General features: G+C 46.5%; 2 protein-coding genes and 1 pseudogene across 3 annotated transcripts; all 3 read left to right on the forward strand.

Moving 5' to 3' along the window:
- The first annotated feature begins 3,609 nt into the window (after window positions 1–3,609).
- LOC101526038 (cytochrome c oxidase subunit 6C-like) lies at window positions 3,610–3,949 on the forward strand (annotated as a pseudogene).
- A 57,469-nt stretch (window positions 3,950–61,418) lies between these two features.
- SFRP2 (secreted frizzled related protein 2) lies at window positions 61,419–69,676 on the forward strand. The gene is made up of 3 exons (XM_004598472.2): window positions 61,419–62,142; window positions 64,331–64,411; window positions 68,538–69,676. The coding sequence occupies exons 1-3, from the start codon at window positions 61,641–61,643 to the stop codon at window positions 68,840–68,842; spliced, it is 888 nt and encodes a 295-aa protein (XP_004598529.1). The 5' UTR covers window positions 61,419–61,640; the 3' UTR covers window positions 68,843–69,676.
- Window positions 69,677–80,103: 10,427 nt separating this feature from the next.
- On the forward strand, window positions 80,104–121,592 carry RNF175 (ring finger protein 175). 2 transcript variants are annotated; one of them, XM_004598471.3, is made up of 9 exons: window positions 80,104–80,329; window positions 84,819–84,856; window positions 86,436–86,577; window positions 101,858–102,012; window positions 106,390–106,497; window positions 110,484–110,604; window positions 115,552–115,685; window positions 118,790–118,891; window positions 121,295–121,592. In XM_004598471.3, exons 1-9 carry the CDS (start codon window positions 80,264–80,266, stop codon window positions 121,413–121,415), a joined length of 987 nt encoding a protein of 328 aa, XP_004598528.1. In that variant the 5' UTR covers window positions 80,104–80,263; the 3' UTR covers window positions 121,416–121,592. The 2 variants fall into 2 exon arrangements, with proteins under 2 accessions (XP_004598528.1, XP_058522726.1); XM_058666743.1 differs by lacking the exon at window positions 86,436–86,577 and having other exon boundaries at window positions 80,249–80,329.
- Window positions 121,593–121,896: the final 304 nt, after the last annotated feature.

The following is a 121,896-nucleotide window of genomic DNA, read 5'->3' on the forward strand; positions in this document are numbered from 1 at the left end:
TGGTATGATTTCATTCATTTTAATGGCTGAGTAATAAGGAAACCATCATGCAAATTAGGCTTTTGTGTTTTCTTTTTGTCAACCATGCATTGGTCATTTAGTCGTGTGTTTTTTAGACTCTATGGTGATGTATTTTTTTTTTTCTTTATTCTTTTTGTCTTTAACTTCACATCTGTTGTCGACCTTATTTTGTGGCTTCTCACTTAAGGTAATGTATAGCGATGGAGTAATAGAGAATACCATATCTAGATGTGAAGCTACAATGCAATATGAATCCCTACTTCCAAATCAAAGATGGACTCCCAGTGAAACTATTGGACATGCCTAGACAACGTGATGCTGGACTGTCTGACACTGTCTATAACAGCAATGCTGGGCACACTTAAATAACAGACTAATGGAATTATAACTTGTTGTGAAGTACTATATTATTGTAACAATATGGGGAAATCAGTCAGGGGGAGGGAATTTTTGGGAGGATCTCAGACCCTAATAATTGCAATTGTAATAAAAAAAACCTCAATGGGAAAAACCAATGAAAATACATTGATGGCCCTAGTATACACAAATAACTCCATGGCTGAGAAAGAACTTTTAAGTTCAGTCCCCTTTAAAATAATAGAGAAGGGGGGAAGGGGGGGAGAATCCCAGATTCTATGTAATTACAACACAATGTAATTAATGAATAAATTTAATAAAAAAAATAATAGAGAAGAACCTCAAAGCCTGGGTATAAACCTAAACAAAGACATCTATGACAAAAGTTACAAAACACTTTTAAAGAGAAAGAAATAGAAGATGACATTAAAAGATGGAGAAACTTACCATGTTCCTGGATTGTCAGGATCAACACCATCAAAATGTCCAGTAAAATCAGCCAATCCAAAAGGACAAATACCACTGTGTTCTCTCTGATATAAAGCAATATTCATGCAAAATACATAGCAAAGAGTTATATAGGTGAACATGTATATACAAATACGTTCACAGATAAACTGTACAATGGAGACTAGCATACCCTGGAAGTGAAGATACTTGTAATACACCTCTCTACTCCCAAATAAAAGGAGGACTCCCAATAAAACTGTTACATATACTTTGACAATATGATACTGGATTTTACACCATTGACTATAGCTAAAATGCCATAATAATCTTAAACAGCGGAATGTTAGACTTGTGCATGTTGCTGAACAACTATACTATTGTAATAATATGGCGAAAGATAGTGGGGAATGGGGGGAATGGAGAATGAGGGGGGGAAAAGAGGAGGTTGAGGAGGGAATCCCTATACTTATAAAACTATACAAAGGAAGGAAAGAAGGAAGGAAGGGAGGGAGGAAGCATGGAAGGGAAAAACTATACATGGATCTCAAAAGTTTTACTCTGGAATAAGCCTCTTGCACTCCCATGCTTCATGAGCTTCTTGAGGTACCTTCATGTTACACAGATAATTCTCACATTAAGGACATGCGAACTCAGACGCCACGCACATCACCCCAACTCCACCCAGCTGGGCAACAAGTGGGCTCTTGACCACCAATCTGCATGACTACAGAATCCAGGCCATCAACTCCCCTCTGTGAGCCATCTGATGGTTTTCTAACAGAAAAACAAACTTGCTCAGAGGCCTCTCTTCTTTGCCTTTTTTTTTTTTTTAAATGCAGATCAATCCATCCGAGCAGAGCAACAACCCAGGTACAAATGAATATAAGTCCACGCCCCTTCCCACAGACTAAACTCGGCAAGGCCCAGAAATTATTGTCAGAAATATAATGTATGGGAAGAAGCAGACCCGCCCAGGATAATGCTAGTTTTCCATCTCACTTAATATATTCAATGTGTGCAAGGAAGAGAGAAGGCACCTAGGGTGAGCTCTTTGTGCTTCAGTTCTTTCAAAAATTGAACCTTTATTACCAATAAGATGTTAACTATACCTTTTTCCCCTCCACACTTTTACTTCTTTAATATTGATAACAATCCATGTGTGAGAACAGGTATTCAACTAAGTTATCTGAGTCGTACGTGGCATTGTATTTATTGCTATATAGTGTTTGTAAGGTAAGCCTTACTGGACAGTTGTTAATGAGTATTTATTTAGCACATTGACCACTCAGATACCGGTAGATCACACCAAATACTTGAAAAACCTTATTTAACACCAAGGGATTCTTCATGCGAAATAACCCCTGAGTCAATGTGTAACCTTCCTCTCTAAAAACGGGCTGTTGATAAGTTCTCCACTCCTACATTCACTCAAAACTATTTTTTCTGTGCATTTCCACTGAGTATTGATAGAGTATAAGACATCACAAAGGTTTCAAAAATAAAAATTCCACAAGGACCAGCAGTTGGACAGAGGGAAAAATACAGTACCACTAAAAGTAATCTGCAAAAATGCCACATATTAGCAGACATAAACTCCTGACTACACACAGGAATCATCTGACAAGCCTTAACAAAAAAAAAGTACTAATAACTGGGACACAGCCCCAGAGACTTTTATTTGATTGGTTTGGGAGGCAGCCCAGGCACTGGTATTTTTGTAACAGCTCCCCAGGTGACTCTGCAGTACAGCAGAAGTTGAGAGCAGTGCTCCAGGAATGTACAAGCAGGGACACAGGGCTGTGGAGAAGCTTCACTCACACACCCTGTGTGACAGCCAATCCCACGCACGGATGGTCTGGATAGCGGATGGACATCTGGTCACACAACATGCCAGAACCGATCACTGATGAACGGTTGAGCAGGCCCATAGGATAACTGCCCGTGCCCTGTGGAGAGCTACTTCCTTCAATTCCACCGGAACAGATCCTTTGAGTCAGGGAGTACATACACACGGCCATGAGGAACAGGAAACCTGGAAGCATGGAGCTGGGGGGTGGGGGGAGGACAGAAACCAAACACACGGTACCTGAGTAGAAAGAAATATTCTAAACCAAGCAAAGGTGTGAAAAGGAAGCGGAGAGGCCCTCAACATGGTACAGTGGGCTCTAAGCTACTACCTTGTGGTGCCAGCATCCCATGTGGGTAGAAGTTCACGTGCTGCCTGCTCCGATTCTGATCCAATTCCCTGCTGATGGGCTGGGAGGACAGCAGAGGACAGTGCAGGTCCTGAGGACCCTGCACCCGCATGGAAGTCCTAATAAAAGCCCACCTCCAGCCATTGCAGCCATCTGGGGAGTGAATTGGCAGATGGAAGATCTCTCTCCGGGTCTGTCGGCCTCTGTCTGCCTCTCCTTCTCTCTGTAACTTTCCCATAAAAATTCAGTAAGAGGTGGATCCGGTGGAGGTATTCAGGTCCCTGGCTGTGTTCTGGAAGGGCCTGTGTCTTCAGGAGTCTGTTCCAGTTCTCAGGCTCCTGGCTCACCATGCCATTGCTCCTCTACACCAGTGACAGTGAGCTGCCACCAAATGCCAGACGGTGGACGACTTGCAGCTGACCCCCAAACTAACGACAGGAAGCGCGCCGAGGTTTGGACTCCTTCGGCCACCGTCGCCGGATCCTCTCGCTCCCACGCCGCTTGCGCCCTGCGCCCTGCTGGTGCAGCGTTCATTGCTCTGGCGACCGGGAAGGACGTTGGTGCTGAGGCAGGACAGTCCAGCACCATGGCGCCCAGTGCTTTGGCGAAGCCTCAATTGCGGGGCCTACTAGCCTGCGAGTTCACATCCTCGGAGCCTTTGCAGCGGCCCTGAGCGTGCGGCTCTGTATAAGTTTGCTGTGGCTGAGCCGAGGAAGAAGGCATATGTAGATTTCTACAGGAATTATGACTCCGTGAAGGATTTTGAAGAGATGAAGAGGGCTGGCATCTTACAGAGCACAAAGTGACTGGGAATGGAAAGCATTGCTTTGGACTGAATTCTTTCGAAGTTTGCCACTGACCTGTGTTCCTGAACTATGAAACATTAAACATGTGGAATAAGGAATAATCTGTTGATAAATAAATAAATACTCGACAAAAAATAAAAATAAAATAAATCTTTAAGGACGCATTCAGGGATGTTAAACTTGGATAAAGCATGTTCTTCTGAGGCAGCAAGGACAAATAATAGGCTAGAAATTTGGGCAGAGTGGGTCCTCACCTTGCACAAACCAGGATCTATATGAGTGCCAGCTCTAATCCTGTCTGCCCTGCTTCCCATCCAGCTCCCTGCTTGTGGCCTGGGAAAGCAGTCAAGGACGGTCCAAAGCCTTAGGATCCTGCACCCATGTGGGAGACCTGGAAGAAGCTCCTGGCTCCTAGCTTCGGATCAGTTCAGCTCTGGCTGTTGCAGCTGTTTGAGGAGTGAGTCAACGGGTGGAAGATCTTCCTCTCTGTCTCTCCTCCTCTCTGTATATATGACTTTCCAATAAAAATAAAATCTTTTTTTTTTTAATTTGGGCAGAGTGCAAAAGTGGGTCTCTGGGCAGTGAAGTTTAGGACTGATACCAGTATCAGTAAGAAACCAGCAATAACGGGTGAGCCAGAGAGCAATGTGACCAAACACCTGTCATGTTGCAGAGCATGACTCACCTAGAGAAAAGAACTGAGTGAATCTGTAAGCCTAAGGAGAGGGCGCAGAGAGGTCGGGTAGGAGAGCAAAGGTCAGAGGCATTGCTCAGGGCCATGGCAGGCAGGGGGCAGAGGACAGACCCCAGGCCCTGCCATGGAGGGAGTGACAGGACTTAATTGGATGGCAGGAGACAAGGAGAAAGAGATCAAAGATGGTCAAAGATTTAGCTCTTCGTGGCGCAATTAACAAACGGTACTCAGGAGAGAGAAGCAGGTGTAGGGAAATACAATGACATGCACGTTACATACATCAATTCTGCTTCAAATGGTACCATGTCAGTGGTGGGGTCTGACATTAACAACTAGGCAGAATTTTTAACGCAGAAGCAGATACGTGGGGTCATGTTGCCCTACATGTAGGTCATTAGAGAAGATCACCAGTGCATTCTCTGAGGACTACGAAGATGAAATGGCACCTTTAGATGTGCCAAGCAGGGTGGGGGTGAGGGGAGCCTGAGGGAACTGTTGAACCCAGAGACAGATCCACTACAGCCAACAGAGAAGCACCGTCAATGTGAGTGTGTGCAGACATACAGAGTCCTTGCCGAAGAAATTTCATGCCGGAGACGAAGGGGTACCAGAGGAATGGAGAGACTGTTAAAATGGTTGGGCCAAAGCAATCAAGGGGAGGGATGAGGGAGCAGGTCCCCAGAGAGAAAGCCCAATCCATTTTTCTCGGAGGCAAGAGGAAAAGGGAGATGATTAACAAGACAGCTCAGAAAGCTTCAAAAAGACAAGGAAGCCCCAAAGCGTGATGACCTAGATTCTCTCGGTGAAGCAGGAAACCAGGATGCCTTCAATAGAGGGGGAGAAAGAATGCTGCCCAGAGCTGCTGTCTGCCACCAGATGGAAGCTCTTTTATGGACTTGGTGTCGCCCAGGCAGCCCACCTAAGGTTACCAAGGACTGTGCCCAGATCAAAGGCATGTTTATAAACTCCTGTTCAAGTGTGATTGCCCCTACAGGTCTTCAGCCAATCTCTTTCACACCTTCAGTGTAGGGTACCAGGATTTCCTCAAAAGTTTGCAAACGTTACCCTGCTCTGCTTCAATCCACTCATCCCATTTCAGCCTCATCACCATTCTCTTCACCCACAAGTCTCCCATGGCCCGTGTGGGCAGATACTCCACTCAACCTGTGCCCTTGAACAAGTCACATAGCATTGCTTCTCGCCTGGAAAATGAAGAGCAGTGATGATGCTATGCTGCCTCCAGGACAAAGGGCTGGTGTGGATGAAGTGACAAATGGCTGAGCAATTTGCAGTTCGGAAGCATGGAGAAAAGCTGGGGGATCATCTCTGCCTGGCTGAGCACAGCGAAGCTCAACCAAACACAAAGGCCACATTCAGACCTTCCCAGGTGCCGGGGACCCACAGTGAGCTGGCCAAATGAAGCAGAATCCGAAGATAAAAGAAAATCCCTCAACAAAACAAGGCTGGGGAAAGAGGGTGCCCAGAGGAAGCAGATTGGGAGGTTAGAGGGTCAGAGAGGGATTCAGCCACTGAGATTCGCCTGAACAAAGAAGGCATTTCATGTTTCTCTTCGGGTTGCAGTATGCTAGTACACACACTGGAGACAGCCCACGGAGCCCTGTGGCCATCCGGGAAATCCATCTGATGGAAAGGAAGAGGACCCAGATAGGCCCTTTCTTTCCAATGAAGCCAGCTGCTGTGCCATTTCAAAGCTTCCACAAGGAAATGTCGCTTTCAGCACACTTCTCTCCTAAAGGAAGGCACGGTGAAGCAATCCCTTTAAGCGCAGACTGGCCTTTTTTTGTATTCAACCAGAAACTTGCTCCGTATTAACTTCTTCGTGAATTTTGGAGTCTTTAAGAGATGATCATGAAGGCAACACTTTTTTAAGAGCCTCCTGAAACCTGAAAGTGGCCGAACTTGTTCAGTCCTGTGGAGAGTCCATGTGACTATCTAAAGAGTACCACAGTGACCCCTTGGGGTCACTCACACTCCAATTAGTAGCATAGCCCAGGGAATCCCTAAGGCATCCTACCCCGTGTGAGGGACCCACTACCAGGTATTTGAATACCAAACAGCCTGGTTGCTTAATGCATGGCCCTCACCTACTAGACAGCGATCATCTGGACAATTCCTGCTCCCTACGTCTGGGGACTGTAGGAGAGCAGAGAGAGGTGGGGGGTGCTATCCCAGATTCCCACCTATTCAGAACTAAGCTCTTGGACTTGTGCTCCAAGAATTTTCTCCAACACGCAGCTCTGGGCTTCAATGCCACAGCCCCCACACCTTGTGCCCACCTGCTCTTGGCTACCCATGCCCCAGTCTCCAGCCTGCTCTGCCTTCTACCTACTACTCATTACCACCACCAGTCTCTAGCTGGTAAGAGACACAACTTCTCTTTCCACATCCTCGTTGTTCAGAAAGGTAAAGGTCACCCCCAGCTGCAGGGCTGCAATCTTATGGCACCATTATCTCGTTCCTTTCTCATACACAGTCCTTTTGCACAGAACACACAGGTGTAGGAAGGTCTATCCTGGTCTGTCCTGGTCTACCCTGGATTCCCCTCACATGCTCCGGATGTCAGGTTTTGATCCAAGTCATCCTTTCCTAGTCGTTATTCATGCCAACTTTCCTGCAAGACTCGAGTTCCCCATCTTCCCTGCACCGGACGTCCATGGTAGAGAGAGGCAAACCGTTACTGAGCTAGTCCACACCAGGAGACCAAGACTTCAGCTGTGGATGAGATCTGAATTCTTTCTAAGGAGTCTTCTGGACCCTAGCCTGAAGCTCTTGCTTTCTGAAGCTCCCGTAAGAACGGCTCTAGCCTGTCTTCACTTTTCAATGTCCAACTGGCCATTGTGAATTCACATGTGCGTCCTTCTTTGCACGGAGTGTCTGGGCCTTGCCTTCCCCAGTACTCAGCAACTTCTGAGAATTTTCTCCCAGACAAGCATGCCAGTGCACCACTGGGGACTGCTGAACCCCAGGGCTCAGGCAAACTCCAGATGGGATGCAAGTTAGCCTCTCCCCTCGTTTAAATGGTATACCAATGTCTACGAACACTGAGCACCCACCGATCCTCAACAGGGACGTGCACCCTGTGTGTACACACACACACACACAGAGCCACTTTCTAGAGGACATAATTCTCTCAAATGCTTACTCTTTGCCTCTCCTAACCCCTCGTTCATAGACTAACTCTATTAGACAGACTGCAGGTGGGTGACAGCATTGATTGTTTCAGCTGGCTCTGTTCTTCTGCCCTTCATGCCAGCAGAAATGTGATTCAGCCTCTCTCCGAGATGCAGGAGACCTGTGTTGCTTTGTCCTCAGCCCTGCTGAAATCAAGGCAAAAGGATATCACCTTTCTGCATGTGCATGTACATTTACCCAACACAAATTCAGTACTGCAATGAGTAATAATTGTTTAAAAACAATGTCTCCCACAATTTGGACATATGTTAGCCAGCAGCTTTTCTGCTTGCATGTCCAGTATGTACCTACAATTTATTGCATACAGACTTAGCAGAGAATAAGAATGATACCAATTGCAGCAACATTAATACAATTTCCCTGACTGGAAATCCACTCTCACACTTTGTCTGCCAAGCTTACACCAGCCAGCAAATACGTTGGAAATAAAAAAACTGCCTTATACTCTCTTCATATTAAAGCCAGAAAACAGAATCACCTGTGCAAGGTCTGATCAATGGGGTGAATCATTCACTTAACAGAACCCTTAACACCAGGGCTTATTCAAGTAAAATAAAATTCAGACCCACAAATATGGCTCCTAGCTAAAGCCACGAGTCATGTGTGCCATTTCACATCACCCAGAAACGGGCACACAAGATATATCTGGCTTGATGCTTAATCACTGCTGTTATGGGGGGCGGGTTGGAAAGGTGTGGGAAGGCGCTCTTTCTATATCACTGACCCAACCACCATAGTAACTGGATTCTCAACCCAGATACAAGAAACCCAGTGCATTTTCTGTTTAGGATCTTTTCTCAGAACAGGCAAGCACTGACTTGTCAAGAATTGAGAGCAGAGACAATCCTGGCAGCCTACTGCAGACCCATCCCATAGCTTTCTCTTCAGTAGTGGAAGCCCCCCATGGAGGCTGCAGGGGCCACAGGTGTTCCTCAGGCAGCCTACCCACCTGCCAGGGCCCCACATGTCCTCCGCGCCTCAGAAGTCACTCCCTTCAGAGCTTGTTCACCAGATTCAGCAAAGAACAGCCACCACATACTACCTGTCCATACCAGTCTTGACTGCCTGCCCTTAAGCCACTGTTCACAACCAGTTGGGAAGACATGTCCTGTTGTTCCTCATCTCCCTTTCTCCCCACTCTTCCTTCTCAGATTTACCTGTGTCCCAGCCTCCTATCAAGGCGCATGCTCAGGAGAGCATTCAAGACACATCATGGTAGCCTAGTGGCTAAAGTACTTCTCTTGTGTGCACTGGGATCCTATAGGGCACTGGTTCCTGTCCCAGCTGCTGCAATTCCCTTCCAACTCCCTGCGTGTGGCCTGGGAAAGCAGAAGAGGACAGCCCAAGGCCTTGCATCCCTACACCCATGTGGGAGACCCGGAGGAAGATCCTGGCTCCTGACTTTGAATTAGCAGTTGCGACCACTTGGGAAGTGAACCAGGGGGGTGGAGGATCTTTGTCTCTCCTCTCTGTAAATCTGACTTTCCAATAAAAATAAATATTTCTTAAAAAGACTAATACAAAGGATTAACAAGACATCACTATCTTTACAGATGTTAACATCTCCTGTTTAACTTTATTTCAAGTTGCAAGCATAGGTCTGTCCCATCACAACACTCCCACCTCCCAGCCCAGATACTCCATGGTTTTCAAGATTCCTCTCACCTCTTTGCCAGCTGTTCCCCTTGTCCCTCCATTGTTCTCAGTCCTAAATCTTGCCTTAACTGCCCCCTACACACTGCACTCTCCACTCCCTCCTTTAACCTCAACAAATCTGTAACACAAACTTTCTAGGAAAACGCTCGCCCATAAACTCAAGAGAAAAAGGAAACAGTAATCTCTAAAGTGAGTTTATAATTCATTCCTGCATGGCTGGGGCAGGGAAGGAGAAGCAAAGGGAAATGAATAAAGCCCTCATCTATTCATGGTAGACTGAAACCAATTTTCTGCGTTTTTATGTAAAGCTCTAGGATGCGATAAAATTAACCAAAGGGTTACTAGGTTAAACATTTGAAGAGTTCATTTTAAAAAGTTATGTTTTTCAGGAAGAAAATGTAAAATTTACATGAACAAACAATATGAAAAGAAGAAATATGGTGATAAAAAGGAAATGTCTTCTCTCTCTTTCTCACACACACACACAATTAAAGCGTCAATGAAATTAGCACTTTTCCAATACAAAATTAGGAAAAATCATGCCCAGTGTTGTGGGAGAAAAGCCTTCGTGATCCTTTTGCACAGCAATTTTGGAAACTAGTGGCCTTAAAAAATTCAGATTCACTCAGTAATTCCAATGCTAGGAAAAATTCTAAGAGCGGAAGAGTTTAAAAGTGAATTTTAAAGCTCACGGCAGCAATGCTCATCACAGCAAGTCACTGAAATGACCTGAAGATTTACTGAGACGAGGCAGTAAGAGAATGCTTTACCACAAAGTACAGCTCTATTCATTTAATAGGCTCATGAAGCAGAATAAAGATCTAGATAAAGGAGAAGATGAAAGAAAATACCCCCACATTGTTCTCACTGTTTTCTGTGATAGATGAACCTAATTGTGCTTAGTTCTTTTTTTTTAATCTGGTATCTTCTAATTTTCCATGATGAATATGTTATACTTTTCAAAAAACATACTTTAAAAGAAATCACCAATAAACTATGCTTATCTTCAGTCCCCTAAGTCTAGAAATTCAAAAAGCCCAGTGAACTCCACTTCGCTGTTTCATCCTTAGATGCATCCTGGTACCTTTGTGATGGCCACCGGGACGAAAAACATCCATGGAAGGTGTAACAAGGAATTCTTGCAGAAACTGACAGAGCACAGACCCAGGCAGAGCATGAACACACACACACACACACACACACACACACACACACACACACATCCTACCTGCCTTCCCCAGTGAAGAGATGTAGCCGACCATAGTCTGGACTGCCCTGTTCTCTTCTCCCGCCAGGGTATCCAACTAAACTTCATTCCCCGGCTTTTCTTAATGAGTTCAGTCAATGAATGCAGCAGATGTGACACACAACACCATTTCAAGACCTTTCTCTTAGTCTTCCTCGTCTTTCATCCTGTAGCTCCATCCCCGTCTCGCCCCTGCCTCCATGGCTGGAAGTGAAGGACTCACAGATTTGAGAACTGACTGAAGGGGATATCTCAAAAACAATATCAGCCTGGTGCTATCTGTACTGCTGTAACCCACTTGGATGTCAGGGTTTGTTTGCTTGTTACTGCAACACACTCTCACCTACTCTGACTGCTACACCAAGGCCATGGCGGAAAGTAAAGAAATCCACAGAGAAATAAACCTGCAGTAGTTACAGCAAGCATTTAGCCCAGTGAGTAAGATACCTATATGCCTTATCAGAATACCTGGATTCAATACCCAGCTCCTGATGCGAGCTTCCTGCTACTGCAGACCCTGCAAAGCAGTCATGATGGCTCAAGGAGTTAGCTCCTTTCCACCTGTGTGGAAAGATCTGGATGGAGTTCCTGTCCCCTGGTTACAGCCTGGCCAACCCCAACTATTGTGGGCATGCTGTAGAGTGACCCAGCAGATGGCAGAGCTCTCTATTCCTCTCTGCTTTTCAAATGATAAAGCAAATTTTTAGAAAATCACCACCTTCTTTTGCTTCCATTAGCAATGATTAGGAATTTAGTGTATTTATATTTCCATCAGTCAAGAAAAGATTGAGATCACTTATCAAATAATAAGGATTTAAAAGAAAATCCCACATTGGTAGAAGGAGAAAATCCAGCAGCCCCACAACAGTGATGTGGATGGAATGATGAAGCATAAATCCTACCGTTACATCACCTGGCAACTGAGAAGGGGTTCAGAAACTACAAGAAAACAGACCTGTTTCTTAAGAAACACCAAGGTTGTCCTCAAGTCATTGTCAAGAGACAGACAGCAGACATTACCAAGCAGACCCTGAGAAACAGGAGGGCCACTTCTAGCAACTTCTCAGCAATTGCAGAGACAGTCCTACCCTTTGGCTTCTTCCTTATCATGCACATCCTTTGTGCCCTTCCTGCTCACCCAAGGTGAGTGATGCTCAGACTTGCTGGATTGCAGCAACCAGCCAGTCTGCTCACTGGAGGAGCAGATTTGAGGAGTCAGCCCACGCGAGAAGTCGGGTTTAGGAATCTGGTGATAGGTCATCGTCAATAGCTACAAATAGGCTTGCTGATTACACCTGGCTGGGTAAGCTGCCTTGATTGTTTGCAGCACCTTAAAGCCTGTGCTCTCTGGAGGCTAGCCTGCTCTGCCATGCATTTGCAAGAAAGCATTGGAGAAAGATAAGGAATGTAACATTTGTTACTTACTGGTAATAACTCACAACCCTCCCCTCCCTTCCTGCATAACACTCATTTCATCAGTATTACCCTGAAAATTCACTAGAGGCCCCATGTGCGATCTATCATACTTGAGTACAACTGTGCTGACCTGCACATCTTTTTATCATTAGAGATAAGTCAGGCGCTGCAGCACACTTTTTTTTCCCCAAGTCAGACTTCCTCTATGATTTCTGAAGTGAGTCAGAAACAAAACTCCCTGGGAAACAAACTGCAGGCAAAGAGGCACACAGTCGTTTTTGCTAGACTCCCGTGATGAATTAATTACACGTCAAAGACATCCTTAGCTGAACCACAGTTCAAGAAGGCTCTCAGCTACAGACAACACAAACCCCTTCTATGCACATTGAACTCAGAAAAGGCAGCAGATCAGCCCCCACAGTGTCTTGTTTCTCTACTGCCATTCATGAGAAAGCTGCTACAAGAATTTGCATTGCAGGGAAATTAAAGAGGAAACGGTCCCAGGCCTAGAGATGTGTTTGGCCTAAGGGCAGTTTTAAGCGTTCCAGAACAAAGTGGAAAAGGTTAAGGAAAGGGTTCACCAAACAAGAGCAGGAAAGAAACTCCAGATGAGGCTTGATAGCGCTTTCTTGCCTTGGATGAATGCTCAACTGAATTGTCAGAACTCATAGAAAATCAAACTGTGTGTGATGCCTAAAAGAGCAGCATACTCCATAAACAAATAAAAGCCATCCTTCATCATGGCTTAGGAGCGGTGGTCCCCAAAAATGCATTGCCTATGGGCTCCAAGTTTCAGAATACATTGGAAGTCACCATCAAAACAGCCAACTGGAGAAGTCTGCCTGCTGTGTGCATTCCAAGCCAGCCTGGCCACTCCAACCTTGGCCATCTAGAAAGGATTAAGGATTAGCTATCATTTCAATCCTATGAAAGAAGATCTGTATTTCTTTTTGAGACACGAAATTCTCTAGAGGATGGTGCTTGCCAATGCTCTGAAAAAATAATCTCTCAAAATTCTTGCAACCCACTGGGTTATGATTTCATCTCATGAAATACAACACCTTTACATTAAACCTCATAAAACTAAATCCCACTGGATCTCCTCCAGACTTGGAGAATAAGCAGCTCTGTTGGTGATGCTTGGAAAAATGAAGTCCAGCCTCTCCTCACTACACTCGTTCCCAGCCCAGGACCCGTTTTGCAAGGAGCACTTTTGCTTTACTTCCACACAAATGTTTACATGTGATTAGGCTCGTACATAATTGATCTTGCAAATGTTTCATGGATGAAATAATACATCCAACATCACCGTGCTAATTCCCCTCAAAAAGAACTTTGAAACCAAAGTTTATACCACTTCACTCTGGTTTCCCAAGCTGTGACTGCCATCTCTGGATCTTCTGATTTCACTTGTGTGCTCAAGATGTAAATATAAGGGTCATAGAGCAGGATCCTGTATGGGAATACCTAGGTATGCATTTCAGCTCCCAGTTCCAGCTTCCTGCTAATACAGACCCTGGAGGGCAACAAATAATGGCTCAGGTAATTGGGCTACCCACAAGCATGTGGGAATACTAGACTGAGTGTTCAGGACATTGACCTGGCCCAGTTCTGCCCTTCCAGGCATTGAGAAATAGTAAGTGGAAAGGAGAACTCACGCACAGTTATAACAGGATCAGAAAGGAATAAAATAAAATGAAATGTTTTTCTGTCTAAACAGAAATTCATTTCGGTTTCCATTATGCTATTTCAAAAGAAAAGATTCATTCAATTCTTTTGAACGAAAGAGTGACAGAAAGGGAGAGATATAGAAGGAAAGCGATCTGACTGCCAATTCACTGCCCAAATGGCCACTAAGGCCAGGGCTGGGCCAGGCCAAAGCCAAGAGCCCAGAACTCCATCTGGGTCTCCAATCACATTAACAGGAAACTGGCTAGGAAGCAGAGTAGTTGGGAAACAAACTGACATTCCAATATATGATGCTGGCATTGCAGATGGTAGCTTAACTACGACAGTCTTGAATCAAGAACTAGAAAAAGCACTTAAGTGACAGTATCTCCATGTAACACACACACATATAAAGCAAATCTGCACGTGTTGTCATCAGTGGATATGCATTTTCCTAATACTGTGATTCCTCTACATGAAATCAATATTTAATAAAGATCTGAATAAGAAATGATAATACATTTATACCTCATGAATTCTTACCATTACTTCCCTTTCCTCACATTGATCTTCAGTGTTTCCATTTATATCAAAAGTCAGCTCATGCTTCATTAAGATGTCTCTCTCTGCCCCATCAGGACGGTTCTTGATTCCACATGTCTGTTCACATGGCCTTTGAAACGATCCTTTTGATGACAGAGGCAAATGCCAGGGTAGGAACCATTATTTACGACAATGATAATTTCCATAGACTTCAGCACATACTGCTTGAGATAGAGGACAGCTTGTTGGCTGGGGAAAACTTTACCCCAACTGGTTATTGTTATGGTAGAAGGGAGTTCCCATTTTATTCAACAAATAGCTACTGAGTGACTCTGTGGAGCTGGCAGCCAGTGTAGTCATACAAAGAGGATCCCTAGAGAGTAGTAATTACCAACTCCATACAGAAACTATCCTCATGGGCCAGCGCAATAGCCTAGTGGCTAAATCTTCACTTTACATGCACTGGATTTCCATATGGGCACTGGTTCATATCCCAGCTGCTCCACTTCCCATCCAGCTCCCTGCTTGTGGCCTGGGAAAACAGTCAATGACACCCCAAACCATTGGGACCCTGAACCCACATGGGAGACCCAGAAGACCCCTGACTCCTGGCTTCAACTGGCTCAGCTCCAGCCACGTGGCTGGTTGGGGAGTGAACCAACAGAGGGAAAATATTTTTCTGTCTCTCTTTCCCTCTGCAAATCTGACTTTCCAATAAAAAAAAATTCTTAAAAAAAAAAGAAAGAAACTATCCTCATTCATGCATCTTTTAATGGGGGATTTTATAGGCTGGACTTGCCCCTTTTCTTTTCTCCATACAGATTTGTGTGGATGGATTCTCAAGATTGAAATCATCACCGTTCCTGGGGCGGAGGGTGGGGAACGCAGGTTGAGGAGTCAGCGCATTTAACTTCAGCCTGGAAATTCCAATGTCCTGCAAAGCTCCTAAAGCATTCAAGCTCCTAGGTACTTATATCTCCACTTAACTGTAAAACTTTGTTAATAATTAATCCACGGTTGGGATCTCATACCTATAAATACATACTTTCCACCACTACCACATTAGTGAGAGGAAAGAAAATTATCTCCATGTCTCAAGATAAGAAAACATGTACATAAGAGGTCTACCTATTGTTTCTCCCATGAAATGACTACAAGCCGTGAAAGTTTAAGAACCATGGACCTAGGCCTCCTTTATCTTCTTTCACTTGTAGGTCACGGAGACTGTAAATCAATACAGACAGAGAGAGGCTCTCTGTCAGAATGTTTCTCCCGCCAACATTAGCTGGTTCTAGAAGACTTCCTATAGACTTTCTGGCTTGTCACTTGACGGTAGCTAAAGGACAGTACTTACATTCCTACAGAGCTGGGAAGGGACCACAAAGAGTTATTCAGCAACTCTAGTGATCTTTCTCACATACACATAAAACTCTTGTGCTCTGAACAAATACTAAAAACCTGTAAGATGATCGCATGCTCTTTAATTAATTTCATTACCACGAGAGCCCTTACTGATCACCTCACATCTATCTGTACAGACAAAAAAGAACCTCGGTCCCAAATTTTGTAATACGATGATCATGAGGCATAAGACCTTGAACTTTTTAACCTCTAGGCCTTCTTCAATTATTTTCAACTATAAAACAGAAATGCTGCTTTTCAGCAACATATTTATGAGCATGAACTGAGCAACATACTTCTGAAAATACTTAACACTAGCATTATTTGTGGCAGTGGTCATTGCTATTGCAATTGATGAGCTCAGGCTGAACAGCCAGAGGCCAATCTCACTCTAGACCCATTATTCATTTCACAAACACAAACCCTTCTGTAGGATAGAAGAAAAGAGACCAGTGATGAGGTGCATCAAGTTAAGCTGCTGCTCGAGACAGCTACATCCAATGCTACAACATTGTGTCCCAGCTATTCTACTTCTGATCCAGCTCCCTGGTAATATTCCTGAGAAGGCAATAGAAGATGGTCCAATTATATGCACCTGCCACACAAAAAAAACAAATGAAATTCCTGTTCCCTAGCTTTGGCCTGGTCCAGAAGGGTCTGTTAGGACTATTTGGGGACTAAACCAACGGATGAAGATCTTTCTAACTCTTTGTAACTGTTCATCTATCTACTATCTATCTATCTATCTATCTATCTATCTATCTATCTATATTACTCTGATGTTCAAACACAGCTAGCCTCTTTTTAAAAAGCTAGTGGAGGGATGGCAACTGTGGGAGGTGCTCCTGCCGGGTGGAATCCAAGACTGGGGACTCAGGCCAAAACCACGGCCGCAAGAGCAATCTTCCCTCAGGCTCCCTGCTTGTGGCCTGGGAAAGCAGTTGAGGACAGCCCAAAGTCTTGGGACCCTGCACCCACGTGGGAGACCCGGAGGAAGAAGCTCCTGGCTCCTGGCTTCAGATTGGCTCAGTTCCAGCCGTTGCGGCCGCTTGGGGAGTGAACCATCGGATGGAAGATCTTCCTCTCTGTCTCTCCTCCTTTCTGTATATCCTCCTTTCCAACAAAAATAAATAAATGTTAAAAAAAGATATAAAATTTTTTTTAAAAAAGCTAGTGGATAAGCAAATTGAATCCCTAGAAGAGATGTATAGATTTCTGAACACATGCAACTTACCAAAATTGAATCATGAGGTAATTAAAAACCACAATGGACCTATAACTAGAGTGGAGATTGAATCAATAATTAATTTCGTCCCAATAAAGAACAGCCCAGGACAGGATGGCTTCACTGCCCAATTCTACCAAATGTTTCAAGAACCTACCACAATCTTCCAAAATATGCTCAAAACTATACAAAGGGTGACAATTCTTCCAAACTCTTTCTAGGAAACCGACATCACCTTAATACCAAAACCAGATAAACACACCACAGAGAAACAGAACTATAAACTAATTTCTCTGATGAACATAGATACAAAAAGCCTCAACAAAATATTAGCCAACAGACACTCACAACGCTTCAGACACGTTATTCACTGGACCAAGTGGGATTTATCCTTGGCATGCAGAGATAATTTAACACTAACAAATCAATAAATGTGACTCACCACATCAACAACATAAAGAATGAAAACCAATAAGATCATCTCAAAAGATGCAGAGAAGGCATCTGATAAGATCCAACACCACTTTGTGCTAAAAACGCTAAGCAAGATAGGCATAGAAACAGTCTACAGCACAATTCAAGCAATATACAAAAACTCAGTACAAGCCTCATACTGAATGAGGAAAGACTGGAAACTTTCCATCTGAAACCTGGAGCTAGACAAGGATGTCTGTTTTCCTCCCCTGCTATTCAACATAGCATTAGAAGTTCTCACTAGAGCTTTTTAAGGTAAAGAAAGAAATAAAAGGACTTCAAGCTGAAGACAAGGAAGTCAAATTATCCCTATTTGCAGATGACATGATTCTATACACAGAAGAAACAAAAAGACTCAACAAAGAAATTATTGGACACCTAAGAATTTGGCAGGGTATAAAAATCAGTAAACACAAATTGATGGCCTTAGTTATACACATATAACTCCATAGCTAAGAAATAACTTGTAAAAAAAAGTCCCATTCAAAACAGCAGAGAAGAACCTTAAAAGATATTGCAGTAAATTAACAAAAGAAATGGAAGGCTCTATTATGAAAACCATAAAACATTTAAAAATGAAACAGAAAAAGATTAAAATATGGGAAAATTTTACTATTGTACAGGATTGTTAGAATTAACACTATCAAATGTCCATATTACAAAAAACAATATTCAGATTGCAATCCCAAACAAAATCCCAACAGAATTCTTCTGAGAAATAGAGAAAAATGATACAAAAATCCATTGAAAACACTAGAAACCATAACCATAAATAGCCAAAGCTATCAAAGATTAAAATTCAAGCTGGAGGGATCACAATTCCAGACCTCAAGACATACGACAGGGCAGTGGTCATTAAAACAATCTGGTAGTGGTGTAGAAACAGAGAAGAAGATCAACATAACAGAATAGAAACCCCACAAGGGAGCCCACACATGTACAGCCAACTCATCTTTCACAAGAGAACTGAAAAACAATCCAGGGAAAAAGTCTGGTCTCTTCAAAAAATGCTGTTGAGATAACTGGATAGCAGCCCACAGAAGTAAGAACAAAGACACCCACCTTCAACCTTATACAAAAAAATCATCTCTAAATGGATCAAGGACCTAAATCTGCACCTGGAAACCATCGAACTGTTAGAGGAAAACATAGGAAGCACTCTGCAAGATATAGTTGTTGGTGACAACTTCTTAGGAAAGTCATCAAAAGCAATGGCAGTCAAAGCCAAAATACACAAATCGGACTACATCAAACTAAGAAGCTTCTGTGCATGAAAAGAAACAATCAATGAAGCAAAGAGGCAACCAACAAAATGGGAGAAAATCTTTGTACACTACGCAACAGATAGGGGACTAATATCCAGGCTTTACAAAAAGCTGCAAAAACTCAACATCAAACAGCCCTGTTAGGCTGAAGGAATCAACAGAGAAACAACCAACCCTGTTAATTAATGGGCAAAGGAAATGAGCAGGTATTTCTCAAAAGAACAAATTCAAATGACTGAAAAAATCCTCAGGCTCCCTAGCTATCAGGGAAATACCAATAAAAACCACATCAAGATTCTACCTAATTCCAGTGAGATTGGCCTACATTCAGAACTCTTCCAGTAACATCTGCTGGCATGGCTATAGAGAGAAAGGAACCCTCCTTTATAGTTGGTAAGAGTGCAGACTAGTGCAGCCACGATGGAGAGTACTAAGATGACCAAAAATTGATCCACCATAGGACCCATCTCTCTCTCTCTTGGGAATATATCCAAAAGAAGTAAAACCTGCATATGAGAAAGTGACCTGCAACCCTATAATTATACCAGGTAGCAATGATGGCTTGAGTCCTTGCACTCATGATACCTACATTGTAGACATTTTTTAAGTTGCCAATTCTTGGCTTCAGCCCTAGGCCCAGTCCTGGCCATTTGGAGATGGAACCAGCTAATGGGTGTGAGCCTTCTCTTGCTAGCTGTCTGTATTTCCTTATTTCTCTCCTTCTCCTACTCAAATACATTTCAAAAATTTTAACTCATGGAAAATGAAATTAAAAGATAAACTTGTTTCAGTGAATTTTTTAAAGTCCTTGCATATGTGCAGTCTTTGAAAAGTTAACAGAAGGACCCATAACCTATTCTGGCACAGTGTGTTAAGCTACCAGCTGCAATGCCGTCATCTCATCCAAGTACCTGTTCATGTTCTGGCCCCTGATACCATACCTGGAACAGCAACAGAAGATAGCCCAAGGACTGAGACCCCTACCACCCACTTGGGAGATCTAGATCATGTTCTGAGCTTTGACCTGGCCCAGATCCAGCCACTGTGACCATTTCAGGAGTTAACCAGTGGGTGAAAGATCTCTCTGTTTCTTTCTCCCCCTTGTCTCTTCCTCTCCTTTTGTAACTCTTTCAAATAAACAAATAGATATTTTTTTAAGTTAATGGAGGGAATAGGGTAAGGACATGTTTAAACAGGCAAAGAATCATTAGCCAGGATGAAGTAGACATGGTAGATTCCAGGAAAGAGAAGAGGACACTCCAACAGTAGCGGGGTATCTGGATGCCTATGGACACAGGGAAACAGTGGAGACAACAGAATGTTGTTGTAGTGACCAGATGCCCTATCAGCAGTCAGCGAGTGATGATCTGAGACCCACTGGTGGCCAGAGCTCCAGCAGCCAGGTGGGAAGGGGAGTTCACTGGGAGCTCAGGAGATGAACCCAAGCAAAGAACTGCATGTCCTGCTGATTTGTTTGATCCTACCAGGAACAGAGACAAAGCAGCAGACTCCAAGCAGGAGATGCAGGTACAAGGTGGATTTCACAGCCCACACCCCAACCCTCCCAGTGCCACATAGGGTGCCATTTTGTGTAGGGAGGCAAAGGCTGTGGGACTAGAGAGACAACAACAAGCTGCACATATGCTAAGCTGGGAGCCAATCCATTTCTGGAAAAGTGCATTGCACCAACATGACATCCTACAGGTTCCACCCAATATAGGTCCAAGTAGCCCCCAGACTTCATGGCCAGCAGATCCAGAACTCCACCAGTGCCACATCAGGTACCATTTTGTACAGTGAGGAAAAGGTTGTGAGACGGGGGGACAACAATCAGCTAAGCATGTGCTAAGCTGGGAACAAACTCACTTCCAGCTCAGTGCATTGCTCTGGCCCCACAGGAAGAATAGTACCAACTTTGGCATCGTACAGGTCCCAGTCAAAATAGATCCAGGTGGGACTCAGACCTAACAGCCAACAGGTTCCAGCAATATTAGCAACACCAACAACCTAGTTATTTAAGACACCTGATATCTCCCTAATCCTTGAAACCACTCGAACCGGAAGTGGGAGAAAGGTAGTACAGAGTATGGTACAGGGTTGAGTCCCAATTTCTCCACTTCCAATCTAGTTTCCTACTAACATGCCTAGGAAAGCAGAAGGAGATGGCCCAGGCACTTTTTACAGTACTATCCACATGAAATACCTGGTTGAAGCTCCTAGTTTAACAGTTTGGCCTGGCCCAGCCCCAGCCATTGAGGTCATTTGGGGAGTGAACCAGCAGATGGAAGATTTCTCTTTTTCTCTGTTTCTCTCTCTGTCTCTTCCTCCCCCTGTGTAATTTTTCCTTTCATATAAAATACACATTCTTGGGGCCCGGCAGCATGGCCTAGCGGCTTAAGTCCTCGCCTTGAAAGCCTCGGAATCCCATATGGGCGCCGGTTCTAATCCCGGCTGCTCCACTTCCCATCCAGCTCCCTGCTTGAGGCCTGGGAAAGCAGTCGAGGACGGCCCAAAGCTTTGGGACCCTGCACCCGCGTGGGAGACCTGGAAGAGGTTCCCAGTTCCCGGCATCGGATCGGCGTGCACTGGCCCGTTGCGGCTCACTTAGGGAGTGAATCATCGGATGGAAGATCTTCCTCTCTGTCTCTCCTCTTCTCTGTATATCTGACTTTGTAATAAAATAAATAAATCTTTAAAAAAAATACACATTCTTTTTTTTCAAGGAAAAGAGTTATCAATGGGAACTGGCTTGACTCCAAGGGTATCTAGCAATGTCTGGAGAAGGGTTTAGTGTGACAATTTGGGGCTGGGGTCAAGGGAGAAACAGACCCCCAGAACTGGCTGTCCTTCCTCTCAGTAGAGAAAGCATCCAAGAAGAGAGGAGCACACCTGTGTGAGGAGCCCCCTGGGAAAGGTCAGCAATGAAAATACAAGTCCAGGCCCAGCTCTGAGGTAACAGCCAAAACCCAGCCCATCCCCACTGTGTGCAGAACTAAATGTATAAGGAGGTGCAGCACTGTAGCCTGGGAATCAACACCACTGAAGAGGCTGGCAGAAGAAGTGTCCTCAGCAACAGGAAGCAGGAAGGAACAGGAGGGACACATGGGCAGCCCAGGAAGGGTAGGCTTTCCAAGCCAACTGCTAATGACCCAAGTGAGCACAAAAGATATATCTGCACAGAAAACTCACAGGTGAATGATTGTACCAGCTGTATTTCTCTTTTTTTTAATTGATTACATTGCATTATGTGACACAGTTTTATAGGCACTGGGATTCCTCCCACCCCTCCCCAAACCCTTCCCTCCGTGGTGGACTCCTCCACCTTGTTGCATAACCACAGTTCAAGTTCAGTTGAGATTCTTTCATTGCAAGCATTTACCAAGCATAAAGTCCAGCATCTTATTGTCCAGAAAAGTTCAACGGTTTCTTGGGGAGACCATCTCTGGTCTGAAGGTAGAGCCAACAGAGTATCATCCTGATCAATTAAAAGCCCCAGCGTAACATCAGTAACAATGTATAACGTTATGGAATTAATTGGCATGGAATTAAGTAACCAATATGTTAAAAGAAAACAAAAGAATGTTCTGAACCACATCCTGTGACTGCTTCATTGACATATCAATTATTAGTTTATATACAACCGGGTGCTATACACCTTAAAATGGCTATAGATTACTATTCAGCTGTCTCATGTCTATTTTAATTTTAGTATATTTAGCAGTTTATAGCATTGAAGCATGATTTTGCTGAACCTGGCTGTTTTTCGGGTAGTCTAACTCTATAACTCTAACAAGACATATGTCAATAGTTTAGGTGAACGTTTTAGGAGGGGTGTGCAGAGAAATCTTCAATACCCCAGTGAGGAGTAACTAATCTTTGTGTCCCACCCAGTGAGGTATAAGTGCATCCCCGCTGACCATTTCCTGTCTGATTCTAAGCTTTCCTTGCTGTTCTCTATCTATTCTAGTTTGTTTGTTTGTTTGTTTGTTTGTTTTGAGGGGTTTCTGGAGCGATCCTGATGGTCATTGAGAGACAGAGTGGGGACCCAAAGTTGGAACCCGGCAAGAACCAGAAAAAGCTCCCCTCCCTAGTCCCGAAGGAAGTTTACTGTTCTTCTGTTTCTGCAGACCGCTCAGTGCTCCTGGTTGTCGTTCCGATGACCTTGGATCCTGCAAGGCAGGATTTGGGCTTCTTCCATCCCATGTGGTAGATCCAAGTGGGGGTGGGTGACCTCAGAGTTCTCGGCCTCCGAAGGTACTCCATTTCCCCATGGTCTCCTTGGCAGTTGGGATGTAGTCCTTGGTGCTCTTACTGATAGTCTTTGGTGAGGATCTGATACCAGCTGTATTTCTAATTGCCAAAACTCAGAAGCAGGTGCAATGTCTCTGAGTATATGACAAACTATGACCCACCTATGCAAGGGAATATTACTGTATAATAAAAAAATCAAATAGCTCTTCATCTATGAAACGATGTGGAGGGAGACCAACTTCATGGCAGAGCGAGATAAGCTGCTCCCTGTGATGCCAGCCTCCCATGTCAGAGCACCAGTTTGAGTCCCAGCTGCTCCACTTCTGGCCTAGTTCCTTGCTAATGCAAGTGGGAAAGCAGCGGAAGATGGCCTGAGAAGTTAGGGCCCTGATACCTATACAGGAGACTTGGATAGAGTTCCTGGCTTCTAGCTTTAGCTTGGTCCAATCCTGGAAATGAACTGCCAAATGGAGGATAGCTCTTTCTCTCTTCTCTCTCTCTCTCTTTTTCAAACAAATAAAATAAATGCTTAAAAAAATAAGAAAAGAGAAAAATTAAAAATCCTAATGAAGGAAAGAAGCAAGGTGGAGGTGGGAGGGAGGGAGAGGAGGAGGGAGAGAAAAAGAAGAAAAAAAACAGAAGGAAAAAAGAAAAGACATGAAAGAACCTAAAAAACTAAATGAAATAAATCGGTGTGAAAAAGCTATATGCCATATGGTTTCAACTATATGAAATTTGGGAAAAAGCAAAGCTCTAGAGATTGTCAAAGAGCGGTGATTGCCAGGGGCTGTAATGTGGGAAGAGGGGAGACCAAAGATGGAACACAGAGGATCCTTAGGCCTATGAGACTCTCCTTGGCTAATGCAATGGTGGATATGCGACACGATACACCTGCTAACCCAATACAGATATGCAATGCAAAGAGTGCATCCTAGTGGAAATTAATCATCAATTATAGCAAAAAATATATATACTAAGGCAACAGACTAACAACAGAGGAGAGATGTGCAGGGAGAGAGGAAATAAATGGAAACTTTCCTTCCCACTCAATTTTTCTATAACTCTTGAAGTTACTCTAAAAATTAGTCTGCTCATTATTATTTTGAACTTGAGTTCAAAATATTTAGTAACTTGAGTTCAATTAGTATCTATGCTAATGGAATAGAAAATGAGCCTGGTGGGGAAGATATGCCTGTCCATTCTCAGAGTGTCTGGGTTGGATTCCTGGCTGTAGCGCCTTACTCCAGCTTGCTGCCTATACTGGGAGGCAATGGAGGCTCAAGTATTTGGAATCCCGGCTTCCACATGGGAGACCTGGCTTACATTCTAGGTCCCTGGTTCTGGCCCTGACCCGGCCCTGCCTACTGTGGGCATTTGAGGAGTAACCCAGTAGAGAGGAGAATGCTCTCTCACTCCTGCTATCCCTCTCTTCGAAATAAATTTTTTTGAAAAAAATCATAGAAGTCAGCATTGTGTCTGAGTTCTATGCAAAGTGGTCAAAGCAAGGATTGCTATTGGTTAATCATTGAGGAACTGCAGAAACTAAGTGTGGATAACTCCCAAGGAGAGAAGCTGTGAAAGCATTGATACTGAGATGAGAAATGTAGAAGGTCACAATACAGGAAGGATCTGAACACTTTCTACACTAAGGGAAGTCCTGTCAGGGAAAGGAAGCCTGGAAATACAGCAAAAGAGAGCATACTACTGAAGAACCAAGGCCAATGAAGAAGTCAGGACAGAAAGTGGACCCACGTCTTGGAGGGAAAAAAAATGAATATTTTTAAAGATTCTTTGCTATTTTAATAGAGATTTTTTGAAAGATAAAGAGTAGTAAACAATTTTCAAGTAGGAGAGAAGCTAGATCAATTTTTTCTCTCCCACCATTCACCCGACCCTCAGACTCTCACAGACTAGCATCAGAAGCACTAAACAAGCTGACACAGCCCAATTCTGGACTTGATTAGGAATCAGGGATCCTAACCACCCTTCATGCCCTCCAGCCCTCCATCAGCATCATTTCCTTTCGACGTGGCTAAGTTCCCGTGGTCCTCTTGGGACCTCAGCTGCCTCAACTATTCATACAGCAGAAACACTATTTTCCCAGTCTCGGGTTGGGTCCCTGATGACCTGGCCTCTTGGAGTTCTTTCGTCGCTAAGACCAGCAACACTGCAGATGGGCCACCACTTTCACTGTAAGTAAAGCCTTCTGGTCAGGGAGATTTTCCTGATAACATCATGGAGAAGAAAAGCAAGTCAACCAAGCAATGTTCTCTGTGGAAATTTCCAATCTCTATCCTCCCCAAAGTCAATGCAACCTCAAAAGATAAACTTCCACTTTGAGGTCAATATGACTCTAAGTAGGAGCCAATACTAACGCTAACCCACACTGGAATTCATTGAATGTTTTTTAAGCCCTTGTGTTTATATCAAGAAAACTGCACTGAGGTCATCCCAAAAGCACTGAACAACCTCTGAAGCAAAAACATGTTACATGTCTGTATAAGGACTAGAAATCTTTATCTCAAACTTTCAATATCATAAGCTGCCATGTTTTAATCAAGATAGAGGACGTTCAAGAAAGCTAGGAAAAGACAAGCTGGCTAAAACCGCATCACATTCCTGTGCATGAGATCCAAGTTTAAAGACCCAAGGCATCTTATACCCATATATGAACTATCCTGGTCTAAGATTTTTAGCAAAGTATACTTTAGTCAGAGGGTTTCCGCAGAAGACATTCCAGCCCCATGGTAATGAGTTGGCAGGTTTTCCCTAACCTCAGCCCCATTCCCTGACACTTTCAATTGGCCCTGCTGCAGCATCTGACAAAGTCTGAGCACATTGAAAGTGCCAGAGATGGACCATGGGACCACGCTACTCAGCCAAGACCATGATAACTGCAAAACCCTTGGTAATATCCTCTTTGCAGCACTAATGAAACCCAAGAACTGACAGTTCTAAATGTCCCCCAACCCATTTTCCTGGAGTTTCTTCAAGCCAAACAGGACCTGGGATGGGACTCCCCCATGGCCATGCCCTTTCTATCCTCTCTCCGTATCACAGCACCAGTCTTCAGGCCCTGAGCAGAACCAAAACACACACTCGGGGGGAGACACCACCCATCCTTGCTGTAGAACGTGTTCACCTGAGTCACAGAAACCAGAAACTGGTCAGAATGTTCACTACCCAAATTATAGCTAGGGGAGTCAGATTACATCTAGGTCAAATGATGACCAAGAAATACAACTATATCTAAACAAGAAGCATCTTAGTCTGTGCTGCTATTTAAAATTTACTATAGAATGGGGCCCAGTGGCGTGGCCTAGCAGCTAAGGTCCTCACCTTGAACGCGCCAGGATCCCATATGGGCGCCGGTTCTAATCCCGGCTGCTCCACTTACCATCCAGCTCCCTGCTTGAGGCCTGGGAAAGCAGTCGAGGACGGCCCCAAAGCTTTGGGACACTGCACCCCGTGGGAGACCCGGAAGAGGTTCCTGGTTCCCGGCATCGGATCGGCGCGCACCGGCCCGTTGCAGCTACTTGAGGAGTGAAACATCGGATGGAAGATCTTCCTCTCTGTCTCTCCTCCTCTCTGTATATCCGGCTTTCCAATAATAATAAAATCTTTTTAAAAATTAATTTAAAAAATTTACTATAGAACGGATGATTTGTAAGTCATAGAAACATATTCCTCAAGGTTGTGGAGGTTGGGGAGGCCCAAGGTCAAATGGTAGCAGCTATTGACTTCCAAGTTGGCTTCCTATTGCTGCATGCCTCACGTGGCACAAAGGGTGACAGAGAAAGAACCCAAGCCCTCAGGATGTTCTGAAATGATCCAAGTCCCATGCACAAGCATTCTGCATCATAATTTCCTCAGCTCTTAGAGGTCCTGTATTTTTAAAAAATTACTTATATTTTATCGGAAAGTCAGACACACAGAGAGGAAGAGAGACAGAGAGCAAGATTACTCATCCACCAATTCATTCCCTAAGTGGCCGCAACAGCCCAAGATAGGCCAATCGAAAGCCAGGTGTTTCTTCTGGGTCTCCCAGGCAGGTGCAGGGTCCCAAGGACTTGGGCAGTCCTCGAACTGCTTTCCCAGGCCACAAGCAGGGAGCTGGACGGGAAAGCAGGGTGCCAGGACTAGAACTGGCATCCACATGAGATCCCAAAGTGTGCAAGGTGAGAACCTTAGCCAGCAGGCTACCATGCTGGGCCCGAGGTCTTATCTTTTAACACCATCACATTGGCAATTAGGTTCCACCGTATGGATCTGGGAAGTTACAGTCAGACCATCACAAAGGGCAAATATTTGTTGAGCTGCTCCAAAGTCTAAGCATGAAATTAGTCATGATGAGGAAGAGCAGGGTGAAAAACAAGATCCCAAAAGTTAAAATGCTAACCCTCACCATCGGCTATGGATGTACGCCTACTTTCTCTCTTACACAGTGCCTGCACTGGCTAATGGCACAAAACAACAGCAGGCTTCTTGTTTTTCTGGAGTTAATCAACAGGAAACCATCCTATGCAGAAACAGGTAGATAGATGTTCATGTCCCTCTTAAATGAATACAGCTCCCATGGGAATCTTCTATGGATTGCTGCATAACAGCAAGTATGCCATACAACATCTCTTGCAGCAAAAAAGTCCTCATGTGATTTCAGGAACACACAAGTTGTGCTCTCAGGACAAAGCATTTGCCGTACAAGCACGCCCATGTAGCAGCCCAGCTGCCACCATGAATCTTCCATGCTTAGTATACAGTCTGATGAAACCTCAGGGCCATAGGCGGAAGCATGGGGCACTAACCAGGAAGTGCGTCCTGTTGCGGTCACATCCAATTTCTTCCACCAGAAACTAATTTCTAGATACACAAGAAGCATATGTCAGCTTCTGCTATTCAGTCCTCCCTCGCTTCACTAATGTACAACTACTGTATACATTTCCAATAATAAAAAGCATGAAATAAAGTAGGCATGCTTTTGGATCCACATGATCTGGAAAGCTTAAACCTGTAATCAACAGTGTGATGTAGTGGGCTAAGCCTCTACGTGAGACACTGGCATCCCATATGAGCACTGGTTCAAGGTCTAACTGCTTTACTTCCAATCGAGCTCTTTGCTAATGTGCCTGGGAAAGCAGTTGAAAATGGCCCAAGTGCTTGGGTCCCTGCCACCAATGTGGAAGACCATGCTGGAGTTCCAGACTCCTGGCTTGAAGTTCCAGGTTCCTGCCTTCCTCCTGGCCCAAGCTCAGTCATTGCAGCCATTTGAGGAGTAACCCAGGAGTTAGAAGACATTTTTCTCTCTCACTCTGCCTTTCAAATAAAAATTGAATCTTAAGATATTTATTTTATTTCTTTCAAAGGCAGAGATTTACAGAGGTCTTCTACCCAAGTGGCTGTAATGGCCAGAGCTGAACTGATCCAAAACCAGGAGTCAGGAACTTCCTTTGGGTCTCCCACATGGATGCAGATTCCCAAGGCCTTAGGTCATGTTCCACTGCTTTCCCAGGCCATTAGCCCAGAACTGGATGGAAAGTGGAGCAGCCAGGGCATGAATTGGCACCCATATGGGATGCTGGTACCACGGGGTAGGGGATTAGCTGTTTCACCACCATGCCAGCCCCCGAATAAAATACATCTTGAAAAAGAAAAGACATTCCCAGTAAGGTTTATTTTGCCTGTGGCAGTAAGAAGTGTAGTAGAAACGTCAAGGTTGCCAGACTGGCTCAGGAGTCCCCAGGTCTCAGCCCTCAGTCTTTCTAGAATCTTCACTTTAGATTCCACTTCCAGTTTCCCAAGAGGAGGAAGATAAAGAAGCCAGACAGCTCTGTCTTCAGGTCTGGGAAAGAATGCTCTCCGTGTGCATCACTGACCACGGCTGAGCCACAAGGCCAAAAGGGACTAAGAAAAGGGATTCTGTAACTTTCAGCAGCTTTCTACAAAAGGGCAAGGGAAAAGTGAACAGGGAATGAGACTGTGAGCCAAGTCCTGGTGCTCTACACAGATGGCTCCTTTTTCCAGGAGTAAGTGGCTTCCACATACCTTGCACTTCACCAGTACTATTTTTGTTCAACGTATTCACTTCATTTATTTCAGCTCTTGAGGTCAGTGTTGTTAAGGCTCTTCATTGTATTGTCGTAGGAGTATTTCCAGAGCCTAATGGAAAGCCTTATGTTCCAGCCCTGCCTACCACTTGGAATTGCTGTGGACAGCTCATATTTCAATATCAAGTTTCTGTCCATTATATTTGTTTCAATATCAACTTTTGCAAATTCAGTTACTATGCCAGCATTTTTACCTTGCTCTGTTTATAACAAAGGAAGCAGAATTCAGTTCTGCACTCATGATTCATCATTTAAGATGATTTAGGAACACCCATGACTACATGAACATGGATATACAGCATTGTGATTGAGGGCATTTCCACAGTTTTTGCTCTGTGTGTGTTGGTGGTATGGGGGTGGGCATAGCTGTCTTTCACAGCTTTTATTCACCGAAGCCTGTACTCTTGCATAGCATGAGACAAGCACACAAAACAAAATAGAAAAATAATTATTTATTGGCTCAGAGAGCTGTCTATCCTTTTGGGGAAAAAAAATTGCAACCCTGCCTTACACCATACACAAAAACTTAATTCCAAGCCCACTAAAGCTTTAAATACAAAATTTTTACAGAAATTCTAAAAAGACTGTAGAATATTTTCTTTATGAAATTTTTTTCTTATGAAAGGTTGTCTTGAACATGTCAAAGGAAACAAACTATAAAAAAACAATTTTTGCTAAATCATTTCTGCATATAAAACAGACATCATACATTTAAAATGACACAGAGGGGTGAATTCACATAAAAATCGTTTCATCATTTTTAAATTTTTTTATCTGTTTTAAAAGACAGAGAGCTCTCCGCAACTAGTTCACTCACCAAATGCCTACAACAGTATTGACAGAAACAGGCTAAAAGCCAGGTTCTTAGAACTCCATCTGGGTCCTGCAGGTGGCGTGGCAGGGACCCAAGCACTTGAGTTGTCACCTGCAGCTTCCCAGAATACACAGTGGCAAGAACACGTTATTGTACGTGGAGCTGGGACTAGAACCCAGGCACCCTGATAATGGGATGTGGGGAGACCACGTATATTAATCACTGAGCCAGATGCCTCTCTCTCATAAATTTTTTAAAATGTGATATCAAGAAAGTATTAGGAAAATGATAAATCAACAATCATAGAACATAGGAAACGGGGGGAAAATCTGTACATTTGATTGAAATAATTTGAATGGCCCATAAATACACAATAACTACCATAAACCTCACTTGTCAGTGAATTTAAAAGATGAATGACATTCATTCATACCCATCAAGTGGTGACAGTGTGTGTCTGCCATACTGCATGTAGGACACAGGGAATGGACTTTCTCGGACACTGCCATGGGGGTTTCTGTTAACAATGCAGACTACTAGCACACACCCTTGACTCAGCAATTGCATTCCCCTGCGCATCTCCTGGAAAGTCTCTCAAATGTGCGCCAGAAGACACTGGAAGTTACTTCAAAAGATGAGTAGAAAAAGAGATTAAAGGTAATTATAGGACATGGTGCAATAGCCTAGTGGTTAAGTCCTCGCCTCACACACCCGGGATCCCATAGGCACACCCAGCTATGCCTATGGGATCTCAGCTGTGCGCATGTGGGATCCCAGCTGCTCCGTTTCTCATCCAGCTCCCTGCTTGTAGCCTAGGAAAGCAGTCAAGGATGGCCCAAAACCTTAGAACCTTGCCCCCACATGGGAGACACAGAAGATGCTCCTGTCTCCTGGCTTTGGATCAGCTCAGCTCCGGCCGTTGCAGTCTCTTGGGGAGTGAACCAGCAAATGGGAGATCTTCCTCTCTGTCTCTCCTCCTTTCTGCATATCTGACTTTCCAATAAAAATAAATAAATCTTAAAAAAGAAAAAAGAAATCACTGTGTTACAGATAGTATATTTTTTTTTTAACTAATTATATTTTGGTACCAAAACATTGAAGTTCATAAACACTTTTCCTATTATAAATTTCCATGAAGTTTTTAAAGATCTTTAAATACAACGTCTTGTAATTAAAAAAAGAAAAACTTCGCAAGCAATCGGATGACCCACCAGGAGAATAGGAAAATAAGTGATTATATATTCATCTAATGAAGTACCATAAAACACTACATGAAGAAGAGAGAACTCATGTGTTAGGTGTAGGCAAACACCCAGAGCATGATGGGAGAACAAGGCACCCTTGATCACGCTCCATGCCTGCTCACCTCTCCATCTGCCTGACTTCAACCCTTCCTTCAGGCCACTCGTGAAGCCCTAATCGCTCCAGACATGGTCCCTGCTGTTCTCAGTCTTAGTCCTTCTCATCAAGGACTTGAATTTGTCCCTCTCCTATGAAATACACCCCAACAGCTGTACAACAAAGTATGCCCAGTAGGGCCAGTGTCATGACGCAAGGGTACAGCCACAGCCTGAGACACAAGCGTCCCTTTTGGGCACAGGTTTGTATTGCTGCTGCTCCAGTTCTGATTCAGCTCTGTACCACTGACCTGGCAGAAACAGAACAAAAATGCCCAAGTGTTTGGGCCCCTACAGGGAGACCTGCAGGGAGCTCCTGGCTCCTGGGTTTCTCCTGGTCCAGCCTGGCCTTTTCAGTCATCTGAGGAGTGAACTAACAGAAGGAGGCTCTCTCCCTCTCTACTTTGTAGCTCTCTGACTCTACAATTGATAAAGCTCTAAAAAGAAAATACGACCCCAGCATCGTTACTTTGCCAATAATCTTTTTTTTTTTTTGCTTTGCAAGATAGGTTTACAGGGAGAAGGAGAGACACAAAGAGAAAGATCTTCCATCAGTTGGTTCACCACCCAAATGGCTGCAATGACTGAAGCTAGGCCAATCTAAAGCCAGGAGCCACGAGCTTCCTCTGGGTCTCCCACATGGCTTTGGGACAGACAGAACCAAGAACCTGGGGAATCCTGCACTGCTTTCCCAGGCCACAAGCAGAGAACTGGATAGAAGCGCAGCAGCTGGACATGAAATTGAAGTCATATGGGATGCCAACATTGCAACTGGTCCCTTGAAAATAATCTTTTTTTTTTTCTGATAATGTTTACATAGTTGATTAAGGTACAAAGGGTTGAGGATCAGGGAAAAGTGGATGAGACCATTGTTTCCAAGTTTTCTTTTTCTTATTCCTGTATTTGCGGGAAGCAGGGAGAGAAAGGGAGAAGCCACACCCAGCCTCCCAACAACCTAAGTAGCCAGGGATGGGAAACAGTCACCTGATTTTATCCCAGGGTCCCCGATGTAGAGCATGCACCAAAGGTTCTGCTCAACTGGTTTTGATATTCTGGAGTCAGACACACTACCGTTGCACGACGAGGTCCTGCTGGTTTTGATAGTTCTGAAAGGCTATATATCTCCCTGATCCAAATATGAGGAAATCCTTCCAAGGTCCATTAGCTGACATAATCCACCTTAGAGTCTCCATTTGTCCAGATATTTACTGTCAATGCTTGGCTGGGGTAGTTGTCCAATTTGTTCTGCCCTCCACCCTCTGCTATGGAACCAGATGTCCTCTGCAGCCTCCAATGGACTTCCATATCCTCCATGTACATCTGGATGTGCCATCCATCACTACATCTAAGCCACTGAGGAGGCCCAGTTCTGACATATGCAAAAAATCCTATAATTTTTGACCTACAGCCCAAGAACAAAAATTCTATAATTCTCCCCATGATTGGAGTTCTGAATCCAGAAATTCAGCTGGGGGAGTCCCCAAAGAAACCTCGCCAGAGGTGACCCCAGACCTGATTCCTGTGTGTGCTTGCCAATATGGGTTCCGGCTAAGTCCATCACGCACATCAGCCTACACACACACGGTAGTTGCAATTGCTGCATTATTTCTGTCTCCAGCTCCATCTCTCGGATAAACCAATGGTTGCTGTGGCCCAGCCTAACCCTACTTACCACACACTCAACCCTCCTAAATACCAAATGGGTGCTGCAGCCTATTTGGAACAACCCCCAACCCTGGCTCCTATGCTTGTTAGAACGTGTAGCAAACTGATACAGTCTGTCCCAAATCCTATTCAGCTCTCATACACGTCAATGAGCGCTAAGGCCTAGCTCAACCCAACAGCCCCTCTCTATCCAGCCCACACTCATGCCTGTGGGTACCACCACCTATCTAGCCAGTCCCACTCCCAGCCCTGTATCTCATGCTCACCAGTGGACAGGTGCCCACAGTTTCCCTATTGGGTCAACTCCCAGTCCCAGATCTTGCACTATCAATGTGGTTCTGCTGTCTAGCTTGAAAGGATTTTCTCCCTCAATCCCAGCATCTACCATCTGATGCTGTGGCAAAGCCCAACCAGCCTGCACTTACTCTGGCTCATGCATGCACTAGTGTATACTGTCAGTTAGCCCAGCCTGACTCTCCTCTAACCCAGTTCATAAATAGGTCAACAGGTGTCATAGCCCTGCCTGGCCTGGTCTGCCCTGGTCCGCCATGGTCCCAGTTCTCACACTCACCAGCGGGAGCAAGGAAACAGGGGAGGCCCCCCATAGTCTCCCTGCTTGGCTCACACTCCCACCCAGCGGTCTCATGTGTGCTGCTGGATGCTATGGTCCAGTCTGACACGGCCAGCCTCACCTTGACATTTGCCGGCAGTGTTGTAGCCTGGTCCAGCCCAGTCTGCTCCCAGTTATAGCTCCTGCTGGTGGGTAATGCTGCCGAGCCCAGCCTAGCCAGCCCCCAGTCCCAGCCCTAATGTGAATTGACTGGTGTTGCAGCCTGAACCAACCTGTCAAACACTCTGTGCTGGTTCTCAGATCTACCAGTGGATATTACGAACTGGTCCAGCCTGGCCTGCCCCAGACCTGACCCCAGTGAGTTGCCAGTGGGTACCATAATCTGGCCTGGTCTGGGCTGCTCCAAGCCTTCTTTCTTGTGTTCACCTGCAGGGACTGAGTTCTGACAGAGTTCCCTGAGCTTCTGTATTGGGTCTCCTCCCAGTGATAAATCGTGCACACATCAATGGGTCATTTGCCCATCCTGATTTAGTCCACCTCCTGTCATGGCAGGAACCATGGGATTGCCCAACGGGTCCACACCCATTTCAATTGTTACTTTTGGGTGTTACAGCCCAGTCAAACCTGGTCCACGCCCAGACATAGATAAGATAGCTCTTGAGTGGTTCAGCGGGTACCAAAACCTAGCCCAGCCCATCCTACACCCGCCCAGCCTCTCTAAAGCACCAGTGGGCGCTGGACCTAGACCTAGTCCACCCCAAACCTAGTCCACACCCATGCTGAGGGACACTGAAGCCATGCCCAGCCCAGATCACTACCCCCATTCCAGCTCTCATACTCACCAGCAGGAACCACAACCCAGCAAGAGCATCCCCTTAGCTCCCCAACAAGGGCTGTTCCCAGCCATAGATCCTGCATGTACCAGTGGTTGCTCTGATCCAGCTCAGCATAGACCAATCCAACCTGTTCCCAATCCCAGTACCCATGAGTGTTGGAGGGGTCCATGGTACTGCCTTGCTCAGTCCATCACCACCCCTAGCTGTTGAGCAATCTAGTGGATATTGCAGTTCCACAGTAGTGAGCCCACATATCCTCCACACAACCTACCCCCAGACCTGGTTCTCTCAAGCGTTAGTGTCATGGCCCAGCCTATCATGACCCGTCCCCTATTCCAGCACTGAGTGGCAGGTACTGTTCTCCATCCCTACCAAGTAAGCCCCCAACCCTAGCTTTAGTGTGCACCAGTGGGTGGTAGTCAGGTATGGTCAATGCTAACTGGCCCAACTCAGGCCTCCCACTTGGGCAGGGGCATTAGTCTGACCCAGAAAGGTCCTCCGGCTTCCCCCCTCCAAAGAGCTCAGTCTGAGCCCCCTCACTTACCTGTAAGTGCACGGTAGCCTTGTCAGTGAAAATCCCCCAGAAGTCATTCCTCACCTGCAACATATTCCCGCAGCGGTCCTCCCTCCCTCACATCCTCAATCCCCTTCCCTGAGCATTCCACAGGCCCTTGCCCAGGATGGAGAGCACGTGGGTTCCCCAGGCCGGTCTTGACAACTCCAGTCTTCCAGTGGGGTGGCATGCTGGCCTGGAATTCTGCCTGCCCACCAGAGACCCAAGATCACTGACGGGTTCCCAGTCTTGGTCCTCTGATAGCATGCAGGGCTGGGAACTTACTCTCCACCCACCTGGGACACAAGTGCGTGTATAAGACCCCAGGCTGTGCCCTTTCCCTCCCTGCTCCCCACCTGCCCTTGGAACTGAAACACATGAGCACTCTCAGGCCTGCTCAGACAACCCCCAGTGACAGCCCCAGACCCCAAAGCTCATGGAAGAGGCTGAAGCTGCCAGCAACTCCGATTCGGCAAACACAGAAGGAAGGCACCGGTGACTCCCACCGTTTACTTTTTCCAATAATCTTTTTTGCCAAAAATCTTTTCATTTTCATTTACCTTGGATAATTTGATAGCAAATGCTTTCTTATTTTAATATGTGTTCGAAAAGATGAAATTTTAATGGGCTAGTCCTTTTATATTTCTTCTGCCTCATTTACAGCATAAAGCTCGAAACACATACTAAAACCAGGAAATAAACTTGGAAAAGAATTACATTAAAAGCTAGGAATCAAAGTGAGTTGACAAAAATACATAGACATAGCACTCAGAGTAAGAGTGAGACCACCTTCTAACAGCCACATCCCATAATAGTGCCTGCACTGCAGTTCCAGCTCCTCTTCTTCTACTTCTGGCTACCATGTATCCTGGGAGACACCAGCTCATGGCTCTTGTAGCTAGGTCTCTGCCACACACATGGGAAATTGCAATCTTGCTTCTTCACTTCAGCCTGGCCCACTTCCAACTGAAGCTGGCATTTTGGGAGCAAACAGCAACATGCATGGTTCTCTCTCTTGGTCTCTGACTTCACGCCTTTCAATTAAACAAAATTTTAAAAGAGAAAAACAAACAAAGCATACAGAAGTTATAGAAGCGTATCAGGAGCTGCTGTTATGGCACAACAGGTTGAGCCACCACCTGCAATGCTGGCATTGCATATAAGCACCCATCGGAGTCCCAACTGCTCCACTGCTGATCCAACTTCCTGCTGATGTGCCTAGGAAGATAACAGAAGCTGACACAGGTCCTGGTACTCACGTTGGAGACCCGGATGAAGTTCCTTGCTCCTAGCTTCAGCCTGGCCCAAGCCCTAGCCACTGTGGCTATTTGGAGAACAAACCAAATGACAGGAGATCCCCCGCCTCTCTCTCCCTACCTGACCCCTCTCCCCTGTCCTCTCTCTCTTTCTATAACTTTGTCTTTCCAATAAATAAATGGGGTTTTTTTTTGAAGAATTGTATCACTAATACGACAAATTTGCTTGCCAAGATCCTTTCTGATTATGCAAATGAAACACACATCTTCAGTGGTCATGTGATGTTGGGTATAGGAAGCATCCCTTTGCCATGGACAGCTTCTTCTGGCTTGAGCAGCCAGCAGCATTGAATACAGACAGGAAGAATACTGAAGCCAAGAGAGTGCATAACAAAAGCTATCACTCCCTACAAAGACCCAAACATGAGAAAAATACTCCTCCCAATAAATCTGAATTGCACAAATGTGTGACCTGATTCCTTAAGTTAACATATAGAGTTCATCTTCGACTTACAAGTGCTGGCATTCTGTATCAGCACCGGATCATGCCCCGTCAGCTCCACTTCCAGCTCCTGCTTGTAGCCCTAGAAACAGCTGAGGATGACCCAAAACCTTGGGACCCTGCACCCATGTGGGAGCCAGAAAAGGTTCCTGGCTCCTGGCTTCAGACTGGCTCAGCTCCAGACATTGTGGTCATTTGGGTAGTGACCCAGCAGATGGAAGATCTTTCTCTCCAGCTCAACTTTTCTCTGTAAAACTGCCTTTCTGATAAAAATAAATAAATCTTAAGAAAAAAAAAAACAGAGCTTTAGAACTTGAACATCCAAGATCATTGGCATAAGCCAGGCAGGGGTCATCAATGCAATAGGCTCCTTTCTTTTTACTTGTGAAGAATTTATGTCTCTGTCCACATTTTGACAGACAGTATCAGACAGTATCCAGATCTTGAAATAGCCCTCAGTTCCCATGGTGCTGAGCAGACAGAGTCTCTTCTTTGTGAAACGCAAGGAAGTTGGGGAGTTACTTACTAGATTTACGCCAGAATATTACCTACAAAGGTCATCACTTACACAACCCAACGGAATCAGTCAGCTAACCAACAAGTTTTATGGTTGTCATAGGACCAGAAAACAATCACTGTGGACAAATTTGTCATATTTCCATTTGTTTACCCCTGCATGAGTATCTGCAAGAAGAAAGTAAAAAAAAAAAAAAAATCTTCTCTAGTTGTAAAGTAAAGCCAATGAAATGATAATGGAAGCATTGAAATACCATTCTTCCTCTGACTATCCTACCAGCTTCTCAACTGAATTTTCCTAGACATACATTTATATGGGATGTTACCTCGGCACCATAAGATATCTGATTTACGGTTCTACTGCTATCCATTTGGAGTTTTGAATTGTTTTTAGAATCACATAAAATAAATAAGAATTTGTCCTAAATCTACAGTTACTGAGTAAATACATTTCATGAAGTTTGTTTTAAAATTAACCTAAACCAGACTTTGGTTTATATGAAAAAAGTTCTCTAGGGAACTGTGTTTTACATTTGAGACCCTGATTTAGCCACAAGATTTATAAGGGCACATGAAGAAATACAGGTCCCCATTGGGTGGTGAACTGGGCTGAGACATAATTATGATTCTCTGTGCTCTCCATTCCATCCATTCCATTACAAACTGCTCCCGGGAGCCAAGAGGCAAGCTGCTTGTCAAAGGAGAGTATGAACGCCATGGAACATGACCAACCTGCACCACCTTCCCAATACCCAAGTCCAAGCTCACGGACATTAGAAATGATGTCCATCTCCTCAGTGGGAACACACTCCTCCCTGGAAACCAATGGCAGCACTCTGACTAATGACTTCAGAGCAACATTGACTGGGATCTGTTTGTACATCACCGTTCTGGGCTGCTGCTCACGTCTGGTGTAAGCACCATGGCTGGACTCATGAGCCTAAACGAAAAATTATGTCTCTAAGCAATGTGTGTAAACTAGTCCAATACTGAAAATGGAAATTTGCCTTAGAAAACAAATTAAATTGCTTAATAACATGGTGAAACTTCTCAGGAATAAAGTCTCACACTGGGAAACCTGATCTTAGTGGCCTGTTTTACTTGCAGATGTCACCAAATCATCACTTTCTGGGGCAGAGGAAGAGAATTGATTCATCAGCCCACAGGGAGACACCACAGATGGAGCTACGGCGTTGTTCAGGTGTCTTTTTCCCACTGCTACATCTTTCCTTTAATTGCAACAGCCAAGACCTGAGCCACCCAGAAAACTCCTCAAGGAAGTCTGATCATCAACAGCAGGATCTCAAGAACACAGGGGCTGGACAGTAATATCCGGTCATAGAACAAAGACAACAGGTAACAAGATCAGAGGACAGAACCTGTGCCCTGTCTGGATGACACCCTCTGCACTCAGCCACATATCCTCGCCTCTGCTTCACCAGTTTGCATAGCTCAGTACAGCAGGAGTCCAATATTGCAAGATAGTAATAATCACGTGTAGTGGCTGGTACACTAAGAAGCCTGATACACTAAGCTTCAGCCTACAGCACTGGTTCAAGTCCCAGCTGCTCCATTTCTGATCCAGCTCCCTGCTGATGCTCAAAGGAAACCAGTGCTCAGGCCCATGCATCCAAGCAGGAAACCAGTAAGAAGCTCCTGACGGCTGGCTTCAGAGCCAACTCTGGTCATAGTGGTCCTTTGGGGACTGAACCAGCAGATCAAAGACCTCTCTCTGCCTCTTCTTCCCTTTCTGTACGGTCTTTCAAATAAAAATTAAGTTTTTTATAAATCATCTGCATAATATGAAAAACACCATGTTATCAATTCTTGCTAAAAGAAATACACCCATCTTATGAGCCCAGCACAGTAGTCTGGCCATTAATTCTCGCCTTGCAACCGCCAGGATTCCATTTGGGCACTGGTTCTAATCCCAGCAGCTCCACTTCCCATCCAGCTCCCTGCCTGTGGCCTGGGAAAGCAGTAGAGGACGGCCCAAAGCCTTGGGACCATTCACCTATAAGGGAGACCCAAAAGCAGCTCCTGGCTCCTGGCTTCAGATGGATTCAGCTCTGACTGTTGCAGCCACTTGGGGAGTGAACCCGCAGATGAAAGATCTCTCTCTGCCTCTCTTTTACTCTCTATAACTGTCTTTCAAATACAAAATAAATGAATCATTTTATAAGTCACTTGCATAATATGAAAAACATGTTATCAGTTATTACTAAAAGAAATATACCCATTTTATATACATATTTTTTAAAGATTTATTTATTTTTATTGCAAAGTCAGATACACAGAGAGGAGGAGAAACAGTGAGAAAGATCTTCCGTCCAATGATTCACTCCTCAAGTGAGCACAACGGCCGATACTATGCTGATCTGAAGTCAAGATCCAGGAACCTCTTCCAGATCTCCCACGCGGGTACAGGGTCCCAAGGCTTTGGGCCGTCCTCAACTGCTTTCCCAGACCACAAGCAGGGAGCTGGATGGGAAGTGGAGCTACCGGGATTAGAACCGGCGCCCATATGGGATCCCGGTGCATTCAAGGCGAGGACTTTAACCACTAGGTATCTTTTTTATACTCTGGGTAAGTAGGTACGTAAACAGTCAGAATTATACAAATCTTACGAGAACATCAAGACAGTTCTTTTTCAAGTGTTTTCGGGATGTCTGACAGTCAAATAGGTTCCCAGTGGAGAAACAACTTGAGTGAAACATTAGTCATTGTTAATTGTTGATTCCCTGACATCACATTGTTGGCATGCTTCTTTTACATTTCTCTTGAGACTCTCCTATACCCTTGTGCATTTATCAAGATGCCATGATTATCTTTCAACATTATTGTATCTCATCATACCCACTATGAACATTTCTTTGTATTTTAATCTTATAAGGTTTTTTTTTGCATATTCCTAAATCACTCTTCTCTGGATTAGAGTTCATTTCATCAACCAATGTGTGTAAGGATCAAACCCAGGTGTTGTCTGCCTTGGGGCATGTAGTTTAGCTATTGGGCAATGGAGTCATAGATACACCGTGTGGTTCCAGAGGTTAGGCCATCTGGTTCATGAACTACAGCCACACAAAGTCTGCTACTAAACCTCTCTATAGGCGCTACATGAATACCATGTAAGGTTTTTCCAAGACTACCAGCCTTTCTCTTGATCTCCTACTGCTTCACAAAAGTGCGATGAATTAGGTTGCCTGCACCTTATTCCCAGTCCTCAAAGACTGTTTCCATACCCATGGGTGAGTGACAGACCGAGGCCTGGGGCGGCAATCACCACTACGCCTTGCCCAAGAAGAATAAACTTCACCCTCTGTTGAACTCACTCAGCCCAAATGCAAATATGCTGTTAAGCTTAAAAAATAATATGTGCATTGAAATACTCATTCTAAAGAAGTAGAAATATTTTTAACAATTGACCTTCTGTGCAAGAATCTTCCAAGTTTGTAAGTGTCCATACTACCCAAAGTAATTTGTATATTCAATGTGATCCCAATCAGAACACTAAAGGCATTTTTTTCCCATCCAGAAAAAGCAATGCTAAAATTCACATGGAAACACAGGAGACACCAAATAGCTAAAACAATCTTTACAGAGGCAGCACAAAACCAGATTTCAAGACATACTACGGGATGGTTATAATCCAAACAGCCTAGTACTGGCACAAAAATGGACATGTGGGCCAACAGAATAGAATAGAAACACTGAAAATTAATTCATGCTGTGACAACCTACTAGTCATTGACAACCAAACTAAAACTAATCCCTGGAGAAAGCACAGTCTCTTCAACAAATGATATTGGGAAAATTGGATTTCTGCATGAATAAACATGAAACTTACACGTTATGCAAAAATGAACTCACGACAGATCAAGCATCTAAAGTTATCATCAAGATACCATCAAGTTACCATCAAGTAACTAGAGGAAAATATCAGGGGAACTCCGCAGGCATTGGCATCGACAAAGACTTCTTGCAAAAGATGCCAGACTCCTAGGCAATCGAAGTAAAAATGAACACACTAGATTACACCAAGCTAAGAAACTTCTATAACATAAAGGAAACATTCAACAAAGTGAAGAGGCAACTGACAGAATAGGAGAAAATATTTCCACACTGGAAAGGATTAATAGCCTGAATCCATAAAGAGCTCAAGAAACTCAACAACAACAAATAAATAATTCAGTTAAGAAATGACCAAATAACATGAATACATGTTTTTCAAAGGATAAAATGCGAATGGCCAATAGACACATGAAAAACACTGAGGCTCACTAGCTGCTAGGGAAATGCAAAGCAAAACCTCAATGTGGTTTAAGCCCAGTTAGAAAAGCTATCATTTAAAAATCAAAATATAATAAATGCTGGTAAGGGTGTGGGTAAAATGGTATCCTGACACAGTGTTGGTGGAAATGTAAGCTAATATGACCAATATAGAAGACAGTTGGAGATTCTTCAAAACTCTGAAAATATAAGCAACATATGTCCCAGCTATCCCACTCATGGGAATTTACCCCTGGGAAATCAGTATATGAAAAAGCTATTTGCACCCTCATGTTTATTGTGGCTCAATTCACAATAGGTAAGTTTTGGGATCAATCAGATGTGTATCAATTCGTGATTGGATTTGTAAAATGTGGTATGTATATATTATGGAGTACTACTCAGCCATATAGAAGAGTGAAATCCTGTCTTTTACAACAAAATGGATGCAACTGTAAACTACTATACAGAGTGAAATAATCCAGTCCCAAAAGGACAAATACTATATGTTTTCTCAAATATGTGGTCGTTACAAAATACCAGGAAAAAAGGATAGAAATGAAAAAGTCATCTCATGTGATTGTTGTTTGCTTATACTCCTGTGGAACTGTGACCTTGCTATTTTTCACTTGCTGACCATTACAATCAGGGATTCCTTAGACTCATGATAATCGAGTAGAAGGAAATATTACAGGAAAAAATGAAGTAAGGAAGAGAGAAGGAGGTGTGCTGAAAGAGGAAGTGGAGGAGGGAGGAAAGCATGGTTATCTTCCAGAATTGTACCTATGAAATACATGAAATCTGTTCCCTTTATATTAAATGATTTTTAAGTGACCTTCTAAAATTAATAGCAACTTGGTGAAGCAGCAAGGAATGCCAAAACAGAAGCAAAAGCACAGAAACAAATTTAAAGTGCCCACAACGTGAAGACATCTTGGACATCCGGAAGAAGTGCCCATAGCACAAAATAGGGAAGCCAGATGCTGGTTCCACCAACCGAGCAATCAACGACGGGTAAAAGTGAGCTTCATTAGCCAGAACAGGGCAATTTCTCTGCTGCCAAGGAAGAACAGACTGTAGATCTCATTGAGCAAATAGGGCAGAGAAAGAATAACAAAGGGGAAAGAGCATGCCTCATTGAGCAGAAGTAATGTAGAATATAATGTGCTGCCCACAAGTCGTAAAGAAGCTAGGGTAACATTTGCTGACATAGTGCGGACAGAGCAGTTCATGAGCCATGCAGGGTGAAGCTTCGGGCTTTAATGTAAATCTGCAATCATCTGGCCCTAGCCAGATGGCAAAGAGACATCATCACACTTCAGTTCGTAGTGGTTTCCCGTAGGAATGCCTTTCACCTGCACATGAACACTCACCCTGTAACTGTGTGCAATCCCAAAACACAGTCTCACAGTTAAGACCTATAGGACGTGCTCATGCATTCAATCACACAGAAAAATCACCCATATTATATGTTCAGGAAACTCTCTAAAGCTGTTCTCTCACTTTTCCCTCCCTTTTTGGCTCGAACCTGCTTGGGCTTACTCTATAAGATGCTCATGGCCAATTAATAGATGTGTTTCAGTTCATTTTGTTGTGTTTCCAGCTGTAGTTACTTGGGCAGCATGTTGAACGCAGGTAAGATTTTTATCTGGCAACCACTGAAGTACCTTAAAAGCTTTAGGTTGAGTTGTACATAAACTAAAATTGAAATGTCAATGAAGTAGTCACAGGATGTGGTTAAAAACTTGCATTTTCCAACATATCAGTCACTCAATACCACGTCAATTAACTCCATAATGTTGTAAACTGTTGTTGATGTTATGTTATGGCTTTTAATTGGTCTGGACGATATTCTGCCAGCTCTGCTTTTAGACCAGAGATGGTCTTCCCAAGAAACTGTTGAATTTATCTGGCCTGTATGCATGGTACATGCTTGCAATCAAAGAAGCATGACTGAATTTGAACTGTAATACTGCAATAAGGTAGAGGAATCCACCATGGGGGGAGGGCACGGGGAGGGGTTGGGGGAACCTCAGAGCCTATGAAATGATGTCATAAAATGAAATGCAATAAAAAAGAAAAGAAAAAAAAGCTTTAGGTTGATGGCACTTTTTACAGGGGAAAAAAAAACCACTGTTGTCGAATAAAAACAGAATAAAAAGAGAGGAAAGGGGTAACAGGAAAGAAAGAAGAAAAATGGTCTACTCTGAAAGGCGGGATGGTACATTACTGAAAAACAGATGCAGGGACTGCAGGGCGGAATGAGAGGGGCCCAGGATTTCTACTTGTGGCTTTTTTCTCCTTTGCTCTTGGAGGTGCTGGCCATCAGAAGCATGGGGGCACTCTAACCTGCAGTCTCCGCCCTGGCCACCTTCCCTGTACTTTGTCACCTTTTACCTTGGAGTGCCTCTCTCTGAGCAGCATTGCGATGACCGGCCCCTGAAGCCATGCAAAAGCTCAAGCAAGCCAGACGCTCTCGCTCTCCCGTTAGTTCTGGGTGACCCTGGTCAAGTGTTCCACCTTTTCTGAGGCTCATTTCCTTTCCTGAATAAGCAGAAGCATCAGTGCAAATAATGTCACATCCCCTTCCCAGCCATAAACCTGGAAGATTCTACAATTCTTTTTGAATACTAAGCCACATGGTCTTCTGTTTCCCGGAGTTTCACAGTGGTTCTTGTGCTGTAATTCAGATGGCTGTCTTGGGTATTACAAACCAAATCACAAACAAACCAAAAATGAATAATTCTGCTTGTGATCATAAGATAAACTTGACTTCTTCCTAACTAAATCCTGCCTGGTTATTGCAGGTAGTTTAAGTGCTGCTTGCTCAATGCTTGTGAATCAATTATGTCCTAATAACTCAATCCAGTTTCATAAATGCCAAAACATAATTAAATGTTTGCTTCCTAAGGCTTGTGCTTCATTATATGTGATTTTGCCTTCATAGAGCTAGAAAAAGAGGGAGAGTAGCTTCCTCAGGATCATGCAGCCACCTTCATCTGCGTGTTTAAGAGATGAGTTACTCCACGCTTCTTCAAATCTCAGCTCACTTCCTTGCCACAAAGAGATGCAGACTGGGGTCTGCCATGATGGCTCACTGCCTAAATCTTCACCTTGCAAATGCCAGGATCCCATAGGGGTACCAGTTTGTGTTCCAGCAGCCGCGCTGCCCTTCCAGCTCCCTGCTTGTGACCCAGTAAAGCAGCAGAAGACGGTCCAATGCCTTGGTCCCTGCACCCACTTGGCAGACCCAGAAGCTCCTGACTTCAGATCAGCACAATTCTGGCTGTTACAGTCACTTGGGGAGTGAACCAGTAGGTAAAAGATCTTTCTCTGTGTCTCTGCTTTCTGTAAATCTGTCTTTACAATAAAAATATAAAATATTTTTTAAATAGAAGGAAATTCAGACTGTGCCTCAAGAGGCTTTGAACTCTCACACAAATTGGAACAAGGAGACTAGTCAAGAGTTCTTCCTATCTCTGTGCAGGGAAGGACATCACTGTAGAATGAGGAAGCAACAGCGAGCTGCTGACTCTGTTCATTACTTGCGTGAGTCGTTTTGGTTTCCTAGACTCTGGTGCCTGGATGCCGGAGCCCAGGGAGGCAGAGGAGAAAGTAGCCACAAAGCCAGCCTCCAACCTGCACAAGAATAAGATGTTAAATGAAGCTACGAAGGAGAAGGACTCATCCAAATGCCACCCTAACAGTAAACTTCATGTTCAGAAATATTTCTAAGATAGGAGGAATACATTCACAACAGCTTCCAGCAACTTCAGGAAGAAAAGAGACACGGAAATGCAACCTGTTATCTACACACGGACACATTGAGTAACAACTTAAATGCTGTTAAAATAAAAATTTGAAAAAATAAAAAACATAAAAGAGGAGTGACAAAAGACAAAGTACAGTGCCCAAGAGAGCTCAAGGCTCGTGACTCAGACATAAAAGTGTGGGAAGAATCAGGTCCAGCAGAAAACAGGCCAAGCTGTAGCATCTTCTGGTGGAAGGATGTCAGAGTGTGGTTGTCTGGGTGACCACCTGCTCACAGGTGGCTGTAGCTTCCCGTGTCACCAAGGAACAGAGAGCCTGGTCTTTGGGAATGGCTGGTTCAGAAACACATTATTGTCAGTGCATGCAAATCAATCAGACACCCCCCCAGGGCTCGGGGCGGCCCTGGGGGAGCGGCCCAGCCAGGCCAGACCCGAGAAGGAGGACTCAGCATGCCAAGACCACCACCGCAAGGCAGTGAGGGGGTCCCTGGCTTTGGGCGGCCAGTGCACCAAATGGTGCCAGGCTCTGCCTGCTGGCCGCCCAGTGGCGAGCTACGGAGTTTTTACGATCAGAAAAAGCTGCCCTGGGACACTCTTGAATAAGGCCAGCCTTTGTGTAGGTCAGAGATGAATTTCTGGTGATTCCCAGCAATAGTAAACATAAACACTAGGGCAAGAGTGGGACTGAGACATGAAGGTTTGAATGAGAGTACCCATAAGAACTGTTAGAACCAGATTGAGTTACCAACCAAACCAAGACCCAGAAGCTCGAGTGGCCTAGTAGGGAGATAGTGGGCATCTTCCTCCTAGGTAACTACCCCTCTGATGAACACGAAACCAAGATAGGGGTGGGATTGCTAAACAGAAACGCACATGCCAGTATTTATCTGGGCTGGGTAGAGGGCTGGTCGGGTCGAGTTGGGCTTCAAAATGCATCAATAGTTTCCAGAGTTTAATGAGAGGCAGGACAGACTGAACAAGACTGCGGTAATGTTTTTATGTCAGTCTGATTGCTCCCAAATAATCTCTTTCCACTAGCAGAATTCATCACGTGCTCATGAAGCAGACGATGGCATCATTTTTCCCAAAAGACTGCTGTGTTTCCTTTTAATTAAGCATGTGCTGGTTACTCAGAGCCGCATTATTTTATCAGGGTGCTATAATCTGTTGTTGGTGTTGTTGTTGTTGTGATTGATGTGGCTGTTATGAAATGATGTCAATCCAGAAAACAGTAATATTATTTCAACCCCAAACAGCTTGTATCTCATGCAATAAGACATTGTGAAGTAACCAATGAAACAACAATTGATATGAGTCAGATTGCTTATGATCTACATCAAGAATTGCAAAACCTAATAAACTTGTAAGGCCCTATGATACTTGGAAATGGGGAGGGAGAGCAGAGAAATCTTACATCACCCCAGTAAGTGTGAGGAAGACGGGAAGTATAACCTATCAGGATCATAACTGGTAACTCATAGACAGCAGACTTGAGTCAGCATTAGACAATAGCAAAACTACAAAGACATGTGGGGGGAATCAGGAGCAATCCTAACAATCTCTTAACAGGAGGTCATACGCATAGAGCAGGGGGGGACCCCAGAGTGGAGCAGGGGGACAGGAGGAGGCTTGTATCCTAACCCTGAAGACTCCCAGAGCCTCACCAAGGGCTATCAGTACGAGCACCAAGGACTACATCCCAACTGCCAAGGAGACCACGGGGGAAAAGGAGTGCCTTCAGAGGCCAAGAACTCTGAGGTCAACCACCCCCATTCGGACCTACAATGTGGGATGGAAGAAGCCCAATTCCTGCCTTGCAGGATCCAAGGTCATCGGAACGACAACCAGGATCCCTGAGCAGTCCGCAGAAACAGAAGAACAGTAAACTTCCTTCGGAACTAGGGAGAGGAGCTTTCTCTGACCCTTGCCTGCTTCCAACTTTGGGTCCCCACCCTCTTTTGTAAGGACCATCAGGATTGGTCCAGAAACCCCTCAAAACAAACAAACAAACCAAACTAGGATAGAGAACAACAAGGAAAGCTTAGAAACAGACGGGAAACGGTCAGCCGGGATGCACTTATAACTCACTGGGTGGGACACAAAGATCAGTTACTCCTCTCTGGGGTGTTGAAGATTTCTCTGCACACCCCTCCCAAAAACGTTCACCTAAACTGTTGACATTTGTCCTGTTAAAGTTATAGAGTTAGACTACCCGAAAAACAACCAGGTTCAGCAAAATCATGCTTCAATGCTATAAAATGCTAAATACTAACATTGAAATAGACAAGAGACAGCTGAATAGCCATTTTAAGGTATATAGAACATGGTTGAATATAAACCAAAATTGAAATGTCTATGAGGAAGTCACAGGTTGTGGTTGAGAACATGCATTTCCCTAGTAACATATTGGTTAATCAATACCATGTCAATTAATGCCATAATGTTGTAAATGGTTGTAAATATTATCTTGGGTTTTTCACTTGATTGGGATGATACTCTGCTGGTTTTACCTTCAGACCAGAGATGGTCTCACCAAGAAGCCATTGAACTTACCAAGACAATAAGATGCTGGACTTTATGATTGGTCAAAACCTCCAATGAAAGAATGTCAACTGAATTTAAACTATGGAAATGCAACAAGGTGGAGCAATCCGCCGTTGGGGCGGGGGGGGAGGAAGGTTTGGGGAGGGGCGGGGGGAATTCCAGTGCATAAAAAAGAAAATGTGTCACATAATGCAATGAAATTAATAAATAAAAAAAATCAGTCAGACACCGATCGCACACTGAAGCAGCTGATGGTGAGCCAAGGGGTGAGGCACGTGGAGAGAGACAGGGCCGCGCAGCCCTGCCAGCTTTTGCCTTCCAGCTTTTGGTAGCTTAGCTAATCAAGTCCTCAAGCCTAAGTCAGCTCAGAGGACAAGCAGCTGATATCAGCTGCTGGGCCGCCAAGACTCTCCTTGCGCCTCCTGCAGCAGGAGCCTGATACTGCAGTGCTGTCTGAGCTCATGCTCCCGTGTTCAAATGGCAGCCTGGAACTGTTGATATTGGTCCACAGGTTGCATCACACTATGAATCAATACATCACAGTAAGCACAATCTAAGTTGTAAATATTCTAAGTCCACAAAAGCACTGAGCCCAGTTAATTTTGTAGTTTCTAGTGAACACATATCACCTTTACACGATTGTAAAGTTGAGAAATTGTAAGCCAACCCATCCTAATTTGGGGACTTCCTGTACCTCCTTCATCAAGGAAGCCTTATACAAGAAAAAAAGAAAAAGATCTGATAAACTAGACATTGCTTTTAGGGACTTGGTAGATTACCTTCTAGTGCCATTTCTTTATGTCCTCAAGGACTGGCAACCGCCATTCGGCACAGTACGTAGCAGGGCAGTGTGGGACGCACCCCTATCCTGGAGCACCAGGCACCCACTCCTGCTGAGACCAGCCTAAGCATCTCCACCTGCCATGATGAGAGCTTGGAGGTTCCCGTCAACTTTGCTCTTTGAACACTCTGCTCTAAGTTTTCTCCTTATGATCAATCCCATTTTGCATCTATACCGCTGAACAGCGAGGACAAGCAGCAAGCCCACTTTACAAGCCACCGTGTTCATCTAGATTGAGACACATAATCAACCTGTTGTATAATTATTCTCTCCATACCCAGCCGTGGAATAGAAGGGTCACTCCCATCATCACACAGCCTCAGATTCTGCCATCTAGAAGTTACAAAGCAAAGCGAAGTCCCATGTGAAGCTTTCACCTGGCTGTTTCTGCCCCTGCCGCTGCTGAGTCCATTCCTTTGACAAACCTGGGCCCTCTCCTTGCTGCTGTTACACACAGGACACAGAGAGATAAGATGTTTCAGCAACGGCCACTGTTACTGCAAGAAAACGGCGCGATAGTATAGTGGTTAAAGTCCTCGCCTTGCACATCCGGGATCCCATATGGGTGCCAGTTCTAATCCCAGCAGCTCCACTTCCCATCCAGCTCCCTGCTTGTGGCCTGGGAAAGCAGTTGAGGACGGCCCAAAGCCTTGGGACCCTGCACCCGTGTGGGAGACCAGGAGGAATGTTCCTGGCTCCTGGCTTCGGATCGGCACAGCACCGGCCGTTGCAGTCACTTGGGGAGTGAATCAGTGGATGGAAGATCTTCCTCTCTATCTCTCCTCCTCTCTGTATATCTGACTTTGTAATAAAAATAAATAGATCTTTAAAAAAAAAAAAAAGAAGAAGAAGACAGCATTCAGAACCCTCCACCAGGCTCAAGAGTGGCACGGTGGCACAGTGGATTAGGCCACCATCTGTCATGCCAGAATCCCATATGCACACCAGGGGCAGAGAGTCCCAGCAGCTCCACCTCTGAATCAGCTTCGTGCTACTGTACCTGGAAACTCAGCAGGAGATGGCCCAAGGGCTCGAGCCCCTGCATCCAGATGAAGAGAACCCAGCTGAAGCTCCTGACTCCTGGGTTAACCTGGCCCTGCTCTGGCCATTGCAGCCATTTGAGAAGCGAATCAGATCCCTTTCCCTCTCTCTCTATTGAAGTCAGGCTTTAAAATAGATAGATCAATCTTTTATAAATGGTTCATTTTCTATTTTCTTATGTGGTAGACAAAGGTAATACGCAATGTCAACTATCTAAGATCACCTCCATCAGCATATAAAGTTTCCAAAAGATTAGGTAATCAATGGATAGAGCCATGCTGGTCAGCGTGGTGGGGTGGGGCAGGAATGGGAGGTTGAGAATGACATCATCTTTATCCAGACCGACGTACAAGTCTTTACTCTGACAACGATGGCCCATCTGAGTCATCTGCAGAACACTGCTCGCATTGTCCTCGTGGATTTTGCAGAGCTGTACGCTAGCTCTGCCTGAGTTACTCTTTTCCAAGCACTATTTGTCTCCTGTTTCTAAGGGAGAAGGTCAGGGCTCAGGATGCAGGCCAGACTCCAGATGTTGTGGCTCTAACTGTCAAAACCAAATTCACTCTTTCCGTTTGCGTTGTCTCTCAACAACAGCACGTGATTAGAGAATGGCCCCATGCCAGAAAAATTAAAATTTGTTCTGTGTTTGTGTTAAGTATATAATTTTTACGTTTGACCCTCAATGCACAATAGTAACAAACTACATTGCTTATGCACTTGCTATATGCAAAGCCTATCACTTAGCCATAAGGCTATGATGATACAGAAAGATATATATATATACTCATTCCACCACCAGGCGTGGAATCTGGATGGGTTGACAGAACATGTTTCTAGTTAGCAATGGTTATCCCAAGGACATTACCAGTGATGATTAATTACAAGGGATTTCCTTGGAGTGCCAAAACTCTTTCCCTCAGTTAATATTTCAACTACTTGTCATCTATTTTGTAATACAATTTTGAGTTAAAAAAATCCAAATTCCAACAACAGTCACAACATTTTTAAAATAATTAGATCTATTTCTAATTTGGCGAGCCTGATTTTCTTTTGGAAGTGCCGCAAAGTAGAAGTCGGGTTTGTTTTTCTCTTCCTGGGATGATGATGTGGACTTGACTCTTGGCTCTGACATCCAGGGCTGAGTGGAACCCTAGCTCTGCTAGTGACTTGGGATTTTGCTTGGGACCTGGGGCCGTGTCCTAACACCTCATTACATACACAGGGCCTGTTCCCGGAGGAAGTCTCTGTGTTGGACTTGGCTGCCACAACCCACTACTGACTACCTGGCAGATACAATGATAAATGGCACCACATAACGCACTTACTGTATACTTCTCGTAAGAACTTAATGCTTTTAACCCTCACAAGGTGCTATTACTACCCCTACTCACTGATGCGCAAACAGGCACAGAGAGTTGAGAAAACCCATCCAGGATCTCACAGTTCAAATGAGCAAAGCCAGTTTGGAACCTTGTCTGATTTCTCCCACCGGCCTGTCCCACGTATCAACTCAGGAAATGCTCACCTTTCCCAGAGCCAAACACATACCTCAGATGAACCACAGAGCTGCTCCCTCTGCTTCCAACCACATAGATCCAGAAAAATCGCTGCAATCCTCATCCCCCCTCTGCCCTCCCTGGGGAGTGCTGGGTCTGCCCTTCCTCCATTGGCCTTTCCTGTTCCATGAAAAGCAAGAGCATCCACAGAGCTGGGAGGATTCTTCTATCGTTTTCTCCTCCATCTTCAGTCTATAAAATTTCCTGGTAATTGACATTTTGTTGGACATGTTTTCATAGCTGGCTCACCTCAAAAGGGAAAAATTTTAAAATAAAATAAAACCTTCAGTAAAGGCCAAAACATGCATATTCCTAGTTATAGCTGCAACACATTTGGAGTTGCTCAAGGATTTTATCTGATTGGGAGAAATTAATTCAGAAAGTGCCTTTCTTTTCAAAAAGCATTTTAATCACTCAGGTTAGAGTTTTATACAAAACACTCTCTCAGATACACAATACACATCAGTGTTTGAAGTGTTATTTCTTATGATTTGTCTTTGCCAGTAACATTCTCATTTTCCTAAAACGAATACCTATAGAAAACTCTTCTAGGAGTGAGTTAAAATTTCTAATTACAAGCATACAACTTTTGGAGGCTCATCTTCTTATACCTCTAAGTTCTAGGCAATGGCTTATATTTCTTTAGACATCTTCACACTAACCTGTCTTTATTCTCTCATTTTAGTGGAGATGACCGATTACAAAATGAAAAGAGCAGAATCATAACCTATAGATTCTACTGTGACACAAATCAAACCATAATCAGGGAGAAGGATTCATGTAATATTTTTCAGATATCAATTTGTTCACTAGCCCCAACTTTACAGCACATTGATCCATAAAATCTCTCTGTATTTACTGATCTGCAGGTCGAGGGATGTGAATGCTAGGCAGTACTAGTTATCAATCAGCAACAGCTTCTTCAACATTATTCAAAGCAATAAAGTATGTGCATAATTGAATATGTGAAAAAGTTTTCTCTCTCCCCTTCCCACTGTAAATCTGACTTTCCAACAACAATAAATAAATCTGAAGAAAGGAAAGAAGGAAGGGAAGAACAAAAGGAAAGAAAGAGAGAACAAAAAAAACAAAGAAAGAAACGAAGAAATAAAGAAGAGAAAAGAAAGCTGGCCGGGCATGGTAGCCTAAAGGCTAAAGTCCTCACCTTGCATGTGCCAGGGTCCCACAAGGCACCAGTTTATACCCTGGCTGCTCCACTTCCCATCCAGCTAACTGCTCCCTGCTTGTGGGGTGGGGATCCTGCACTCACATGGGAGACCAGGAAAGAAGCTCCTGGCTCCTGCCTTCGGCTCATCTCGGGCCATTGTGGCCACTTGGGGAGTGAACTAACAGACAGAAAATCTTTCTGTCTCTCCTTTTCTCTGTAAATCTGATTTTCCAATATAAATAAATAAATCTTTAAAAAATGGAAAAGAAAAGATTCTTGAATAGTGGATTTAAAGGATAAGTTTGAGCACAAAAAAAAAAAAGGTTTTGAAATCCATGCATTCTGCATTTCCCTCTATATTATGGATTTCAAAAATTTTGACATTCTGTGTTTCCTTTTCAATAAACTTCTTGAAGTTCCTATCTATGGTTGGTACTGGTAGCACTGCCTAGCATTCAGATCCCCCCTACGTGCAGGCATAAGGCAAGACTGAGTTCTGCCCCTCTGAGCTTAGGACTAGCCTTCTCGTGGAATTAGTCAATGAATTCAAGACTGAAAGTGACATGTGTCACTCTCAAACACAGGTATTCAACGTCTGGGGATGAATTCACCAGCAGTGCTTTGGGGAGAGCATCTTAATGTGGGAGAGCCATGATCCAAAGCAGCTGAGAATCCTGACCTGGGAGAAGAGCTGCCCTGGAAGGGTGCTTGGCCTGCCTTTGCATTGCTGAGACAAGCTGTCACAACCTTTGCACTGGTGAGAGCCGAGTTTCCATTGTTGGATGGTGTGATTGTTATGACAGTAGAACCTCAGCCGTCCTAGCTCATAGAGTGCTGTGTGTGATCCATGACTTGCATCGTACCAACGCCTGAGCCATTGGTGCTGGTCTCACGCAAGCTAGTCAACTGCCCCGTCATTGGCCAGTTATCATTTCCATTCTGCCATCTTACAAATGAATGTGAATGTATAGCAATGGGGAGCACTGGACAAAGTAATTTCCATGAATCAATGTACATGACTTTCTTTTTCATTTTTAAGGTCTGTAGTAATAACCTAATATCTTGTATTTTATAGAATACAGTGCAATCGTTCAACATGTGTCCCCAGTCTAACGGATCATTCCAGACAAGCAGTTTTTCTGTTTCCTTCACATAAAGCGCAGTCACCTTACTGTTGCCCAGCACACCAGAACCTGTTACTTTCTTCCGACTGCATTCCACCATCTATTCCCCTTCCATTCCCCCGCTCGCCACCCTTCCGGGACTCCAGTAATTGCTAGTTAAAATCAGACTGATGATGTGTGCATATATACACACAGTTAATACCCATATATGAGAAAATAGGAGTGCTTGTCTCTCTGTGTCTGGCTTTCTTCACTTAACATAATGATCTCTAATTCCATCCATTTTTACTGCAAATGTCAGGATTTCATTAATTTTTATGGTAGAATAATACTCCGCTATGACTTACACCACATGTTCTTTACCCATTCATCCATTGATGAACTCTTAGGTTGATCCCATGTTTTGACTATTGTGAATTTTCTTTATTGCTATTGTTGCTGGTTTAACAATTATTTATGTGCTAGAAAAACACAGAAACAGGGAAAGACAGTGACATTGAGAGCAAGAAAGACCTTCTATCTGCTGCTTCACTCCAAAATGGTCACAAAGCCAGATCTTGGGCAATCCAAACCCAAAAGGCAGGAACTGCATCCCAGTCTCCCACATGCGTAGCAAGAGCCCAAGTGCTTGATGATCTGGAGCCCAACACTTGATAATGAGCAGCCAGGACTTGAACCAGTGCTCCAATATGAGATATAGGCATTGCGATTAACAGCTTAATCCAATATGCCACAACACTAGCGCACTTTAATTTTAATAAGGAAATCAGTGGCACACATCTTCATGACAATGTTCAAGCAACCTACCCTTGCTGCTAAAGGAAAGACCACTTATCCACCATGTAAATCAACTCTATGTTAGCTCAATTAGTTCTGAAAGTAGAACACAGGTAGAAACAATACAGAAATTGCTTCCAGCTGTTTCACACCAGTATGAATTCATTTATCAGTAGCCTTATAAAATATCTTCCGAATCAGAAGAGCCCCACTCATGTGACACTGTTCCTTGCCAAAGCTTCCATTGCTTGAGGGAACCGTCCCAACTCAACCTCACTCCATCTTCCCTGGCCCCTGCACTCGTGGGAAGCAGAAGCGGGCTTTCTGAGGATGTTCACCAGGAACCAGGAAGCTCTGGCTCTCCAAGCACATTGTGCCTTGCATAGAGGGGAACTTGAAATACATGGATGGGAACCCTGGCTCAGAACAGCAAGAGTAACCATTCTCAAATGCTAACTGCATCATTTTCCCAAGTCAGCAGCCAGCAGTCGGCAGACCAGAGGGAACGGCTTGCAAATGAACTCAACAGACAGCTTTTTCTCTTGTACTCTGCACCCTCTCCCATCACAATTCTTCCCATTTGTTTATATAAGTCATGTTCACGCCAGGCATGAAATTCAGGGAAGAAAATTCTGAAGCACATCGAAGAAACAGGTTTGAGGTCACTGCCCAGCTCTACAAATGTTATATTCTTTCAATTTAAGAAACAGTAGAGGGCCTGGCGGCGTGGCCTAGTGTCTAAAGTCCTCACCTTGAACACCCCGGGATCCCATATGGGCGCCGGTTCTAATCCCGGCAGCTCCACTTCCCATCCAGCTCCCTGCTTGTGGCCTGCGAAAGCAGTCGAGGACAGCCCAAAGCTTTGGGACCCTGTACCCGCGTGGGAGACCTGGAAGAGGTTCCTGGTTCCCGCATCGGATCGGCGCGCACCGGGCTGTTGCGGCTCACTTGGGGAGTGAATCATCGGACAGAAGATCTTTCTCTCTGTCTCTCCTCCTCTCTGTATATCTGACTTTGTAATAAAATAAATAAATCTTTAAAAAAAAAAAAGAAGAAGAAGAAGAAGAAGAAGCAGTGGAGGGCCCAGCGTAATAGTCTAGTAGCTAAAGTCCTTGCCTTGCAGGCCCAGGATCCCACATGGGCGCTGGTTCTAATCCTGGTGACCCTGTTTCTCATCTAGCTGCTAGGTTATGGCCTGGGAAATCAGTCGAGGACGACCCAAAGGCTTGGGACCCTGAACCCACAGACAGTAGACGTCCGATCAGATTCTGATTGGATCGATGGAATTAAGCCCCCAGGGGCTTGAAGAATTCCCTCTTCCTATGGTTACAGAGCAGAGCAGGACACAAGCTGTGTGTCCTACCCATGGTGACGCAGTGACAGGCCAGGGAAATCATCCCACTGGCTACTTATAAAGTCTTTTACGACACTTTGAGGATCTCTAGAGAATCATACAGCCTTTCGTCCAAAACCTCACACTGAAGTAAGCTTGGTTTTGAAGCACATTCACAGCATTTCTTCTGCTTCCCATCCCTGCTCCCCTTGCAAGTCCTCTAAAAGAGCAACCAGCCTACCCAGGGAGCGTCCACTACACCAGACAGAAAGCGCTAGAGGTCCGTCCTAGGCATGTATTGCAGAGAACCGATCACGGAACAAGCTCAACTGAGCCTGCTCGTCCTGAAGCTCTAATCCAGACAAGTTTAGACGTAGAAGGGTTTCTGGAATACTACACATAATAACTGTATCCATAAAAACATGGTTTCCCCCTTGTTTTCTTCCAGGGCAGAACTTGTCATGAATTTCTTCAACCAATTAAGGTTTCAAAGAAACTAACAGCAAACAGGGAAAAAAGAGAGAGAACATAGACACTTCAGACTGGCGGTGCACCAGCAACCCAATTTAATATTTGGACATGTTATTCTCTGTAATATTTCATCACCTGATGCACCACTAAAGCCTTAAAAACTATTAAGAAATGTAAGTGACAAACCTTCATTTAAGCTTCATGTCAATGAATTCAGATGGTTCCATCTACATGTGATGGAAACTATAGTTTGAAATTACTCTGCTCGCCTGAAACTAACCAAAACAAATGCTATTCCAAAGACTATATCTGATTGTTTCTGAGAATGTTTGTGGCATACTGAAACTGAGCATGTCAAACCAGGATGTATCCCCTCTGTGCATCTGATACATGTCTTCGTTTTGGCAGCATAGAAATCCACAATGCTAGAGAAAAACCCAAACGCACACACGCAAAAGACTCTAGAAGTGCGTCCAGGAAGCCTAACAAAGGGCTGTTTGTAGTGAGATGCGACTCGAAAGATCCTACGTATGCGCAGGAGGGCGGATTCCATGTGTCGGCTCAGAGCCAGCAGGCTTTATTGTATTGACTTTGTGCTCTTATCTGATGGCCATAAATTCCAAGCAGAGTGAAACAGCAGCTTAGCCAGTGACCCCTGCTGTTCGCATCAGACAATGGAGGCTCTTTCCTCCCTGAGACACCGCAGCCCGGACACATCGCCCCCTGTGAATGGCCTTTGGTGTTTGCTGTTTTCATTCAGGACTTCCTAATGTAAGCAATTAGGAGCTCCTTCCTTCAAGGGTCCCATCAGCAGTTGCAACACATCAGGGAGCCATAAACGACAGGGGCCCCAGAAAGACACAGAGCAAGCTGAGTGGGAAGGGGCAGAGGTAAGGCAAGTGCGCAGAGTGCCAGAGAGTCAGACCTGACACAGGCCGCACCTACAGGAACGCCCCCTCCCCGACTAAGGAGTGACTACGGGGCAGCCAAGGCCAGCTCTTGAGCTGTAAAAAAAAAACAGAAAAGGAGAGGGGTGAGGTGGAGCCAGTGTGAGCCCTCCCCCACAGGGCACTGCGGCTGGATGGCACCACTCCCCCTCCTAGGAGTTTGTTTTGATTTGTTTTGCTTTTTAAGCGGCACCAGCCCAGGATGTACCTACGGCATGCCAAGCCTCCCTTCCCTTCTCCCAAAATCACTGGGGCATTGGAGGGACAGCACCAGCAATGGGCCAGGTCTCTCTCTGGGCACCAAGCCCCCAGGGCGGGTCTCTGGCACCCAGAGGCCTTCGCTATCCACCTTCGGTCAAGTTCGAGCTCCAAAACTGGGGTTCTGTGGCAGCTGTAATTATTCCCATCATTCGGAGCTGGATTGCTTGTCGTTTTGTATCAGCGCCCCCAAAATCTCCACTAGCGGCCTTCAAGCCTTGGTCACCCAGCAAGTCCCCCGGGGGCCCAAGAGACTTCAGGTAGCGTGAGGGTACCACGCCCACTTGGAAGCTAGCAATCGGGAAACCATGGCTCCCCACCCCTACCCCAGCAGGCCCCTTGGCGGACAGGGGCTCCACTAGTAAGGCCTCTACTAGTTCCTGATTGGACCGCACCTCCTGGGGCAGGCTGGGCATAAGACTTGAGACTGGGAGCTGACGAATTGCTCTCCCTCTGGAGAGACCCTTTGCTTCAAAGGACAGGCTGCCAAGGGTCTCGGTGCGCAGACTCTGGTTGCGTGGTCGCAGATCTTAACAGTTAGGGGGCCAGTGGCCACCGAACCGCCCGCACCTGTGTTGCCCGAGTGCCCGGTGCGCTCCTCTCTGGGTCGCGGGCGGAGGGAGGCCCCGGGTGAAGCAATGAGACTGTCCTTTCGCCTAGCGCACACAGCACGGAGGGTCTGCGAGCTTCAGTGGCGGAAACCCAGCCGACGTGCAACGCTGCCTGTTTTGGGGGAATGGCTCCCCCGGATGGCTGCCGGGAGTCCTGCCGAAAGGTCCCCGCGCCGGCCCCAGTCGCAGCTGGTACAGCCTGGGCGCACGCAGCAGGAGGAGAACTGGATCGCCCCCTCCCCCGCCTCCCACCCCGAGGCGGGCCTGCGCATGGGTGCCAGCCAAGGGACGGCGCTGGGGAACGCTGCCGGAACTGCGGCGAGATAGGCCAAACGCCAGTGGCCGTGACCCTGTAACGACGTGACTTGAAGAAGTCACCTAACTTTTGTGTGCCTACTTAAGTGCAAACTGGTGACACACCAGCTTGGGTGAGACGGCGAGGCCCCCGGCGCAGCCTCAGCGTTGGCGCGGGTCGCCCTTCTCGAGGGTAAATGCGTTAGCCTCTGCCCCGTGATGGAGAGGGGGCGGCGCACCGCCCAGGAGGTTGTGCGTTTTAATCCGGAGCGAGCTTTACCGTTTAACCCTAGGGCAGGTGGGCCCGGTGTGGCCAATTGTGGGCCCAGCCTCTGGATTCCAATCTCCCCCGCAGCCGGTTCTGGAGTTATGGAAATGAATAATCCAGCCAGCTCCCCCCCCCCCCCAGCTATCCTCAGCCCCACCCCCTCCTGGCTTTCCTTCTTTCCCAGGAACGAGAAATCCACAAGTTTTTACTTGGAGATTCGAGGGGGAGGGGTGGTGGGCGTGCATGGTTCCTAGGCGACCCCTTCCCTCCTGCCCCCCCCAAATCACAGTCGAATCCCTCTGAGCAAGAGAGTGAGGGGGCCCTGGTAGTTCAGGAACTTGCTGCCGGTGCTAATTTAAAACCACGCCACGATCGCCCTGGAGCGATCAGGGAGCGCGTGTCCAGGGTCCGTCAAAGTTCTTCAGTGCCTTTAGCCGCAGGAGACAGCACCAAGCCTGGAACCCGGAGGGGGTCGGGATCTTTCTACAGCTCCACAGCATAAGAGTGGGGTGGTGTCCAGGGGGAGGGGTATTAGCCCGCCCCCATTACGAGACCTTGGGTGCCCCTTCACCGGTCAGCAGGATGCCCGGGAAGCACTTAAGCCCGAATTATGGTGCATACCCAACACCTCTTACCCAGCGTTTGAACGACTGTTGCTCCCGTTGCTAAGACGGGGCGGGTACCAGATGCGCCGGGAGGCTGGTAAGCAGGGACTCTGGGCGCGTAAAGCACAAGCAGCAAGATCCTCGGCGCGGGAGGCAGACACACTGCGCATTACCAGGCCAAAGCCAACAGCAGGAGCCAGGCGAGCCCACGTGCAGGCAGGCGCCGCGCCGCGGCAGCCCCACGTTGAGCACATTTGTCTGCCGCGGTGGACAAGCGGCCGTAACCCCCGCTGGGGAGGTGCGCGCAGGCCAGCCACCGAGCGTCGGGCTTGTGGGAGCCCGTCACTCGGACTGCGTTCTTCGCCCTCGCCCCCTGTTCGCTGCCCCGACACATCACGGCCCCAGCAACTGTCTCGTCCAGCAAGCGCCATTATGCCACTAAGCACGCGCGATAGGGGGGGTCACTGGCTGGAAATGGAGCGAAAGGGAACCGGGCGCGACCCTGGGTGAGAACGTTGTAACCTGGGGTTGAGCACAGGTGACGCGGCTGCAGGAATGGCCCGGACCGGTTTCGCATCCACACGCGTCAGGGTTGGACACTGCGCGCGCGGCGGGACGGGGGACTCCAACTGGAGTCGCGGCGCCCTCTGGCGGCCATCAGGGCCGCAGCGCTCCCCCGAACAAAGCCGCTCCCGGGCGTTTGGGGGGGACCACAGGGTGGGCGTGGAGGTGGGCACCCTGAGCTCAGCCCCGGCCCAGCGACCCAGCCTGCACCAGAACTCGGGCTGTGAATCCGCTCTTTGGTTCGAGGTGCTTCCGTTGCCTCTGCGGTTGGTTTGCAAAGAAGCTTGGGGGGGGGGGGGGCGTGGAGAGTTTGGGGGACTCTAGGTGCACGGCCCAAGAGCCATGGTGAGGAAAAGCGCCCCTAGGCGGCCGCTCCTGGTGCTGAGTGGGCAGAGCACGCGCGTCCAGAAAAGAAAGATGGAAGAAACAGCGCCTTTGGCAACCGCGATTCCCGCAATCCGCAAGGCGTCCTCCTGTGCCCCCTTCCCCCACTCCCCGCTTCCGCCCCTAAGTCGCTCAGGCCGGCGTGTTCAGGCCCGGAGAGGGACCGGAAGTCCCCCTGACGTTAACCCCCTCCTATGGGCCAGCGGGCTGGAGCCTGAGATTTGGGGAGGGCGGAGGGCAGGGGCTGCCTAGGCCGCTGCACCTTCCAGGAGAGGGACTTAGGGAAGAGGTGCTCGGAGGCTGGGTGGCCAAGAAGGAATCACAAAGCGCCCATATTACATGTGAAAGAGCTTCCGTCTCCGGGGATTATCTCGCTCTGTGGCTTCCCCACTACCTCCCACGGAACTTGGGGCGATTAGGAAAAGGAGCACCTGCATCCCCTCCTCCACCACAACACACACCCTCACCTGGTACACTCCCCTCTCCTGGTCCCCCACTCCCGGCTGTAAGCCGTGAACTTACTGTCTGTAGTCCTCAAAGCCACGCGAGCCCCAGTTCCCCAGCGAGCAGATGGCCGGCCTTGAGTGTGTGCGCTCCCGCACGCCCGGCGCCCAGCCCGGCCGCCCCCGGTTACCCATGGGAGGATGTGGCACTGCTGCCGAGGGAGGCCACGCCTGGCCCCTTCGTGGAGCTCTGGGCAGCCCTCCCTTATGTCGTCGCCCCTTCCCAGTCTAGCACATGCTCTCCCAGGGCCTGGTACCGGCCACCAGCCCGTCCCCAAACCCGGACCGAGAGCCACCCACCCTGGGGCCCTGCGTGGAAAGGGGGTGAGGACGCATTGAGGAATGCTGGCAGGGGTTGCGGCTCGGGGAACTGAGTCATCGCCCCCTTCATGGAAGAGGGCTAAGGCTTCAAAAGCGTTTGTTTCTGCAAGGGCCAGAGCCCCTCCAACACGCTAGCGCCAGTATTTCATTGTTCCCGCGCTTTGTGCATAAGACTCTGTTTCCAAGGCTCTGAGCAGTAGGAAATGGAGGGCTAAGGGTGGGGGGTGGAGGGAGTGGATCCCACTGGGCCCAAGCTGCTGAACTTGCAGGAAAACCAAGTTGGCGAAGGCTCTGAGTCCGCCCCTACCCCCACCGGGCACAAAGAGCACGCGGGGACCGCCCGGACCCCTGGCTCCGGGGGACTCGATTCTGTGCCACAACACGGCGGCGCGAGCGGACCCCACGGATTGGGGCCCAGGTGGGGACGCAGCTGCGCTCTGTGTGTGTGTGTGTGTGTGTGTGTGTGTGTGTGTTTTGGTACTCTTGCCAGGCGTGCCTGGAGGGCGCCCGCGCGCGGGGGGACGCAGCCGGAGAGGGGGGCGCGGCCAGCCTCTCGGTGGAAAACCCGCGGGAGAAGCAGTGACCAGCCCCCTCCTCGGATTACTTGCCTCTGGCTCCTCCCCCTGACCCCTCCCGCGCCCCCCACCTCCAGATTTGCATAAAAAAGGCCAAGAAAACTCGGGCTGCGCCCCAGCCTGCGGCTCACTCTGCTCCCTCGGGTAGGTCCCCCTCGGAGCCTAGCCTGCGCCGTCCAGCAGCCGCCTCTGTGCACGGCCGCTGGCCGCGAAGAGCATCACCACCTCCCTCCGGATCCGGAGCTCGAGCTCTGACCACCTCGCGCTTCCCCGGCTCGGCTCCCTCTGCCGCCCCGGCCCCCGAGGGGTCACGCGCCCACTATGCCGCAGGGCCCCGGCTCGCTGCTGCTGCTTGTGCTCGCCTCGCACTGCTGCCTGGGCTCGGCGCGCGGGCTCTTTCTCTTCGGCCAGCCCGACTTCTCCTACAAGCGCAGCAATTGTAAGCCCATCCCGGCCAACCTGCAGCTGTGCCATGGCATCGAGTATCAGAACATGCGACTGCCCAATCTGCTGGGCCACGAGACCATGAAGGAGGTGCTGGAGCAGGCGGGCGCCTGGATCCCGCTGGTCATGAAGCAGTGTCACCCGGACACCAAAAAGTTCCTGTGCTCTCTCTTCGCCCCCGTCTGCCTCGACGACCTGGACGAGACCATCCAGCCATGCCACTCGCTCTGCGTGCAGGTGAAGGACCGCTGCGCGCCGGTCATGTCAGCCTTCGGTTTCCCCTGGCCGGACATGCTTGAGTGCGACCGCTTCCCCCAGGACAACGACCTCTGCATCCCTCTGGCCAGCAGCGATCACCTCCTGCCAGCCACCGAGGAAGGTAAGCCTATCCCTGCCAGCCTGGTGATGTGGGAGCCCTCGGCCCCCACCCCCCAACCCGGCCCCCACCCAAGGCGCAGGGGGTGGAGTAGGCGTCCCCGCCAGGGGTACGCCGTCCCTGCCCTGGCACCCTTGCCATCTTGATTGGAATGTGAACCACACCACCCACCCACCCCAGGCTCCTATTCTCCCGTGGATGCTGGGGGGGGAGGGCGGGTAGGCTTTTTTTTTCTTCTTTTTCTAAGCAAACAAGGAGGGAGCAGAGGTGGCTTTTCTCCTTAGCCGGTTCTGCTCCAGCTGCTGGTTCCGAGACCTCACTCCGGAGTGCATGCGCGATCTAGGAGCACCGGGCAGAGACTGCCCACCAAGCGCGGCCCGCACGATTTCTTGGCACAGAATAACATTTCCCATGAGGTGCACACACAGATAAGCCTTGAAAACTATTTTTCTTGGGTTTGATTTTGTCCTCTGCCAAAGTGTGCTTCCAACACTGGCTGGGAGTGTGTGAGGAAAATGAGTTGCTGATAACCGCTAGGTGCTGGGGAGAGCGGGCCCTACAAGGGACCCCCGCGGGAACCTCCAACTCTATCAACTTCTATCTTAGGAGTGGTTTAAATTAACTGGAGAGGGGGGAAATCATGCAAAAGAGAATTTCCCGAGTTTCGTGTTTTTTTTTTTTTTTAAGAGGGGGAGTTCCTGTGCAAAAACCATCAAAGCAATGAAAACCTCATGGGCTCCTGCCATCCCCCCCCCAAAAGGAAAACATATACAATGTGTCTGAGCTGATTTAAGTCCCCCTGGGATACAAAGGGGGCTCCCTAATCCCGTGCAGGGTTTCTACTGCATCTCCTCTTCCATCTCTAATTGTTTTCCTACAGACATCATTAGCTAAAGAAAATGCACAGTTATTTAGCAATCTTTCCTGGCAGGCACCATGAGTTTGCAATCATCTTATTGGTTAGATTTCTAATTTATTGCAAATGTTTGGCATTTTTCAGACATTTGTCCAACAAAAAGCATAGGCCAACAAGTACAGGTTAGTAACATTTTATATACCTTCTTAAGGCTCCCAATTAAACAAGTTGCATTTTGTTTGGGTAAGTAGCCTTCAGGGCTGCTCTGGGGGTGTGTGTTTCTGTTGCTTCTCCCACCCCCCTTCTGCTGTTTACACTCCACATTTCTCCCAAAAGTCTCTTTGCTCCTGCAACATAAAGGTTTATGTTATTCAAAATCTGCTCCTTGCAATTTTTTTTTCCTGATTGGATACATAACTTCCAAGTCACAAAGTTTTCTTTGTGAAAATTCAGTTTTCTATCTGTGGATAAGAACTCATTTCACCAACATTTTTTAAGCCACTCATTTACAAATGAAAGAAACAGAACACTTTCTATTTTCTTTTTCCCTCCTCCCGAACCCTGCCATCCCCCCACAAAAGAGAAACATCAGACTCGTTTAGAAAAACTTTCAGTAGTCTGTGCTTATGGGCATCACCTAGCTTTGGTCAACCTCAGGGACAGCGTTGTTGAGCCTCAAGAATGAGTTTATGTTCTCTTTTAGGATTTGAAATAGGTATTTTAAAAAAAAAACGGAGGGGGGAGGGGGGCAAGTAGAACCTGGAGCAGGGAACTTGCAGATAAACAAGAAATAAATACTGCCTAATCCAAGCCCAGGTTTGGCAGAAAGCACCCAGGGATGCCGAGCCCATGGGGCAGGCTGCTGTGAGCAACACTACATCAGCACCAACACCCCCTCCCAGATCAGACTTCAAAACACACTGGGTGAAGATGCCGGAGAGCCCACAACGCTGTGTTGTCCTGAGGCCAGAAAAGGTTTCCCCAATCCTCTGCCCTCCCCCACAAGGATCTTTAACCTTTGAGTGCCTTCTCCCTAAACAAGCTTGGGAACTAACTCAGGCAGAGTCTACCCCACCAGGAACGAGGATGAACTAGACAGCTGCAACCCGTCCCAGGTAACCATGGCTACACATCATCATCCTATGCTCCCCAGCTCCCTCCCCCCACCCCTTAGCTGGGAGTCACTCTTAGACACAAGATAACAATTTCATTATTTTCCCCAACTGACAAGATCCTACCCTGACAAAGAGTGTCCTGGCCTAGATAAGCCTCTCTGAGTTGTCTACGAATGCCACTCGCTGATTCTTCACTAAAGAATGTTCTTCGCATTTCTAGCTCCAAAGGTATGTGAAGCCTGCAAGAACAAAAATGAAGATGACAACGACATAATGGAAACTCTTTGTAAAAATGACTTTGGTAAGTACCCCACAACACTGATGGCAGGTTTCACGTGCCAGCCTGGTCTTGGCCAGTAAAAGGCAAAGGGACAGAGCCTGAAGCTGTTAGTCGGGAAAGGTAAACTATGATCCTGGCTCATGCTTTCTAAACTCATCTCCTGTTAGGCTCTACTTCCATCCTCATTACACTGATTGGAATTGAGTTCTACTTACGGAGAGCCATTCTGGGTTGACGCAATCAGCACACCTTCTACCATCATCTCCTCAGCTACTTTTCAGGTGCACCAGGATGAAAATATTAAAAGGAGTATTCACAAAAGATTCAGATTGGCCACTCATAAAAACAAAAATTCCCCTGGTGTCGGGATCCCAATAAAAGAAAGACTCCCAATGAAACAGTTAAACGCATCGTAACCGAACAGGATGCTAGATATTATATCTTTGCCTGTAATTCCAATGTCATGATACACTTAAACAGCAGAATGTCAAACTCGTGTTAAAAAAAAAAAATCCCACTGCTTTTACTTGATTTGTAGCCATTAGGATTCGATCCTCAGTGTTCCCCACCCAGCAGTGAATAGGCAAGGCACTGGGTAATCACCTGTAAGCTAGATTCCCGGAGCTTAAAAGGAAGAATGGTTTACTGATAAGACTTTTGTACCACCTCAAAGCACCACCTTAAAATGCTTTTTAAAGGTGGTCTTTTTTATGAAGTCTCGTGAATAAGTCTAGATGTATTTCCCATCGTTTTGTGTATTAGTTGAGACAAAAATCTTAGAAATTTACTTTGGCAAATTGTCATGATGGCTTGGTGCTTGGAGACAGTAAAAACACCTGTGATACATTGTCCAAGTTCCATTGAGTGCTTGGAGGGTAACTCAGAATTCAGAAGGTTTGTAGCACATGGAATTGAGAGTAAGTTTTACCTGCAACAAGGCATTCTGAAATCCATTCATACGAGAGGTCTTGAAAAAGATCATGAAAAATATACATTATGGGGGGGAAAAAAACGATAAATTTCAAAAAATTTTGGACCAAAGTAAACTTTTTCAAGAGGCAGAGATACAGAGAGAACTCCGCTCCACAAGTTCGCTCCCTACATACCTGAAAAAGCCACAACTCAGCCAACCTAATGCCAGGAGCTGACGGCTCGGTGCAAATCTCCCACCTGGGAGGCAGGAACTCGGGCACTGCCATTACCGCCTCCCAGGGTCTGCACAGGCATCTGGAGCCAGCAGCCAGAGCAAGAACTCCAACCAGAGTACTCTTCGTATGGGGTGTAGGGAACCCAAACACTATGCCAAAGGCCTGCCCCATGCTTATTTTAAATCCAAGTTTCCATGGAAATAAGACCCCCCCCCCCCAAAGACAGGGTGGTAAGTGGGCAGGAGCTAGGGCCTTTGTCGGCACAGGAGTCTTCCAGCAGCACCTGCTCTACTGTTCTCAAATTCCCAGATGAAGGAGCTTGGCTAGGCACAGATGAGTGTGAAATTCAGAGTTGGGAGTGACCAGACTCTTAGGATGTTCTTTTGCATCAAGCCTGTTGCGAGGCATGCACCTGTTGGTGTGTTAGCAGGGTTGGTACCTCTTCAAAGTATTTATTCAAGCTGAAGATGGAACTCATTGGGAGACAGAGATAGTCCCCGCACTGTGGATCGATAACAGACTCCAACAGCCACATGCAAGTTTCTGTTTGGCAAAGCCCAGTCTGCCGCCCAGCAGCCCCAGGTCTTCTCCAGCAGGTACCTGGGTCTAACCCTGGCTGGTCGCAGTACCATCGTAGTTGCAGTGTGCAGAAAAACTTCACACTGCTGAGAAGGAGAAAGAGAGGAAGTAGCTCAAAGGTTAAACCAACCCTTCCTAGAGCCACAAGAGTAGAAGGGGGAGGGCTAAAAGGGTTTTTTGGTGTCTGCATTTATAATTCAAAATAGCCGAGAGCCAGATGTGTAAGCAGCAGATAATGCCAAGCCAACAGAGCCTCACTAACACACAGGGTTAGGGTTAGCACCACTAAGTGTCCTGTCTTCTTAGAGAAAGCCTTGCAAAGCAACGAAGCAACATTGAAGTCATTGCACTTAAGGGGTCGGGTGTACAATGTTATTTTCTTATCTTCCCACTCACCTTCTGACCCATAAGAGGATAATGAATCTGAATTTCAGGAAGCAGGCCACATACGCTTGTTGCATAAACAGTATTCCATACTGTTTCTGTTTCTTGGGAGGGACAGAAAGAACAAGTGTAGCCAATGGATTTATTTATTTAATTTGAATCATGCAAACAGCATCCCACTCTTCCTCACTGCATGCTAAAAACACGGGGAGGGATGCAGACCATCTCCCTACCTCATTGGTGCAAGTTCTGGTGAATAAAGAAGGGCTTTGAATGATGTTCTCATGCATACAGCCCATGGATGGACCCATGAGTACTATCGCCTGTGCCGACTGCTACATCCTACATCCCAGTCATGTCTCCCACAGTGGGAAAAGTTAGGTTGGGGCTTTGGGTCACTATGGTTGGTCCAAGCTGCAAATTCAAGAAGGAAATCTCTGATGTTTTGCCATGGTAGGTGATTGCAGAGTTATTCTAGAACTGGAAAGGAGGGAGAAAAAGAGAGGGACCATAACCTGGTTAAAATGGAGGTGTTCTATAATGCTTGGAGCACTGGAATGTTCCATGTCACTCAATGAAATCATGTCTCCTAAAAGGATGGGGTATACTGGCACACCATCCCCCATGCACAGGCCACAAGAGCATGGGACATTTATACCCAGCTTGTTCCATGGCTTATCAACTCAGAGAACTCAACACTGAGGGTCAGATGTATATCCTAAGACAAAAGTATGGTTGGCCCAGGCACCATATCTTTGATTTACCTGATTTGTGTCATTCGCTAGTTGACTGCAAAGCGATCCTTAATCAGATTCCCCTCTGAGATGCTAAAGAAAGCCCCGGAGAGTTAGACATACATACACACAAGTCCCCCTGGTACCGGGGTAACAGTGCATGAAACCCTGCCCAAGTCAGAGGCCACACTTGCACGTAATTTCCACAGAGCAGTTCATACTGGCCCTGAAGTTGGGCAGGTGACCACTGCACCATTGTGAGGGAAGTGAGGGTGGGCAGTACCTCAAGAGATTAAAAGTGGTGTCCTTGGAAGGAAGTCCGGGGTCCGAAGTCCTGAGCAATAGATCAGGTTGGAGCACAATCCAACTGCATGACCTAGTACTCAACTTTTCTGGATTTCATTCTTTGCAACGAGAGGACTTATGGAAACGATCCCTTTCAACCCGAAGATTCTATCCTTTCCCACCTTCATGGATTTCTTGAGATTTAATCCCAGCCTGTATATGTACAGGACTTTGGGGGGTTTGATTTTGTTTTGCTTTGTTTTCTAAAAGCACACTGTTCATGTCTACACAATGTGTCTTTAATCGTAAAACACTTAGCTTTTGGTCTTTCCATACTAATGAGTCTACATATACATTTTTGGAAACCACATATATTGTGATGTGTAAATGCCTTGGCCTTGGATCGGCAAATGAGACCATGTGAGGGTGAAGTCTTCAGAAAAACACTTTTATGGCTAAACATGTTGTGCTCTTAAAAAAGGAAACTTGCATATGTTTTTTTTTTCCTCCTAGTTACTTTACAAAATCAAATGCAGCTGTAAGATCAATTCTCTCTCCCTGTAATCTGTTCCTTCGAAAACAATGATTGTGTGATACAATTCCCTTACAGGTTTGTCCAAAAAACCTCTCCCACATAACAAATGGAGTTTCAAGTTTACAGCCACAGAGGGATCAGGTTTCACCCAAGAGTCAGGCATTCTTTTCAAGCTGAAGTTTCCAATAGGGGAAGTCATTTGCTGGGGAGAGCGCCACCGGCTTGCAGCCTCCTGAGGAACACAGGGCTAGAAGAGAAGAAAACCCTAAGAGGCCCTGAAAGACTGGTGGATTGCAAAGGGCCTGGCGAATACTTTGAGGCTTTGTAGCCACCGAGCCCCCCTCGGCTTACAGCCCCTGACAGTCTCATTAGCAGTAAGAGGGGCATCTAAGCCACGCGGTGGGGGAGGGGACACTGGCAGCTGGTACTGCACGCCCTCCCTCTCTAACTGGTGTGATTCTCTCTGCCCCCTGTCTTGCTAGCGCTGAAAATCAAAGTGAAGGAGATCACCTACATCAACAGAGACACCAAAATCATCCTGGAGACCAAGAGCAAGACCATTTACAAGCTGAACGGCGTGTCCGAAAGGGACCTGAAGAAATCTGTGCTGTGGCTCAAAGACAGCCTGCAGTGCACCTGCGAGGAGATGAATGACATCAATGCCCCCTATCTGGTCATGGGACAGAAACAGGGCGGGGAGCTCGTGATCACCTCGGTGAAACGGTGGCAGAAGGGGCAGAGAGAGTTCAAGCGTATCTCCCGCAGCATCCGCAAGCTGCAGTGCTAGGGCCTGCGCGTCCCGCAGCGCCTGCAACGCGCCAGCTTGGCTCACCGCAGCAGCTTGCACGCACACAGTTCCGGTTTCCCGAGCACAGTCCCAGCGGTGGCGCCAGCCCCAGCCTAGGGCCACCTGCGTCCCCTGCCTGTTGTTGCACGTTCACATCCCCAGGATTTGCTGAGCTGTAAAGCCCCAAGGGGCCTTAGGAAAGAAAGGTTGTCTACTCAAATCTGCTAGAACCACCCACACAAAGCCATCAATATTTTTATGAAGTTCTAAAATGGCTCAACGTTAGAGCTAGTGTTGAGTAGGTCCAACTGGAACTTGGCTCTTTTTTTTTTTTTTTTCTCCAGTTTGGATTGAGTCAGCAGATGTTTGCTTCCTATGAAGGGTACCCTAACAGGCACATTGATCTATTTTTTTCTGTGGCCCAAACCTGTGGGTCACAAACAAAGCCCCGTTGAGATAAAGCTGGCTGTTATCTCAACATCTTCCCTGCTTCAGGCCTGAGACTCAAGCGTCTAAGTTTTAGAACAATCCATGTGTCATTTACAACTTGTGCATGCATGATGTTCCAGCTAGAACAGTACCACTTATGAGAAATACACTAACCGTTCCTTCCAATAAAGGGCAAAACAAATAAGTGTTATCACTGATCTGAGTACTTTAAGCCTAGTGTAAGACATTTTTTACTTAAGTTTTGCAAATTAAACGTTTATAGCTTACCTGTAATATACATGGTAGTTGACCTTAAAAAGTTGTAAAAATATTACTTTAACCAACATTGTAAATATTTCAGATAAACATTATATTCTTGTACATACAAACTTCCTGTTTTACCTAGTCCTTGTCTTCTGTGTTTGTCTCCCTGGTAGGCGTGGAAGGGCCCCGTAGCTGAGCGCTCACTTCTGGGGGAAAATGGGTTTGTTGCTCAAGGGACTCACAAAAGTCTCCCCCCCACACACCCCCCACCCACGTGCCTATCTCGTATCTCATTGGCTTGGAAAACCCTGTGGGAAGCGGAGAGCAGCAAGTTCCAACCAGGGTTGCCTCTTTTTCATCTCCATAGGCATCTGAGCTACCTGGGTCCATGGGCTCCGATCTTTGCAATGAAAAGAATAACCCTTGCAAAAACGTTAACTCCTTCCCCGCAATGCAACACTAACCCTCAGGTAAAGGCAGCCAGGATTGGGAGAGAGTCACCGGAAGAAAGGCAGTGGGGCGGGAGTAGTGAAAAGCTAGCATGGGTAACAAGGAAGACAGGCACTCCACACACGCTGGCTTGGTCCGCTGGGGCTGCTGTAACTTCCACGTCTGGGTGGTTCATGAAATACTAGCAAGTCATTTCTCACAGTTGGCGGAGTCCACGAGCGGCCAGCAGAGGGCGGTGTCTGTGGAGGGTCTGTCCTCTGCATTGCAGATGGTAGCTGCCTTCCCGGCAAGAGGGTCAAACAAGCTCTCTTCAAACGACGCTACTCCAGCTGCAAGGATTCTGACCTCCAACTCCTTTTGGTTTTTTTTCCCAAGGTTTATATTATTTTTATTTGAAAGGCAGATTGACAGAGAAAGAGAGGTCTTTCGTCTGCTGATTCACTCCCTACATGGTCGCCATGGCCAGAGCTGAGCTGTTCGAAAGCCAGGAGCCAGAGGCTTCCTCCATGCAAATGCTTCTTTGATTATGAGACCACCACAGAAAAGGTACTGGGTAGACAAGAGACTCAGGGAGAGTAGTCAGCGTTGCACCCCAAGTGTCACAGCCAAGGCTGGAGCAGGTGCGACAGCTAACAAGCCTGCTTCTGTGCTATTTCCAAGCGAACCATAGAAACATCTTCACAGATACACCCTTCCAGCAAGCAGGCCTTGCTCTTGCAAAGCCTGCCTGGGTGACTGAATGTAAATAGGCACAATCATAATCTCCTGTAACTGATAAGCTACATGAAGTCCGAGTCTGGCCAACGTTTTCCCATTTAAAACTGTCACTGGTTCTCACGTGATTCTTTCTCTTATCCAAGTACTAGCCAGGCCTGATCCTGCTTAGCTTCTGAGACCGGGCAAAATCAGGTCTGTTGAGGGTGGTATGGTGGACTCCTGGGCTTCCTTCTGTGATGGCATTTTAGAGCTGAGTTTGAAAGTTTTGTGAGCACATAACATGCTTGCAAAGCCCTTCAAATCCTCCCAGCATGAAAAGTTAACAGAGTCCACTGGCTGGGCAGGAGACTTGAGATAGCTCCTTTTGTTTTCCTTGGCACTTCCGCTGGACTCCACTTCTGCTCCCACAGGGAACCCCTAAACTATAAGGGAGGCACTCCCGGGCCAAGGCCAACACTCATTTTAGACATCGGAAAAGGGACAACATTAGCGACACTGGAAAAGGTGGAGTTGGGGGGTGATGAAGAGCAGTAAAGCATACATTCAGGGCTCAGGAGAGTGAAGCAACAATACATCAGCACCAATGGAAAGACGCCACCTGGAAGAAAGCCACCTGTCCGAAAGCCTTCTGCTTCGCCCAACCAAGAGGCAGGTGCTTGCCTAATGAGACGCAGCTCTGGAGGCGGACTCCTTCAGCTGTGTTCAGCTGTGGCCTCAGGCTACCGTCCGCTTCTCCTGATGGGCTTTCCAAACTGCGCTCCTCACCTCCACTTCCCATCTGTAATGAGCTGTGAGCCAATGTCACATGCTTGGGACACAGCGGGTAGATCTTGGCTTGCTTTTTCATTTTGGTTTCATTGTCTGGTTTGCCATAGTGCTTCAAACGGACATGGCTCATTTGTTCTCAAAGTAATGGTGACATGGTACTAGCAACGATCTTTTCAAACATGAGATTTCTTTTGCAGGTGGAAGAAAAGTGAATTTCACCCACTACCAAATAGAGCAACCTGGGTTTCTGAGCCTCCTAACAGGATTCATGACCCATCAACAAAACTAAATGCCCCAAGCAAGGAACTGCTCAGGAAAGTTAAAAGGCACTAAAGGATATATTTCCTGTGCATTTATTCTCCTTTTTTTCAGATTCTCTTCCTTTTAATTGCTTGACAAATGATTGTTTTAAAAAAAAGAAATTCAGAGCCTGACGCGGTGGCCTAGCAGCTAAAGTCCTCATCTTGAACACAACAGCATCCCATATGGGCACCAGTTCTAATCCCAGCAGTCCCACTTCCCATCCAGCTCCCTGTTTGTAGCCTGGGAAAGTAGTTGAGGATGACCCAAAGCCTTGGGACCCTGCAAACATATGGGAGACCTGGAAGAATGTCTGGGCTCCTGGCCTCAGATCAGTGTAGCACCGGCCGTTGCGGTCACTTGGGGAGTGAATCATCAGACAGATCTTCTCTGCCTCTCCTCTTCTCTGTATATCTGACTTTGCAATAAAAACAAATTTTTTAAAAAAAAGAAATTCAAAGGACAAAGGCTCTGCCCACATGCACAAAACAGTGTAATAAAAATCACAGGATTAAAAAGGATTTGTTTTATTGCAAAATATCCTTCAATCTTTGTTACTTATCCTCTCATCAACTGCTAACTTGGCTGGATTTTACACCTTTCAGTTCTCAATGTTCTTGACAGATTACATTGAAAAGCAATACCGGGGGCATGCATTTTGGTACTACCTGTTAAGCTACGGCTCCCAGGGTCAGCATCCTGTATCAAAGTGCTGGTCCAAGTCTTAGATTCTTCACTTCCATCCTAACACCTTACTAAGGTACCCAAGAAAGCAGCAGAGGATGGCCCAAGTTCTTGAGCACCTAATACCCATATGGGAAACTGATACAGTTCCAGGCTCCTGGCTTTGACATGGGCCAGACTTGGCTGTGATGACCAGTTGGGAAGTGAATCAACAGACAGAAGATTACTTGGCCTTTCAGGTAAATACATTTATTTTATTTTATTATTATTTAATAATGATTACATGGTTGATCAGGGTGGGAAGGATCAAGATGTAGGGAAAATTGGGTGAACTCATTGCTTCCAAATTTGCTCTTTCTTCTTGTCATTCCTGGGGGAAGGGGAGAGACAAAGGGGAAAACCTCTCATGACGTTCCACACGTCCCAGTGCCCAGGGAACAGGAACTGTCACCTCATCTCAACCCAGAGTCTCAATGTGTACTTATTCTGAGGGTTCTGTCCAAGTGGTGTGGATAGTTCTGAAATGCTGCCGATTTCACTGATCCAAGGATGATGTCACCCTCCCAGTGTCCATTGGCTCCATTCACCGAGATTTTTTGCTGTTATCATTTGTTTTGGGGGAGTTGTCCAGTTAGTTCTGTTCTACAGCACCAAATGTGCTGCCACATTCTCCTTTTACAACAGGGCCTGTGTCCACTACATTTTCATCATGTAGGGCATGTTCTTGCAGGAGAGTCCAAGTGGCTGGCCCAGGTGTTCCAAGCATCACCAGATCCCCCACCCCTGCCTGGGGCACACAAACTTGACATCTACCTAGTAGGCAGGTCTCAGGGCCCAGGACAGGACACTCAAGCCCTGCCTAATCCCCCACTCCTGGGGCTCAGAAATCCATACCCATCTCGAAGCTAAGCCACAGGACTAAGGCCAGCTGACCTGAGCTCACCAAATCCCCCACCCCTGGGTTTCACGAACCTGGCACCCATCTAGTAGGAGGGCCCTGGGAACCAGGCCAAGCCCCACAAGATCCCCCACCCCTGGGTCTCACAAACTGGAGACCCACCTATTATGCAGGCCCCCAGACCCAGGCCAGGAGACCCAAGCCCTGTCAGATCCTCCACCCCAAGGTTCACAAAACCAACACCCACCTAGAAGCCGGGTCCTAGGATCTGGGCCAAACCACCCACACCAGTTTCCCTGTGCCCAGGGCTCAGGAACCCATCCCCGCCACACATGTGGGCCCCAAGACCTGAGCCAAGCTACCCAAGCCCTGTCAGATCCCCTGTCCCTGGGATTCACTTATCTGGCCCCTGCTCAGCCCAGGTTGGCATGACTTGCCTCTCCTCAGCGTTCGCAGTCTCATTGTGCCACCTAGCCTACTCTAGTCTGTCTCCTGTTCCAGCTCTTGTTGGTATGTGCTGCAGTCCATCCCAGCAAGTCCATGGTTCCTGCCATGACAGGAGGTGGACTATGTCAGGCTGGACCAAGGAGCCACAGGTGTGTGCAAGACTTGCCACTGGGAGGACACCTGAGAGAGGAGCTTGGGGAACTCCTTTGTCAGGATGCAGTCCCTACAGATAAGCACAAGAAACAAGGTTTGGAGCAGCCCAGATCAGGCCAGGTTACAGTACCCACCAGCACACACTGGGGTCAGGTCTGTGGGCTGGCCAGGCTTGGCCAGGTCATAACACCCACTGAGAACCAGCACGGGGTGTAGGACAGGCTGGCTGGGCCGCAGCACCAGCCAATTCGCATCAGGACCAGGACTGGGGCCTGGCTGGGCTGGGGCAGGTAGCAACACCAGGCAAATGTTAAGGTGAGGCAGGCCATGTCAGACTTGACCAAGCATGACCAGCTCATGTGAGAACCAGAACAAGGGCAGCGGGGTGCGAGAAGGTATGAGATTGGCAGAGGGGGGCTCCTCTGCTGGACCACTGCCCCTGCTGGTGAGCATGAGAACTGGGATGGAGACAGGCTGGCTGGGCTTTGCCATAGCATCAGCTGACAAGTCCTGGGACTAGGGGGCAAATCTTGTCAAGCTAGACCTCAGAACCACCTGGAGAGTACAAGATCCAGGACTGGGAGTGAGCCCAGGAGGGAATCAGTGGGTTCCTCCCTGATGGACTACAACTCCCACTGGTGAGCATGAGAACCAGGGCTGGGGGAGGGCCTGACTAGACAGGCAGCGGCACCTACCAGCATGAGAGTGAGCTGGATAGTGAGATTGGTTGAGCTGAGCTAGGCTTCAATGCCCACTGACATGCACGAGAGTTAAATGGGATTTGGGACAGACTGGACCAGTCTGCTGCACATACTGGCACACACCAGATCACAGGGCTGGGGCCTAGTGGGGGTCAATGGAGGTTACTCCAACTAGGCTAAAATTTCCAGTGCTGTACATGAAGATCAAGTGTGTGGTGGGCAGGGTTGGGCTGGGCCTAAATATCCATTGGCTTGTATAAGAAGGGTTGGAGACAGAACTAACCCAGCAATTGCAACTACCAGTGTTGCAGTACTGGTAGTTTGGGCAGTGAATGAACAAAGTTGGCGAATGGGTGTACACGAGTGTGTTTCTTTCCTCTGTTACTCTACCTGTCATATAAGTAAATATTTGTTTTATGTAGAAACAGGTCTGGTATAGTGGCACAGCAGGCTAATCTTCTGCTGTGGTGCTGGCATTCCATACGGGCAGCAGCGTGTGTCCTGGCTGCTCCACTTCCTTTCCAGCTCCCTGCTAAAATCCTCAGAGAGCAGCAAAGGATGCAGCAAGTCCTTGGGTCCCTGCACCTGTGTGGGAGACCTGGAGGAGGCTCCTGGCTCCTGAATCCCAACCAGTCCAGTTCTGGCCATTGCAGTCATGTGGAGAGTGAATCAGTGGGTGACAGAACTTTCTGTATCTCCATCTCTCTAACTCCACCTTTCAAATAAAAATAAATAAATGTTTTTTTTTAAGTGGATTTATTTCTTTATATTGGAAAGGCAGGTTTACAAAAAGGAGAGACAAAATAATATTCCATCCACTGATTCAGTCCCCAAATAACCACAATGACTGGAGCTGAGTCAATCCAAAAGCAGGAGCCATTCTTCCAAGTCTCCCATGTGGACGTATAGTCCCCAAGGCTTCGGGCCATCCTCAGCAGCTTTCCTAGGTCACCAGCAGGGAGCTGGATGGGAAGTGAAAGAACTGGAATATGAACTAGCATCTAATGGGCTCCCAATGCTTCAAGGCGAGGGTTAGCCAGTTGGGCCACGGCGCCAGGCTCTTCTCCATGGATTCTTTATTCAGGAATTGTACAGAAAATTTATAGCTTTCATTTCATCAGTAGTAATTATTTACATATATATGAACATAAGGTCAACCAGAAAAGAGACAGAGAGACAGCGGTGGCGGTGGGGGGTTTTCTTGCCAAAACAGGCCCAAAAAGCAGCAGGCGGGGGGTGATTCATGCCTTTCAGGCCATTAGACCACCCACTGATTGTCTCACACTTTCACAAAATGATAAAAAAAAATCATTGCCACCTTAAAGGATGTTCATGATATATTCAGGACAATCTTCAGCTAGCAAAGCCCGATTCTTCCCTAATTACCCACCCACTAACCAGCATATCTAAGATGGCCTCCAAAACCTTCCAACAAAATACACTCATTGAAAAAAATGAAACACGTAGGGCCAACATGGTGGTGTGTCTGTGCCAGCAACCCGAATGTTTGCTGGTTCGAGTCCTGACTGCTCCACTGCCAATCCAGTTCCTTACATGTGGCTTGGCAAAGCAGTGGAAGGCAGCCCAAGCCATTGGGACCCTACATCCACATGGGAAAGCCGGAAGAAGCTCCAGCTCCTCACTTCAGACTGGTCCAGCTCCAGCCATAGCAGCCATCTAGGAAGTAAATCAGAAGATGGACTCTCTTTCTAACTCTGCCTTTAAATAAACAAAAGAAATCCAAAAAAGAAAACGAAAGAAAGCCAGATACCCCAAAACAATGATATCTTCTTGTTGGTGCGTTTATAACTGGTCTTGTTTCAAGCCCACCAGAAGGACAAACATCCGAGATAGGAGAAAATAAAATCAGCGTTTTTCTTTCATCAGGATTTACTTATGGGGGCAAAGGATCTGGCCTGGCAATTAAGCAGCTGGCTTGGGATGCCCTCATCCCATATATGGTGCCTGGGTTCATTCCTGGATCTGGCTCCTGGCTTCAGCTTCTTTCTGGGGAGCAAGCAGGTGATGGCCCAAGGATCTGGGTGCCTACCACCTGTGTGGGGGACCTAAGAGACTTGGACTGCGTATCTGCCTGTCAGTTCTGACCCGTCCCAGCCCCAGGCCATTGCAGGCATTACGGGAATAAATGGGCAGGTCAATCATCTTTCTCTCTCTCTCTCTCTCTCTCTCCCTCCCTCCCTCCCTCCCTCCCTCCCTCTTTCCTCCTTATCGCTCAAATACATAAATCAGATCATTCCATGTGCTTTATATGACTTGCACAACAGAAGAACAGTATGATCTTGGTCATCAACCAGTGTAGGAGTTAGGACAGCAAGTTCCCAGTTTTTTATTAGAAACAGTAACACAGGACAGGGGTTCCTGTAGGCACCCCTGCAAAAGCAGGGGTCCACCCTCATGACCTAGAGGTTAGGGGGCTAACGCAACCCTGAGGAGAGTGATGCAGGAAGCAAGTTTTTTGATCTCCACATCTCCATCTGTGTGGGGTCAGTGTGAGGAGCAGATGACATCAGACTCGAGCCCTGGGCACGCCGCAGGAGTCTGACAAATATTAACTACTTTTATGGCTAGGACAGGCCGTCTGGCTTCTAACTTTATAAAACAAGATTATTATAGGAAGCAGAGGCAGAAAGAAAACAAGGGGAGGGGCTGCAGGGAAGTCCCAGCAAGGCCCGAACTGTGGTTTCCCTGGTTCCCCTCCTGCTGAGAACTCCTGCACTCAATAAACTCCAATGACCCCAGCTGAACCTGCCTGCTGGAGAGCAGAGAGCATAGCGGTGGTTTTGTTTGTTTGTTTTGCTTGTTTGTTTGTTTGTTTTCTGTCTCTTCCAGTTTTTCAAAAGGAGTTTTTCTTTTTCTTTCTCAGGTCCAACAGAACTGAAAAATGTTGGCTTGTCCTAAACTCTGCAGTGTAAGGCATTCGGTTCAAAACAGGAATGTACCAACCTCCCCAGAGGGCAAGGGTACCACACACACTGCCCCCTGGACACTGCCACACTGCTGCCCCCCTGTTCTCAATGAATCAGAAAACCCAGAAGCTGGAAGCTTAGTCTTGGGGAGCATTATCTCAGTGAACCAGGTGCTACCTAAGCTTAAACCACAGGGCCTCTGACTGTCAGACTACCCTGGGCCAACACACATAGATATCAAGGGTCCCCCCCTTATAGACAGCTTGTGTTCCAACCTGCACTTGGAAGGCCATGGCTTAAGAGGCAGTATGAGGAACGTGCGATGGCCAAGTGACTAAAGTCCTAGCACTGAACGTGCCGGGGTCCCATATGGGCGCTGGTTCATATCCCAGCTACTCCACTTCCCATCCAGCTCCCTGCTTGTGACCTGGGAAAGCAGTAGAGGATGGCCCAAAGCCTTGGGACCCTGTACCCACATGGGAGAGGCTCCTGGCTTTGGATTGGATCAGCTCAGCTCTGACCTTTGCAGCCACTTGAGGAGTGAATCATTGGACAGAAGATCTTTCTCTCTGTTTCTCCTTCTCTCTATAAATGTGACTTTCCAATAAAAAAAAATCTTTAAAAAATAAAATAAATAATAAAAAGCAATATGCTCCTTCTGTTACCCATCATGCTTGGGGGGGGGGTCTGAGCCAGCTCACATATTATATAACCACAGTATGCCTAAGCCCTGTCCATTTTTGCCTCCCACACTCACCCTCCCCCTCCAACACACACAATGCTAGAAATCTATAATACTCAAAGACTAACAATTGGGAATGAAATAATAAAAGTTGTGTATCTTTCCTTTGTCTAGAGTTTCTGTGCAGAGGATACAAAGCTTTATCCAGTTAGGGCAAAGGACCAGCGAACACAGGGACGGAACTCAGGAATCAGCCGCTGGGCCGTTCTGCAGGATTTATGCCAATGTGACGGTCAGGTCTCTGCACCTGGCGGCCAGCAGAGCACACACAGAAAGGCAACATTCACCGCTTCTTTGAGGCTTTTCCACCGCCCAAGGAGGGACCAGCTTGGGCACCCCATTCCCATTACGAACAGGTCCACCTCCGGCTCAGAGAAACAGGTGCCCTCTGCACAGGATCTCTGAGCTCAGACATACTCTGCGACGCTCCCCAGGCATGCCTGCACAGTTCGCAGATTGGTGCCCTCACCAATACGGACTTCACCACGGGTCTCTCTCGCTATCCCACATGGGTCCCACTCTGTACCTTGAGCCATCATCTGCTGCCTCCCGGAATACATCAATAGGCGGTTGGAATGGCGGCAGGGCCACAGGGACCCGAACCAGCACTGTGATATGGGAAATGTCACAAGCAGGGGCTTCACTCACTGCACCACAACCCACTTATTTTTCATATACAACTTTGACTAGCTTCAAAGAATCCAGACATGTTGAAGGATATTCTGGAGTTATCGTTACATCTTGCTGGGTTGTCGGGAGGACTGGACGAGCTAACTCAAGCCAAGTACCTCGAGTAGTACCTGACACCTAGGAAGCACCTACCAGAGGAACTGCATGTGTGCCCCTGCACCAGGTCTTCTCCAAGCTGGAGACTCGGCCATCCTGCTTCCTTCTGTCTGGAGCACTCTTCCCAGGGCCCTGCTTGTGCCACAGGCCAGTCTTTGAATGCAGGCAACAGCAGCCACAGCAGCTGGAAATTGACCCAGCAAATTCTCAGGCCCCCGCCCAGCCCTGCTGTATCAGAAATTCCAGCAAGGGTAGGGCTGGGGGTGCGGATGGGGGCTGTCATCCAGCAATCTGAGATCAAGAAGCCCCCCACGGGCTTCTGCTTCACAGCCAAGGCTGGAAAACTCAGCCGCTTGCCACGATGAGTTGTACCTGAATGTTGATTTGGCTCTAAGCCCATCTGGGTGTTCAGTTCCTCAACAGTAGGAATACTTGGGTCTTGGAGGTCAGTTACAATCCATCCGGAAGGTCCCTGCAGGTGTTGAAGATCCAAGCCATCACGACCTGAAAGAAGTAAGCCACTTCCTGCGGTCCAGAGGAGTTCACTGTATGCCACGACTTACATCCCAAATCATCCCGCCTAAGTGTTTCTGCTCAATCCTTCGGTATAAATAGAGGGGTGCACCCCTGAAGGGAGACCCGCTGTGGCTGATTCTGGGGAATCACGCACGTCCTGCAGCAAGGTGGGGGTGCAAGAGAGCTAGCTCAGCTGAGCAGGTGCGCCACCACGTGCTTTCCCCTCTTACAATGAACACTTGTGAAAACATTCCTTTCTCTCCTTCCTCTCCCTTCCCCTCTTCCGCACCCCCCTTCCCTTCTTCTACATCCCCATAGTTTTTCCTACCTACCTAGGGCCCCGCCTCCACCCTGTCCTCTTGGGAACACCCAGCTGGCCCTGACCCAGCAGCGCACCAGACAGGGCGCGCGACGTGGTGCAGCGACGCCGGTTGGCGGACGCGCTCCACCACCCGAGCCCCGCGGCCCGTGCAGGTGGCTCCCAGCAGCGGCTGTGGGGTCGCCTGCCCCTCTGCTCCGGAGGCGGCCCGGCAGAGCGCCAAGGGGCGGGTGTCTCACCCGCCGGAGCTGCAGCCGCCACCGCCTCAAACTCTCCGCTGCCAGGCTGCGCGCTGGTGGGCGTGGGCGCTCGCCCGAAGGATGGCTGCCCGGGCGGCGGCAAGCAAGGGGACAGCAGTGCTGGAGGCGCCCCCGCAGCTCAAGCAGGTACCGGGCTGGCGATGGACGCAGGCTGCGGGACAAACCTCCGAGGCTCCGGCCTTGGGGGTGGAAGGGGTTAGGGCCTCCCGGAAGGTGTAGGCGGGCCTACCGTTGGTCCTCTCTCCCTGCCCTCCCTTCCGTCCTTGCTTACTTGTTTCACCCTTCGCCCCGACCACCCTCTTCGTCTTGCAGAGGCACCCGGAGCCATTCCCTCCTCCTCCATCTTGGGCGGAGGCTCGGGGATCGGAGCCTGGGCGTTGCGGGAGGCGATGGGTTTCGGCTGAGCTGCTTGTTTGGCGTCACCTGAGGGCAAGCCACCCATGCACACTGTGGACAACAGGGGGATGGGGGGACCAGACGTGTCTGATTCAGTTGGCTGGGACCACAAAGTGTCTCCGCTGGTCTAACAGCTCCCAGGGGCTGCTGCGGGTTGCCTAGGTTGTGTGAAGCACAGTCCAACCTGGTGTTTATCATTCACAGGAGGCCTCTTTGGAGCACGCAGAGGCCTTGCCCAGGTGGTGAGGAGCGGGAATTAAAGCTCTAAGTGGAGGGAACAGCAGTACTAAATTGCATGACGGTGAGAAAAATAATGTTGGGAAACAGACGAAGGACGCTTTCCCTGGAAAGTGTGGAACTCGGGGCTCACAGCTGCTTGTGGTGAAAAACAAGGGGTTCAATAGACTGAAGAGGCGGATGGGCTTGTATACCAAACCATGCTGATGGGTTTACATGTCCACAGCAGTCAGAGCTGCCCCAGACAGGTGCCAGGAGCTGGGAACCTCTTCAGGGTCTCCCAGGTCGGTTACAGGGACCCAGGCACTGGGGCCATCACCTGCCGCCTCCCAGGGCTCGGGGTCGCACCCAGAGGTGCAGCACCCCAGTATGGTGTGCAGGTATTCCCAGCAGCAGCTGGACCGCGGTGCCAAACCCTAACCTCGGCAGCTGGATTTTCTTTTCTGAATGGGGCAGCTGTCTGGAAAGGCCATGATTGACAAGCTGGATTCAAATGCAGCTCGTGGGGACTGTGTGTTCAGAACTCTGCAGGCCAGAGGACGGGGGAGGGTCCGTTTTGCTGCTGCTGTTTTCATCTTCCTTAAGGCTAGCATCTGGGGCTTGCCTGCTGCCCTCACAAGGCACAGCCCCTCTGCTAACTCTACCCTGGGTGGGATGCACAGCCTGCCCCTTGGTTCCCGGGTGCAGGACACTGTGATGCCGGGGAACAGCCATCAGGTGGGAGCCTTGGTCCCTAACCTGAGGACCTGAGTCAGAAGCTGCCTCCTAACTGCACCCTAGGGTGATGCACTACAGTCTCACAGAGAACTTTGAGAAGGGCTGGCCTCAGCCAGACTTTAAGGAGAGTGGAGGCACTGAGTAGCCCAGGTGTGACAGTGCCCCATCCTGCTCCACTTCACCTGCTGCTGCCTGTCTGTATTCTTTTCATTGACCAAGGTGTGCCTTCACCTTGCTGGTTGCTGGCCTTCCACCTGCTGGAACGGTCTGTCAAATGACAAGGCTTCCATAAATACCAAGTGAGCAAATACGTGAGTTAACCAACACACAGCAGCCTACAGTCTCATGATCCAGACCCCAACTCCCAATGTCCCTTCCTGGGCAGACACCGTCTTCCTGTTCTCCAATCTTCCCCTCCAGCTGCAGCCCCTGGGGTAACAGCATACCTTAGATACTTCAAAATAAAAATCAGGGCCTGCCATGGTGGACTAGTGGCTGAAGTCCTGGCCTTGCGTATGCTGATATCCCATGTAAGTGCCAGCTCATGTCCTGGCTGCCCCACTTCCCATCCAGCTCCCTGCTTGTGGCCTGGGAAAGCAGTCAAGGATGGCCCAAGGCCTTGAAACCCTACACATATGTGGGAGACCCAGAAGGAGCTCCTGGTTCCTGGCTTTAGATCGGCTCAGCTCTGGTCTTTGTGGCCACTTGGGGGATTAATCCAGAGGACAGAAGATTTTTTTCTTTGTCTCTCCTTCTCTCTGTAAATTTGACTCTCCAATAAAAAATAAATAAAATGTTTAATTACTTTTGTCGGAAAGGAAGAGCTACAGAGAGAAAGATCTTCCACCTGCTGGTTCACTCCCCAAATGGCCACAACAACCAGAACTGAGCCGATCCAACACCAGGAGTCAAGCGCTTTTTCTGGGTTTCCCTGGTGGGTGCAGGGTCCCAAGACCTTGGGCTGTCCTCTGCTGCTTTCCCAGGCTCCATATAGGGAGCTGGATGGGAAGTGGGACAGCCGGGACACGAACTGGTATACCTGGTGATTACAACAGAAGATTAGCCAGTTAAGTCATTATGCCAGTTCTGATGCTTTTTTTAAAAGAGATTTCTTTGTTTTTATTTGGAAGGAACATGCCAATTTTATCCGCCAGTGCAATGGACATTTATTTTTTCGGAGTTTGGGAGGCCAGTGGCAGCAGGGCCATCTCTCTTGTAACACAGCAGGGAGAGTCCCTCTTCGTCTTCTCCAGCTCCATGTGACTCGCACATGGTACTGGCTGGTGGCCACACCACTCCTTTGCTGCTTCCGTCTTCACACGACCTGTGGCTTCGTGTTTTCTGCTATGCCTGGGTCTTGGGGAAATCAAATCCCCTTCTCCTTTGTCGTATGAAGGCACCAGACATGGGACGTAGGGTCTATCCTGAAGATCTAATTACTTCTTGGAGAACATTCAAACAACTCAAAATCAACATACCGTATGATCCGGCAATAGCACTCCTAGGAATATATCCAGAACACTTGTTTTATGAGAAACCAACATGCAGTCCTATGTTCATAGCAGCACAATCAGTAATTGCAAAAACATGGAAGCAGCCAAAATGCCCATCAACAGAGGATTGGATAAGAAAGCTATGGTTCAATTAACTCCAAAATGGTCAGCTCAGTAAAATCTTTCTCTGTATAAAGTTTGCCACTTTAGATATTTTTTGTGGTATCAAAACTCTAACACATACAAGGTTCTTTTCTTAATGCTGATTTCATTGTTCATGAAACGTTGGCTTTGGAATACTGTCATCACTTGATTTTCATAACTTTATGATGCAGAAAGAGTAACAAACAGGACAAATATTTGGAGTTCATCAGTTTATGGAAAAGGCTGCTTGCATTGTTCTGTGCCTGCTTGGTAATTAAAAACTTATTTAATCAAAAAAAAAAAAGAAAGAAAGCTATGGTTCATCTACTCCATGGAATACTACTCAGCTATTAAAAAAAAAAACCAAAATGCAGTTCTTTGTGGCCAAATGGGCCAAACTGGAAACCATAATGCTAAGGGAAATGAGCCAATCCCAAAAGGTTAAATACCACATGTTTGCCTTAATTTAAGATGATATGATGTTATGTATAACATGTTATGTTATGAATGTTATATGTTGTGTATAAACTAAAATTGAAATGTCAATGAGGTGGTCACAGAAGGTGGCTAGGAACTCGCATTTACTTTTAACATATTGGTTACTCATTACTATGTCAATTAATTCCATAATGATGTAAATTTTTGCTGATGGTATGTTGGAGCTTTTAATTGATCGGGATGGTACTCTGCTGGCTCTGTCTTCAGACCAGAGAGGGTATACCTAAGAAGCCGTTGAACTTGACTGGACAATAAGATGCTGGACTCTATGTTTGGTATATGCTTGCAATGGGGGACTCTCAACTGAACTTGAGCTGTGGTTATGCAACAAGGTGGAGGAATCCACCATGGTGGGAGGGTTTGGGGAGGGGTGGGGAGAATCCAAGTACCTATGAAACTGTGTCACATAATACAATGTAATTAATGAATTAAAAATAATAAATAAAAAATATCTAATTACTTCTGCAAAGACCCTGTTCCCAAATACGGTCACATTCACAAACAGTGGGGTTTAAGACACAGACATACGCATTGCGGGTACACGCAGGCCAACTCACGAGTGTGCTTGGGATGAGGACTGGTCTGTATTTTATGTATCAGATTTCTCTGTAAGGCCTTGCTTTTGCTTGGGTTTCTGTTTCTGAGTTTAACGTGGCTACTAGTAGTGAGCTGGAACATTTTTTTCCATCAGTTTTCTGCTCATCTGTATGTCTTCTTTTGTGAATTTCTTGTTCATGTATTTTGCTCTTTTAGGATGTTTGTCTCTCCTGTCCTTCTTGGCTCTTTGACATTTTTGTCTCTCGTGTCTGTTGTGTGTTCCCCAGTTTCACTGTGCACCCTGATGTAAAGGGCTGATGTGAGTACCCGGTGATGACTCTTGTGTTTGGGTCCCTGCCACCCAGGTGGGAGACCTCATCAGGGATGCCAACATCAGGCAGTAGCTTAACCCACTGCACTACAATGCCAGCCCCCATGTTAGTTCTGCAAGCGTGTTGTTTTATTCCTATTTCATCCTGCGTTATTCCAGTGCTAGAGAACACCACTGTTTTCCGCAGTTTGCATTTCCCTTTAAATGCTTTAAGAAACAAGGCAAGGAAACTTTCATAAGAGTCTTTTGGTTTGTTTTTCAGGTCTCTCATACAAAGGTTTCTGTCGATGATGCGTGGAAGTAAGTGATTGGCTTGTTCTTTTTTTTTTTTTTAATGGTTATTTTTACCAAAAATTAGATTTCCATTTTCGCGGTTTGAGAAATTTGAAGGAAGTCATTATTTGATTTGTAAGTGTACAGGGACAGAGAATGTGAGGACGAGGGCCAGGTGTAGGTAACAGGAACACGGCAGGGCCAGGTGTAGGTAACAGGAACACGGCAGGGCCAGGTTGCACAGACTCACGTCTTCACAGTGTGGCCCGTGCAGTCCCACACACCTGCTTTGACACATCCTTCGGTACACAGAGCTGGGGAGTCGCAGTCGGTGGGAGGCTCACGACACATCTGCTTTTCTTTGTGGATTGCCTCCCTGCATGCTGAGGACCACGGCCTGTGAGCACCAGGGCAAATCCAAGAAAACAGAACGGGCTGTTTTGTGTTTTGCTTTTTGCATGGTAGGAATCCATGATAAGTATATTCCTACTCAAAATAGGAAATAATTATTACATGCATGTATCAGTTTACACTGTTACAATCACTGCTATGGAAGCCAACCCGCTGGAGATGTTTTTGTTATAGCCACACAAACGGATTGCTCTCACAAACTGACTGATCTAAGTAAGTCTCATGGTAGGTGAGCGATGAATTCACTCCTTGTCAACATGCCTTAAGTCGAATTCCATTACTTGCATAGAATATTGAATATTTCTTTTGTATTTAGCGCTGTCAAAGCTCATTTTTTTTCCCATTCCTTCATGGGAACAAATGTACGTGCTCTTATGAGATTCTAGAAATCGTCTTTTTCTCCTGAATTCATCTTTCAGTGGTGAAGGACTGAAGCTTTTTATTTCGTTGACAGGGAGACAGAAAAAGGGAAAGAAAAATAGAGAATCCTTCCCTCTGCTGGTTTAGTCTCCAAAGGCCAAGAAAAACTGGGGTGAAGCCAGGAACCAGGAACCCCTTCCAGGTCCCCCACAGGGTGGAAGCGATCCAGTGGCTTCGGCCATCATTGGCTTCTTCCCAGCAGCCATTAGCAGGTTGGGAAGAAGTGATGGGACTCGAACCGAGGCTCTCTGATAGGGAACTCATGCATCCAAAAGTGGCAGGTTAATCTGATTCACCCCAACACCCACCCCACCACGTGATTTTATTTGAACCTCTAAGTGGGACTCTGCCCGTCCTGAAGAGGTTTCAGTCCATCTGGGTACCTCCAAACACATTCTAAGCCAGAGAGGCTGAACTTGGGCGGAAGTATTGCCTAGGCTCTGTGGGCTGATTTCTGCACTTTCTCCAGCAGGGGGCACCCCTGGGATTTGCATGGGGCCCTTTGCTGTTTCACTGGATACCAGTACCCAGTACCCACGTGTTCCAGGCACAGGCCAAAACCATATGTACCTGTAAAGGCCTGAGACGGACTGGTTTTGCTGATGGAATTAACTTCCCCTCCCCAAGCCAAGCCGAGGGAAGAGAGTCAGGGACAGCACTGTAGTGAAACCGTCCCAGCCGCTGCATTTGACGCCCCGGTGAGCCCAGCCTGTGTTTTGTACTCCACGGGAGGGGCTGGAGGACTTCTCCAGATGACCTCGTTTGCCTGTTGCAGCCTGCAGCAGGAGCGGATGTACAAGCTGCACCGAGGTCACGAGTCTATGCACGTGGAGATGGTCTGGATCTTCCTCTCTGTGCTGGTGGTTGCCCAGATCCTGCTAGTACAGTGGAGACAGAGGCACGGCCGGTCCTACAACGTGAGTCACCTTGGGCTGCTGGACACCGCCTCCAGCTGGGCTGCTGGGTTTGCCCTTTCCCTGTTGTCGCCCGACTGCTCTGGTTTGAGTCAGCGTTAAATCAAACAGGTGCAGTTTTGCCCCCAGATACCTGTGACAAACCAAAGTGGGGAGCACCGTCTGGGTCTCCCACCTGGGTGGCAGGGCCCCCGATCCTTGTACCATCATCTGCTGATTCGCAGGACCCACATTAGTATGCCCCAGACCACAGCAGCGATCTGGCACCAAAGGTCAGTGATGCAAAGACGAATTATCCAGCTGACTTTTGGTAGGTGAACAACTTCGCCAGTGGCCCTGGTGGGGGCAGGCTTGGGACGTGCTGGAACAGGTTAGGGCTCCCAGCGCCATCTGATTAGCACTCAGGTGCCTCCATGGTCATGGTTTCCATTTCCACAGATGCGCACGTCTGCAAATGCTATGCTGACCTCACATTTTAAACGAAGGAGTCCAGCCTCAAATCTCACTGTTATTCACTCTCATAGTGAGGGAAAGGCTCTTTTAACATCTACTATGATGTATTTATCTGCAAAATGGAAATACCTAGAATACATTTTATGGGGTCTTTCTGCCACATCAACATGTGGCCTTCATGTTGTGTCATCCCCGTCTTCTGGATGGTTTTCAAAGTGGCCCATAGCATGGAGATTGTCCTTGTCTTGTCATGGGTGAGGTTGCTCCTGTGTCAACTCTTTGAAGATGTGGTCACTGCACCATTTAGGGTACAGCACACACACACTGGTTTGACCTGGCCACAGCTAGACCTATCTGGGAGTCTGGCAGCCCCTTGCAGCCTTGGAGCCATTGACATTCTGACTCGATGTAGCTCAGGCATGATGGGCCCAGGAAGGCATTCCTGAGCCTCCCAATTCTTGGTTGGCTGAAGCCATCTTTTATCTCTTTTAAGATCATTTATTTATTTTAAAGATGTATTTATTATTACAAAGTCAGATATACAGAGAAGAGGAGAGACAGAGGGGAAGATCTTCCATCCGATGATTTACTCCCCAAGGGAGCGCAACAGCCAGTGCTGTGCCAATCCGAAGCTGGGAACCTGGAACCTCTACGGGTCTCCCACGTGAGTGCAGGGTCCCAGTGCTCTGGGCCGTCCTCGACTGCTTTCCCAGGCCACAAGCAGGGAGCTGGATGGGAAGTGGAGCTGCCGGGATTAGAACCGGCGCCCATATGGGATCCCGGGGCGTTCAAGGCGAGGACTTTAGACACTAGGCCACGCCGCCGGGCCCCATTTATTTATTTTAAAGCCACAGTCACAGGGAATAAGAGACAGAGACAAAAATCTTCCTCTGGTTTTACCCCCCCAAATGGCAGCAACAGCCAGGATGGAACCCAGACCAAAGCCAGGAGCCAGGAGCTTCATCCAGGTCTCCTGCGTGGTTGGCAGGGGGCCCACTTCTACTACTTTTCCATGTGCATTTACCAGGGAGCTGGATGGGAAGTGGAAGAGCAAGTGCCCATATGGAATGCCAGCAAATGATCAGGTGACTGTGATCATGGTCTTTCTTGGGGTGATCCCCTCTGGCACTCTGTCAGAGCCAGGCCCTAAGCAAAGATGCCCTGTGGCAGTTTGAGACTGGTCAGGTTTCAGGGGGCGCCTCTGGGAAACTGCTGGGTTAGCTCGGAGCCGTGGTTGGACTCCGAACTGTATCCTCAGCCACCAACCCGTTACTGGCCCTGTCCCAAAGAAACAGAAATGCCTTCCCCGCTGAGTCCCAGCGTGGGAGACTGAGCCCCCCAATGCTGCAAAACTCCTTGGACCCTTATTCTGTTCCCCCTCTGAAGAGCTCGCTTGCAGAGAACACAGAACACAGCCTCTGCAGGAGTTCTTGAAGTTGTCTATAACCACTTGACTCTTAGGGCACCAGTAGCCTGTTCTATCCCTGGTTTCTACCTTTCTTACTAGGTTCCATATGAACAATGAAAAAGACACTAGGCCTAATGCATTACCCAGCCTAATGCCTTTGGGATGGAGTTTGGCAAGTATATTTCCATAAATGGTAGAGGTAAAATAAATAGCTCCTCTGTACTGAAGCAAGCTTCCCAGTTGTTTCTCTTGGCATCCAAGATGCTATGGATCCATCAGAACTACCAAGAGCTTTGAATAAGTTCGTAAGACTCATAAAGTTTCTGGCTTTTTTCTAGAAGGACCATATAATAAAGTTTATTTCTATGACGTGATCCTGTAATTTCCACCAGCATATTAGTAATATATTAATTATAATTACTATAATAATAGTTGCTATCATAATGATTGTAATTACCATAATAATATATAAAATTGCTATATGAGCACATAAAAATTTATGCGTGAGTGACTATTGTTAAGGCCATGACAAGTGCCTTTGGTACATGAGCTCAGTTACCCTGGTAGGTAATTATTTTTTATCCCCCCCTTTGTAAAATATGCCACAGAGATTAAACAACTTGGCCAGAGTCTGAGAGCTAATTAGTTGCAGAGAGAAGGCTGCAATCCAACCTCACTAGTCCTTTGCTGTCCTATAAAGGACAAGTTCCCTAAATATTGCAGTCTATGGTTTCCTCCTCTGCAAAATGCAAACACCTAAGACAGGGACCTAGCTGGGAGAGCTGCCAGCAAGAACCATTGCTGTGTGGGAAAGTCTCCCACGATGACTGACATGGGTGTCAGCTGCCACTAGCTGACTCTGAATGCATTCTGGAGATAGTCCGTCTGTGATGTTTATGCAAACTTCACCAGACCCTATAAAATTGGTTTGCCAGTGAAAGATTCCTTCTCTCAATGCTTTTATGACACTGAACTGAATATTGGGCTGTTGATCTACGTTCTGTGGGTTGGGGCTTTCTTCTGTTTGTTTTAACAGCGATACGTCTGCTTACTCAACCTTGTCACACACTTTTTTTTTTTTTAAGATTTTATTATTATTGGAAAGCCGGATATACAGAGAGGAGGAGAGACAGAGAGGAAGATCTTCCACCCGATGTTTCACTCCCCAAGTGAGCCACAACGGGCCTTATGCGCCGATCCGATCCCGGGACCAGGAACCTCCTCCGGGTCTCCCACGCGGGTGCAGGGTCCCAAAGCTTTGGTCTGTCCTCTCCTGCTTTCCCAGGCCACAAGCAGGGAGCTGGAGGGGAAGTGGAGCTGCCGGGACTAGAACCGGCGCCCATATGGGATCCCGGGGCTTTCAAGGTGAGGACTTCAGCCGCTAGGCCACGCTGCCGGGCCCGTCACACACTTTCGTTGTGCCACATGCTGATTTTGGTGATGCAGGAGCTAGAAGAAGGATGGTAAATGGGTAGGAACCCGTTTGGGAACTGGAAGGTTGTAGCCCCTTGTCTACCCACAATGACCTTTGGTTTCCTAATCAGTAAAATGAAGGAATTTCAAAAATAGGAAAGTTTTCTGGTTCCAGTTCTAACAAAAATCTTGGATGGCTTCATTTTCATTTTACAGCAAAGGGGGGAAGATGAACAAACCAAGTATCCACTGCTTTCCTTGGACCTGCCAGAGAATTGGAGACATAGGGAAAAGTGCCACCCTGCCAGGGACAGATGAATGAGGGGGCTCTGCCATGACCTGCCTCTGGTGGCAGCAGCTGCTACTGCCAAAGAGCTGCCAGGAAGAAGTGCTGGAAGCAGCACAAATGGATGTGAGAACAAGAAACCCCATGGACCACGGTCTCAATGGTGCCCTGTATTTCCGTAGCATTGACTTCCAGGAAACCCAGCAGGTTCTTAATGGTGAGGAGCCAAGAAAACCTCTCCTACTTCCAGGGCAAAAGGAACGGGAAGAATAACCATCCCAAATGTGACCAAGAGCGTTCTCCATACCAAGGCCGCAACACCAAAGGGAAGGTATTGTATTAGAGCCTTAACCCAACGAAGGGGCGAGAAAGCACCCGCACGTGTCGTCCTCTGCTCCTCTGCTGTCACCAAAGGGAACCTCAAAGCTGAGCAATGTGTGTGACAGCCGAAGTCCAAGGGCAGAGGCTCCAAAGGGACTCCAGCAGAGGCTGGAGCCCACTGCACCAGCCCACTCCTTGCCACTGCACCAGCGGGACTCCAGGCGATCACACCGCGTGAATGCTCAAAGAGCCACAAGGCTTCTTTCTACATAAGGCGTTTTTAAGGAAACCACAGAGCCAACAGGGGAGACCTGAGAGAGAATTTGTGGAAATGAAAGCCTCGGGAACCAGCAGGGCATAACTCCAACTGAAGTTAGCACAGGATCCTCACACTAAATGCCTATTTATCCCAGTCCCTGCTGCACGGTTTGTCACGTCTGTGAGCCAGCCACAGCGTGAAAGTCATGCCGAAAGAAGAAATACAGCAAGCCTCAGAACAAAACTCATTTCTATCGGAGATACTAAAAGTGTGAGACTAGGAATTCCTTTTTAAAGATTGATTTTATTTTTGTTGGAAAGTCGGATTCACAGAGAGGAGGAGAAACAGAGAGAAAGATCTTCCATCCGTTGATTCACTCCCCAATCGGCCACAATATCTGGACCTGAGTGGATCCGAAGCCAGGAGCTTTTTCCGGGTCTCCCACACAGGTGCAGAGTCCCAAGGCTTTGGGCCGTCCTCGACTGCTGTCCCGGGTCACAAGCAGGGAGCTGGATGGGAAGTGGAGCTGCCGGGATTAGAACCAGCACCCATGTGGGATCCCAGTGTGTGCAAGGCAAAGACTTCAGCCACTAGGCTACTGTGCTGGGCCCTGGATTAGGAATTTAAGACAATTCTGTTTAGCATTAAAAGAACTAGGGTTAATATGGCAAAGTCCCTAACGGGATAAGTACCTGATTCCCCCTGCCCATCAGGCTGCCCACAGAATTAAAGAAGAATAAATTTGTGTTTATAAAATGATAGTATTGCATCGTAAAAATGAAAAGTAAAATCAAGAAAGAGGCTGGAATGAGGGAGGGCCAGAAGGTAGGGTAAACAGATCACTGTGTTCTTAAACCTGTATACGTGAGATATGTAAAATTTGTTGCCTTTGTTGAAATGAAAAGTAGAAAAGTGTACATATTTTTAATTATCTAGGGTAAAACTAAAAGAAAAAAATCATTAATGATATTAAAGGATCATCGTTACTGATTCCATGGACAGAAAAGCAATATTAAGGAATGTTTAAAATAATTCCATGCCCCCAAATCTGGATAACATAGAAGAAATGCACTAACCTCTTGAAAGACGCAAGCCACACAAAATCACAGAGAGCTAGATCGTGTCAATAAGCCTATACCTGTTTTTAAAAAGTTGAACCAATTCTTAATAACCTTCCTAAAATATAAAGCCCCAGAGCAGATGGTTTCACCAGCAAATTCTGCCAAACATTTAAAGAACTGATACCAGTTCTCTGCAGTTTCTTCCAGAAAACAGCAGCAGAGGGAATACTTCCAGCTCATTTGTTGAAGCCAGTGTTACCCCCATATCAAAAGCAGGTGAAGGGGCCCAGTGCGGTAGCCTAGTGGCTAAAGTCCTCACCTTGCACGTGCTGGGATCCCATATGGATGCTAGTTCCTGTCCCTTCCAGCTCCCTGCTTGTGGCCTGGGAAAGCAATCAAGCATGGTCCAATGCCTTGGGAATGTGCACTTCATGGGAGACCTGGAAGAGGCTGTGAGCTCCTGGCTTCAGATTGGCTCAGCTCTGGACACCGCGGTCGCTTGGGGAGTGAATCAACAGATGGGAGATCTTCCCTTCTGTCCTCCTCTCTGTATATCTGAGTTCCCAATAAAAATAAATAAACCTTTTTTAAAAATGTCTTTTAAGAAGTAGGTGAAGAGATTATCAAGAAAGGAAGGTTACAGACCAATCTCTCATAAATACGGAAATTCTCAACAAAACATTAGCAAATCCGAGTGAACGAGGTATAAAATAATTTCATACCTCAACCCATGGGGAAGGCTGGTTTAATAAAGCTATGTAGATACATCAACGCACTGAAGCACAGTCATGGGACTAGACTGGTGGATGCAGGAGCAGTTGGCAAAGTCCAACACCCACTGACATAAAATCTCTCAGCAAACTGGGAGTCCAGGGGACTTTCTAAGTGTGATCAAGGACAGCTACAAACGCCTACAGCTAACAGACTTAGCAGGGCAAAGCTGGACACTCCTCCTAAAAGAACAAGTCCAAATCATCCGCTCTTGTTACGCCTCTCCACATTATTCTGAAATGATTAGCTTGTGCAATAAGGTCAGGAAGGGAAATTAAAAGTATATTAATGGGGGCCCAGCATGGTAGCCTAGCAGCTGAAGTCCTCACCTTGCATGTGCCGGCATCCCATGTCCTGGCAGCCCCGCTTCCCATCCAGCTCCCTGTTTGTGACCTGGAAAAACAGTCAAGGACGGCCCAAACCCTTGGGATCCTGCACCCACTTGGGGGTGTGGGGGTGTCTACCTCTCACATTTTTTAAAAAACAAGAAGTGCAAACTAAATGAAAACATGTTTCTTATTTATGGGTTGGAAGATTTGATATGAACATTGTTAACACACCAGTTCTTCCCAGCTTGGCCTATAGATTCAGTACAATCTCCATCAAAATTTCAGCTAGCTGTTTTGTCTGTAGCAACAAACGTATACTGTAGATTGCACTGGAAACACCAAAGGTCGTATGATGTCAGTGAGGAACAGACTTACCGAACAACAGCCCACTAACATCCCCACACAAATGCAAGTCAGATCATGTGTGTCAGAGGAGCGAATGCACGTAGGTGGAGAAGGAACGCTCGGCGGGAGATGACAACGGGCTGGCATCGTGGTGTATCAGGCCAGGCCATCCTGCATGGGCTTCGGTTCGTGTCCCAGCTTCTCTGCTTCCCATCCGCTTCCCTGTTCAGGTCCTGGGAACTCAGCAGAGGATGGCCCAAGTTCTTAGGCTCCTGCACCCATGTGGGAGACACTGAGAAACTCCTGGCTTCGGCTCGGCTCGGCCCCAGCTAGTATGACCATCTGGGGAGTGAACCAGCAGATGGAAAAATCTGTTTCTGCTCTCTGAAACTGCACCTTGCTAGTGACAATCTTAAGATGATGGTGGAAGGATTGGACATCCATGTGCAAAAATAGATATATAAATGCACCCACACAATCTATATGCTTTACAAAAAGGTGTTCAAAATCTCAGAATGGATCTTAACTCTAAATGGAAAATGCAAAACAGTAAGGCTTTTAGATGACACAAGAAAAAAAATCTCGATGAAGCTGATTTTGATGAGGAGTTTCCAAACATAACACCAAAAGTGTGACACACAACACGAAACAATAATAATTTGGATTTTGAAATTTATAAAGGAGGAGAGACCGAGAGGAAGATCCTCCATCCACCGATTCACTCCCCAAGCGGCCGCAACCACCGGAGCTGAGCTGATCCGAAGCCAGGAGTCTGGAGCCTCTTCCAGGTGTCCCATGTGGGTGCTGGCTCCCAAGGCTTTGGGCCGTCCTCAACTGCCCCGGCAGGCCTCAAGCAGGGAGCTGGATGGGAAGTGGGGCCCGTACAGGATCCCAGTACATGCAAGGTGAGGACTTAGGCACGTAGGCTATCATGCTAGGCCCAATTTTATTGAAATTTAAAACTCTGTATGATATGTTTATTGTTTATTTGTATTGGAAAGTCAAATTTACAGAGAGAAGGGGAAATAGAGAAAGACCTTCCATCCACTGGTTCATTCACCAAGTGGCTTCAATGGCCAGAGCTGAGCTCCCATCTGAGGCTTCTGGGTCTCCCACGCAAGTGCAGGGTCCCAAAACTTTGGACCATCCTAGACTGCTTTCCCAGGCCACAGGCAGGGAGCTGAAGGGAAGTGGAGCAGGAGGGACATGAACCGGGGCCCATACGGGATCCCGGTGTGTATGGCGAGGACTTTAGCCACAAGGTGACCCCACCGGGCCCTATGAAAAATATTTTTAAGAGATTGAAAAAAGCAAACCACAGACTTGGAGAAAATTTTTGCACAACAAACACCTTTAATAAAGAACTCCTATCAAAACTATAATTACAACTCAATCACAAAAGACAATAAATTTGGGCCTGGCACAATAGCATATCGGCTAAAGTCCTCGCCTTGAAAGCCCCGGGATCCCATATGGGCACTGGTTCTAATCCCGGCTGCCCCACTTCCCATTCAGCTCCCTGCTTGTGTCCTGGTAAAGCAGTCGAGGACGGCCCAAAGCTTTGGGACCCTGCACCTGTGTGGGAGACACAGAAAAAGCTCCTGGCTTCTGGCTTCAGATCGGCTCAGCTCCAGCCATTGCGGCCTCTTGGGGAGTGAAGCATCAGACAGAAGATCTTCCTCTGTGTCTCTCTTCCTCTCTGTATATCTGCCGTTCCCATAAAAATAAATGGATCTTTTTTAAAAAGACAATAAATTTGCCAAAAGTTTAGAATTGCCAATGTAATTGCCAAAAGTTTAGAAAAGGCCTCTCACGAGGGAGGTCATACAGTTGAGAATTGAGCATATGAGGAGCTTATTATCATCACATGTCATTAAGAAATTACAAATTTGAAACAATAATGAAATGCCGACATGTACCTGTTTTGATGACTAATTTCTAAGAAACTGGCAACACTAAATGTTAATGAGAATGTGCAGCTAGGATCACTGTAAAGAATGCAAAATGCAAAGCTACTTTTTAAAAAATTCTATTGTGTGAGTGTTTATTTGAGAAGGGGAGAGGGGGAGAGTAGGGAGGCAGAGAGCTTGACACCGCCCTGCTGGATCGTCCTTCCAAGGCTTGCAGTGGCCAGGGTTGTGCTGCAGACGCGTCTCCCGTGTGGTACAGGAACCCAGTTTCCTGAGCCATCCCCACTGCTCTCCAGGAATCCATGGGTCAGGAACTGCCCTGTGAGACTCAAGCATCTTATATGAAGGCCCAGCCCAAAACAGCCACTCCCAGAGGCAGCTTGGCAGCAGCCTCCTACCAAGCCGGCTGTCGTCTGGCTCCGGCAATCACTTTACTAGGTATTTAGCCATTTGAAATGGAAAGCCAGCCTTTGCACAAACACCTGCCTGCAGAGATTTATTCACAATCACCCATCAAGCTGGTGAAACAAACGCTTGTAGCACAGCTCGCAAGGGGCCGTTATTCCACAAGAGAAGAAATAAGCCCCCAAGCCATGACAAACCTGAGGGACAGCATGAGAAGGCCACATGTCAAATCTCGGAAATTCACAGTCTGAAAAGTGGACCTTAAAGTTTGCAAAGTTTAGCAAGTCACAGAAAAGATTGGGCAATCTCCAGAAGAGGGGCAGACTTGCAGGGAATCTCAGGGTGTTACAATAAATGAACCGAGCCTACCGGAGGGGATTGGAAGGACAGCTGCTGACCAAAGCAACGGATCGGAGTCTGTAAGGTGAAGGCAACCGCGCGCACCTGGCAGCACACAGGCCCTGTCCTGTAGCCGTTCACACTGTGTCCCGAGCAATTCTGGTGTGGCCATTCTGATATGACCATTGTAAATGTGTGATGAAATGGAAAGGCTAAAGAAACAGATGACAGATAGGAGGAGCCGAGTGACCGAAAGGTGTGGTAGTTTACAAATAAGGAAGTGTAGGAAGTCACCACAGATGTAGCAAGTGCACACACAATGTGTGCATCACTTTGTACACTAAAGATACTATTATTTGTGCATATTTGTGCACTCTGAAGCTGTTATACACAAACTATTATTTTCACTTCCTTCTATGTATGAATTGGGTTACATGCTGTGGAAGAAATGAATACATTTTAAAATCTCAAAATCACAGATCTACATTATTTTTTTTTAAAGATATGGGGCCCAGCGCGGTGGCCTAGTGGCTAAAGTCCTCACCTTGAACGCCCCGGGATCCCATATGGGCACGGTTCTAATCCTGGCAGCTCCACTTCCCATCCAGCTCCCTGCTTGTGGCCTGGGAAAGCAGTCGAGGATGGCCCAAAGCCTTGGGACCCTGCACCCGCGTGGGAGACCTGGAAGTGGCTCCTGGCTCCAGATCAGCACAGCATCAGCCATTACGCTCACTTGGGGAGTAAATCATCAGACAAGATCTTCTTTTCTGTCTCTCCTCCTCTCTGTATATCTGGCGCAGCTCTAGCCGTTGCAGCCACTTGGCGGGGTGAACCATCAGACGAAGATCTTCCTCTGGGCCTCTCCTCCTCTCTGTATGTCCGCCTTTCCCATAAAAGTAACAAGGAGAGACAGTAAGTTCTTACATCTATAAGTTTACTCCCCAAATTGAACGCAACGTCCAAGACTGGGCTGGGCAGAAACCAAGAGGCTGGAACTCCATCCGGATATTCTAGGTGGGTGGCAGAAGCCCACGCATTTGGGCCACTGTCTGCTCCATTCAGGGAGCTGGATTGCAAATGGAGTAGGCAGGATTTGAACCAGCACTCAGAAGGGACTCAAGTGTCCCAAGTAGCAGCTTAGCCCACTGCACCACAATGCCAGGCCTAACTTTATGTCCATCTTCTGAAGTGACATTTTTGCCCAATAGGTTAGGTCCTGTGGGTGCCCTGTGTACACTAAAGCAGTGCATCAGAAATACTTGAAGCAAAGAAAATGATGTGCTTATTTTAAAAACAACATGAACTGCTCTTACGTGATGCCAAAAAGTGCACGCAGAAGGTAGATAAAGGTAGAATACTCTTATTTTGTTTGGAATCTTAGTATCTGGATGTTTTCAAAAAGTCACATTTTCTGGCACAGTGTAGACAGAGAACCTGGATTTGGGGATTTTTCTCTTTGGACATGATAGTCTTGATGTTGTATAGACTTAGGTTGGAGCTCAAGGTCAAATTATTTCCAATTCCACGAAGAGCATTTAATTAAAAATAAAATGTCATTAAACGCCACCCTTTCCACCTTCTTTGAAGAGAGCCTAGCTTTTCTATCTTGAGGAAGTAAGGAGAGTGCCAGGAAAGAATCCTTCCACTGCTCCGTGGAAGACCTGGCAACGACACCCACGGAGCTCGGGTTTCAGACACAGTATTAGCTTGCCTCAATACGCGGGCAAATAATTCACCACAGATTGAAACACAGAGCTCTCTTTAAATCGAACTTCCTGCCTATTAATCGCCGTGAAACACAAGAAAATATTGCTGTGCCAGTAGAGCTCTGCGAAAGCCCAAATCTTTTGAGAACGGGGCAAGACGCTAATACTCAGCTACAAGCACCTACATGCCCGCATGCAGGCAGACCACTATAAAATCTCCTTGGATAGTTCAAATGACAAAAGCAATCGTTTGGATTGATGTGGAGATAGTAAGTCAAACGGGACTGAATTTCTAAGGACTTTTCATGAGCCAAGCTCCCATATCTTTCTTTTGTTTGGTTATGTCCACACTCTCCTGCCTTGCCTTTGCACTGAAAGCAACAATATTCTTGAAGGCTTTCACTTCCATGGGAATGTTCTGTTTACCTTTGGGTATCACTCACCTTTCTGCACACGCACACACACACACACACAATTAGACAAATGATGCCTTTGTTTTGACTCAATCTGCAATTCTTTTCTGGTTCATTACGTGCATGGCAACAAGAAAAAAAAAAATACAACATGGTACCTCTGGGCCGCATCCGATTTGTCAGGAAATTCCTCCTGCTCTGATGGGTGGGTGGGGAGAAGGCCAATGATGTGATCCAGACGCAGGGGCCGCCCCGCGCCAGCAATGGAGATGTGTTCCATACTCATATGCCCAGATGGCGACCCCTCTGGCATCATTAATGGGTCCCAGCTGCCAGGTTTTTTCCCTTGCATGTATGAGACGCACATATTTCATGTGTTTATTCATGAGGCATAACATTCCTACATTTCATATGTGGCAGTTACTATTAAAAATGAAAAATTTTAACTGCTCTGGAAATTGATAAAGAATCTTTCAAATTGCTGTGAAAGGTGGCCCTGCTTGCAAAATGATTCCTTATACAATTACTGAATTTATAATGCAACTGTCTGGCCTTCCCCCCTTGACATGTTGAGAAAATATGGGACTGGGTATACACTTTAAAGATAAGTTAAGAAAATTAAATATTTGCATACATAATATGTTATAATTATGCTTTGTTTTCTTTTTGTTTCTGATCTTCAAAGCTGATTTTCAAAAGCAGTGAATCTATACATTGAACATTGCTCTTTATTGCTAATTATATCCAGGCATCAAGTTAGAGAAGCTTTGAATCTTCTAGAAATGGTACATACTTATGGGTCCACAGGGAGAGACTGGTTTTAGAACAATATAGTCCAAATGTAACACCATGCTATTGTAGAGTGGTACTCTGTGAATTTGAGGAAATGGATTAGGCTTGTAAATGTTGCCTTATGATCTAAAGTACAAAACAGAAAGGCATAATACTTTCACTAGGTTGAAATGATCTGAACCTTTTGTTGAAAAAAAAAAAAGACTTGAGTGTTTTCACAGGAGAGATGCAAAAGTGAATCAAACTCTTCAAACAGATGCAAACTGCCAATGGCAGATGATCACAGTGGAAAAGATGGAGCGCATGCTCATTTCCTCCTTCAATTTCAGACGTAACGAACTTTAAAAATCAGCGCCTGGCTAATTTGTGATAGATAACCATCTCCATATTCAGCAACAGGAAACAAAATACTGAGGAGATGGTTTTTTTGAAGGGACTGCACACTTTTTATTTTCAACAGCAGTGGGTGAGAGTTTAGTGCCAAACCAAACTTGGTTACCTAGCAGGTGGTTTCAGGTTCTCAAGCAAACTTCTGCTTCCTGAAGATAACCTTGTTTTTCCTGTTTGTCTGTATCTCATTCACCTCTATTTTTAACATTAATTGAGAGAGATGGAGGTCTTCCATCAGCTGGTTCTTTCTCCAAATGGATGCAACAGCCAGGTCTGTGCCAGGCCAAAGCCAGGATCAAGGAATTCCATCTTGGTCTCCCACACAGTTGATAGGGGGTTACACACTTGATCCATATTCTGCAGGCCTGTTGAGGTCTTTAGCTGGTAACATGACCGCATGGGGCAGCTTAACCCACTCCACCACCATGCCAGCAACCCCTCAATTTCATAACTAGAGGTCCAACTAGTTACATTGGCTACACTCACAAAATAGGATGGAAAATTAAAGCAATTCTCTTATTCAGGCAAGAGTAAAGGATATTTACTTTTCTCTGAAAGTATTCCTTAAACTGTTGAAAGTACGTTCTAGGATATTTAGTTGCTGCATTCTCCATATATCTCTGTCAGTCCGGCTCCAAATGCTTTCACTCAAACACCTGCTCACTGAAAAAAGGATTACCAGCAATTCCAACAAGAATTCATGGCGTTGGAGCAATCAAAACAGAATGGGGGATCTGGGAAATGCTTTCCAATCTGACAAATGCTTGGGATTTTGAACTTATACTGTTACCGGCAAAGACCTTATCACAGAAGCCAGCTGTGTAACCCTGCACTCTTCCTACTGAGTCTCGCCCTCTCACCATGCAGATTAACAAGTGGAAGAAAGGGGCTGGTGCCATGGTGTAGTAGGCTGGCCCTCATTGGCTCCTGACTGCTCCACTTCCCATCCAGCTCCCTGCTCATGGCCCGGAAGAGGAATTGAGGACAGCCCAATGCCTTGGGACCTGCACCCACGTGGGAGACCTGGAAGAAGCTCCTGGCTTCAGATTGGCTCAGTTCTGGCCATTGCAACCATTTGGGGAGTGAATCAGCAGATGGAAGACGTGTGTGTGTGTGTGTGTGTGTGTGTGTGTGTGTGTCCTTTCTTTGTAAACCTGCCATCCAAATAAAAATAAATAAATCTTTAAAATAAATTAATTTTTTAAATTAAACAACTGATGGGGATTTTTTTTCATGTGCTCAGGATGATAAAATATGGCACAACTAGCAGGTGTAATGAACTGATCATGAGGCACTTTACCAGGAAGCCAAGATCCAGGTTCCACATCTTGAACAAGGCACGTTGAGGGCCACCAAAAATAAAGCAACATGCTCACTTTAGACAAAACCAGTTTGCCACCCCCCTTCTATCCATTCCTGGGAGGTAATAGATGGTTAGTTTGAGTGCGATCAGGAAAGACCAAGGGCCTCCACTAACTATCCAAACCTCCCCAAGAGAGGTGAACAGCTGTCTCCGGCTGGCTCTCAGGAGTAGGAAGTGCTTCGCTCCAGGAACCACACCCAGTGAGTGACCCCTTACAACACATCAGTTTCATCTGTCATGCCCTGTGACCTGTGAGATCAGGGCCAGCCAGGTTAAAGAACCCTCTGACAGCTACTTGGACTTGGGTCAGGGCTGCATAGAAGCCCAGAGGGGTTATGCAGAGGGACAGGAAATAATATGACCCACAGTCCCTACCATGAATGCCTAGAACAGGCATTAGTGACTAAAGCAGAGAAAGATGGTGCATTGCAGACCCAAGGTCAGGGGCAAGGTGCTCCAGGCTGAGCTGAGGGTGTACCCTGCAGAGTGCGTGGGGAGAGCAAGCAGACTAGGTCCCAAGAGCTTCTCTGAGACCTGCTTGCCACTTCCTCCTTTACCCCACTGTGCCTCCGTCACACAGGGACGTAGGAGTCCCAACGGCCCGTTAGCTCTGTGTGGTGCAGCTGGGTTTCTGGAGGCTTTCCTATTCTGGCTATCAGCACAATACCCCCCATCTTACAAGTCAGTGAGGTGCACTTGTCCCAAGCTGTCGACATTCCAAATGCCTTTCATCTTGGTCAGATAAAAGGAGGGGGCAAAGATAAGATTTGGATAAACATCTCCTTTGAATTCTCAGCTTAACATGCCAGTTCTCTCCACAACGGTACCTGTCCATTTGGTGGTGTCCAGTTGCAAGCTGTACAAGTCAGATGGTGCAGATTTTGATGGTGAAGGTGGCTTCCGCTAAGGACCTCGGAATCGGTAGTAGTGGAGATGCTGAAATGGGGGCATTGACAAAGCACTAGGGTACCACTTGGGATGCCTACATGCCAACAATATTAGGGGGGGTCTGACTGCCGGTCACAGCTCCTCCACTTCCAATACAGCTGCCTACTAATATGCACCTTAGATGGCAGCAGATGGCAGCTTCCGATGCCGGGCTTCCTGTCACCCACATGGGAGACCCACAGAGAGTTCTGGACTCTTGGTTCTAGCTTGGTGCAGTCCTGACTGTGGTGGGACTTTAGGGGGTAAATCAGTGGCTGGGAGATTCTCTCTGCCACTCACATAAAATGAAAAGATAAAGAAGTAAAAAATGAATAACAGAAGCGCCTTTCAGGAATAGTCATTAAAAGCCTTCCTGTCCCTTTCTCTGACAGCTCGTGACCTTGTTACAGATGTGGGTGGTCCCCGTGTATTTCACAATCAAACTCTATTGGTGGCGTTTTCTCTCTCTGTGGGGCGTGTTCTCCCTCATCACCAGTTACATCCTCTTCAGAGCTACCCGAAAACCTCTCTCGGGGAGAACGCCCAGGTATGGATTCCAGTCCTTCCTTCCCCTCATTCCCTTTATTTGAAACATTGAAAGGTATATTTGATTTCCATCTCTGTGGGGAGGGTTTGGGGGTGATGTACTTCCTCTGCTATGGGGGAAATGATGTAGAGATCAACTGGACAGCTGTTGGTCACCACTTGCAATTTAATGGCAATGTAGACACATCTGTAGAATTTATTCCTGCAGGTATCAGCTGGTTAAAGCCATGAAGAAGAGAAGTGAAACTATCATTTAGAATTTCTAGAGCCCAATTTGCATGTTTATTATTAGTGCAGAATTTTATTCGCCCTCTGAGTTGTGCCATCCATATTTTAAGATAGAGCAAGAGTTGAAAGCTTGTTTCAGCTCACCAATATCTAATAAATTGTTAAGTAAAGGACAACTTATCGCTCTCGTAACCATTGAGGCTTTCTGTCCTAATGATCACATTAATCACCTGACAATGTCTTGAAGTTGTCCATCACAAACCTACTCAAAGTACATCTCATCTCGTAACATGCCAACCTTTGCTGTCCTTGTTCCAGGGGCAGGATCCCAAGCCCCATCGCGATCAACAGAAAGGAGAGGAAGTTTGTAAAACAGCAATATGACAATTTCAAATGTTGATGGATTTAGAGAACAAGCCAGGAACTTCTGTGAAATTCTTTTATGATTATCCAGCCATTTTCTCCTAGATTTTAAAATCTTATTTTGAAAGGCAGGAGGCGGGCAGTGGAGAGAGAAATGTTCCATCTACTGGTTCACTCCCTAACTGGTTGCAATGGCCAGCACTGGGCCGGGCTGAAGCCAAGAGCTTGGAACTTCCCTCTGTGTCCTCCACGTGGGAGACATGGGCATGGGGCACCCTTCCTCTTTCTCACAATATGTGAGTTATGTAAGATTGGTAAGGGTAGTTTGTTTTGGGCACATTGCAATGTTCTTTTTGCCATCCCTGGTTGTATTCCCATGAGAATGGCTCCTTCCCACCACCAGTGACTGATGCTAGCTATCTACAGCTGGACCGTGCATACCAGCTTGCTCTGGGCTGTGAAACAGTGTTATAAGAAACCCCCACATGCTGCCTCCTTGCCTTCCATGGCTGATTATCTCTGGAGGCTGTGGTGCCTTCTCTCTCACGCCTCCCACCCAGCCACTTCAGCTTCTCCCCACCCACACAGCCCTGAGCCCTCCTAGATGCTCTCAGAGCCATGTGGCTCAGCTGAGAGTGTCACACACACGCCACTGCTGGCACAGCTAATGGGGCCTCTTCTAGAAAAGCAATCACAATGCAAGGACTGGAGACTAGAATGCCCCAGGATCTTCAGTGAATCTTTGCTTTATCATCATATTCTACATGAGTTGCATCTTTGCAGTCTCCCATTTGGAAACAGAGAATTTCATTACAGGCTAGGAATGTTGGACATCAATGCAGGAGACAAGTCCCAGAGAGGGGTCTCTGCCACCAACAACTCCATTGAAAGCCCAGTTGTGGGGGCAGGCATTTGCACAGCAGTTAAGATGTTGTTTGATTTGCCCATAACCCATATCAGTCCCTGATTCAAGTCGTGGCTTATTTCCAATTCCAGCTTCCTGCAAACACATAACCAGGGGGGCAGCAGGTGATTTCTCAAGTGCTTGGGCCCTGCCACTCTAGGGACCAAGACTGAATTTCTGGCTCCTGACTTCGGCCTGGCCCAGACCTTACTTTTGCAACAATTTGGAGGTTGAACCAGTAGATACCAGGCCTCCATCTCTTTGGTTTTCAAAATAAAATGAAAATAAATAATAGAAAAGAACAACCAATTGTTCCATTGGTGGGAGTTCATGCTGTGGTACAGAGAAAGGGAACTGAATTTCCTCTCACTACAGTTGGGTTGGCTGCAAGAAATCAAGTTCAGGTTCAAGGAAACAGGCCACACACTGGCCACAAAGAGCTGGGCTTGACCCAGATCAGTTCTAACCTAAGGCCAAGTTCTGCCTTCGGAAGCTTCTCTGAAGGAGAAGTGCAATTCTGTGTCTTGCCCATAGGCCTTCCAGTGTATACCTGAGGAGCAAGGAAGTTCATAGAACCCATACCCTCCTAGGAAGATTAAGACATGGAAATTCTAACACATCTATAAGAGTGATGCGACACATTAAGCACTGAATGTGCCAACTCTCTTAGCCATCGCTGCATTCTCTCACATCATCTTCAGAACAACTTGAGTTGCTGGTGTCCTCACCCTCATGTCGTAAATGAGACGATCGCAGGAAGGAGTGCCAAGGAAGCTAGCTGAGGTTCCATAGGCACAGTCCAGAATTTCAGTCTGAGAGGAGTAGGCTGTGATGCTGCGGTGGCTTCCTTAAATCAGCAGACCACTTTGCACAGGGAAAACATATGGTTTCAAAAGTTGTTAGCACTGAGACATCTCCAGGGGTGAGAGGTGCCCTTCAAGGCGGTACAGTGAGTACTGAGATCAAGGCGGTACACTGAGTACTGAGATCAAATGATGTACACTCTGGTGCTGGCTGGTGTTGGAGATCCGGGCGTGGAGACCTGCTCATGACTTGCCTGTTTCCCCATCATCTCCCCCTTCAGGAGCAGACACTTCCACTCGGATCTGGCTGCACTGGGCAGTGATCCAAACTGCTGGGCACTGGCCAGTGGGTAAATCTGATAGCTCAAGAGTCAATGGAGCAGAAGAACCCTCTCTAGTCCCCTTTACAAGTAACACAACCTCATGGTCACTTAAGCCAGTTTAGGCACCCACACAGGTGTCTGACTGTGCATAGCCAACAGGGGTGCGACATACCCGTGTGGAGCAGGTGCCAGCCACGAGGCTCTTGTTTGTCAGTTTGCTTGAACAAGAGAAAGATCTCCGCCATAGAAATGACATAAATGATTGCTCATTTCTCAGGCTACCCAGAAACTCTCCCCTCCATTCCAAAATTGTAAGTCCCCTTATGGCAGGAACTCCATAAAATAGAGCATCTTTCTGAATAAAGGGTGGGCATTTAACACAGACGTCAAGATGCCTCTTGAGACTCACATTCCATGAGTTGGGGGGCCTTGGTTTGAATGCTGGCTCTGCTTCAGATTCCAAATTCCTGCTAATGCACACCCTGAGAAGCAGCAGGTAAAGGCTCACGTGTTTAAGTCCCTGCCACTCTTGTGGGAGACCCAGTTAAAGTTCCAGGCTCCCAGATCAGCATGGCTTAGTCCTGGATGTTGCAGACTTTTGGGAAATAAGCCAGTGGATGGAAAAATTTCTCTCTCTCTGTTTCTCTTCTTTTCAACTAAATTCTGTAAAATCTAAAATGAGACAGTACTGAAGTATTGCACCAGTAATGCCACAGAACTGAAGCTCTGTGTGCATTGGCCTTAACAGGGGGCAAGCTGGGGAAGGTGAGAGGGCAGGACAGGGCTCGGAGAGTGAGGATAGGAGGCTGGAGGCAAATCTCCAGGATGAGACTCTGAGAGTAAGTTGGGATGACAGGAAAGAGATGAGCTTTCAAGAGGATATGAGAGGAAGGGTCAAGGGAAAAATAGAGGCTTATGCTGTGGTGAGCTCTTAGGGGCACCAGTCCAGCTCCAGCTTCTTCTCCACCACCTCCTGCTCCAATGGGCTTCTCATGTGGCCCTATCAGAGACAGAACTAGACCCCCCTCCTCTTCTCACGTCCTCACAGCAGTGAAGCAGTCACATGGGCCTTTCTGCAGTTTGTCTAGGGCCCTTGATCACTAGTGAAGAAGGAAGCAAACAGGATAAGGAAAGGGGCTCCGTCCAGATCCTCTCCACTCCCACCCTCCAACCTCATCTCCACTGAGACGCTGCAAGTGCTGGGTTTTGCAAAGAACCCATCCATCCAGCACAAGGAAATGAGGCTCCTCCCCAGGGCCAGGAAGAGGTATTTTATGGGTAGCAAGGAGCTGGACCAAGGGCTGGGTCATGACAGGTGATAACTGCGCTGGGGCTGGAGACTGAGGGGCAGCCTAGCAGAAGGGAAGAGAGACTCCTAGTGGGGACCTCAAGTTGTCTTCTCCTCACTTTTTATCTTTTGCTTGTCTACAAGGCACTCCTGCTGAAGCCACTGTACGTTAACCCAAGGGCCTGGAGGTAGTACCCCAGGAAGAGTGATCAGTCCTGGAGGCCATATTTACAGGGGGAGCCTAGAACAAATACACATGTAAACATGATCATGATACTCAGTGTATCTCATTTGTTGCCATTATGTCCAACCTTGAGGTTATTCTTGAGTTTAACTCACAAATGTATGCACTTCAGTATGGTATGTCTGGGAATGAAATGACAGAAACACAAGCTTTGTTTGTATCAGTGTTAACAATGACGCTATGTCTCATAGCACTCTTTGTTTCTCCCCAACTCTCACTCCACAGATTGGTCTACAAATGGTTTCTTCTAATCTACAAGCTCACCTATGCTTTTGGGGTTGTGGGTTATTTGGCTATTATGTTTACAATGTGTGGATTCAATTTCTTTTTCAAGTAAGTATGTTTCGTTAAGTTATTCGTGTCTTGCTTGCTGGGAACATTCACCTGGTCACCTCACCTCATTTCTCTATCTGGAAGCACTCAACCCTCTAATTCTGTGTAGGCCAGGTTTTTAAAAGCAGCTATCCACACACTCACCATTGGAGCAAATCAGCAGGAAATTAAGAAAGGATCATCCTGCAAAATAAGTGTATAATTTAGAAGCTACAAAGAGAACCTCTACTTGACCCTACTTTAAATGTCACCAGTGAAAGCAAACCTGTAATTGTGAGGCCATAATTCTTACTGGACTTCAAATTTCCCTTCCCCCAAATTAGGCAGGTTCCAAACAGTTTGTGTATCTTTTTCTCTTAAAATTTCCAGAGCTATAATTTCCAAGAAGCTTCTAGCTCCTTGTGACTCCTGAGACTTAAAAGATGAAATAAGTGCATAACACACATAGCATTTTAAATACAGTTTGACAAACATTTCATATTGATGTCAGGAAATGATAGTATTTTATAGGAAATGAGGAGTGTTTCATCTGTTCATTTCTACTTTTATAAAGTAACTAGGAGGATATGCAAAATTATGATTCATTGTCGTGGGTTGGTTCTGAGAAATGCATGATGAAACAATCTCATCATTGTGATAAACATCACAGTATGAACACAAGCAAACCGAGAGGGTTATGACGCCACTAGGTAGTATGAACTTCGGGACCACCATCTTATACGCAATGTCACGTGAACAACAACATCGCTGTGCTTTGCATGACCGAGCAGTTGTGGCTACACCTCCATCGGTGTTATTTCTGGTATCCATGAAAATCCTTTTTGTTGGTGACAGACAGAATAGGCAAGAACTAAGGACAAGGGCTGGTGGGGGGCGGATAGTTGTTGGAAGATAATTAATAGGGTAGCAGCTCAAAAAGTCTTGGGAAGACAAACAGAAATTGGGGAACTCACGCCTGTGTCCCAGAACGTGCTCTTGTCCAGGGGGAGTGTGCAAAAACCTGTTGTGAACATGAGTCACAAAGCAGAGCCTGGAGCAGCAGCCCAGGGTTCTGGCCGCAGGGCACACATCTGCCAAAGGCAGCTCAAAGAGCAAGTTCCCAGGTCTCTCCCACACTGAAGTTCCTCTGGATCTTTGGGATCATAACAAAATAGAAAAACGTATCAGCAGCCATGGACTTGGAAGCTAAGGAAGGTGAGCGGATGCAGAAGCTGCCTTGGGAGAAGGGGCCTTCCCATGGCCACCCGTCAGCTGGCCTTGTGGGCATTTCATGAAGCTTATCAGAGAGGGAATGCCTAATGTTTGCTAGTAGGAAAAGCATAGGTCACCATTGGACAGATCTACTATCGCAAGTTGAAAAGACACTGTTCGTGTCCTCTTAAAAATTTTGTTGATTTTTTATTGAAAAGTCAGATTTACAGAGAGAAGGAGAGACAGACAGAAACATCTTCCATCTGCTGATTCACTCCCCAAGTGGCCACAATGGCCAGAACTGAGTCGATCCAAAACGAGGAGCCAGGAGCTTCTTCTGGGTCTCCGATGTGGGTGCAGGGTCCCAACGCTCTGGGCTGTCCTCAAAGCTTGTGCTTTCCCAAGCCACAAGCAGGGAGCTGGATGGAAAATGGAGCAGCCAGGATTAGAACCAGCGCCTATATGAGATACTGGCGTGTGCAAGGTAAGGACTTTAGCCACTAGGCTACCACACTGGGCCCTGTTCATGTCTCTATAGCATCTGTTTATCATGCCTTATTTCCATGGGTGTAGGTAGCTATAAAATGTTAACAAAATCACTTGGGACTACAGTTTTCCAAGCTTATTACCTGACAAGGATTTAAGAGCCTTATTCATGAATTCTGCCCGGAGGCATATCAAGAACATCACCCCCAGGCTAGGCAGGAATTATTTCTTACTCCTAGTTGTTGTCACTGTATTACAGTTCTTTCCTCTAGAGCCACAAGTGTGTTACTGTGCTGTTCTTTAGTAGATTAGGAACATCCACCATCCTAGACCTGGAGGGAACAGTAATCTTCAGCCCTCACTGTCCTAATTCTCAAAAATATGCAGGAACATGTTAGTATCCCTGTTGTTGATTCCAAAGATTCCATATCTTCTAAGTCTATAAAGCTGTCTGCCTTCACTACTTCCTCCTCAGATTAACAGCACAAAAATAAGCTGTACAAAAATAAGAGGAAGGCTCCAGAGGGGGGATAGTCAACTCTTCTCACACCCTCCCCCTTGACCCCAAAATGGTCAAACTCAGCACACCAATGCTGGTTTCTAAGACTCTCTGACAAATATCATAACCAAGCAAATGACTGAAAATCATTTCTGACTTTATAAAGAGATCTTAACATAAAGCAAAGCACTGTCACAAACTTGTAAATCATTCCTCCATGAAAACATGACAGTGGTGGCAAGGTGACACAGGACCTCAAATCTGAGCTTTGATTCCTGGTTTGGATTTGTGTCAATTGTGTAACTTTCCATGTTTTGACATGCAAAAGTGTGGGGATGATAATCTCCATCTCAAATATTTCTTAGGTAGGATCAAGTATTTAAAAGCATGCTGGGGACCTGGCGTGGTGGCCTGATGCCTAAAGTCCTCGCCTTGCACACACCGGGATTCCATATGGGTGCCGGTTCTAATCCCGGCAGCCCCGCTTCCCATCCAGCTCCCTGCTTGTGGCCTGGGAAAGCAGTCGAGGACAGCCCAGAGCCTTGGGATCCTGCACCCAGAGCCAGGCTCTAGGCTCCTGGCTTTGGAACGGCTCAGCTCCGGCTGTGGCAATCACTTGTGGAGTGAATCATCGGACGGAAAATCTTTTTGTCTCTCCTCCTCTGTATATCTGACTTTGCAATAAAAATAAGTAAATTGCTAAAAGCATGCTGGACAACTGAAGCAGAGTGTCCAGACACTTCTGATGAAAAGTGGAGGCACCTGACAAAGCACCATCCTAGATCAAGCATTTAAGTCTTCCCAGGTGATTGTACTCTATGCTTGTTAAGGCTGGGAAGCACTGCCCCAGTGGTTCTGAATGTTAGCTACCCGGTAGGGTTATCTGGGGTCAGGGGTGCTTCAAAATTGCTTGCTATCCAGGTCCCTTTACTAGAGCCGCTGACATCATCATGATGGGTGTGACCTGGAGATGGGGATTTTTACAAGCTGCCCACATCTTTCTGTGTGTAACCAACCTTGTAACCGCTGCTTGAGATCAGCTTATCTAAGCACTGCCGTCCTGAGAAGGATGCAGAGACTCCAGTAGCCTTTCCTGGCCCCAGTTCTGCTTTCTGCAGCTTTAGTTACTCATGGTCAACCATCCAAAACTACAAAATGGAAAATTCCAGAAATAGTAAATCTCACATATTGCACTGTTGTGAGTAGTGCATTACAATCTGGTACTGTCCTGCCCCATCCCGACAGGACATGAGCCATCTCCCTCGCCAGCGTATCCACGCTGTATACACTGCCTGCCTGTAAACAGCCATCTCTCTTCCTAGAATGCATGTCAGTGCAGTGTCCATGTTCAAGCAACCCTTACTTTATTTAATATAGACCCCAAAATGCAAGCTTGTATTACAGTATGTTCTTGTATTTATTCTCTTTCTGTCAGTATTATTAAACTTTTATTTTGCCTAGGTTCTACCTTAAGCTGTTTCATAAGGATGTATGTATAGGAACAAACATAACACATGTAAGGTTTGATACTATCCCCAGTTTCGGGCATCCACCGGAGGTTTTAGTGTGCATCCTTCACATGTAAGAGCAGAGCACTGAATAACTCCTCAGTCAATTGGCATTGAGTGGTGCCATTTGAGGAAACTAGAGAATTTCTCATTCTTCCATATGAGAAAAAAAACTACATAAAAAATGGGGACACTGTTGACAGACTCTGCTGACACAGTGGTAGGATGTATTCTCCAAACTCCAGCCTTCCTCTGCAAACGAATGCCAGCTGCTTATTTCCTTATGCTGTTGTTTTCAACAGAATCAAAGCTAGAGACTCCATGGACTTTGGCATTGTGGCCTTGTTCTACAGCCTCTACTACGGAGTAATGGGGAGAGACTTTGCTGAGATCTGCTCGGATTACATGGCCTCCACTATCGGGGTGAGTGCTGTTATTCTCTGGTGTTGCATACAACACAAGCTCTGGTCTCCTCTCACATACTTGCTTTCGTTTTCAGACATAGTTAAATCTGCCTCCAGACAGTCATGATTGTTCTCTTCAGTCCTACCTTGGTCCTTCCAACCTAGTGAGACCCTGGATTCTCCTTGTATCAAACATGTTCTTGGTAACTAATGGAAGATACATTTCTTCTATGGAATAGTTGAGGGTGGGAGTGAGGCATCCTTATAAATAAAATATGTTACTACTTATCTGGGTGGTCACAGCTAGCATATTCTAACTTCCAACGTTTAAAAGATTAATCAAAGGCCAATCAGAACAAAGCCCCTTTATTTCTTCCAAAAATTCTGCCTGATGGAAATATAAGTCCTACCCAGTGCTGCTTAGACGCTCCAGAATCAACAGTGCACAGGGTATAGTTTTCATGAAATTGGTTCTCATGGGTAGCATCCAAAAGAGCAGGAAATACAAAAAGTATGCTAAATGGACTGTGTGTACTGTGTCTGGCCTTTTATAAAAGAATCTTAAAAACTGTGTGATTTTTACAGCAGTTTACACTAGACATACCCTTTCAGTGAGATGGATATATATATAACATTCATCTGTGGCATTACAACCAAGGTCTCCAGGAACGATGAAGCCATCCACTTTAGGAATTCAGCCTCCTGTCCTCTGCCTGTATCTTGGTGCACCCTCAAATAAAAAGTAGAGAAACAAGTACAAAGAGCAAGGGAAGAGTGAATTTCCTCTCTCCATCCCTGGGGCAGGGCCCAAGCAGGCATGACCTTGACTTCATCATTTTTTCCTTCCATCACGGGCTCTTGTTCATATTCTTGTCTTTGCGCCTGCAATCCAACCTCCATGGTTAAATGCTGCAACGGCATACCTTTGGCATGACCTTGCTAAGTTTCATCCAAGGGAACAACTGCTTTTCTTATCAGGTTTAAGACACTCCCAGAAAGGAACTCTACTACTCCAAGCAGAACCAGATGACATGTACCCTAGACAATCTCCAAAGCTCTGTTCTTTCTTCCGAACAGCAGAGAAAGAGAAGGGTTGAGTGTGTCCTCTTCTCCAGTGGTGAGGCGATTGATTCTTTCAGCACCAACTCCCTGGAGACGTCCCACCTGATCCCACCACACCAGTCAGCAACATCTTGTCACTCTCTGTCATCATTATGCCAGCTACCAATCTATAGAAATCACAGTCTCAAATCATTGGCATAGCCACCAGTGACTTATACTACTAGAATGAGTGTGTACGTCTATACTCAGGCCTGCATGTGCTTGTTATTGAGGTTAGAAAGTAGCAAAGAGCGACCTCCATTCCCATGCCAATCCCTAAGTCTACACACCAGGAGTGGGGCCATGTAGACAAAACCAAACACCCTGGAAACAGGAATGAGCTACTGGACTATCCAAAACCACTGACGAATCTCACATGCATATTGGTGAGTGAATAGAACCGGTCCAAAAAGGCTTCCTTCTGCATGATTCCCTTTAGGTGATGTTTGGAAAAATACAATTGTAGAGCATGTGAAAGTGACCGGTGGTTACCAGGAGGTTAGAGAATGAGCAGGGTCTGCCAGGTGAAGCACAAGAAGTGTTTGATGGTGGAGAAACTATTCTGCATAGTCCTTTCATTGGGGGGGCGGTTCCCTGGCACAACATGCATTTGTCCAAATCTGTAGAACTTGGCAGTTGAGAGAAAAGAGAGAGAGAGGCTGAACCTTAATAGATGCAAACTGCAAAGACCCTTAGCAAGTCAGAAAATCCCAGGATAACATGCGAACAGTGGGGGAAATGAAAGACTCTTACTGTACCACATATGTGTGAAATAATCTCACTGATGGAGGTTGGGGAAGGGGACAGGAATAGATTGGGCAGGAGATGTTGGCCTCCATAACTAGAAATGAGTGATAACAACAAATCTAAAAGTATGATGCACCAGACATAAACGTTGTGCTCTAGGTAATACAGTTGTTGTCCTCAGTAGATGTGCACCCCAAAATTGAACAGCTATGTCAGTGGATGACTGATAGTGGAAGCTGCGTTGCTCACTGTCCGAGTGGGAGATGACAGACACACAGGCTAGAAGGATGTACACAATAATGGGGTAACATTGGAGAAACAGGGGCCAACAGTGTGTCATAGCAGGTGCCTGCAGTGCCAGTGTCCCATAAGGGTGCTGGTTCAAGTCCCAACTGCTCCACTTCCAATCCAGCTCCCTGCTTGTGGTCTGGGAAAGCAGTGGAGGATGGCTCAGGTCCTTGGGCCTCAGCACCCATGTGGGAGACCTGGGGAAGCTCCTGGCTGTGCTCTGGTTCTCTGGTTCTCTGGTTCTGGCTCTCTCTCTCTCTTTTTCTCTCTCTCTCTAGATTTGCCTTTCAACAAGATAAATAAATCTTTTTAAAATTCCAATTACTTCCTTTTATTTAAATCCTATTTTTAAAAAATATATATGCAAATAAATACATGTAGAATATGTATCCACCTGTATCATTACACACAGATATATTCCCTCAGCTAGAGGTCCCTGGACCAGGGACACCCAATTGCCATAAGCACACTCAGCATCCAAATCCTGTTTTCTAGTATCATTTTCCAATAAAATAAACCAGGGCTTCTTGAAGAAATGGCTGGTTATAGATCTGGGCAAGAAATTTCCTCTTTGATCTTAGAGAATCATAGGGTCAGAAAGTAACAGAGTGCAAAAAGCAAAAGAAAGAACCCAACACTGAGAGGATGTGTCAGACATGGAAACAAACCAAAAGTTCTCCAATGGCCAGAGCTGCAATTGGAGCAACAGAATAGTAGTAGCAACAGTATAGGGTTAGAAGCCAAAGCATTCAATAGCTTTGAGTCCACAATGATATGGACAAATCATTCAATAAATAAACAGATGGAGGTGAATAGACAAGTATATGCAGATAAGGGTCCATAATCTGAGTGGCTCTTTTGTCATTAAGGTGGTTATGATGGTTAAATTTTGGGTCAACTTGCCTAGGCTGCAATTTCCATTTATTTGGTCAATCACCGCTCAAAATAATGCTGTGAAGATATTTTATAGATATGCCTGACATCTACAGCCAACTGATTTTTTCCTCTTTTTTTGTCAATTTTATATATTTTAAAGGCAAAGAGGTGCCAAAAGCTCCCCACCACAGGATCCTTCCCAGATGCCTTCATTGACAGGACCTTCATTGGGTCCCAGGGCCCACACAGGGAACTGAGAATTCAACTGAAATCTCCCATGTGGGTGGCAGGAGCCCAGCTATTGGACCCATCACTGATGCCTCCAGCACCTATCTTAGCAGAAATGTGGAGTCAGAAGTTAGAGTTGGGAAGCAAAGTCAGGTACCACTGAAGTGGGATTCAAGCACTTCATCTGCTAGGCTATCCATCCACTTCCAATCATTTGGGTTTAAATAAAGGAAAATACCTTCAACCAATCAGAGGCCTTAGAAAAAAATGCTGGTGCTTCCTAGAAAAGGGATTTTGCCTAAAGATTGCAACGTCAGGTGTTGCCAGCTTGCAGCCTGCTGGCCAGAACTACTAATTTCTGACTTGACAGCCGCCACAACACATGGGCCAATTCCTTAAAACAAACCCAGTAATAATAACACTAACAGATAAAACTAGCTGTGGCCATTCTCTGTGCAGTCCTTACATCTTTTTTTAAAAAATCCTTTGTTTGAAAGGCAGAGCTACTGAGAATAAAGGAGAAACAGTGAAGGGGGAGGGGAAAAGATCCTCTATCTCTTAGTTTGCTCTCCAAATGACCACAATGACTTGGCTGGGCCGAACCAAATTCAGGAGGCTGAAACCTCATCCAGGTCTGCCACGGGACAGGAGGCAGGAAGGGCACAAGCATATTAGCAAGGAGCTGGATTGGAAGTGGAGCTCAAACAGCATTCCTATGTGATGCCAGCATGGCCGGTGCTCTTCCACACTTGCTGGCCTTCATTTATATTTTTTAAACTATTACAAAATGAGCACTTTTTAAAAGAAAGCTTCTTCAGGAGTCTAATAGCACTAGAGGATATAGATGTCCCCAAGTTTCAGGGCATTGTCTTCTAATAGTCTGAATGTTCCCATCCAGAATGTGGGAATTAGAAAAGAAACTGTGGCCATCCTTGTGGTACAGTGGGTTTGCCCACTGTCTATAATACCAACATCCCACACAAGGTCCAGTTTGAGCCCTGACTGCTCCTCTTCCAATCCAGCTCCCTGCTAATGCACCTGGGAAGGCAGTGGAACATGGCCTCCAGGGGCTTGGACCCTTTTCACCCGCATGGGAGACCTGGATGATACTCCAGGCTCCTGGCTTCTCTTTAGCCCAAACCCTCTTGCAGACATTTAGAGAGTGAGGCAGAAAATGAACTCTCTCTCTTTCTGTCTCTCTCACTCTCACTCTCTCTCTCTCTCCCTCTCTCACTTTCTCATTCTCTCTCTCAATCTCTCTGTCTTTTGGATAAATGAATCTTTCAGTGAAACAGACAAAAAAGAAATCACTGACTCCTGGGTTGACTCCAGATGGCTGACTCAGAGTCTCCAGGAGAGGAAGGGGAAGGGTGACTCAATGGACAGACATGTGTAACTCCACACTACGGCCCCAAATTATAACACTCCCTGTTTCCCAAAGGAGCCCTAAATGTGGCGCGTGGATTAGAAGTTATAATTAGCAATGTGCTTTGCATCCACTTGGGATTCAGCAGACTCTAGCCTGAAAACCTCTGCCCTTTGTTAGCACTGTTGCTACAGAAAATGGATTCGAGGTCTGAGGCTGCTTAGAAGCCCTGAGGATTCAGAGAGCCAGGGGCTGCCCACCGCAGGACCAGACATTGGCTTCCCTATCTGGGTATGATGAGTTCTCTCCTTTCCATCAATGCTCTGCTGTTTCCCGTCCCCCCCCCCACCCCCTCCAAAGTTCTACAGCATCAGCGGGATGCCCACGAGGAGCCTGTCGGATAATATCTGTGCCGTCTGTGGGCAGGAAATCATTGTGGAGCTTGATGAAGAAGGACTCATTGAAAATACCTACCAGCTTTCATGTCATCATGTGTATCCTTTGCAAGGGAAATGAATTCACCTTCCTCATACCTCCTCCTTCCCCTCCTGCCTTCCTCCTGTCCACAGCTTCCATCCTTGCATCCCAGACTTCCATCCCCCAGCCCAGTCTTACTTTTTGAGACTTTCTGATCATCCCTGCTAACTAATGAACTGTGGTGAGCTGCCACCTCCTCCAGTTGTTTCCTTTGGAAAGAGAACTTACATTGCATGAGGGAAGAAGGTGACACCTTCGCAGGGCTGTGAGCTGGAGAGGCTGGGGAGAGCCATCAGAGAGCAAGCAGCCAAGATGAACCAGCAGAGAACTTTGGGAGTAAGAAGAAGAGTGAAGTATCAGGTTCAGGAGGAACTCAAGGCTATCCACATGGAGCTGATGTTCGAACTTCAGTAGCCCAGAAAGTGTAAAGTATACTTAGCCCAGAAATAATCCCTGGGAACTGACTGTCCTGAGGGTACCCCAGGAAGGACAGGCAGCCTTGGTCTTCAAAAGAGGCTGCACAGGGAATAGGGCTCCTTGGAGGAGCAGCCCACGTTTGAGCATCTGATTCTGGGGTCACATGACTCTTCTATCTATGCGTTCCAACTCAAAGGACCATGTGTTAATTAATTTTTTAGGAATAGATTCACACAAGCCTGGGACTGGAAACCAGCATTCTCCAGGAACTCCAGGAATCCTTAAGAAAGTCCTAAGTGCACTGCAATACACTGGCATCCTAAGTCCTGAACAAAGCTATCTGTGCTTCCTCACCATGGAATCATGGAGACCAACACTGTGCTGGGGTTGGCCAGTAATCTGTGTTTCAGTTGAAGGGAAGGAATAGAAGAGAGGAGAGGAGAGGAGAGGAGAGGAGAGGAGAGGAGAGGAGAGGAGAGGAGAGGAGAGAAGAGAAGAGAAGAGAAGAGAAGAGAAGAGAAGAGAAGAGAAGAGAAGAGAAGAGAAGAGAAGAGAAGAGAAGAGAAGAGAAGAGGCCCGGCATGATAGCATAGTGGTTAAGGTCCTCACCTTGCACGCCCCGGATCCCATATGGGCGCCAGTTCCAATCCCGGTGGCCCCCTTCCCATCCAGCTCCCTGTTTGTGGCCTGGGAAAGCAGTTGAAGATGTTCCAAAACCTAGGGACCCTGCACCCATGTGGGAGACCAGGAAGAAGCTCCTGGCTCCTGGCTTCAGATTGGCTCAGTTCTGGCCATTGCAAACACTTGGGGAATGAACCTGTGGACAGAAGATCTTCCTCTCTGTCTCTCCTCCTCTATGTCTATCTGACTTTCCGATAAAACTAAATAAATCTTAAAAAAAAAGAGAGAGGAAGGAAGAAATGAAGGAAGAAGGAAAGAATGAAAGAAAGAAAATGGAGAGGGATCATTTACCTGCATTTTATAGTACAATAATAACTTCAAAGCTCTGGCACGGTGCGATGCTTGAACCATTTGTCATTTGCTGCTGAAGCCCACCTAATTCGGTCAGTCATGTCTTCGATGTCCGGTGCCCATGATTCAGTTCTGTTACATCTGGACAGTTTCCACTTGTTCAACATTTAAACCTTACCAACTTAAGAGGAGGCACACAAACATATCCCATTTGCAATGCTACAGTGCGATTTTTTTTTTTTTTCAGTATAACCTCCTTCCCAAAAAATTATCACTCTTTGCAGAAATCTTCCAAGCTTGGCCTTGGTTTTAAGTAAGATTTCCCTTTTCAAATATTGGAAGCGAGCCCCTCTGCCATTTGCAAGTGGAAACAGTTTGCCCTTTAAAAGCCCTTAGGGATTGTAGTACATGTGTACATATGTCATGTAGAATGTATTCACCTTTACATTTGCTTTGCAGGGTTTATTATTAATGGCTCCTTTTAGCATGAGTCATATTAATAAGAAGTGGGCAAGCATGAGTCATATCAACAAGGGGGGCTTAGCTGAACACTGTGCTGGAGCGAGTCTGCCAGGGTAGGTGTGTGCCAGCACACAGAGTCTGAAGATGAGACTGTTAAGGAGGGGTGGGCCTTGTGGGCTGGTTCTAGGACCCCCACCCCTTTGTGAGACTCTGCTCAGAGTTGTATGAGTTAGAGTTCAAAATCTGCTGTTTTACACCATTTTTTAGTCATCCAAGCATGTTGCTATAAAGAGCCTGATTCTAAGCTTAGAAAGTAATGGAAACTCTTAATTGCCCTTACCGCATAGTCATATAGTAGTGAAAACAGACGTCCCCCCCCCCTCCCCTACACACACATTTGTTGGGAAGGGAACTTCTACATCATCGCTGTTTAATGTGGGTCTGTGACAGACCAGTCACAAGATCAGTGTGCCTTGGCCCGGAAAGTCACATCAGAGACAGCAGCTGTGGGAATCAATCAATCAATAGGGCGGATCTCATTACAAATCATTTTACCCAAGGGGAATTTGAAAACAAGACTTTCCAAACATAATTGGTTTTGCATGATTCGATCAGTGCCTTCTAGGCACTACTTAAGGTTCTGAGGGCCTAGCAATGAGGGAGACACAATCTCACACACATAAGAACATAGGTGCTGTGAGCAAACACTGGGTTCACTCTTGAGTTGGAAGAAAAGGGCCGCCTACTGGACAAGGTGATGAAGGCACATGAATTTGTAAACACCTACAGTTTGAGAACTGTGCTTATTAGTTCCATTTCTCATTCAGCAATGGTTGGCTCCTTATCCATCATAGAATTAAGGTAAAAAAAATGTATGAATATTTGTTAAGCCACAAGGCCACAAATAACTTACACTCGTCGATGTGCCTCCAATCAAGAGGTAACACGTGGTGAAGAAGAAGTAGAATTGGGAAGTGCCATGAGAAATGTATGATGCAGGAAGTGGGAAGATACAAGGACACACAGCTCCAGAAGCCATTAATGAAAGAAAGCACTGTTACAAGGCCAAGGAGCCAAGCAAATCCCTTGGGAAGGGCGACTACTGCTCCCACCACAGGCTCGCTGTCCTTGGAGGCTTAGCTGTCCTAACTGAATCCCATCATCTGCCACCCTCTACCACCAGATTCTGAAGACAGGATCATTTCCATGTCCCCATGTAGCAGACAATACCCTTTAAGTGACGGGAAGTTTCCCTAACAAATGGCATCAGCTTTCATGAATTCTGCATTCGGGGCTGGTGCATCGTTGGGAAAAAGCAGACTTGCCCTTACTGCAAAGAGAAGGTTGATTTGAAGAGGATGATAAGTAACCCGTATCCTTTTTGAAAAGTTATGAAATATTACCTTAAGTGTTTCAATCCATATTCAACAAATATATTAATTTTGAAGAGTGGCAGCAATTTCAAACCACCTCTTCAAAATGCCTTTAGCTATCCTTCATTCTATGTCTGTGTTACCATCCCAGTGTGGAAGTTAAATGCCAACAACCCCTGCTCGTGTTCCATAGTTTCTATATGAAGGGCATTGATGGAAATGTGATGGAACATTACGAAAGACAGCTTCAAAGGCAAAGCAAGTATTAACATAGATGAATGGACACTAAAATGCAAAGAAGTAATTAGGATGGATGAGTGGATGTTAAAAATATGGAGGCATAATTAGGATGGATGGCTGGACCAGTGGTTAGATTGTTAGATTGGATGAGTGGAAAGCTGGTGGATAGACACATTGGATTGAAATTGTGAAAGTCCGAAATGTGAACTAGGGGCATACAAAGAAGAGTATTTTTAAAGTTGTTTCAAATGTTATTATTCCCAGAAATTAACAACTGGGTCTCAGCTTTTTAAATTCCTGGCTATGCCTCACCCCCTTAGGCTGCACCTCACTGGTAATGATGTGGAGAAGTGAAGACTCCCAGACCTGGGCAGCTGATGGCAGTCACTAGGCTTTGCCAAGGCACCAGGGATGCTTGACTGAAGAAAAGCAAGTTTCACTGAGGTCTTGGGGAAGGTAATGACCCCCATTCAGAACCGACCACAAAGGCTTAGTCTTGGCCCAAAGATCATGGTCTATCTCTTCCAGGGGTAATGGGCTAAATGGTAGCATATGCCCCTTAAACAGATGAGACCAGAGAGGTAGAGATCAACTGGTCAAGTACTTCTTTCTTCTTCATTTCTTCTCTTTCCCCTTCCCCTTCCCTTTCTCCTCCTCCTTCTCTTCCTCCTCCTCCTCCTCCTCCTTCTTTTCTTGGCAGCCTTTGTAGTAACAGGCAGCTACGCTTTGCAGGACTAAAGGGATCCTGGCCCCCTGGAGCCCTCTGTATCCCTTACTCCTCACCAACTCCAAAGCTGTAGTGGATCCTGGCAACAAGGTCCCCATCTCTGAACTTTGAAAATCAAGGAGGGCTGTCCAAGAGGGAATCAGAGGGAAGCACGATCAGCAGCTCTCTGGGTGTCAGAGTGGTGTCATGGCAACAGACGCCTACTGCCCCAACCTGCTCCAACCACAGCCTGGCCCTCCTGGCAAGTCGGTGCCTGAACTCCAAGCTGTGGGGGACTCCCCCTCCCCTCCTCCTTTCTGTTACCCACAGTCCCTGCATTCCATTTCTTCTAGGAGGATGGGATTTTGTACTGATGAAGCTGCAGTACCTACATGTTTGATACAGATTAGTAACAAGATGATCACAGAGGTCACCTTTAATGATGTTTTAAATAACAAAGGGTAATTCATTTTGCTTTATAGTCTTGAGAGTCTAAAGTGTTGAATGCTACATGTTCTCAAAAGGGCTACACTAGCCGATCTGTTCATGAAAAGAACTACTAATTCTGCTAATGAAAAATTAAGCCACGTGCATAAAAAGCATGATTCGCCAAGAAAAGGTCCATATTTTGTTAAGGGGAATTTTTCAGTTTTCATCTTTATGTTCATCTACTTGAAAGGCAGAGCAACAAAGAGAGAATGAGGGAGGTGGGCACGGGGGATGGAGAGAGAGGTCTTCGTTCCAATGGCTCACTGCCCAAATGCCCTTAAAAAGCCAGGGCTGAGCTAGAGCAAGCCAACAAGCCCAGAACTCAGTCTGGGTCTCACACGTGAGTGGCAATTGAACCACCCGCTTCTGCCAGCCAAGATACGTAAGCAGGAGGCTGGATCAGAAGCAGCACTCAGTATGACACAGCATGCAGGTGTCCCAGAAAGCGACTTAACTCACTGGGCCACAAGACCAACCCCACCTATTCTAACAAAAAACTACTATTTCACTGAATGTGAAAAACTGCTCTTTCATGTGTAAAATTGCCATCAGAGATACTCTACCCCAAGTTCCCGGATCACAATTTATCAAAGAGTACAACAATATGGAGAGAGGGGATGTCTTCTTGAATGTACCAGCGTCATTCTCTGATGTGCTGACCACAGATTCAGAGCTAAGCTTCTGCTCCCCTAACAACAGTGTCCACTAACCTTAGTTTCCCAATATAGTCATTCCTCGCTTCCTCCTTTTCTTGTGTTTAATTTTATTTTAACCATTTTGGTTTTGAGAAATTGGGTGTGGTATAAGTAACAATGACAATGCTATAAAAATCATGCCAGGGGCTTTTAATTCACATACGGAATCATCGAGAAATGATATGTCCACATATTATATTGCCAATGGTATTTACTGATGAACATATTGCTACTTGGCTATACAAATCACAACCTCCTTAACTGAGCCTTAGCTGGGAGCGCACCCATTTTCTCTATGGACAAATCCTGGATTGGCTTCGCTATTTGGTGGCCTGGCAACCTGTGGTAATAGGAATAGTTCAAGGCATTAACTATTCTCTAGGGCTGGAGTAGGGCAGCCCATGTGGGCCTGAAGCCATCTCCTGCATAGTGGAAGATTTTGGGACCCTAGGCCTTCTATTTAATATTGATATTCTTTTTTAATTTTGTAAGAGTTTTAAAAAGTAAAATCCAATATCACACGTAAAATGATCTATGTGGAAAGAACTCATTCAAGTGTGTTTTCTTCTTCTTTCCCATTACCATCATCACGGACCCCAACACATTTATTACATTCTTCTCCAGACATCTGACCTCCAATATGATTAATTATTATCGCATCTGTACAGTTTCAGAGGTTGGCAAACACACACAGCATTTAGTTACAATGGCTACCAGCTTGCCAGTCGCTTCACAGTAGTGTGAGTTGTACAGTACTATGGTTTGGGGCCAGTGTTGTGGCACTGCAGGTAAAGCCACCACATGTGACACCAAAATCTCATGTGGGGACCAGTTGGAGGCCCAGATGCACCAGTTCTGATCCAGATGCATGCTA

The sequence above is a fragment of the Ochotona princeps genome, chromosome 7 (assembly GCF_030435755.1).
Source record: "Ochotona princeps isolate mOchPri1 chromosome 7, mOchPri1.hap1, whole genome shotgun sequence".
Classification (NCBI taxonomy): domain Eukaryota; kingdom Metazoa; phylum Chordata; class Mammalia; order Lagomorpha; family Ochotonidae; genus Ochotona; species Ochotona princeps.

Excerpts from the sequence above, each read along its gene's own strand:
- SFRP2 (XM_004598472.2), top strand. The coding sequence starts at position 61,641 with ATGCCGCAGGGCCCCGGCTCGCTGCTGCTGCTTGTGCTCGCCTCGCAC. Across the intron at positions 62,143-64,330 it reads CCTGCCAGCCACCGAGGAAG|CTCCAAAGGTATGTGAAGCC; the intron begins GTAAGCCTATCC and ends TCGCATTTCTAG. Across the intron at positions 64,412-68,537 it reads TCTTTGTAAAAATGACTTTG|CGCTGAAAATCAAAGTGAAG; the intron begins GTAAGTACCCCA and ends CTGTCTTGCTAG.
- RNF175 (XM_004598471.3), top strand. The coding sequence starts at position 80,264 with ATGGCTGCCCGGGCGGCGGCAAGCAAGGGGACAGCAGTGCTGGAGGCG. Across the intron at positions 86,578-101,857 it reads GGCACGGCCGGTCCTACAAC|CTCGTGACCTTGTTACAGAT; the intron begins GTGAGTCACCTT and ends TTTCTCTGACAG. Across the intron at positions 115,686-118,789 it reads CAGCTTTCATGTCATCATGT|CTTTCATGAATTCTGCATTC; the intron begins GTATCCTTTGCA and ends AAATGGCATCAG.